At 37.3% G+C, this 144,179-nt stretch overlaps 1 protein-coding gene and 4 long non-coding RNA genes across 6 annotated transcripts; 1 reads left to right on the top strand and 4 right to left on the bottom strand.

Moving 5' to 3' along the window:
- Positions 1–59,713: 59,713 nt before the first annotated feature.
- On the bottom strand, positions 59,714–63,865 carry LOC149236772 (uncharacterized). Of its 2 annotated transcripts, none has more exons than XR_016246244.1 (10): positions 63,065–63,865; positions 62,813–62,884; positions 62,617–62,710; positions 62,463–62,528; positions 61,695–62,406; positions 61,509–61,575; positions 61,224–61,356; positions 60,600–61,072; positions 60,309–60,505; positions 59,714–60,047 (listed from the first exon to the last, which is right to left on the bottom strand). It is a non-coding gene; the product is annotated as an uncharacterized LOC149236772 (long non-coding RNA). The 2 variants fall into 2 exon arrangements; XR_016246245.1 differs by having other exon boundaries at positions 61,695–62,528; positions 63,065–63,107; positions 63,260–63,865.
- A 17,037-nt stretch (positions 63,866–80,902) lies between these two features.
- On the bottom strand, positions 80,903–82,197 carry LOC149236771 (uncharacterized). The gene is made up of 3 exons (XR_016268433.1): positions 82,123–82,197; positions 81,711–81,784; positions 80,903–81,036 (listed from the first exon to the last, which is right to left on the bottom strand). It is a non-coding gene; the product is annotated as an uncharacterized LOC149236771 (long non-coding RNA).
- A 10,112-nt stretch (positions 82,198–92,309) lies between these two features.
- LOC149236770 (uncharacterized) lies at positions 92,310–92,959 on the bottom strand. Its single transcript, XR_016268432.1, has 3 exons — positions 92,766–92,959; positions 92,546–92,604; positions 92,310–92,353 (listed from the first exon to the last, which is right to left on the bottom strand). It is a non-coding gene; the product is annotated as an uncharacterized LOC149236770 (long non-coding RNA).
- A 3,818-nt stretch (positions 92,960–96,777) lies between these two features.
- LOC149236769 (uncharacterized) lies at positions 96,778–100,779 on the top strand. Its single transcript, XM_089369027.1, has 3 exons — positions 96,778–96,786; positions 98,680–100,002; positions 100,133–100,779. Exons 1-3 carry the CDS (start codon positions 96,778–96,780, stop codon positions 100,325–100,327), a joined length of 1,527 nt encoding a protein of 508 aa, XP_089225153.1. The 3' UTR covers positions 100,328–100,779.
- Positions 100,780–104,817: 4,038 nt separating this feature from the next.
- LOC149236768 (uncharacterized) lies at positions 104,818–143,720 on the bottom strand. The gene is made up of 3 exons (XR_016268431.1): positions 143,512–143,720; positions 143,317–143,401; positions 104,818–104,889 (listed from the first exon to the last, which is right to left on the bottom strand). It is a non-coding gene; the product is annotated as an uncharacterized LOC149236768 (long non-coding RNA).
- Between the last annotated feature and the right edge of the window lie 459 nt (positions 143,721–144,179).

Raw genomic sequence — 144,179 nt, 5'->3', positions numbered from 1 at the left:
TTGAAGTGAACTGAACTAGAGAGGTTGGGTCAACTCCAGTCCAACAAGGCGCAATGAGATGAGATGGCACATGTGCAACATCACTACTGTGTGGCTTCCATGTCACTGCCGCATAGTGCATCCACTTGTCACCCTAACTGGTCACCACTTGCTATAAATAACCAGGCCAAAAATAGCAATCCCCTTAAATATCTTGAATTGCTAAGGGAACCTTGCTAAATGTAGCACACCTAAAAATAGGTCCTTTCATGTCAATGAAATTAGGCTTGTTAAATTCGATTTTCTACGAGGAGTTTGAATATGTGCTCAGAATCACCATGTGAGTTGTGTAATGTCAAATGCTAAAAATAGTAGTGTTTCGCATGTCGCCCAAAAATAGCTCATCAGAGTTATTTGCTCACAAGCAATTGAAATATGCCATCACCTTTGACATGCAAGCCTCTGAAATCTAATTGCTAAAAATAGTAGTGTCCTGCTAGAACTATTGAAAGTGGTTGTGAAATGTCTCTAACTCTGAACTAGGCCCAAATCACAAAAATCCCGCATCTAATCACTATGAGAACCATCTTTGACTTGCGTGGAAGGTGACTCTAATAACAAACTTTGAAAGTCAACTTTGAACACTAATCCAATGAGAGTTAGCCCCTTAACCCTCCAATTTTTAAGGGGCAATTTTTGGGGCTTAACATGAACTACTCAAGGGGAGGAGATCCCTTTGAGGGATGTTGAAAACCTCAAATATCCACACTGGTAGCTATGGATGATGATCCATGAGAAAATCCAATTTGTAGACCACTATGCTTGTCCGCTAGGCAATGGAGTTAATATGCATGGTGCCTCGATTGATTGATTGAAAGGACTTACCCATGCACGCCCATTTGGAATTGCTACCTACGATCCATCCATCATGTACACTTCTCTCGTTGGAAAATGCATTGAAGTTGACACATGGGAGAGAGCCACTTAGTCAGATGTCAATGAGGGAAATACTTGCCAAAGACCCACTAGGTGCGAAAGAAACCTCCAATGAGGTTGATGGGCCCAAAGGTACAAGCACAACTTGCATGTGTGAATGATCTATTGAAAATGAACAATGACAATGCTCATTCAACCAAGACCCAATGATGATCAACCTTGGTGAATGCAAGATGACCACCAGTGAGGCTAATGACCATCATGACTCTTAAGCTTTTGGATCACTTAGATAATGTGCAAAAGTCGATGTGGAATGATCCGCTAAGAGGAAGACAATGATGAAAACCTTTCCTACAACATGAAACGAAAATCTAGAAATAGAAAAAATGGTGCCATATCTCAAAGGCTAGATGAGGAGTTTTGCCTCAATACAAATTGAAGAGACAAGGCAATAATATGACTCAAGATTCATCCTATTGTCTCTTCAACACTACCCACCTATCAACCACAATTATCACATGATGGAAATGATGAAGGGTGACTTAGACAAAAGCATGAGGAAATATCAGATGAATTGGTGACATGATACTCATACTTTGAATTAGACAAGCTAATGATGGACAATAAACTAATAATACATGCATGCAAGGAAATAACAGACTAGCCTCTTAAGAGACTTATTATTATGCAAGGAAAGAAGAGTGTACTAATGCAAACCAAGAAAGAGGGCTAACAATTTAAATTAGGACATGAATCCAACTGAGAAAAGGGAAATAAGCAAAATAAAAGAACTTGTTTGTTATCATAAAGCACAAAATCAACAGAAACAAAATTTCAATGTAGAGATTTGCGAAAACTACTACTTGTAAACCCAAATTTTTACTACTCTCTCTCTTTATAAATTTCTTAAATCAGATTCAAGAACCCTTATTTTGGAGGTTTTTCAACCATGCAACCAAGTGATTGATGAGATGAGAAAGAACAACATAGTCAACCCTCTGGTGCAATCAATCATAAAATCTCATAAGTTAGAAAGATGCCATGATGTATTTTCTACTGAACAAATTTATGAAGGTTGTTGTTCGGAACATGGAACACGGTTCTTCAATAGTATTGAATATGAAAGTATAAGAGCCAAAACTCTTAAAATCTGCCTATTGTAACACCTCTCTCATCCTCAACTCAATTGGATCATGATTAACCTTAGTATCCAAACAATTATTAGGCATATGATCTTGTTGAAAAATAAAATCTTAGTGCAATATGAGTGGCAAATGAAAGAGGTCAACTATTGGTTGGACTAAAGATTGTTCTTGATATAATGGCATTTGATTGGATTGTTCTTGAATCCTTGTGGGGATGGGCACTAACAAGGTCTCTTGTTGATCAAATTTTGGATATGATATGGATTGGATCATTATATTATTTGCCATCCATCTTGATGCTTTTAGAGTGGAAAAATTGGAGGAATCAACTCACAAGACCATTTTATCAATGAGTCCCAGTTTGGTGAATTAGGTGTTTTAACCTTTGGGAGGTAGTTCGAAGCATTTAATGAAGTTTTTTGGGGTCTAAAATATTTTGCTTTTGTCAGACCCCTTAGGGTTTTTCTATAGTCATATACCTTTCTACTGGTGCAACAAAGACCTTAAAATGAGTCAGTATGCAAAAGTTATGCCACTTGAAAGTTGACCTTTTTGTTTTGACCACCATGGTTCTAGAGGATGACACATCAACCTCATTACTCATGGAAAATGGGCTAGTCATGTGATCATGATTGAGAAGACCCTAGAAGGGCCAATATTGTAACTCTAGTTAATAGTTGAACGAGACAAACTTAATCACTAGTTGGCTATCGAGCTATGTTATAACTGGGCCACTAGGAGGAAAAGGGGTTCCATTCTCTTTGAGTGCATTTTGTTCCATTTATGAGTAGAGTAGTTGAGAGTGAATAGAGAGAGAGAAAACAGAGAGGGTTTATATTTAGTAGCATACTCTGTATCTTGTAGGTACTATAATGGTTGGTGTTTTGTGTGGATTACAATTTGCTTTCTTAGCAGATAGTGCTTCCACTTTTCGACAACTTGTATGAGGGCATAAAGCTCTTTGTCATAGGTAGGGTAGTTGAGAAACTCCTTATGAAATACTACAAAATGGAAGTGTCAAGATTGCTTCCATAACATACCCACTCTCATCTCTCTCCACCTTGAAGGGCTGTTGCAAGACCAAGATATGATTCAGGAAACCCTTATGGGAGAAAACCCAGTTAGAAGTTGAGACTACATTTCTCCGTCTTCCATTGAATGGAAATGGATGCAAGTACAAACAAATGAGATTTGTCACCTGTGGGCTGCTACAAAACACAAACCCTCTTTGTTTGTTCTCTATCTATCCACTCAAATACTTCACTCATCTATAGAACAATTTGCTCTAGTGGCTTGGTTATAACATAACTGTGATCTTTGATGTGGGTCGCCTTGGAAGCATGTTAGCCAACTTGTTTGTGTTGCTCTCCTTATACTTGATCACTAAATAAATTGCCATAAAAAGCCATCCACTTGTAATGCTTGGTTTATTGTAGCTTACTCTGGGCTTGCAGGTACTTTAGTGGTTAGTGAATTGTGTGGATTGCTATATCCTTTCCCATGAGGAAATCTTTCCACTTTTTGATAACATGTACTAGGGCGTAGAGCTCATTGTCATAAATAGGATAGTTGAGAACCACCCCATGAAATATTTCATAATGATAGTATACAAGCCTACCTCTTTGCATCAACATTGCTCTCATAACATATCCACTTGCATCTGTCTCCACTTTGAAGGGTTATTGCAAGTTCGATATTGCCATAAGTGATACTTGGCTAATTTTCTTCTTGAACTCCTCAAAGGCCGTTTGCTAACCCTTTCCTCATTGGAAGCTCTTGGTACTCGCTGTGATGGCGTGGAGTGGTTGCTATTGTTTAAAACGAGGCTATGAATTTTCTTAGGTACTATGTTGCTCCAATGAAACTTTTGGCCTAAGAAACATTGGTAGGCACCAACCACTTCATGATGGCCTCCATCTTGGTAGGATCTATCTTCAATTCTTCTTTACCAATAACATATATTAAAAACAACAAAAACTACTGTGCAATCACACATTTCTTGAGCTTTACCAATGGCTAGTACTTCCTCAATGTGTCTAGCAGTTGCATCAAATGTGAACTGTGCTCCTCCCATGTAGCACTGTATACCAATATATCATCCAAATAAAGAATAACAAATGAATTTGTAAAAGGGCACAATATCTCATGAACGTAGCTGGTGCATTGCATAGGCCGAACGACATAACTAACACTCATAAAAAGCTTCTTTGGTTTTGATGGTAGTCTTCCAACTATCTTCTTCTTTGACTCAAACTTGGTGATACCCTGATTTTAAGTCCAACTTGGAGAAGTATTTTGCTTGCTACAACTAGTCCCATAGATCATCTATCCTTGGCAGTGGGGTAACTTTTCTTGATCGTAGTTTTGTTTAACTCCTTGTATTCAATACGAATCTACCAAGTCTCTACCTTCTTTGGCACAATTATGATGGTTGACCCACATGGTGAGGTACTTGGTCAAATGACACCTTATTCTAGCAGCTGCTACAACTGCTTCTTCATCTCATTAGCTTTAATAGCGGATTGACTGTACAACTCAATGTTTGGCAACAAAGAGTCGGATAATAGTTGGATCTTGTTCTCTACTACCCTTTTGGGTGGTAGCCCTTTAGGTTTGTGGGGCACAACCATGTATGGCTATATTAACTCTTTCAATTGTTGTTTTGGTTCCTTTGTGCACCCTTCTAGTGATGACTTGGCGATCATTGACTCTTCAGTAGACTAATTTTCTCTTAGATATAGCAAAGGATATGTCTAGAAAGGAGCAATTTCTCAGTCTAGTTGGCACTTACCCATGAGATCTTTGACTTGCTCTTGTGGGCATTGTTGATGAAGGGAATTTTCATCCTTCATGAGGCAATATTAGTTGGCTCTCTATGTGAAGATCACATCCTACATGTATGTAGAGGGACTCCCAAACACAATTGCACATACATTACATGGAAATGCATCCAACTTTAGTTCACTAATAAAATCAATCCTGATATAAAATTTGATCCTACATTGTTTGTTTACCTTTATTTCTGGCTCCTTGTTGACTCATCCCAATGGATATGGGCTAGGATGGTCATGAACCTCTAGTCCAAGTTTCTTGACTTAATTGGTAGCCATGAAATTCACCTATGATCCTGAATTCGGCAAAGCATCAACTTTTGTCTTCTTAACTTGTAACTTTATATGGAAGAGTCCAGTCATTTCTTTCTTTTCTTGTTATTGATGTTGACATTTGTAACTAGGTCCGGTCTTCATAATTATCTTTGTACTTATATCAATGTATACTTGTAAAAAACAAAAGAAGAAAATAATATTATTATTGTTATTATTTTTCAAGATAAGCATGTTCTTCATGCAGTTTGGGCTTCTTGAGTCAATAAGAAATTTTGTCAGTCAATAAGAAATTTTGTCATGAGTCAAAGTCCCTTTCGAACAATTTGTAATCAAAAGAAAATATTATTTTTGAGTGTAGAAGAGTCTTCTTGATCCCCAAGACCATGTCTACCCTTCTAGAAGAAGTTGGCCTAGGAGAGGCCTATTCGACCACATGAAAAGGGTATATAAAGGAAGAGACTTCGTCCTCATTAGTACACTCACTAAACAAGTTCAATCTCCAAGCAAGAAAAGAAGAAAAGGAGTGTGAAGGCCAAGGAAGAAGAAGAAAACCAAAGAAGAAAAGAAGAATTTGACTTTTGCTTTGATCTAGTCCACAGATGTGAGTTTTTGGGGCAATTGTACAAACAACAAAATTGAAAAATTGCAGGGCCAAATTTCAGATTTTAGCTGTAGGGGCCGAAAATTGGAGCTGTAGGGCTGAATTCTTGAGCAAGAGTAGATTTAACCATCTTTGTGAACATTGACTTGCCGAAGGAAGGTTTTAAAGGAGCGCTGACTTGGTGCTTGAGGAGGTCTTGGTCTTGGTCTTTGGGTCTTGGATGTCTCACTTTGATCTGATTCTATAAGAAGAGAATATATGACTAGGTTTTCCCCCTTGTGGGGTTTTGCACTGGCTTGGAGTCTATATCTTGTGTTCTTTGTGCTCTTGTGATCTTCATGCATTTTATGTTTTGGTAATTGCTTGATGAAGGAGACATATTAAAGTAATACAAGTCCAACAAATACTCACAAGTAATATCAAGTTAGAGGAATCAATCTTAATCTACATCTACATTGGTTTCTCAACATGGAATCAGAGCTAAGGTGAAGGAAGGAAGTCTGAAGATCACATGTTTGTTGGCATTCTTGTTGGAAGTCTCTCTTGAAGTAGGTATCTCTTTCTCCCTCTTCAATGGCAAGCTACGTGAAGAAAGGTCTCAAAACTCCAAGGAGTCTTTTTGAAACTATCAAAAGTTGCATCATAAACTTCATTTCAAAGATATGAAAAGAAGTCATGGATGGAGGTCTCTTTTCTGCTTTCATAGGGACTTTTGAAGATGACAATATATGGGTAATCCATAGTGAAGATTTAAGACATATAACATGGGAATGCAGTCAACTCCAAACCTTATCAACATGAAGTTCTTCTCATTCAGTTGAACTTGGAGACAAGAAAAACTATTTGGTTAAAGGAATTGGATCTACTTCTTTGGAGCTGGAAACTAGTGGAAGCATTCATCTCAACAATATACTCTTTGTTCCAGGTTTGAAGAAAAATTTGCTTTCTATTTCTTGTCTAGAAGATAACGGTGATAGGGTTGCTTTTGTTGATGGCAAAATTATAGTATGGGGTAAGGGTTCTAGTTGTGAACATTAAAAGCCCAAGCAAGAGTGAAAGAGCAATCACCGAAGACAGTTGGAAGGGTCAAAAGGCTTCATGGGTTCCTCATCCCACTTCTCGGCTGAAGACAAGCTTCGTGAGAAGTCTGATTATCACGGAGGGAAGATGTCTTTTGATCTGACATTGGAAGAGCAAGAAGTGCTGGACTATGTGGGGTAAAATTCCGGAGCCTCCATCACATGTACCAACTGCTACAAAGAACAAGTACACTAAAGGTGAAGTCAAAGTGAAAAAGATTATTTGAGGCTCAATTGACAAGCGTTTGGTGGCCTATATTTCCGAGTTGAACACCTCCAAGGAGATCTATGACAGACTGGTAAGCTTGTTTAAAGTTAGTGATGCAAATCAAGTTTTGTTCCTCAAAAATAAGTTGAAGGATATTAAGAAGGGCAAGGATGAGGATATTCAATAATTTCAATCCTACTTCTTAAGGATCATTGAGATCAAAAATGTTCTTCTGTCGATTGGAGAAGTCATTTCTGACAAGGAACTCACTATCACTACCCTTGGAGGACTCCCATCCGAATGGTATATATTTAGAACCACTTGTAAAAAATGATCGAATTCCGGGATTTGAAGAATTGATGTCGAGATGCATTCAACAAGAGACAAGGATGGTGGAGCAAGAATTGCCTTCAAGTAAAGGCAACCCCACTGCTTTCTCCTCTCATGCCAAAAGGAGAAAGGGTCTAAAGGTCATTTCAAAGGAAAACCTAGATCGAAGGGTGGAAGGAAAGGAAGATGCTTTGTTTGCAATAAATTTGGCCACTATTCAAGGGAGTGTCCAAATAGAAAGGATACATCACATGATGATGATCAAAATCACTCCAGGGGCAACTCCAACAACAGTAAAAGGAATGGAAGGTTTTAGCAACATTGACCAGCGTGAGGGTATCTTTGACTGCAGATTAGTGTGGGCAGCCTCTTCTAAGCAAGCCACAGTTTTGGACAACAAACGTTGACCTCTATTTGACCTGCTATTGACTAGAGTTGACTGTCAAGGGTTAACCGCAGGCTTGCACTTTCGTTGACTATAGTTTGACCACCATTTTCAGACTGTTTTGTGCTCTTTATCATCGCTGTTGGAGGTTGAGTTGATTGAGGTTGACTTGAGGTCAATTCTGACTTGTTTGACCATATTTGACTTGGTTGGTTAGGGTTTAGTTGCTGTTGCCATAAAATTACAAAATTGGGTAATTGTACTCTCTTTCTCTCTCTGCTAAATTATTGAAGAATATAAGAAGAATTGATCAAGAGTTTCCTCGCATTGCGGTTTGTCCCTGGCTGGTGCCACATCTTGTGCCTCTTGTCTTGGATTGTCTTCTACTATTTACATTTATGTTCTATTTGCGTTTTACTATCATGCTGATGTGATTGTAATTCTGGAAATTGATATTGGGTTAATAAGAAAATTTTGATGTAAATTGTTGTTAAGCATAGAACATAGCATAATTTAACAAATAGATCAAGGTATTGCTTCATGGTGTCTTCTAGAATTGCTTCAAGATGGCTTCAGTGACTGATCCAAAATCTCTTCAATGGATGCTCCAAAACCTGTTCAATAACAAAAGATTCTTCAAGGTTAGCTTTAAGTCTGCTCCAAACAAGCTTCAAAGTCTTCTTCAATATTGTCTTCAAGTCTGTTCAAAGAATGTCTTCAAGTCTATTCTAAAAATGTCTGCAAGGTTTGCTTTTAAAATCTGCTTCTAACCTAACTTCTTCTAGCTCTTTAACTCTGGGAATTCAATGACACATTCACATTGAATAACTTCAACACCAACATGCTCCATAATCTCATGGCTTCAGATAAGGAGCCCCAAATAGCAACATTCACATATACCATACAAGGTATGTAGCAAATCTAAAATCTCAATTCTTTTCGTATTTTCACATCAGTGAACAATACTTGGTGCAAATCATAGTTGATACAAGGGCAGGGTTGTGGGGGAGTTCTCCCCCCCGAATCTGCTCCCGAAGCGCGCTCTGAGTGGGAGTGACTGGGGAGTGTGTTCTAAAAAAATTGCTCCTTGGCTTTCTTCACATTTTTTTTGTGTGTATCTTTTTTTTTTCATGTTTCTTATATTTATTCTTCTATTTTTCATTTCCTCTTTAGGTTGTTGTTTTTATACAGGTTTGGTTTATTTCCTTTTTAATTAGTTGTTGCTTTTTTTTTTTTTTTCTTCTTGTTATTACTTTTTAATCTATGTTATCTTTTATATGTTGTTTCGTACGCAAAATTGTTCCTAACACATTTTTCCTTAAAAAAAGAATTAGAGTTTTTGAGTGGGGCAGTGTAATATGCAAGCCTATGACCCTAGTATTGATATGCAATTCATGGTAATGTAAGATTCTTAAAGTTACTTAAATTTTTAACATTACCCTGAAATGACTTGGGATGCTTGAGAATTTCGAGTTCATTGGGTTTCATATGGAGAAAGTAGAATTTTAGATCTCACTCAAAATCCAACAAAGTTATCAGTTTTTCGGGATTTCAGGCTTGGGGGGATTGCAATGTTTAGATTGGATTTTGTCATGTATTAGGGTATGGAACTCATATTTAATGAAGAGCACAAATCCCTCTATGTTTCTTTATTTTAATGACATTGGTTGTTGAACTCCTCTATCATGACCCTACTAAAAATGTACCCATCTCTCAAACAAAATCCTGACTTGACATGCTACAGTTTTTCTATCTTATGTTAATGCTTAGAGGGTGATATTAATGACAAAGATCCCAAGATAGGCAATGATTTTGATGATATGTAGGTATTTGTTGTAGCATGATTTTTTTGGACATTGGAGGCCATCTAGAGCCTATTTGTTGATGTATTTTCGGTTTAGAGATGGATTGCAGTTGATGCTATCTTGGTTATGTGCACCCTTACATGCTATATATATAAATGAGAACTTGTAATTTTTGGACATGTGGTTGACGAAGATTATAACTACTAGATGAATGATGTTATATGGTTTAATCCATATATTTTTTTATGTTTTTATCACTAATTCATCATTCTACATGCTTTTGTTGACATATATGCATCAAAATATATAAAAATATATATTATATAAAATTCGCTCCCAAAATTGCTCCTAACCTGAGAGCTTTTGAAAATGTCGCTCCTCGCTCCTTCTTCCACTCCTGCTTCCCGCTCCCAAGTAGCCATGTTCAAGGGACAACGATCAATCTTCAAATTTAATCAATTCAAGGGACACTGATCAATCTTCAAATTTCTCATCAGTATTCTCATATTGCACATAGATAACATTGCAACCTCTGTACCAGAACAAACAAAAAGCCAAAAAAAATCGTTCACAATCTTTAGATCACATTACTTTATAAACCTTGATCATTGCACTTCATTTGACAATTGTTCCTTGACTCTTCTTTAGTGGCAAGCCTTTTTTTTGTATGAGTAGTGGAATCAGTGACTCACCAGCTCTCGTACTCACTAGACATGGGGTCGATCCCTGATGATTGCCACTATAACCTCCAGGTGCAACTACACCGCCCCCAAGCAGGGGTTTGAACTTGTGACTTGCACAACGAACGCCTTAGCAATGCGTTCACTGGCCAACAGGCCGCACCCTTGGCGGCTAAGGCCTTCTTTTCAAGTGTAAAGCTGTATCTCTTTTTTTAATACACGAGTTAATTCCTCTCCAATCTTGTGAATTAATTATCTTACTTATACTAGCCAAGAGGGATTTTTGGGGTGACGTGTGCATTTGGTTTGGGGTTGACTTGTAAATGTGAGTGTAATTCGCTGTATTTCCCTGTTGTATTTGTCACTCTTCTTCTTTGTTTGGCCGAGGGAAGCCATGAATTTTCCTCCTTAAGAGGAGGCAGACTGGAGATCTGGTTTCTCGTTGTTGAAGGGCCTAGGAACATTCTCCTGCTGCAAGGATGCAAATCCTTCGGAATCCATCATCGACATAGCGTGTACAGGTCTGGAAAACTTCCAAATGAAGTTTTCCCGAGAACTCCTCGAGACTTTGCCTTGCAAAATGTGTGAAGGCTTGTCGCACCACTAATATAGCTCGAAACACACCCTCAGATATCATGTGTTCCACATATGTTTTGATGGTCTTCACTCCCACATTGGCCTCTACCAGAAAGAAGACAAATATCTGTTCGGAAGGATTGTTGCGCTTGGCTTTATTGATAACAAGATCTTCCTTCTTTGGGTCTTTTCCGAACTTATTGAGGAACTGCTCTTTGGTTGTGTTGATCTCGAAGTCACCACGAGATAACCTCTATCATTAAGCATCTGAAGAATGGTTCATTGGATTTTAAAGAGCTTGTTTGTTTGCTCATCCAATGCCATGGGGAGTTTTTCTGCCTCTTTGCTTAATTCCTTCACAAGTTACTTGCGAAGCGTAGGAGTTGTCTGTTTTGAAACTATGGACCAGAGTTAATGTATCCTCAAGAGGTGGTTAAGCATGTGTTGTGAAACAGACGAGCGCTGGATTACCCAATGCCCAATAGATCCTTGCCAAATCTAGCACGCCTAAAAATGACCATTGCTAAAAATCGACAATGTGTGCATGTTAGTGAAGTTAGGCTCATTGAATTTGATTTTCTACAAGGAATTTGGATGTGTTCTTAGATATCTCCATGTGAGCCTCAAAACCTCAACTACTAAAAATAGTAATGTCTCACATGTTGCGCAAAAATAGCTCATCAAAATCATGAGCTTGCACCTTTGACATTAAAAGTCTTTGAACTCTCATTGCTAAAAAGTGGTAGTGTCCTCCATAATTGATGAAAGTGGCCGTGAAATGTCTTTGATTATGAAATGGGTAGAAATCATTGAAAAATCCTTCATCTGATCTCTGTGAACGCTGGCTCTGATCTGTGTGGAAGCAACAAACTCTAAAAGCAGACTTTGAAGGCCAGCTGAATGACTGTTGGCTCTTAATGCTCTAGTTTGCAAGGGGTAAATCTGAGGGTTAACATGGCCCAAAGGATTTTTGTGTTGATCTCCAAGCGCACCTTGGTATTCATGATATTAGCATCAATATTATGAAACTTAATGAGTCATCATACTTGGACAAAGAGGTGCATGTGTCTCACTAGGAAAGGTACCATTCCATAGTTCTATTGTTTAGTTTGAGAAGATATGTTTTTCAATACATGAACTAGAACCATAGGAAACTAGCACAACAATTTATTTGGTCAAAAAATGACTCATAATGGATTTCCCAGTTTATGTTTGAACAAAGATTTACTGATCTTTTATAGAATTGGGGACAGTTCCTTGTTAAGTGGAAAGGAAATGAGTAAATGATACCTCAAAGGCGGGTGTGCCCAGTGTGGCTTGGGAGATGCCCAACATTCACCTGGGAAAAAGACAGGCATTTCCTAAGCTCTCTGGGGATGCATCTAATGACCCCAATCCAATTCAAGGGATGTTCCTATTTAGGCTAATTAACTCCCTTGAAATTGTGGTATGATTGGTTTTTTGGCTTCTCTGTAGATTGTTGCATTCCCAATGCCCATTCCTGGAGGAAACGAATATTGTTGTCTTCACAACAACTGCTAACATCCTGCTGCATTTTGTTGGATTGACTTGAAAAAAACTGCATTATTTCTCTAATCTCTAGTTAAAATAATTTCTTAAGCACTATAGCCCTCAATGCGTGTGTCCTCAATTGTAGAGAAATAAACATAAAACATCGAAGTCAAAAAATGGTTTGCTCAACCCTTTACGCTCTTTGGGGCATACATAAATTGAAAATAAAGTCTTCATTATGCACGCACCCAATAGGAAACCAACAAATGCATTTATATCTTAATTTATAGATGGGGTAAATCGGTAACTAGAACCATACAATCATTGTTGCCTCCAAGAATCACATAGTTTTGCTACTTCGAAAAAACCCCTTGGCTTGTTATGATAGCACACAAACCATACTGTGCAAGGTTACCTGTGATTCCAGCCAAGCTGGGTGGCATTAGCACCATGAATCCCAACCTCTTCGACTACTCTTGATTGGTTGTAAACAAATATGAGTTGAAAAAGGGCAATGCATTTTCTTAACCCTAAACCTTGTTTGGAACATGTATAATGTAGAAAATGGTGTCCACTGCCTACTGTCCACAACAAGAAGGAGCCAACTTATACATGTATACTTTTTTTTCTTTAATTTGGCTCCTTGTTGTGGACAACACGTAGTGGACACCATTTTCTTTCTATGACATCCCTTTTTGGTTGTATAGGCTTCATCTTCTTGCTGTGTATAGTGATTGTATGTAGTGGGTATCTGCATTTTCGTATGTCGCCACCATTTTGCTCCCATGGGCTTCAATTTTTAGTTGCAGGTAGTTTTCTATTATAGGTATCATCTTCTCGCAACCGATAATGATTTTATGTAACACACACCATTGTATTGTTTTTGGCATTCATTCCAAGCTTCATTATATATATAACCGAAGCAGGGTTGTGGGGGAGTGTGGCCCGCTCCTCATGCCCCCCCGCCCCCAATTCGTGCTCCAGGCCAGAGTGAGTCAGGAGCACGCCCATAAAAAAAAATATGCTCCCTAGTGTTGCTGGAGTGTTTTAGGGAGCGGACGGGAGCCGACAATAAAAAAAGGCCGCGCGATCGAGCGAGAGGGCGACTCTGGCACCAGAGAGGAGAGAGGAAAGGGAGGGAAAGGGGAGGGTGAAAAATAAACATACCCTCTCCCCTCCCATTATTCACTTCATCCAATGAGAGCAAGAGGAGAAAGAGAGAGTTTGAAGCTTCGAGAGAGGAGCTTGGTGAGAGAGGAGCTTGCAAGGGGAGATTGAAGCTTGGGATTGAAGGCTAAAGAGGTAGGATCTACACTCTAATCTAGCATTTTTTTTCTTCAATGTTCATTGCTAAATAAATAAATAATTTTTTTCTCTACTTCCCATTCCCATTCCCATTCCTCCATTTCTTTGCAGATTCAAAACTTCAAATTTCAAACATCATGTTTATATGGTTGGCATTTTCTTCTTCTTGGTTCCTTTTTTGGTTATTATGGTGTTGGAGAGTAGAAGGAGAAGGGTTGATTATGAAGAAGAGGATGAAGAAGTGGGTTATAGTGGATTTGATGAAAACCCTAGAGAGGAGTACCTTGGTGAGGAGGAAGAGAGTGAGCATGGTTTAGCCCAGAAAACTAAACAAGACCAAACCCCATTGTGGAAATATGTTTCTAGGCCTGAAGCAGGGAAACGGGGTGGAACCACGAAATTTGATTACCCCCATTGCAACAAAACTTACACAAGTTCATACACCCATGACAGAAAGCACCTCTGTGGGAAAAGGCCATGGGATGAAGATAAAGCAATAGGAATCAAGACTTGTGCAAGTGTGTCAGCAACAGATAGAGCCAAATACATAAGGGAAGAGGAGGAAGCCCAATACAAATCTAAAAAATCAAAGGGTTTCTTTGAACCATTCTCACAATCACATCAATATGGACAAAGATCTCCTTCAACATCCTCCCCTGGCAGTGGATATGGAGGCACAGGGTCACGAAACTTCTCTTTAAGGCGTAGAACCATATTAGATTTCCTTGATGAAGGGTGTAGGAATGATGTGGATTCAAAAGTTTACCAGTTTCTCTATGCTTGTGGGATACCATTCAATGTTCTTCGCTCAACTTATTGGCATGAAATGGTTTCTGCCATAAATGATGGCCCTAAAGGATACAAGAGCCCTGTGTATGACAAGGCTAGAAATCTTTGAGTTGATCATGAAAAAGCAAAAATATCACATTCTTTGAGTAGAATGACAAATACTTGGACTGAGCATGGGGTGTCCATTGTATCTGATGGATGGACAAATGTAAAAGGCAAGCCATTGATAAGTGTTCTTGTCGTGTCTGTTAGTGGTACCATCATTCTTTCAGCATATGATTACTCAGAGAAGTTCAAGACTGACATCGACATTGCAAAACCATTACTTGAAACAATTGAACGTATTGGGCCATGCAATGTCATCCAAGTCATCACTGATAATGTTGCTAATTGTAAGGCAGTGGGAGCAATTATTGAGGATAAATACCCCAACATATTTTGGTCTGGGTGTTTGGGTCACACAATGAACCTTTTGATGGATGATATTATTAAGAACAACAACTAACAATAGAAATGGACTGGTGATTTGTATAAGAAAGGCAAACAAATGATAAAATTTATTACAAACCATAGCAATACACATGGGATTTTCCGCAGTCACTCAAGATTAGAGCTGTTGAAGATTGTGAAGATTAGATTTTCTAGCTATTACCTCACCTTCAGGCGCCTTCTGAAGGTAAGAGATTCATTGGCTATGATGGTATCAAGTCCACACTGTCACGTATTAAAGGAAAGGGCTACAAATGCAGCTGACAAGCAAGGTTTTGAACAAGTGGAGTAGACCGCTCTTGATGGTTTGTTTTGGGCACGTGTGAGGTAAGTATTGGAATTCACCAAGCCCATTTATCACATGATTTGTTTTGCAGATACAGATAAACTAGTGATTGGGGAGGTGTATGAGCAAATGGATACCATGTTGGGGCAAATAAAAGATATTGTTCAGAAAGATGATCCCAACTTTTATCCACTGATTCACAATTGTGTGTGTACACGGTGGAATATACTTAATGTTCCACTACATGCCTTGGCGTATATCCTTCTGCCAAAATACTAGCCTCTATCTTGGTTGGGCCAACTTGCACTTGGGGATGGGGTTAGGGTCAAACCCCATACATATCCAGAGGTATCTATAGGATATATGCAAGCATTAGACAAGTTGGTACTTGACAGGGAGGAGGGTGCTAATCTGCGTCTTAAATTAGGCAAATACTTTAGTTGCACTGGTTTGTTTGGTTCTTTGCATGCAATGGAAGATAGAGACAGATTTGATGCTCTCACATGGTGGGAAGCATATGGTGGCATGGGACTTTTGCCAAAATTGGCAAACAAGTTCTCTCACAGGTTGTAAATACTTCTTCTGCAGAGAGGTGTTGGAGCACCTATAACTTCATACATAATGTGAAAAGAAATAGACTCAATGAAAACCGGGCAGAAATCTGGTTTATGTGAACTACAACTTGAGGTTGTTGAGTCATTACTGTGATCGGGCTTATGAGGATCCGTCATATAAAATTTGGGACAACCACTCGGAGGACGATAATTTGGAGGATGACACTATACATCTTGAAGAACTAGAAGCATAACTTATGAGAGATGAAGATGAAGCAACAACCATGCCACCCGCACCATCTAGTAGCAATGCTCCAGTTCCAAGCCTTGTTCCTTTGCTATCGCCGCCTCCTTGTACATCCACACGTGGAGGGCATTTGCCTTCTGGTTCTGGTCGTGGGACTGTGCATGAGGAGATTCCTAGAAGACCACCACGACTTGCTCAGAAATTAGACATTATTTGTGGCGGCAATAGGAAGCTGTAGATGATAGATTTACTTGTCTTTTCTAGTTTCTAGGAGTTTTAACTTTTAATAATTGTTGACTCTTTCATATTTATTATGATATTTTTTGTAAACAATAAATGACAATTTAAGTTTGAAGTTGGCAATTATAACTCACTGGTAATGAATTATGAATATGATGCTTCATGAAAGTTGAAAGTTGTTTCGTTGCATTTCATTTCATGTTAGATATTCTTTGTTGTAATGGTTACACTTAGCTTACAAATACGACTTTGGTGATCAATTATGATAAATGTTATATATTGAAATTTGCAAGCTTGAAACTTTAAGATTGATGAATCATGTGGACGTGGTTGATGAAGATTATAACTTCTAGATGATTTTTGTTATATGGTTCAATCTATGTTTTTTTAATGTTTTTATATCTAATTCATTATTCTACGTGCTTTTGTTGACATATATGCATCAAAATATAAAAATATATATATTATATAAAAAACGCTCCCGGAATTGCTCCCAAACCGGGAGCTTCTGAAAAAGTCGCCCCCGCTCCCGCACCCGTTTCGCTCCTGCTCCCAAGTAACCTTGAACCGAAGAAATAACCAGCAGCTTGAATGAGTAGATGGTAACCTTAAAGGACTCGATGGAAATGGATCCTGTGATCGCAAATGAGACTGCAGTTTGTGCAGATGTTGTCAAACCAACTAAGCTAACATGTGCGCGTGCACACTAAAACACCTGCACTTGGCATGCTCTAGTTTTCAGGGTTTGTACTAGGTAGTTCCTGTGTACTAAAGAGGCCCTCCATACCTGAGATTCATTGCAAGGTTGATGTGTTTGTGTCTGTGTTTTGGTGCACCCATGAGCGTGGTCAACTGAGATTAATTGCACCCCTAAGTGTAAAATATTGATGTACATACCTACACTTGGCATAGCCTAGCCTATTTTGGAGGTTTGTACTGGGTACGCCATCTCTAGAAATGTAGAGTACCTGGGCACTTGAAATGTTCCCATACAAGTGACTCCATGCAACTTTAATGTGCATGTGTGGTTTTATGCACTCATGACCCTGGGGTACTACTAGACATCTCTAGTACCCTGGGTACTAGAATGTCCCCATACAAGAGACTCCATGCAATTTAGATGTATGTTTGTGTTTTGATGCACCCATGAATCTGGACAACGCAATATAATGCACAAGTACTAAGTATTAAATATTGATGTCTTTTATTTGTAGCACATGCAGAGATGTGCATGAAGGTTACCAGACTTGGAGTCAGGAAGAACTCGGTGAGGCAGAAGAGTCGAGAGTTTAACTGAGATCTGGAAAAATTCAGCAAATGGGACAAACTTAACAAGTACATAAATACTAAGGAATACACATACGTGACTATAAAAAAATACACAAGCACAAAATACTGGATTGGAAAAAACTTGGGAAGGATATTTTGACTCGTGAGTCTAACGCTTTTCCAGTCGAATCCAAGTTGAAGTCACGAGTCAGTGAGTTTGACTCTGGTTCCTGTGAAATACTGGATTGGAAAAAACTTGGGAAAACAATTGGGGAGGATAGTTTACTCACGAGTCTAACTCTTTTCCAGCCCAATCCAAGTTGAACTCACGTGTCAGTGAGTTTGACTCGTGATTCCTGTGAAAATGATGTGCACACTTAGAGATCAAGTCAAGTCATTTATAAAAAAAATGTTTGTGGAAGTTCACAAGCAGTCTCTCCTTCAAATGCAGAGCTGTGAGTGACGTGTATAAATCCCAAGAACAATAACCTGTTCAGGAGTTCTGGTCTTTGACAAGGTCATATTATATCTTGATTCAGCGTAACATTCTAAAATTTATGAATTGGAAAACTGAATGTTAATAGTAATAGCTAATTGTAGCAAAGGGCCCAAGAAAGCTACAACAAGACGACCATGGGCTAAATTATCATACCCAGGTAAGTTGATTTGTGTTTTAGTAATCTAATGTGGGTTGGTAAAAGCCCTAGTTTGCTACAACTAAGTATTTAGAGTGTTGTAGGTGTCTTTATGACGAGGGAAAGTCGTAGAGGACAAATTCTCAGCCCTAAGGTATTGGTAAAAAGGACTTGACATTGTATTTGCCATTGAATTTGGATATAAAGGGCCATTATTTCTGGTAAAAGAGCCCCATGAGTTTTCTTATGAATGGAATTGTAAGAGATAAGCTTTGGGCATAAAATATTGTGTACTATCATTGATCTAATTGCTGGTATATTCCACTGTGAAAAATTGTTAAGTTAGGAACTATTAGTGTGTTTATGTTTCCTAGCCAACGCATAGGCCATACCTATGGTGTGTGGATTTCTACCATGGTGTCAGAGCTACTTCGAAGAGAAGTTGGATTTGAGATGTGCAGATGTTAGTTCTGAGAGGGAGTTGTGAGGCTATTGTAGGAAGCAACATTGTTGCCAAGAGAGTTGGATAGGTATGCCTTGTGAGACATGGAGCGAACTGTTTAGACAAGGAGCTATGGATTATTGTAGCTTGTGGTGGCAAAATGAGGGTTTTGGTGGATTGGTGGAGGACTCGGTGCACAACATTATGTTGAATGGTGGGTTACCAATATCATTGATGGACTTCTATTGACTTGTCAAAGTAAGTTGCGACAATCCATGTGCCTTGGTAGGGAATTCTTTGGCATGGATGAGGTAGCTTCATATGGATTGGAATTTGAAGTGTTTGATCCAGGAGGATGAGGACACCTGCAGAGTTGAGGTGGTGGTGGTCTAAAGTGGACAATGCTAAGTGTTCAATCGTAGCTCGAGATTGATCTTGAAAGGACACAAGTTCGGTTGCAGCACATGCATAAGTTTTCATGAGGTTACTTTTCGGGAGGGAAAAGCAAAGTGAGCCAAGCGATGGTTGTGTAGGCTTAGAGGGAGTATGGCTTTAGAAGGAGACTACGAGCTTAGAGGGAGAGTCAAAAACATAGTGGAAGTCTAACCTTCAAGTTCATGCAGGAGAGTGGAGTCTTCCAGGCCATGCAAGGAAAGTCACATACCATGCAAGGAAAGTCGTGGCATGTGCAAGGAAAGTTGTAGACAATGCAAGGAAGTTATGGTGCACGCATGGAAAAGTCATGGTACATTCAAGGATGTCATGGAGCATGCAAGAAAAATAAAGGTCATGTAAGAATCCATGACTGTGAAAGGAAAAGTCATGGTAGATGCAAGGAAGCCATGGACATGAAAGGGAAGTCATGGTGTTGGATATTTCTAGGAACAAGGAAATTCATTGAGCTGGAGATTTCTAGGAACAAGAAAAGTCATGGTTTGGATGGCTATGTAGGATGCTCTGAAGCGGGAGGCTTATAGGAGAATGGTGTCTTCAAAGATCTAAGTCTTCCAGAAGGATGTGGCTTCAGATCAGATTTAGTGCAATGTGGAAATACCTTTGTTATTAAGAGGGAGTGTTGAAATATTGGTAGTTCAGAAGGTATTTCCAATTTAAGAAGCCCTCGAGGCTTTTTGGTATTGTTAATGGGCCTTGCTTCCAAGTTTGGGGTTTTGGACCTAAAGTGAGTGGGCTTTGAAATCAAGGAAAACATTTATTATTCTAATTTAATTATTGTCGGCTTATGTCGTCAAGTCAGCTCATGTTGGCTAGCAAGGCCAAGAGACACACCCTTGGGGGTTTCACACCCCTTCGAAAAGTATAAATACAGAGGCAAGGAGAGAAAAGGAGCCATTCTTCTTGTCAAGATCAAAGCTAAAAGTGACTTAGCGAAGGCAACAAATGGAGCTACAACTAAAGAAGGAAATATATGTGGACAAGGCCAAGTTTGCTTAAAGTTTTGTTGGTTGGGAGGGGCTAGACAAAAGTTTTTGTGTAGACCATTGACAGATTGAAGTGAGGCTATAGCCAAGGAATAGGTTGCAAACCCAAACAAACCAACCATAGCAAGCGAGGAGGACTGCAGGAAGGCTGCAAGAGGCTATAGAAGCGAGGAGGACTGCAGGAAGGTTGCAAGAGGCTATAGAAGCGAGGAGGACTGCAGGAAGGCTGCAAGAGGCTATAGAAGCGAGGAGGACTGCAGGAAGGCTGCAAGAGGCTATAGAAGCAAGGAGGACTGCACGAAGGCTGCAAGAGTAGCAACTCCAGATCTTAGGGAGGCATCTGCTGGCTTGTGTAAGGTAAAAATAGGGAGGTTGAGGCAAGAAAAGAGTTAATTCAAGTAGGGATGGCTGAAGGGTAAAGGAGCAGGGGATAAGCTAGGAAAGGGGTTGAAGACCTAAAGGAGTCGCCAGAGGGCCCAAGAAAGCTACATCAAAATGACCATGGACTAAAGGATCATATGCCTAGGTAAGCTAATTTGTGTAAGCTAATATGTCAGCCCTAGGGTATTGGTCAACATGACTTAACATTGTATTTGGCATTATACTAGGATATAAAGGGCCATTATCCTTGGTATGGGAGCCCCATGAGTTTTTTGATTAATGAAATTGTAAGAAACAAGTTTTGGGCATATATTATTGTGTACTATCATTGATCTAATTGTTGGTATATTCCACTATGAAAAGTTGTAGAAAGTTAGGCACTGCTAGTGTGTTTATGTTTCCTATCCAAGGCATAGACTATACTTAGAGTGGATGGATTTCTAACAAGCCCATCGTAATACATAAAATAATTATTAAAATCCTATGTCAACCTTGGTTGAGTGAAACTAAACTATTCTCAACAAGCCACCATTAAATTGAAGTGGGTTATAGAGAAAAAATGATGAAATAAAAGTGAGTGGATTTATGGATACTCAAGCCAATATAGGGTTGGGCATGGATGAAATACGAACAAGAGTGGGTTTATGGATACTTGATCTAAAATATTGTTGTTCATGGCTTATATACAAATGAGAGTGGGATATGGATAGCCAACTCGATATACAAATGAGAGTGGTATATGGATAGCCTTAGACAAAAATTGCAATGGGCTAGAAATAACTAGCTCAATATAAGCCAATTTTAGTTGAAAATGAAGGTTACACCATTAGAGTAATATTGAGGTAAAAGATGGGCCTCAACAAAAAATTTACAACTAAAATCATTAAAAGAACCATTAGGATTCAAGAAGATGATTAAGGGTAAATATTTTGGGAGGGAAAGGAAGAAAACTAGTCTTTTTAATCATATTTTTGGTTTATCTCCTCAAAAGTTTACTCAAATTTCACGTGTAAGCACTCGTTTGATATCAAATCTAATGAGTGCCTACATTTGGAATTTGCAAAAGGTAGTTTTGCTTCTTTCCCTTTGATAATTCATAACTCTTATTTTATTATTTTTACAAGGATGTTTATTTTAGACCTCATATTTGTTTTCAATACCCCCACTTGATCTAAATAAGAGGCTATGGAGAGAAGAAATTCACAAGATACATCCCTTCTTAAAATTGAATACAAGCCAAATAGAGAAGCCATTACATATAATCCCCCTTGAATGCCATATCTCCCAAATTAGTATGATTCCATAAGTTGGCAAAGGTGGCCTCTAGTAGAGGTTTTGTGAAGAGATGTTAGCAAGTTGGTTTGTCAAAGGCTAAAAAGCTTGGCACAAGCTGTCCTTGAGAATGAAGTTGTTGAATGTAGTTGTGTAGTCTTCAATATGATGAAATTGAAATGATTCATCAACATTGCATTACCCAACCACTATAAGAGTAACATCATAATGTGGAAGAGGAAGATCCAATGAAACATGTTGATTTAGTGAAGGTTCAAAAACTAGCACATGCTTTCCTCAAGAATGGGGTCACAAAATGTAGTGCGTCCAGATTGGACCAACACCATATAGAGAAAATTCCATTGGTACATGTTGAGAATCATTTGTGGGCAAAAACTCTTCCTCCAAAGAAAGGTATTTGATTTGGCCAAATATCATAATTATCACCTTATGATGAATGAAACATACATTGCATGACAATTGGTTCAATAGAAAAGCCTTCGTAAAGTCTTTAAAAGTTTTTCCTTTATAAACCCAAGAGAAGTATCAACTTCCTTTAAAAAACATGCAATGTGCTTGAGGAAGGGTTTATACCCTAGGAAATCCTAGGAAAAATCCACTGGCCTTGAAGATGTTGATTTTTTGTAGCATCGAGAGATTTTTTGTAGCATCTAGGTTTGTTTGGTATCTTTGACCTGGATTTTGGCATAGATTCATAGAATATTTTGAATTGTAAATATTGGTGAAGAATCAATTTCTCTAAGAAGAAAAATTCGCTAGGTTTTTTGATGGTTGGGTTTTCCCACGGTGAATTTGTTGTTTCTTTGTTGCTTGGATGTCTATGATCTTGCTATAATTGTTGTATTATTGTTGAGATTTTCTATTTATAATTACTTAATGATACATGAGACATAAGTTAAATTGATCAAACAATAATGTTCTATAAGGACAAGTCCCCCAGGGTGGGGTGCATGTACCCCACACTTTCCAAGCTCCTGGGACAGGGGGATCCTTGGGGAAACGTTTCACCATGTTTCATTTTCGGGAGATGCGAGGAGACATAATGTAAAACTTTTCCCTAGTGTGGGGGACATGTCTCCCCAAAAGGGGTGCTTCTAGGTACACCCCTTCAAAAGGGGGTGTGCTCACCTAGAAGCGCCCCTTTTGACGAGGGACGCCCAGAAACACCCCATTTGAGTTTTAAGAACTTTTGTGCAGGGAAGCCTATTATTAAAGCCTATTGCCCTATTATTGCTAGGAATTCATGATAATGGTAAATTCTTATAGTAAAAGTGACTTTCTGATTTATCTTCCATTTTCTTCCTTTTACTTCAATTTTTAACATTACCAAGAAATCACTGATTACCATGAAATGACTTGGGATGTTTGAGAGTGGTTTTAACCTCATTGGATTTCATATGGAGAAAGTAGAATTTTAGATCTCACTCAAAATCCAACACACTTAACAAAGTTTCAAGATTTCAGGATTTGGGGGATTGCAACGTTTCCATTGGATTTTGTCATGTACAAGGTTATGGAACTCGTATTTAATCAAGAGCACCAAGCCCTCTATGTACTTTGATGTTAGTGGCATTGGTTATCGAAATCCTCTATGATGACCCTTCCAAAAATGTATCCATTACTCAAACAAAATCTTGACTTGACATGCTACATTTTTGTATCTTATTTAAATGTTTGAGGGTGATATTGATGGTGAAGTTTCCAATATAGGTAATGATTTTGATGATATTTAGGTATCTACTGAAGCGTGATTTATTTTTTGGATGTTTTGTTGTAGATATGGATTGCACTCAGTGCTATTTTGGTTATGTGCACCCTTACATGCTATATAAATGAGAACTTATGCTTATTTGTGTATAAATGCTTTGGATTTATATGGATGCACATGAAAATATATGTTTCCTTAATTTCAAATATTTTAGTTGTTTTTGGTTGATTAGTTTTTTGGCTTGGCTTTTTTACTGGTCGATTTAAAGGGTTTTTTGATTCAATCATTGGTCCAGTGCCAATAACATTGGTATCTACTATAGTCGATTTTCTTAGTACTAATATGATTATAGAATTATGAATAATGAATTTAATTTTAAACCAATTTACATTGAAGAATGATAAATTTAATTTTTAAATTAATGTAGATTTTAGAATGATAAATTATGAATACGGACTAATGTATTTCATTATTGAATCTCATAAAGTATGGATGAATGATGTATGCACCACAATGAATGATGAATAAGGATCAATGCATTTCATTATTTAATTCAATTATGTGCGCTTTCATATATATATATATATGTGTGTGTGTGTGTGTGTATGTATTAATTTTAATTATACGAATTTGAATTAGAGCCATTCGCCCTAAATTTCTCTAAAATTTGAGGGTAGTCTCACATGTACCCCTTGTGCGTCTCCCTGCACCTGTGCTCCCTTGTCCCAAAGTCTTAGTGGAACATTGTCAAACAATCATTGGAAAGTAATTATCAGATTAGAAGATCATTATCTCTTATAGAAAATCAACATGGTATCAAAGCACTCTTAAGCCATGTTTGGTAAAGTTTGTCGTTAGCCAAATGTTCTCTAGCCCTATAATGGAAGACAAATCGCAGAAGAATGTCTAGGCCTAATTACAAAGACCATTTTGTGATGTATCTTAAAGGACATTTGAAGCGCTGATTAAGGCACCTCCAAGAGTAGAACTCAGGAGCCAAGAAAGAATTCTAAGATGGTTGAAGACACGACAAGCATTTCCGCTATGAGTGCTTTTTAAGGACAACTTGCTACTTGAAATTATCTAATTCAACTCTGGGTAATAATTTGTTTTTATGATTTGAGTTTTGAGATCATGCTTTAGATGATGACACCTTTTTCAAGCATATCATGTGATATGGTAAATTTGATTATTTGAAATTTGGATCAAAGGGAAGTTGTTATTTTGATTCAAGGAAGTTACTCATGAGCCAGAGGGAGTTGAGGTGAAAGGCTCCTTCAACCTTCTTTTGAAGCAAGAGTTCGAGCTAACTATTACCTCTTTCTTCTAACAAGGGTACCTTACCAAAATTTCTTTCAACAAAGCCTCTAATTAAATGGCATTGCAAAGTATGGAAATTAGTTCGAAAGTGGAAGTGACGAGAATGGAGGATATGGCATAAGATCTATTTTCAAAGCTAAGATACAAACTATAAGTGGATTAAGTTGTGATCACAACCAATATCAGGCATTGGAAGAATGTTGGAATTTAGGTAATGGAGGAAAGAATATTGTTGTGAGTGTTGTCGTTTGAAGACAGTTATGTTGTGAGTGTTGTCCTTTGAAGAGAGGGCCTAGGTAAGGAACTATGCTAAAGCATCTGGATGAGGTGTTTGTTTTAGGGGTGGTTGCTTAGGGTTTCAAATTTGTGATTTAAGTAATTAAACCCCCTTCTTTATAAAACTTGATCAAAGCGCTATCATCCAAACATAATGACCTAATAGTTTGAAAGATTTGGAAAGTTTGATTATTGATATTATGTAATAAGAACAAGAAGCGTGAAGAAGATCCTTTAACAATTCAACAACGATACAAATTGCGATTATATGGAACACAACAATCTCAATGTGTAGAGGGAGTAATATAAATAGGTTGTCTATTTGGTTAGTGGAGTGATGAATATAACTTTGCCATTTGATATAAGGGAGTTTGATTCTCAGCCTATCTTTTCCTATAGATTCACATAACTTCAAAATGCATGAAAGAAAAGAATGGAAAATTGGAAAGTACACACATGAAACAATATTGTCACAAGCTAAAACAGATACTCTTTGATTGAACTTTGAAATACCAATACTCTTTGATTAAACTTTTGAGATATTGAGGCTTTTACAAAAATGCTAGTGTCCATTGGCCTAAAAGTGAATCCTTATTGCATCAAAAGTTACAATACGTATAGAATATTACAATAGTCTAGCAGTACTAGCTCTTAGGATAGAAACTTTATCAAAATAAACAACTTCTGAATTGTTTGCAAGAAATTTGGAAATGCCTAAAGATTCTATGCCTTATAATTTGGAGTTGATTTGTTCGTTGCTTTGTGCCTTGAAATCTAGATCTAAGTTGCTTTTCTGCTTCCACATAGTCTCCCTTTTTGAATGTTGTTGTAGTTAAGAAGCACGTGCAAGAACTCCAACAAGTTTATCTCACTTTGTACCAATTGGATATGTAAAAGAGATGAGCATCCTATAAACCTCATCTAACTTGGTACATTTTTGAAAAGTAGGCTTTACTTTAAAAAGAGATTTAAATTTACAACGTAAGAATTCATAAGTTAACTTACTGAGAATTATTTCACCACTTGGAGGTTATATAAAACTAGCCAATTTTGAATCATCATTTCCACAATCATTCAGTAGCTTATGATATTCTTTTTTGTGCACATGCTTTATTTTTGAATTTCAGAATGATGGTAAACCTTTTCGCTGTAGATTATTGAACCTTTTATTGAATTTATCAATTTCAATTTAGTCTCTCACTTGCCTTGTAAAATTTTTCTTGGTTATAACCTTATTAGCATCTATGGTTGCAACTGTTCTATCATTGATTCCCATCTCTTTGAGTTGTAACTCGTTCTAGAATTAAGGAATTTAATGATTTTGTTAGTTAATGTTGGTTTGTTCCCCAATTGATTTTTAATCCGATCTACTGTTGTATTGGCAAGGTTTAATATTTCCATTTCTTCTGCAATGATCTTAATTGATTCTTAAATTGGTGAGATGAAATTCATGCTTTTCTATACATAAGCTTGCTTTGCATTGAATCAAAGTTCAAGTTTTGATTATTTGTTTAATGTACTAATCAACTTGCTTCTGTAAAGTAGTAGTCTTGTTCGTTAACTATAAAATTATCGTTCTTTTTGGATTCTTTCTAACTTTGATTTATCCTTTCCTTTAAATTCTCATTTTTTTGATACTTAAAAGTCAGGGATGACAATGTTTTTGCTAACTTTTCTAAAGAATCCTCTTCTAGACTACTAGCTTGAGATATAAGGATAACTCTTCATGTTTTCTCTATCTTCTCCTTTAATAATTATTCAATTTGTAGCTTTAATTTCTCCACTTGCTTATTTTGCTCAATAATTTCTTTTTGTTTATCCTCCAATTCTTGAGTTTGAGGATGTTCAATAGTTGGCAATTTAAGCTTCTTTCTAAGTAATTGAATATCTGAATCTCTAGTCTTCATTATTTCTTGAATTGTATTTACATGATTTGGATTTGTTCCCAACTTGATAACTCATCCTTTTAGAAATTTAACTTTGTTATCTTTAGCAGTAGAAGATATTCTTTCTTTCTTGAACTCATTGGTTAGTTTCTGTACTGATTTTGATAGATTTTCCAAATTGATAGCTGAACTGGTTAGGGCACTGTATAACACTTCCTCTGTTTGTCTATGGAGATCAATTTGATCAATAGGTGAACTTTCTTTAAATCAAAATTAAACATGGAAGCTTTGTAATTTATGGCAGCCTTAACAGTCGAGCCTGCTTGCGCATCCTCTCCCTCTCCCTTATGGTCGAGTACCTAAAGGTCCTATGGTCGAGCACCTAAAGGTGATGGCGGCCTTAACAGTCGAGCCTGCTTACGCATCCTTATGGTCGAGCAACTAAAGTTTCAATTTACTTGTTGGGTGGGGGGGCTCGTAACCTCGGCCGAGTCGATGGCGGCCTTATGTCGAGAGTTTGGCAAGCTCACCCTACGGGCTTTTCGGCAAAATTGTTCAGGATATAAGGTTGATAGTAGTTTATTCTTTGTAAATGGTCTTTGTTTCCAAAACTCACTACAAGTAATGAAGGCTATCATTCTTCTTTTTGATTTTCATAATTTGAGCAAAGATATATTGACTAGGACCTACAAATGATGTCACTGTTCCCACTTTGATGATATATGTTCCAAAGTGAAGACAGGTTCACCTAATGCGACCATTTCTTTGGTTGAAATAACTTTTGAAAGTGCATCTGAAAATGAAACTTCCATTTCCTCTACTATTGATCTTTTAGCTATTTAGAACTCTATTTCCTATGACTTTGAACTTGATTGTTGAACATTCATGATTGGCCTTTCTAGTTCCTTATTTTGTTGTGGAGTGGCAAACACATTAGCTTTGATAGGTTGCTGTATCTCTTCTTTCTTTGATTTTTTCACTAATGTGCCTTGTCCCCAGTATTCTTGATTTGCATTCTTTTCTACTGAAGGTTTTGGGAAATGAATATACGCTGATGACCCTTGTTCCACACTTAAAGCTGAAATTTTGGCTAGAGGGTCATAATGCCATTTTTCTCCTCTGAGTAATTTCATTCTGTGTAGCATAAGTTGTACATCAACATTTTTTGTTATAGTGTTCACCACAAAAGGCCCAACGTCAGCTTTCAACGTTAACAATGTAGGATGTTTTCTAGGCAAAAAACGTATTTGATCAAAGTTCAAACTCCTCCTAATGAACTCTAATGCAAAAAATTTTACAGGAAGAAAATCGACAATTTATATGGAGCCAATTCAAACCCATATAACCCGATCTTTGTAAAAATTTCATATAAATACCAATCTCCCACTTTAACATCTTTGTTGAGTTGTAAGAATGTTTAATCTTCGGGAAAACTCTTGGAGGTGCTATACCATTTGGAAGGGTGAAAACTGTTGACAAAAAAGGAATAATTTTTTTTGAAAAAGAAGATTCTTGAAAGTGTCCTCACCATAGAGGTCCAATAAATAGTTGGCATTAGTCCCTTTGAATCTAGCTGTTGTAGGGAAAATGACGAGGAAATCCTTCTGACTGAAAATACAAAAATAATTATACCGATATCGATTGATACCTAAATGACCTATGAAGGTTAAATTTTGATAATTGATCATTGATGACATCAGACATATATTGGCAGTGATTGAAAATGACAGAGGATTTCTTTGTTGGGGAAATGATTTGCCTTGAGATTTAAGGGAATATACTGGAAGAGTAATTGTAGCAATTATCGATAACCTTTGTTTTAGCTTTGAACTTTCGAGTTTTAATTGTTGACACATGGCGACAAATAATTCAGAGAAATGGTCCAACTGGCTTCAATTGTGGGTCCCTCTGAGTTAGCATAATGCATGGTTGATTTGACTTCGAATAACAAGAGAATAGGGGGGGTTGGCTGTCGGTTTTGAAAACCGTGAGTGAGGGGTCTGCTAATTACAAGTAGGCAACACATACCTCGAGAGTTGTTTCATAAAAACCATTAATTTCGGACCTCGCCTCCCTTGCATTAAACTCCAAACAATTAGGGGGATTTGCCATTTGATTGCGATGGTCCATTCTTGAAACAACATCAACGCCCTTGATAATAGCAAGCGCTTTATTCAACCTTTAATCAACAACCTTTATAATAATTCTATATTTTAAAATTGTTTATAATAGTGCTTTAAATGAAAAAGCGCTGTAATTTCAGATCCTTTTAAATATTTACAATATTTTGAATTTTTTTTGCCAAGAAAATGTTACAATAATGACAACAAATAACGTGAATAGGAAAATTATGACCTACACCCAAACATTGCCCCAACAATTTGTATGAGCCTTCAAAGGACAACATGAATGGTTTATGCACTACTAGCAGCGTCACTTAGCCTGTTCAAGTGAAGATAGCAAAGAATATTGGCATTAAGAGGATGATATTGTAGGTTCAAATTGTAGTTCTACCTCAAAGATTTCATAGGCTTGGAAACACTCCTAGCATTATATCAAGCCACTTTGGTGATATGACATAATATAAACATAATTAAATGTTCAAATCATTTGTTGGTCCAGAGGGAGAAGAATCTTTTGTTGATATGTACAAAGATAAAAATGTCATCAAAGAGATTTTGACAAGAGAATATTTTTATTGCAATTTTGGGTTTAGCCAAGAGGAGGTTAGGTTTTCGTTGGAGGTTAAGGATATTTTAGGTCAATCAAAGGCTTGGTTCTAGAGGAGCTCACAAGATAAAGACATGTCCATAAGAAGACTTGGAGACTACATCTTGTATTGAAGTCTTGAATAAGAAAGCACTAGGGTTTGTGTGATGCATGACTAAATGAAGAAACCCTAGCCCTTAAAAATCATCCTTGAGTAATTGATGGTGAGTATGAGCATGACCATCCACCTCGGAAGAAGATGAAAGAATCAAGAGGGAGTTGACAGTTCCCTTCAACTCTCAACTTTTTAATCAAATGGTACATCGTGAAGGTTGCTAAGACAATAATTCTAGTAGTGTCGAGAAGAATGAAGCAACGTTTGTAACAAGAGGGGTCTCCTAGTAAGAGGAAGAAACTATAGTAAGAGGACATACAACTTAAGCAGAAGGTCTTGCTTGCATGATAGAGGGAGCATTAATGGCAGGAGGATTTGCTTTCATGATAGAGGGAGTTTGGCTTCAGAGATTGAAAAGAAGAAATCTGGCTAGATCATAAAGGACTTCGACCTGAAAGTTGAATGGCCCAAGACATTGGCAAGGGAAATTATAGAAACATTCACCTATGAAGCCATAAGTATTTGGCTAGGTTGACCAAAGGTGAATGCCCCAGAGAAATTATAAGATTGGACGGATCTTGTCCTTAGAAGCCAAAAGGACTTTGGTTAGGTTGACCAAAGTAAATTGTACAAAATGAAAATGAAAATTATTATTTTGGGCTTCATGTAGGCCCCAAAAGTCAATTCGGCCCCACAAGTGAAGGGGTGTGACTTTTGGTCAAAATTCACCCCATCTGACTAATTTTAATACAACACGACTTCCTCCACTTTGACCAATTCAGACATGACATTTTTTCTATTCTTCTACACACACGTGCGAAGTCAAGGATGAATTGGTTTATAGACACTGTTATTTGACCTTAATTTGAGCGAATATGATTTGCTTCATCTGATTGAGAATCAGGCTACGTTTGACTACGATTTTGACAAGATTGATCGCTTAAAGGAGGTTGTTTTTGATTGCAGGGAATTCAGATTTAGATAGTAGGAAATTCAGACATTGACCGTAGGCCCTTTGATCGTGGGTCCGAGCTAAACCTAAAGTTGAATTTTGGACTGTTGACCAACATTGACACTTGGTATTTTTTGGAGGTTTGACCAACTTGGACTAGTTGGTATTTGATCTGACTATATTTTACTTGGATTTTGGCACATATCCTTAGAATTTTTTGAATTGTAAATATTGTTGAAGAATAAATTTCCCCTAAGAAGAAAACTTTGTTGGGTTTTACATAAGGTTGGGTTTTCCTAGGGTAGATTTGTCGTCTCTTTGTTGCTTGGTTGTTTTTTTATGATCTATTAGAAATCCTTGGGGGTGTAAATCAATATTTGGTGATAAATCAACTTTTACCTAATTTTCACTCTTCTTTACAATGTTAACTGAAGCATCATTTATGACAACAAATCTAATCATAAGCAAATAACATGTGTAAACCATGACCAATATACAATAATAAATGCATGTGAACTATAAGAGCACAACACATCAAGTTAGCATACACATCATCACTTAGAGATGAAATATTAGGTGGAAAATCTAATTGGGAAAAACCATCATCGCTGTTGTCTTCGTTTTCATATTAATATTTAGAAAATATTCTTTTACATCTACAATGACCACAACCAGTGTGTAGGCTCCTACCTATTGGAGGCCAAGAAGTTCAATTGTTTTTGCAACTACCACTGGAAGGAAGCCGCAACTCATTGATCAAATACTTTGATCACCACCAGAAGGTAGTTACCACTCTCTCATTGAAGGCCCAACTCTCAGAGTTTTGTGAAACTTATTTCATAATGTTTCACATTGGGGCCACTTGCCACAAATTCAAATCCTATAGGCCATGTTTCATCCAATTTTTAAATTAGACCCGCCTAAACTTTCTCGCTTAGTACATCAAAACATCTACAATAAATTTCTGTCACAAATTCAACCAACAATATACATAATATAGATAACAATCTCTCTATCCCACTAGCTCAATCACAACACAAAACCGAACCCCCTCTGAACAACAAATATCACAAAACATAACTCTACAAAAACATATCAACAACTTTCTCTGCAACATCACCAAATAAACTATAGAAGAACAACATGCATATAAACCCTCTCACTCAGCGATGACACTTTAAAAGACTCAGCGATATACACTATGCTCATGACTTCAATCTTTCAACATCATAACAATCACATAGATATGAATCAATACAAAATACAAGATTGAGTTCTCAAGCTTAACAAACAACATCTCTGTCTCTCACATTGAACTTTACATCACACTTGGGTGAGTACATAAAATCAACTAATATAAACTCTACCTCTTTGTCATCAACCGATGCACACTACTGTTGACTCCAATCACTTAGCCTTTTTGTCGTTCGATCTGCAAAACACAATATAGGGAGGTATCCTTTGGTCTAGCTCCGATCCATTGCACCTCTCTCGGGCTATTCATCGTTTTTTGTTTTTATGGCACATATATGTAAGCTTTGTTTTCTAACTTATTGCCAACCATACTTTGATCTCGCTCTGTCCGTCCTCAACTCATCATTGCATTGTAGCCCATAATGCACATACAACACCATTGTATCATCATGGCTGGAAATCAATCTTTGCCATAACCGACAACTACAAGACATGTTGCTCCATACACATTGATCGAACAAAAACTTGGCATGTTGAAATCCCCAACTTAATAAAATTCACTCCATACGCAGAGGATGTAAACTTTTTGTTCCTCTATCATTTGCACAAATATAATGAAATACGCTTTGCGCACTACGAGATTAACGCAAACATATTTATCTATGGTGCCCAATGCCTCAACGATTGACCCAATGAAACCTAAAAGACAATGCACATTGGATGAGACAAACTCACTATAGAATCAGGTTGCCACCAATTTCCAGAGTACATGTGCCAGAACAATTCAAAGAAACTTGAAGAAAACGAGTGCTAGTTCAGTGTAGTCAGAACGATCAACCTCCAAAAATGTACACCCCTACTACTCGATCACACACTATACTTATAGCCTTCAAAGGACCAATTAGATCACGTCTCTTCATGGATACCATGGGCAAGAGCCAATGGCAATACTTGATGGCATTTCAAGCTAACCTTGGAACGCGTTTAAATGACCAAGCTCAGACCATATTGTTTCATAGAAAAATATTTAACCATTGTGGCCCATACTTTAATAAATGGATCGAAGCAATGTGCAACCTCTTGGACCATTTTCATTTATTATCAATGCATAATGTGCAACCCCTTCGACCATTTCCTTTTATTATCAATGTATTTATACCATGAGCTAACAAATATTAAACTTATTCCATACAACGATTTAAAATGACTAGATCAACAATATTTTTTCAACCACATCATTACATGAGACAACATTGCAACCTTGCCACAATAGCAATTCACCCTCAATCGCAAACAACAATCAATAAGGAATACAACCTCATCAAGAGTTGACATCAATGCGAACTTGTCATAATGCCAACATGACCATGTTGGAAATAATGATGGGGGTGAATTCATCAACACCATTCAACAATGGACAATAATAAAGACAGTAGACATAGTGTTAAGTTTAGGTATGTTCTATGCTTAGAGAAATTTATTTCAATTTTCACAGTTAGCTCAATATCTTTTCCAGATTAGCAATCACATCAGCATTAAAGTAAACTGCAGATAGAACATAAACATAAATTGTTGAAGACAAGCCAAGACAAGAGGACACAAGATGTGGCGCTAGCCAGGGACAAACCCCAATGTGGGGAAACCCTTGATCAATTCTTCTTATATGTTCTTCAATAGTTCAACAGAGAGAGGGAGAGAGAAAGAGAGAATACATTTACAACAGAAGTTAACACTCGACTTTCTAGATAAGAGAATAGATCATCTCTACATGAGATCAGTTGAAGACATGTTGCTTCAATTGATTCTCCAAGGTGACTCCTTCACCTATCATTGTGCTGCATCTCGTCCACATGCTGCACCTCACCATGTTGCACCGTGCTACACTCATCATCACAGTGCTGGACCTAATGACTATGCTATGCGCGACTCCTTCACCTATCATTGTGCTGCATCTCGTCCACATGCTGCACCGTGCTGCACTCATCATCACAGTGCTGGACGTAATGACAATGCTATGCACTTCATGTTGCTGCTCCTGTCACTGTGTTGCTCCAATCACTGAGTTGCTCTCATCACGGATCTGCACCCAATGTTGCACTCATAATCATTGCATCCAATACGCTGCTTTACACTTACCAGTGTTATCTACTTGTTATGGCTTACAGCCTATCGGTGTTGCACCGTGCTACACTCATCATCACAGTGCTGAACCTAATGACTATGCTATGCGTGACTCCTTCACCTATCATTGTGCTGCATCTCGCCGACATGCTGCACCGTGCTGCACTCATCATCACAGTGTTGGACGTAATGTCAATGCTATGCACTTCATGTTGCTGCTCCTGTCACTGTGTTGCTCCAATCACTGAGCTGCTCTCATCACGGATCTGCACCCAATGTTGCACTCATAATCATTGCATCCAATATGCTGCTTTACACTTACCAGTGTTATCTGCTTGTTATGGCTTACAGCCTAGCGGAGCAGCTAGACTCCTCCAAAGTGCAGTGAACTAACCATCACAATGTCTGCCTTGATTTGTTTGCAATTGTTCTCTAAGGGAAGGCTGTCTCTGCCTTCCACAAGATTGTCCTCCATTTGTTACAACATGTATATATCTAACATGCCATACATCAGAGTGAAGATGTCGCTGTCATGTGTTCACTAGATAACATACAACCTAGAGAGCAGACTTCACTGTTTCTTCTTTATGACGGGGAATTCCCAGTCCTTAACTCATGATTTGTAACAGTTTTATCTACAACACTATGCTGTCATCTACAACACACTTATGCACCTACAACACTTAGTCCATGCTGTCATCTCCAACACACTTAGGCACCTACAACACTTAGATTCATGCTGTCACCTACATCGTACATAGGGACTCCTTGTGTTGTTGATAAGGGTTGTGTATTGTAGACAAAACAACAGCTAGATATCCTTGATTAGACTATGGATTAGGGCCTTTGTTTGCTGTTAGTTAGGCCTCCTTAGACTGTGGCTAGGGCACCTTATTTGATTGCGTATTAGGGCCTTTTGTTTGCTGTTCATTAGGCCTCCTTAGACTACGGCTAGGGCACCTTGTTGGACTGCGTATGAGGGCCTTTTGTTTGTTGTTCGTGTATCTCTATTGCTATTTCTAAGGCTGTCCCAAACTCTTCTAGAACAACGTATATATATGGGTATGATAGGCTGCGTTAGAGTTTGTTTTTTAGGTCTCCTTCATCATACTAGATCACCCTTCCTTTCTGCATCTAGGGCTTCTTCATTAGGGCATCGTAGATCTCCATTAGGGTAGCATTATCCCTTATAATCTCTCCTCCTACTAAAACCCAAAGACAAGTAGAGAGGAAGAGATCCCAAGTGAGTGTGTCCAAATGACTTTCAAGTCACCTCTATTTATACTAAAACGTTGAGCACACGTGGGGTTTATTTGGTTGTTGGCTGACCTTGACGAATTGTGCCATAACATAAATAAATTCATATCTCCATGAATACTTATTGGAATCAAATGATCTTTAGATCAATCCTACACCTCTCGATGAGAGGGATCCAAGAAAAATATCAACGACCATTAATAACATGATGCACATGGAGTGTGGCCCTAGTTTCCAATTTTAACACAGAGATTTAGGTGGAAACCCTCCAGAATAAAAACCACCGAACGCTTCTTAATATTTGTCTTTCAATAAAATGTACATCAATATTTTCAACTCTAACTGAGGGAGGCTCCAACTTGTAGGACACTCCAACGACATGGTTTACAGGGTCCAACCCGAAGGATGCTCCAACACCCTGTTTACCAGCTGGAACTGGACGGACACTCCAACGCCATGGTTTACAGGGTCCAACCTAAAGGATGCTCCAACACCCTGTTTACTAGCTGCAACTGGGTGAATGCTCCAACGTACTGTGTAGGCTCCAATCTACCCTAACACCAACCTGTCACCCTGAAGTGTTCTCAGGCATCAACTTGCACCACCCTACCACCTTGATCAATCAACATACCACATTTCACCATTTTTAGATTGGATCCACATGTGTTCAAAAAGAACCCACAATACAATCTCTGTCAATCAAATCTACCTCTGCTCAATTTGCACATCAAAGTCTAGTTGCCAATATTAGCTTTCATAAACAATTATGCATTGGCTTTTGCTCAACATTTCATAACCAAACTGATCTCAATACACTGTTAGTCCTGAATCATGCAATCTACAACCATAGCCTGTAAATGTCAAAGTTACTGCAATTTGTGTAAGTACCTCTGCTCAACATCATTACCAAAACTTGATTGTTAATACAAATGCTGCAGTTAAAACCCTAGCTCAACATCGTCAACGTGATGTAAGCTTTTTGCTCAACAACTTGCTCAACACATTCCACAGTCAAAACCTTAATGTTGTTGAATTGCTTTTATCTTTGTACCTTTGCAACCATAAAAAGCGTAGAAAAAAGATTTTGGCCTTTTGATGCACTGTGTTGAAAACATGATCTTCCAATTACTAATTTGGCTCAAAAGTGAACCCAAAAGCAACCAAACACTTAAAATCAAATTTCAAATTAATCGTTATACAAATTGCCCTTTTTAAGATGTGCTCTACAAAATGCCCAAATTAGACGACATAATGAAGTTCTCTAATTAATTAATGATGCAAAAAAATAATAGTTATAAAGTATGATTTAACTTCAGAATTGACCCACACATATTGTCAAACTGTTGTGCTATTTGGCATTCTCTCAAATGTGATTCACAATGGAGAGCCAACAAACCACTTATAAAGAAGTCCAACGCTTCATTTCACATGAAAGCATAGTTGTTTAGTGTCAACGGGAGCCACCTTGAGTTGTGCTAGCAACTCATAGGTGTGCACTTCAAATTTAATTTGTTTTGCAACCAACTTCATTCCAACCACGATTTAAACGTACAAGATATAAACAACACAGTCTCCATGTGGATTTCAACAAATGAATCAAACCTCTTACTTTGCCATAAGTAAATTCAATTCCTTGTCGAATGCGAATAATCAAACACACGGATAAATAATTTGCATTAAGCTTCGTCCTTCAAGAACGCGAGCCACTGTGATTCCTTAGAAACTGATATGTGTGCCATAGAGACACGATTCTTTAGTTAGAGAGGATATAACTAGCCGTTGTATAAAATATGTGAGTCACTGCAAGTATAGCGAGCCACTACAAGCATAGCGAGTCACATAGTAATGAATGCGAGTTAGAAAGTATTTAATGTGAGCCTCAGAGGAAGGATACAATGCTTGTATAACGAGTTACTTCTTAATGCGTATGCAAGGCCACAAAGAATAAGCGAGCTACAACGAGAGGAGAGCGTAGGAACTACTCGAGTGGATGCTTCCGCTGAGCGTTGAGAGAGTTGTCACCGATTTTAAGAAGAATGCAAAAAGCTGTGAACTTCACCAGATCTGACCAATAAAGTTAAATTCCAAGAAATTAGTCTTCACAAAATTGTTGCTCCAGATCAAGATCGAGCAAGGGTTTGTTTTGTCTGGAAATGAATTCAAGACACGAGATTCCTTGCCAAATCTCAGAGCAAAGACAAGATCAAATTCACACACACAGGAAACCGTGCTTTTATAAAATTCAAACCTCATCCATATACATGTTATTTTTTCGAATAGATGGATGAAAATGACCCTTGATTCTCTTGCAAAAGAAAGGAAATGCCCAACGAAAACCCCTTTTAAAGATGAACGACAGACAACACATTTAGCCCCAATAACTCGACCCTTCGACTTCCTCAGGTAGGCAAAATTAATCAAAGGCTGTAGATGTATCATTCTCGTATCAACATACGATTCATGTCTTGGATAACTAATGAATATCCTTTTTATAGAGCTGTAGAGGCTTCTAACAAGAGAGTTGACATTAAGATTTGAACTTTCAATGAATTAAAATTTGGAGCGAATTTGATCTCTTAGGAGGGAGAGATAGATTTTGAAGTTTCAAAATTTTGGGTCAAAACCCTTTTCCATTTAGGCCGATTTAGATTTCCTCCTTAATTAATAGAACCACAATAAATATTAATTTAAATCTTTAATGGAAAAACCCTTGTGGCTTCAAGATTAGAGTAATATGCTAGCCAACGAGAAGTTGCCACATCATTTGCTTCTGGCGTTTTTAACCACAAGATGGGGGCATTGACCTTCCAAGAGATATATCTTGCAAATCGCAAGCAACCACAAAGTGTACCATATACCGTTGGAATCACCATGACGAGGAGCATTAACTAGTGTTGGTCTTGCCAACAAATGCATTGATCTTCAACCTTACATTCTCCAATAAGTGCGAGGCTTCTAGGGTTTCCAGGGCTTCTCGAATATTGAGCTTCAACTAATGCAATCCAGACAAATATGAAGAGTGTTCATTAACAAACATTGGCATCAATGACAACACCATTCAACATATCATATTTTTATCATTGTATTATTGTTGATATTTTCTATGTATAATTGCTTAATGATACATGTGACATAAGTTAAACTGATCAAACAATCATTGAAAAGTAATTATTAAATTAGAAGATCAAATTTTCTTACAGAAAATCAACAACAGATTGGTTTCAACCCTAGGAAACCTTTGAAAAAGAGATGATCCAAAACGCTAGTTTCATAGTCATAGTGAAGCCTTGAGTGATGCAATTGGCCAAAAATATTCTTATCACTCGTTGAAGTGAGACCTTGAAATAGGGGATCAGACCTTGGGAAATCATTAAAAGGGATTATTTGAAAACCTTAGTATTTCAACTCGTAGGTGATGCTTCTGGCCAAAATTATTTGGACCACCTATTGAATTGAGTAAATGAGATAATATGAAACCATGATATATGGTCACAAAAAAATAGTGATGCCACCAGCGAAAATAGTGTGTGATCAACTGATGAAAATCTGCAGTAAAAGTTTAATTGAAACCCTGATTCCATAGTCACAAAATCATTGATGGCACTAGTGAAATAGAGTTGTTGAAACTCTACTGTAAAAAGATCCCCTGAAACCTTGGTTCCATAGTGACAAAATCAATAATGCCACTAAAAAAGTAACCTCAGATCAATTGCAGACTTAAGGGAGGTTCACATATGCTTTGATACATTGTGGAGATTCATAAGAGAGAGAGGATTGAATGGAACCAACCAGAAAAACCCAATTGTTCAATAAATAGAATGAAAAGCAACATTAGGCCACTAAGAGAGGCACAAACCTAGAGAAAAAAATTAATCAAAGTGTAGTGCGCTGGAGAGAAATAAATCAATCACAAGAGCACACGACTTTATGGTAACTGTAGGAAAAATCCCTTATATAAATAATGAACTAATGATAACAAGATACATGAAATTACAAGTGGGAGTTGTTTATACACACAACTCAAGAGTAGGGCATTTTCCCCAAGAAGGGTTATGGGTCGACATTAACTATGTCAACATTAACGAAAACCTAGAAATATGATAAATAAATGTTGACTAGCTTGTCCTTAGCCAATCCTAGAAATATAGACAATAATGATTACAAAACAATATCTGCGTTTGCTGAAAATGAAGCTTATGCCATTCTCAAGATATAAATTGAGCAATATATTGTGGCAATTATTTTCCATCGGTTTGTATCACTATATGCATGTGTGGTATATATGTGTGTTTGAGTATAGTCTTATTATGTACACTAACACGATTTGAACAAAATCTGTTGCTTGAGGATGTTGTTAGAAAACATATATCAAAGAAGTATATTACAAGGAAAGATGATCTGACTTGTAATAATAGGAAATTGGATAACTGATTTATGGAAGTGAAGTGAATCTACAAATGAGATTTGAAAGGTGGACAAGGGGAAGGGTATTGTTTTCTTTTAAAGTGAATGCAAACCTCAAATCATAATTGAGGTCAAACTATCTGAGCTTTAGGGATCTAAATTTTATGAAATATATCTTATAGTAGTAGAATAGTTGGATCTTAAGGACATTTTGGCTATTGTGATTTGTTCTTGTGGGGCATATTCTCTCGAAATCTAGTAGGTCTTGTGAGATGCCTTGAGACAAAAGCCAGACTAAAACACAACAATGATGTGAATGCCACTATCACCTTAGCACTCCACCTCCTGCGCTTTAATGAAATTTCACCACATGGGAGGTTTCATAGTATAGGTCACCTAAATGGTTTTCTTGGAGAGGAACCGAGATGACACTTCAATAGGCTTAGTCAAGGCAGTCAGGCTAGTAATGAGGCTTAATTCTTTGTCAGGGAATAATGTACCTATGAAGACGCCTATAAGGAGAAACTTGTATCCTAGGGTTAATAGTAGCACAATTAGAAATACAATAATGAAAAGGTTTGCTTGAAAGGTATGATCATCAATAAGAGCAACAAACCTTCAAATGACCCTAGGTAGAAGCCTTAATGCAGAATTAAGGTTTTGCAAACCTTAAAGTTGCTAGCGGCTTCCTTTAAGGGCTGGAATTATAGGAGAGATTTTTTTTTTTAATGAGTTTTGATCACCAAGATGGATGCTAGTACCTTCTATTTACTTGGGTGATGAAGTCCTAGGGATTTTGACCGTGGAAATATCAAACCCTTAAAGTGATTAATGGGTAAAACCCTAGGTTTTCACTTGCTAACCCTAACTATCACTTTATGAGGGGATACTTTTTATTAATGAAAAGCTCTTTAGGAGGTTCTCTAAGGAAGTTCAAGGATACAAAAGTAAAGCATGCAAAGTTTACCAAACATTTCGTGTAAATATAAACATTTAGACATGGAACATAATAACACTAGCAATATTCATTACATTTAATGATCAATAGTGATATTCAACAAAAAGTACTCTGAATATATCCAAGACTAAGCCGCCTTTATCCCAAAATGATGTCTCCACAACAAGCACTAGTCTCCAATAGCCTAAAATCCACAAAAGATCACATCTCCACAAAGTAGCGAAGTACCTATAGCTAGCCCGAGTTTTCTTAGAGAGGTCGAGTTTTCCACAAGTGGTGATGAACAAATGAGCGCAACAATCCTCTATTTATATGAGGTTTACCTTTTCTAATTTCTAAATAAGAGCCCCTACATAAGTTTTATTTTTGAGTGGGCAAAAAATAAAATTGCGTTACAAGCCAATGCACTAGCTTTAAAACAAAATATGCCGAGATAAAGTCCACATGTGTGGGATGTAGACCTAAAAAGGTGATGATGTCATGCCCTTTTAAGGCTCCAAATTCTCCATGAAGTCAAAATGAAGGCGGAAAATCTCTTCAATCATCATGATCATTCCCATTTGAGGAAAATCCCCAATTCATGCATCAAGACAACTCCAAGGGTCCAAAATCCATATGTGGGTGCCACATTTCATCTCCATGGGTGTCAAGTGAGCAACACGGTGCCTCCTCTTTCTAGTGTTATGGCTCCATTAGGTGCAACAAGCGCTCCTCAATCATCCAAGGATGATCATTCTCATTTAGGCCCTTGATCATGGTATGCCCATCAACTTGTGTCAAGGCTTGCCTAGGGGCATTCTGGGTCTACTGGTACATCATCAAGAACCCTCCATGCTAGGCAAGAGAAACCCAATGATTTTACTCTTTGGGGTGCTTAAGGATGTATATCAACTACGCAATTCGTCAAACGGGAAAATGTTCTACCAAAAGTGGGAAACGCTGCATCTACAAAGTTATTATGCTCTTTGGAATATAATGTATGGCTTGGGCATCATGTGGAGTAGGGTGCCCTCAAGGCTTATGTTGCTCTAGACCACTTGGAAAAACCAACTCAAAACTCAATTGAAAGCAACCATTCATTAGAAGCTAAGATCACAAATGCATCTAAGTGGACCATTCTTTCTTGTTAAGGGCATATTCATACTTCAAATTGAGATCACATTTAAATATCTAACTATACCAAGTCTTGAAAAGGTGTTTCCCGCCTTTGTAGGGGTGGCTAAGTAGTCAACTATTTTAGGTGCTTCCAGTGCGCAAGGGGAGGTGACATTTCCAAGGTCAATCTTCCAATCAATAGGTGTTGGTGTAAGTAAGTAGCCATGGAGGGGAAAATTTACATGGCCAAGTGGCATGGTTAGGGGACCAACTAGTGGGAATCCACAACATTAGTGTATAGATGTAGTGGAGCGAGAAATCATGGATGCATGAGTTACTTTGCGTGAACTGCTTTTTTACCCCTCTGGTGCATATTTTACTTCTTTTTGCTAGTCATTTTTGTTTTGGTGGGTAACTCAAGGATCAAAGCATGCTCTTTATGTTATAACATTGAATTTACCCATTACGATGAAGTGATTTATCACTAATTAGGGTTGGGACATTCAAGGGCTCATTTTGATGAGATGGAGCATCAAGTGCTCCAAAATTGGTTGATGGCTAACGAGGAGGGTAGAGCTCATGCTAGGATTTTTCCCATTTGCTAACTTATGCCCTCGCTATCTTTTGCATTTTGATCTTTTTCTTTTATTGTGGCCATATTATTCGTTTACATTCCTTTTGCTACATGAACCTCCATGACAATGTTTTCGAGCCCCACTGAAGAATGTGGATAAGTGAGTGCCAAGCCCTAATGAACTAATGACAATTGAACCTCGAAGAATGGAGATGGTATTAAGGGTATGAGGCGGGATATCACTGAGGGGCAACGTCTCGACAAACATGTTCCTTTTTATGAAAATAAGATTCAAAAGGGGCAACCAAAGTTGGCTCATCATGTATATCAATTATAAAAGTTGAATATTTCTGAGAGGTGATATTGGGAGGAGGTGAAGATGTGTGAAACTTCCTTGAATTGCAACAACTTTAATTATTTCTCCTAACTGATTATTTAGTTTATTAATTTTTTTATTAACTTCGAATTAATCACTTCAATTTCTTCACAAAATAAAATAAACGTTGCAGAAATAAAAATGTTGGAAATTGAGAAATGCTCGCACACGAAATTTTTGACACCATTATATTTGGAATTGTCCCTGGAAAAACCCAATGTGTGAAAACCAGTGCAACAATGAGTGTTTCTATTATTATGCAGAGACAAAATTTATGAGTACAATAAAATGTCGCCAAAGTGGCGATTCTATCCAAAAGAAATACTGACAAAAATATATCGAGGGATTGTACCCTCTCTTCGAACAATCCTGACGACACCTCACTGCCTCTAAAAAGCAAGCCATCCAACCTGCTCTACACAACCTTTGCGTCACCCCTGCGCAGTCTGCTACATGCTCAACCTAGAACTCCTGCAAATCTTGCCGTCCTGCTTGCCTTGGGGTGGAGATCAAGTGGTCTATATATATACACATTGGAAGGGGTCGAATCACTGCCTCTTGAGCAGTGAAAAATTTCATCATTAGGAGGCCAACTTGGGCATCTTGTTGTGTCTATGTTAAGGTCATGAAGAACATGCCTTGTAATATTTTTCTTTTGAGTATAGAAATAAAAGAAATTCTTTCCCTGTAAGCATGAAGAACATGCTTCAAATAATTTTTCTTTTATCACAAGTATAATTTATAATTTATTATTACAAGTACAAATGAACATTATGAAGACCGACCATAGCTACAAAATTCAACATAGAGAATGGGAGGTTGTTCGCTAAAGTTTGTGTGGTAGAGTAAACACCAAATATAATAACATTATCGAGATTTTGTCCAAACAATCGGATTGGGTATCACTCGAATTCAACCCGCCAATTATTCCTTCAGGAGATTTTGTCCAGACACTGATTCAAAGCATTGAAATAAAATCATATTACGTGGTCAGAATCTTCTAAAACCAGCGTTCGTTAACTAGAATGAAGTTATCTACAGAGGCAACCTCTGCACAATTCGCAACTAGCAATCATCCTCCAATTTGCTAAATTTTGTGTTGTCGAGCAAACAATATCACTGGTTATCTTACCCATGAATTCTTGTTGATTGAGATCGACGTCAAGATCCCACGGATATATAAGCCATTGAAATGAAATTGCACTTTCTATGGGTGTTGGATCAATGTTCCATGGTCTAGTTAGGACACTAAGGATACAGATAGTGAAAGAATCCTCAAAAGGAAGATGTCTAAGAGAGTAAAGTTGAAAGGAAGAAGGAAACTTTCCCTTGAAAATTGGGACCTTTAATTATGTGAACCATGATTGTACAAAGTGTTTAAACTTGGTTAAAGTGTTTTCATTGTTTATATGAGCCAACTTATCACATAAATCAAAGACTACAACGTTGAACTTAAATCCATGGAGCCAAGGTAGAAGCCTAAACTTTGAACTGGTATGGAATGTTGTTTGGTAATTGCTCTTGAGACACTCAAAAATAGGAGGGAAAAATCCTTCTCCATGTGGAAAGTTTGAAAGGTAAAGTCGTAAAGGAAGAGCGAAACTTTCCCTTGAAATTTGGGACCTTTAATTATGTGAACCATGATTGTACAAAGTGTTTAAACTTGGTTTAAAGTGTTTTCATTGTTTATATGAGCCAACTTATCACATAAATCAAAGACTACAACGTTGAACTTAAATCCATGGAGCTAAGGTAGAAGCTTAAACTTTGCACTGGTATGGAATGTTGTTTGGTAATTGCTCTTGAGACACTCAGAAATAGGAGGGAAAAATCCTTCTCCATGTGGAAAGTTTGAAAGGTAAAGTTGTAAAGGAAGAGGGAAACTTTCTCTTGAAAATTGGGACCTTTAATTATGTGAACCATGATTGTACAAAGTGTTTAAACTTGGTTTAAAGTGTTTTCATTGTTTATATGAGCCAACTTATCACATAAATCAAAGACTACAACGTTGAACTTAAATCCATGGAGCCAAGGTAGAAGCCTAAACTTTGAACTGGTATGGAATGTTGTTTGGTAATTGCCCTTGAGACACTCACAAATAGGAGGGAAAAATCCTTCTCCATGTGGAAAGTTTGAAAGGTAAAGTTGTAAAGGAAGAGGGAAACTTTGTCCTGAAAATTGGGACCTTTAATTATGTGAACCGTGATTGTACAAAGTGTTTAAACTTGGTTTAAAGTGTTTTCATTGTTTATACGAGCCAACTTATCACATAAATCAAAGAAAATAAAGTAATATGGAAAGTTGAGGAAATTCCTATTTCCACCACAGAATTTTAATTAATGCCCCCTGACATGTGCGGGGGATAAGGAAATATAACGCGCCCCGTCATGTCTGGAGGAGAAAAAAAAACGACGAGCGTTATATTTCCCTATCCCCCGCACATGTCAGGGGGCATTAATTAAAATTCTGTGGTGGAAATAGGAATCCCCGAAAGTTGATATGTTTTCATCTTTTACTTTGGTTCCTGCATAATCTACTAGTTAGCATATCATTTCCCTCTCCAAAATATAAAATAAGAACAAGAAGGATTAGATAGAACCTAATAAAACAAGCCAAGGAGAAGGGACAATAAACCAAGTGAAAATTGGGACCTTTAATTATGTGAACCATGATTGTACAAAGTGTTTTAACTTGGTTTAAATTGTTTTCATTGTTTAGATGAGCCAATTAATCACATAAATCAAAGAAAAGAAAGTAATATGGAAAGTTGATATGTTTTCTTCTTTTACTTTGGTTCCTTGGGTGGGTTGTAAAAGCCTTTGCTATGTTAAGACAAGAGAATAAACATAGAGCAACCATAAACACAATTAATAATGATAAGCATGACATGTAGTGGTGCCTCTTTCAGAGAGGAGGGAAATTATGGAGAAGGAAAACCCAAGTAAGTGCTAAGTGTTTCGGAACCTTAAGAACTAAAGAGCATTTAAGATGAAATCTAGATTAGAAAGAGAACATACATAAAAAAAATGTATGGAGAGTTGCTCAATTTATACTAAATTAGTAAAATTGTCAACACACATAAAGGGAAGTTGGTTATTTTTTCATAAGAATTGTATCTCCCTCATTCCATGGGGATTGGGGAGTGTTTCATGAGTAACTCAAGATGGGTGAAATCATTTTTTCATAGCTCTATGAATTGGCAACAAAACTATGCCAATAAGGTTATTGTTTACAATAGAAAAATTCTAGGGCACTAAAAGAGCAATATACAGGGGGCAACATGATCATTTTGACAAGTCATATAATGATTGAAACCAAAGATGAAGGTGCTCATTGTCCCCAGGAAAAATCTCTAACCACCAATAACACTAATGGGAGCCAAAATGATGCAAGTGATTAAGTTAGCTAGACAATAGCCCAAATGAGTGCATAAGTGATGAAAAAACATCAATTATAAAATCAAAGAAGTAATATCAATAGAAGGGACAAAAGGCCATCCATTTATGGACAATAAGAAAAACACTTATGACATCACCTTGATGCTTTGCAAAGAAGAGAGAAATTTCATACACAACAATAATAAAATAATAAAAAATGTAATAACTAATGTAGAATCATTACTAAAATAATGTAATATATTTACAAATTAGCAGGACCACATTAGTAATTTAGATTTAAAATAATAAAAAATGTAATAACTAATGTAGAATCATTAGCAAAATAATGTAGTATTTTTACAAATTAGCACGACTACATTAGTAAATATGTCATCATGGTCATTTTTCCCCTTCTCAAATGTCATTTGCAATTTGCAATGTGATGCCATTTATTATTTGTTACTTTACCATGATGCCTTTTGTCATTGGATAATATGCATGGTATTCTCATAATTATATTAAGTAAATGTAAAAATGTAAACATAGATTTACAGATGTAAGATAGTTGATATTTGAAATTTCATCTATTCTTGGTGTAAATGAAACAATTAAAATATGCCATTATCTTGTTGAAGAATCTAGGGAAAAACACTGTAAAGTGATTCGTCATTACTGATAACAATTTGTGATGCACTTTGACAATTTATTTTCTTCTTTTTAATGTGTGTATTTCATCAAATTGCTACCAAAGCAAAATAACAAGAACACAAAGTTTGGCTCTCTGTTAGGGAAAACCTCTCCACTCTTGAGAGGAAAACCCTTTGTAAGTTTTCTCTTATTGAAACTTCTTATTTGAACAACTGCGAAACGTTAGACCCTTGACTAGGATATCCTCCAAGCATAAGTCAAATCCTTCCTCTTTTTGCACTATAACTTCCAGCGCATGGTACTTTGTTCTTCCTTCTACAGTAAGTAGGTCTTCTAGGAGAAATATGTTTACTTAGACTTTTATTTTACTGTTGATGTGACCACAGAGGTGACTCTGTTTCTCGCACGTGTGACTATTTTTCAACCTAAAAATAGTCCTTTTGACTTCAGCGTTGTTGGCTTTGGCTTTGACTTCTTCTCTTGCGCCGCACTAGAGGAATGGATGTCTATAAATAGAGTTCTGTCCCTCCTCTTTGGGCCGACTTCACTGTCTCATCATATTTCATCTGTTATAGCAGCATCATATCCATCAGCGTTGTCATAATATGACCACCTAGTTTGACATTTTTGTACTTCTTAAGCTTAGGGGAATTCCTTTTGTAGTGTTCATATTCTTGGCATCCAAAGCATTGGATCTTGGACATGTCTTTGAAGTTTTTCCCCTACTCATGAAGAGCATTGAGTACTACAGTTTTCATCTCTTTGTCAGACATGACTTCCCCAAGCTCTTGAAGTTGATCTCTCTTCGTTGGATCTTGATGTTCTTCAAGTTGCCTTCTCCAAATGGATTTGCTTGATGAGTGTTCTCGAGTTGCCCTTTCTTTGATGTGTCACCTTAGTTCTGATACCATGTTGAAGAATCTAGGGCAAAGTAGTGTAAAGTGATTCTTCGTTACTAGATAACAATTTGTGATGCACTTTGAAAATTTATCTTTTCTTCTTGTTAATGTGTGTGTTTCATCAACCTCTACCAAAACAAAATAACAAGAACACAAAGTCCTCTCCACTCTTGAGAGGAAAACCCTTTTGTAAGTTTTCTCTTATTGAAGCTTTTTATTTGAACAACTGCCAAATCCTAGACCCTGACACTAATTTCAGAGCTCAATGATGCGTTGTATGAGGACTGGGCAGCATCTATAAATATAAATATAAGTAGAGGTTTATCTCCTTTTATAGATGTTTGTCTCCTCTTTAGGCCGACTTGAAAGTGATCATATTTCATCTTTTATTCATTATTTGGCTGCTAGTAGACTTCATCATATTTCATCTTTTATTCATTATTTAGCTGCTAGGGGGTTTCGTTGAGGCTAGGAGAGGATTTGACTTGTCTTGGAAGTGTTTCCTGATGAACCTGTCGTCTAATCATAATTACATTTTGACTTTGACTCTTTAGAAACACTTCAAAGAGTCCAAGTCAAAATAATAATAGGAAGAGACATGGCAGCCAAGGATAATAATAATACGAATGTTTTATGGTTTGATAAATTACTTTAAAGACTTCACATCGAGTCAAAACTCTTTATTCAATTTCTTATATAGTTTTGTAACCTCTTTCGACAACTCTCTATTCAATTTCTTATATAGTTTTGTAACCTCTTTCGACAACTCTCTATTCAATTTCTTATATAGTTTTGTAACCTCTTGTAACTCTTTATTCAATTTCTTATATATAGTTTTGTAACCTCCTGTATAATACTCTATTCAAATTCTTATTTGTAACCTCCTGTATAATACTCTATTCAAATTCTTATTTGTAACCTCTTGTAACTCTTTATTCAATTTCTTATAATTTCTTATATAGTTTTGTAACCTCCTGTGTAATACTATTCGGGTTAGATATTCTCCCTAAAATATATATTCCTATCACAGTGGAGTAATTTGGTAATCAAATGCACAGGGATATTTCGTGAGCTTTTGTAGTTTACAGCTTTAAAAGATACATAAAAATTTGTCCACTGAAATATACGGAGAATTAGCACTGAAAGCTGACAAAGAATATCTATTTCTTTCTGTGAAGCGTTAACCATATTAAAAACCGCAGACAGATACGACGCATGAGCACTGATCGAAATCTCTGGGTGTGTGGGCATAACCATCGTTGTCTGTCTTCACTTATCCAGCGGCTTGATCAGGGTGTCCACGTGTTGCCAAGTGGTGCCCATCAAGGCCTGTTTGGTTCCAGTATTGGAGCTATGGTTCCGTTGAAACCGTAAATTCCGCTTCCTGTTGGCTCAGCAGCAAAACCAGCGGATACACAGGCATAGGTTGAAGCAGATGTGTAGCTGTTTGATCCGATGGTCAGCGTTGCCACGTGGTGCCCATCTAGCCGCTTGATCCGACGGTCCACGTGCTGCGAAGGCTTAGGTAACCTCCGTAACGCGCGTGAACGCCTAGAGATTACCTTAACCATGAACGTAATTGTTCCCGCGCTGCGATGGCGCCCATCCAACGGCCTGATCTGTGGTCAGCGGGCTGCCAAGTGGCGCCCATCCAACGGCCTGATCCGAGGGTCCATGGGCTGCCAAGTGGCACACAACAAATGGCCTGATCTGAGGGTCCACGTGGTGCCAAGTGGCGCCCATCTAACGGCCTGATCTGAGGGTCCACGGGTTGCCAAGTGGCGCCCATCCAACGACATGAATTGAGGGTCCACGGGCTGCCAAGTGGCGCCCATCCAACGGCCTGATCTAACGGTCCATGGGCCGCCAAGTGGTGTCCATCAACGGCCTGATCTGACGGTCCACGGGCAGCCAAGTGGCGCCCATCCAACGGCCTGATCTGAGGGTCCAGGGGCAGCCAAGTGGCGCCCATCCAACGGCCTGATCTGAGGGTCCAGGGGCAGCCAAGTGGTGCCCATCCAACGGCCTGATCTGAGGGTCCACGTGCTGCCAAGTGGTGCCCATCCCATGGCCTGATCTGACGGTCCAAGGGCTGCCAAGTGGCGCCCATCCCACGGCCTGATCTGAGGGTCCAGGGGCTGCCAAGTGGCGCCCATCCCACGGCCTGATCTGAGGGTCCACGTGCTGCCAAGTGGTGCCCATCCCATGGCCTGATCTGACGGTCCAAGGGCTGCCAAGTGGCGCCCATCCCACGGCCTGATCTGAGGGTCCAGGGGCTGCCAAGTGGCGCCCATCCCACGGCCTGATCTGAGGGTCCACGTGCTGCCAAGTGGCGCCCATCCCACGGCCTGATCTGAGGGTCCACGTGCTGCCAAGTGGCGCCCATCCCACGGACTGATCTGAGGGTCCACGCGCTGCCAAGTGGCGCCCATCCAGCGGCCTGATCTGAGGGTCCACGTGCTGCCAAGTGGCGCCCATCCAACGGCCTGATCTGAGGGTCCACGTGCTGCCAAGTGGCGCCCATCCAACGGCCTGATCTGAGGGTCCACGTGCTGCGAAGTGGTGCACATCCAACGGCCTGATCTGAGGGTCCACGTGCTGCCAAGTGGCGCACATACAACGGCATGATCTGAGAGTCCACGGGCTGCCAAGTGGCGCCCATCCAACGGCATGATCTGAGGGTCCACGCGCTGCCAAGTGCCGCCCATCCAACGGCATGATCTGAGGGTCCACGCGCTGCCAAGTGCCGCCCATCCACTGGCCTGATCTGAGGGTCCGCGGGCTGCCAAGTGCCGCCCATCCACTGGCCTGATCTGAGGGTCCGCGGGCTGCCAAGTGGCGCCCAACCACTGGCCTGATCTGAGGGTCCGCGGGCTGCCAAGTGGCGCCCATCCACTGGCCTGATCTGAGGGTCCACGGGCTGCCAAGTGGCGCCCATCGATTGGCCTGATCTGAGGGTCCACGGGCTGCCAAGTGGCGCCCATCCACTGGCCTGATCTGAGGGTCCACGGGCTGCCAAGTGGCGCCCATCCACTGGCCTGATCTGAGGGTCCACGGGCTGCCAAGTGGCGCCCATCCAATGGCTCGATCTGACGGTCCGCGGGCTGCCAAGTGGCGCCCATCCAGCGGCCTGATCTGACGGTCCACGGGCTGCCAAATGGCGCCCATCCAGCGGCATGATCTGACGGTCCACGGGCTGCCAAGTGGTGCCCGTCCAGCGGCCTTATCTTACGGTCCACGGGCTGCCAAGTGGCGCCCATCCCACGGCCTTATCCGACGGTCCACGGGCAGCCATGTGGCACCCATCCCAGGGCCTGATCTGACGGTCCACGGGCTGCCAAGTGGCGCCCATCCAGCGGCCCGATCTGACGGTCCACGGGCTGCCAAGTGGCGCCCATCCAGCGGCCCGATCTGACGGTCCACGGGCTGCCAAGTGGCGCCCATCCAGCGGCCTGATCTGACGGTCCACGGGCTGCCAAGTGGCGCCCATCCAGCGGCCTTATCTTACGGTCCACGGTCTGCCAAGTGGCGCTCATCCCACGGCCTTATCTGACGGTCCACGGGTCGCCAAGTGGCGCCCATCCCACGGCCTGATCTGACGGTCCGGGCTGCCAAGTGGCGCCCATCCAACGGCCTGATCTGAGGGTCCACGTGCTGCCAAGTGGTGCCCATCGTGGGGCCTGATCTGAGGGTCCACGTGCTGCCAAGTGGCGCCCATCGTGTGGCCTGATCTGAGGGTCCACGTGCTGCCAAGTGGCGCCCATCGTGTGGCTTGATCTGAGGGTTCAGGGGCTGCCAAGTGGCGCACATCCAACGGCCTGATCTGAGGGTCCAGGGGCTGCCAAGTGGCGCTGGGCTGCCAAGTGACGCCCATCCAACAGCCTGATCTGAGGGTCCACGTGCTGCCAAGTGGCGCCCATCGTGTGGCCTGATCTGAGGGTCCACGTGCTGCCAAGTGGCGCCCATCGTGTGGCCTGATCTGAGGGTCCACGTGCTGCCAAGTGGCGCCCATCCAACGGCCTGATCTGAGGGTCCAGGGGCTGCCAAGTGGCGCCCATCCAACGGCCTGATCTGAGGGTCCAGGGGCTGCCAAGTGGCGCCCATCCAACGGCCTGATCTGAGGGTCCAGGGGCTGCCAAGTGGCGCCCATCCACTGGCCTGATCTGAGGGTCCAGGGGCTGCCAAGTGGCGCCCATCCACTGGCCTGATCTGAGGGTCCACGGGCTGCCAAGTGGCGCCCATCCACTGGCCTAATCTGAGGGTCCACGGGCTGCCAAGTGTCGCCCATCCACTGGCCTGATCTGAGGATCCACGGGCTGCCAAGTGGCGCCCATCCACTGGTTCGATCCGAGGGTCCCGGGCTGCCAAGTGGCACCCATCAAAGGGTCTGATCTGAGGGTCCAGGTGATGCCAGGTGGCGCGCATCCAAGGGTCTGATCTGAGGGTCCACTGGCTGCCAAGTGGCGCCTATCCAACGGCATGATCTGAGGGTCCAGGGCTGCCAAGTGGGGACCATCCAACGGCCTGATCTGAGGGTCCATATTGTGCATATCGTACGGTTCAGAGCCCCCTGATCGGACGGTTGAGAGAAAAGTGATCTAACGGCTGACATCGCCAGGATTGGACGGTCTAGATCGAGCCGACTCACAGCCCAGATTAGACGGTCCAGATCGCACAAATCTGATGGTCCAGATTATTCAGATCTAACGTTGATCGGACGGTTCAGCCCCCTGATCGGACGGTTGAGAAAAAGTGATCCAACGGCTGACATCGCCCGGATTGGACGGTCTAGATTGAGCCGAGTCACAGCCCAGATTGGACGGTCCAGATCGCACAAATCTGATGGTGCAGATTTTTCGGATCTAACATTGATCGGACGGTTCATATTGTGCATATCGTACGGTCCAGAGCCCCCTGATCGGACGGTTGAGAGAAAAGTGATCTAACGGGTGACATCGCCCGGATTGGACGGTCTAGATCGAGCCGACTCACAGCCCAGATTGGACGGTCCAGATCGCACAAATCTGATGGTCCAGATTATTCGGATCTAACATTGATCGGACGGTTCATATTGTGCATATCGTACGGTCCAGAGCCCCCTGATCGGACGGTTGAGAGAAAAATGATCTAACGGCGGACATCGCCGGGATTGGACGGTCTAGATCGATCAGACTCACAGCCCAGATTGGACGGTCCAGATCGCATAGATCTGATGGTCTAGATTGAGAAGATCTAACGGTTAAAATCGAACAGATCTGACGGTTCAGATAGTTGAGATCCAATGGTCCAGATCGTGCAGCTCCAACGGTCCAGATCGGGTTGATCGGACGGTTCATATTGTGCATATCGTACGGTCCATAGCCCCCTGATCGAACGGATGAGATCAAAATGATCTAACGGCTGACATCGCCAGGATTGGACGGTCTAGATCGAGCAGACTCACAGCCCAGATTGGACGGTCCAGATCGCACAAATCTGATGGTCCAGATTATTCAGATCTAACGGTCTAAATTGAGAAGATCTGACTGTTAAAATCGAACAGATCTGACGGTTGAGATAGTTGAGATTCCGATCAAGCCTAGCTGGACCGTCAGATCTGCACGATCAGGACCGTCCGATCAGTGCCCTCCGGACCGTTGGATATTAAAGTTCTCAGCCGTCAGATGTGTTTGATCTGATGTTCGACAACTTAAATCCCAAGAACTTATCTATTGATAACTACTGATAAGTTGCCCCTGTTTATCTACGGATAACTGATACAATAATAGCTTATATACGAATACTAATAGCTTAATAAGTTCTCGGTCGATAACTTCTTGATAGATAATTATCACCAGTAAGTTATATTTGATAACTTATGGGCTGATAGGTTATCCAACCGCTTATTAGTAGATAACTTATCATACATAGTTATCAGTAGATAAGTTATCCTACATAATAACTTGATACGTTATCAAAATTACTTATCAGTAAATAACTTATCATATATAACTTGATAAGTTACCTAAATGCACTTATCAGCAGATAAGTTATCGTAAAATAGCTTGATTAGTTATCAAAATAGACTTACCAGCAGATAAGTTATCGTAGATAGCTTGATAAGTTATCCAAATGGACTTATCAACAGATAAGTTATGGGAAATAGCTTGATAAGTTATGAAAATAGACTTATCAGCAGATAAGTTATCGTAGATAGCTTGATAAGTTATCCAAATGGACTTATCAACAGATAAGTTATGGGAAATAGCTTGATAAGTTATGTAAATAGACTTATCAGCAGAGAAGTTATCAAAGATACTTATCAGTAGATAAGTTACCATACATATAAGTTATCACCAATATCATTAAGTTATCAAAAATAACGAATGAGAACTTATCGGCGAAGAACTGGTCCTTATCTTCCGATAAATTATCTACTATTAAATAACGTGAATCTGTTGGAGAACATGAAGAGGTTGAAGAGCTTCCCGCTTGCGCAGAGATCCGGCGACCCTGAATTTATTGGCTGAAACATCAAGCTGTTTGAGCTTACGGTTTTTGTTGAGGGTCGGAGGCAGAATTCCGCTCAAAGAATTCTTTCAAATCTGGGCAATCTCCAGGTTAGGGAAATCGCCGATTTTATTGGTTTACTTATGTAGGGTGGTTTGTTTTGTTTTTTATTTTATTCTTTTAATCAAATTTTTATTATATTATTTTTAAGAATGTTTATTATCTATTTTTTTAAAAGCATATTTTTCTTTTAATTTTTACATCTTATTTTTCATTATCAAAGTTTTTAATCAAAATTCTCCAAACAAATAAATGACATGGGCATTCGATTTGACAGCCAGATTTATGCCAAGTGGCAGCCTAGCGAGGTTTAGATTTGGATCGCGAGTTCGCACCTAGTGGTGGTCTAGTAGGTCTTACGGAGCCAGTAGATTATGGGCATATGGCGCGCTCTAGAAGCATGAAGAACATGCTTTACTGAGAAGATCAATCAAAATAAACATGAAACCCATGCTTTAAAATTAATAAAGTGTTCCATATACTCTCTCTATCCATGAGCCAAGCTTACTTAAAAGCCAGGATTATAAAGCCAAAAAAAATTACAAGACCCCTACACACTAATAAAGTGTTCGATATACTCTCTATCAATAAGCTAAGCTTACAAAACTACAAAACAATGAATTATTACTTAAAAGCTTAAAGTGTTCCATATACTCTCACTATCAATGAGCTAAGCTTACAAAACTACAAAGCAATGAATTATTACTTAAAAGCCAAGCTTATAAATAAACTCTCTCTATCAATGAACTAAGCTTACAAAACTACAAAGCAATGAATTATTACATATACTCTCACTATCAATGAGCTAAACTTACAAAACTACAAAGCAATGAATTATTACTTAAAAGCCAAACTTATAAAGGTAGTAAAAAAATTGGAAAACCCCTACACACTAATAAAGTGTTCCATAACTCTATCCATGAGACATACTCTATCCATACAAAACTACAAAGCAATGAAGTACTACTTGAAAAATGAATATATGTTTTAAATCTATAAATTTTATATTAATTATAATTATAATTAAAAAACTACACACTAATAAGGTGTTCCATAACTCTATCCATGAGCCATACTCTCTATCCGTACAAAACTACAAAGCAATGAAGTACTACTTGAAAAATGAATATATGTTTTAAATCTATAAATTTTATATTAAAAAAAAAAATTGAATTTGCAAATCTGCAAATTTTATTCTATAAATTGTATTTTTGAACCAATTGTAATAAGTTTTCTTTTAATTAGACAAATATTTTGTAAAAAACTATTCATTGCATCATAGCTATATAATTTGTTTGCTTATAAAGCTAAAAAAATTACAAGACCCCTACACACTAATAAAGTGTTCCATATACTCTTTCTATCAATGAGCTAAGCCTTACAAAACTACAAAGCAACGAATTATCACTTAAAAGCGAGCTAAACTTACAAAACCACAAAGCAATGAATTATCACTTAAAAGCCAAGCTAAGCTTACAAAGTAGAAAAAAATTGCCAAGATGCCTGCACATTAATTAAGTGTTCCATATACTCTATAATTATAATTTTTTATACAAAAATTGAATTTGCAAATCGAACTTTATTTTATAAATTGAATATTTGGACAACCTGTAATAAGTTTTGGATAGGTGGTAAAATTTTTATTCTAATCAAACAAATATTTTGTAAAAACTATTCATTGCACCATATAAAATTTTATTTATATATCTATATAATTTGTTTTCTTCTTTAAAACGCGAAAAATAATATTATAAATATAAGATGATTTGTTTTATTATTTAAAGTATGAAAAGAAATATTATTAATAATTATAATGTTTCAAAACTATATTTAGCTTTTTAAAATTATATGAACTTATTATATATTTATTTGTATAAATATCCACTAAAACATCCACTTATGTATCTAGAGGTGGAGACATCCACTCAAGGGTGATTAGGGCATCTTTTCATCTTTTCTCTACTATATTGGAGAAGCATTAACCCACAAGTAGATTCATTCATACCAAGTTGAGTAGTTTTGACACTAGGATAGGTGATTTAATAGGTTCCCTCGAGGTTTTTTTAATCTTTTATTTAAGGTTTTTCTTTTCGATGTATCGTATTAACTAAAGGGTTTTTTAATCTTTTATTCAACCTCAAGGTTATTCTTTTGGATATATCGTATTTACATTTAGAGTTAACTCAACCTATGGCATCTTCCTTCAAAAAAAAAGAAAGAATAACCATATTTTATCTTTTATTCCACCACAACTTTTGAGCCATACACTTTTCACACAAGGTCTTATTTATGCACAATGATCCAAACACAAAACAAGATAAGACATGACACACATGATTGACATTGACGAAAAAGAAAAGAAGAAAAGGACAAATTGTATAAGCACAACTTGTAGATATTGTAAGTCTAGGAGCTATAGGTTTGGGGCAAGATAGCTTCTTTACCGTAAAATAAGAGTGCACAGTGTGTTAGTGTCCTATATTTCATAAGAGGAGTGAGGAGTTGTGAGATGTTTTTTCCTGATTGTGTTTTTATCATATATTGTGTTTTTTTTTTTTTTTATCTTATATGTTGTTTTTTATCCTATATTTCATAGGAGTGAGGAAAATCATTAAAAATATATTAATGCAGCGTGGAATTGTTTCGAAATAGTTTTTTTAAATCGTGAATAATTGATCAGAAAAAATCATTAAAAATATACTAATGCAGCATGGAATTGTTTTTAAATAGATTTTTAGAGAAATAAAATTTGTTTCTTAATACAAACCTTATTACCTTGTTGATAACTAGTTACTTCTATTATGAAAGTTTTGAACTTTACTCTTCCTATTAATACAAACCAACAAACCAAATCTTATTACCTTGTCGATAAACTCTCCGAAAATCATAACCTCAACATTTAAAACCCTAGCCTATAAATGAGTGTTTACCTTCTATGTATATTTATCTCTTCCGCAAGTCCATAAAAGCAAAACACATCTCTTCCCTTGGCAGGTCCATAAAAGCAAACCACATCTCTTCCCTTAGAGAATCCATAAAAACAGAACACAATAGTCGCAACAATGAAATATGAGGAATATACCATAAAAGCAAACCACATCTCTTCCCTTAGAGAATCCATAAAAACAGAACACAATAGTTGCAACAATGAAATATGAGGAATATAAACATTATCCCATAGCAAGTCCATAAAAACAAAACAATCTCTTCCGTTAGAAAATCCATAAAAACAAAACACAATATCTTCCCTTGGCAGGTCCATAAAAGCAAACCACATCTCTTCCCTTAGAGAATCCATAAAAACAGAACACAATAGTCACAACAATGAAATATGAGGAATATAAACATTATCCCATAACAAGTCCATAAAAACAAAACAATCTCTTCCATTAGAAAATCCATAAAAACAAAACACAATAACTACAGCAATGAAATATGAACATTACGAAAATATATGAACATTTCTCATACAAAAACAAAACACAAGAACTACAGCAATGAAATATGAACATTACGGAAATATGGACATAGCAAATCTATAAAAACATATGACCATTATGAGATAATGACCATTATGGGAATATAAACATTATCCCGTAGCAAGTCCATAAAACAAAACACATATCCATAACAAAAACAAAAAAACATTACAAATTCCATAAAACAATGATATTCATAAAAAGACATTACAAATTCCTTAACAATGATATTTATAAAAAAACATTACAAATTCCAAATTCCAAAGGAGGGAGAAAAATATGAACATTATCCTTATTAAGGAAACTTTTTGGCATTACAAATTCCAAAGGATAGAGAAAAATATGAACATTGTCTTATTAACTGAAACTTTAACGGAAACTTTTTGGCTTTCCATATGAAGCATTATCTCATTAACTGAAATTTTTTGCTTTCCGTTTGAACATTATCCCATATGAGGCATATGAGGCCTCTTGTGAAAATTACCCCATAAACAATATGAAGCCTCTTGTTACCCTGATATCCTGATATCCATAAAAAGGCACATGACAAATTGCAAAGGACGAGAAACGTATGAACATTATTTCATTAACTGGAATTTTCGCTTCAGTAGGAACATTATACAATAAACAATATGAGGCCTCTTCTTACACTCGAACGAATATTATTTCATTAACTGGAATTTTTTATTTCATTAACTGGAATTTTTGCTTCAGTATGAACATTATCCCATAAAGGCCTCTTGTTACACTGATATCCATCAAATATGAACGTCATGTCATTAATTGAAAGATTTTTGCTTTGCGTATGAACATATCCCATTAAAAATACGAGGCCTCTTGTTAGAGTGATATCCATAAAAAAACACATTACAAACTCATCCATCAAATATGAACGTCATGTCATTAATTGAAAGATTTTTGCAAACACATTACAAACTCATCCATCAAATATGAACGTCATGTCATTAATTGAAAGATTTTTGCTTTACGTATGAACATATCCCATTAAAAAGTGATATCCATAAAAAGACACATTACAAACTGAAAGATTATCTCATTAATTGAAAAGATTTTTGCTTTACGTATGAACATATTTTTAATATAACATATCCCATTAAAAATATGAGGCCTCTTGTTTGAGTGATATCCATAAAATGAAGGATTATCTCACTGAAAGATTAACTGAAAGATTTTTGCTTTCCATAGATATATCTCGATATGTTAAAAAAAAAAAAAAGTCTCAATATGTTTAAACAATACGAGGCCTCCTGTTAAAATGATATCCAAAATGTAAGATATTACACGACACATTACAACTACTTCCAAAGGAATGATCTCTCCCCTTCAAAAAACGAAACACAGTAACACAGTGATATCCAAAATGTAAGTCTCAATATGTTTAAACAATACATATCCCATTAAAAATATGAGGCCTCTTGTTAGAGTGATATCCAGAGTGATATCCATAAAATGAAGGATTATCTCATTAACTGAAAGATTTTTGCATTTTTGCTTTCCATAGATATATCTCGATATGTTAAAAAAAAAAAAAGTCTCAATATGTTTAAACAATACGAGGCCTCCTGTTAAAATGATATCCAAAATGTAAGATATTACACGACACATTACAACTACTTCCAAAGGAATGATCTCTCCCCTTCAAAAAAACGAAACACAGTAACACAGTGATATCCAAAATGTAAGTCTCAATATGTTTAAACAATACGAGGCCTCCTGTTAAAATGATATCCAAAATGTAAGATATTACAAGACACATTACAACTACTTCCAAAGGAATGATCTCTCCCCTTCAAAAAACGAAACACAGTGATATCCAAAATGTGAGATATTACATGACACATTACAACTTCCAAAGGAATGATCTCTCCCCTTCAAAAAGGGAACACGAAACACATGCTGAGCAACGAAAAATATGAACATCACCCCATAACTAAAAGATCATTGTTTTCCATAAATATGTGTCCATATGTTCATAAATATGTGTCCATATGTTTAAACAATACCATAACTAAAAGATCATTGTTTTCCATAAATATGTGTCCATATGTTTAAACAATAAGTCTGACAATGACAAAGCCCAATGACCAATTTTCAATTTTTACGCGACCCAGAAAAAGTGTCTAGGATTGCACCGAGGTGCTCATTTAGCTATCATTTAGCGTGCTGAACAATATCCGATGAAAATTACAATCTTGATAGAATGCCTCGACACTGAAACCTGCTGAACAATATCCGATGAAAATTACAATCCTGATAGAATGCCTCAAAATAGACACTGAAACCTGCTGAAAGAGTCGGTTGACATTAACCTGATGATGATGATGAGCTGTACCGGTACAACTTTTTACTTTCGCTCGTCCCACCTATCTATGCCCCAGAGACAACTGCCAAAAAAACGTGGAAAGCCAGAAATGCGGCTTCAGGAAGTGGTATGAAAGTTGTCACTAATGAACATTCCATCAAACTAGTAATTTAGATAAATTGGGAGCCTTTGAATTCTTAGCCTATAGTGAGGAACATTACAAAGAACCTAGAGTGATCCCGAAGTGAACCCCATTACGCTCCTAAAGTGAACCCCATTACGCTCATAATTTGAAAATTGAAGATGAAACGTTACAGAATAAACCCTGAGCAAACACATTAAAAAAACTGGTCTTTAGGTAAAAGGCTTCTCCTACCTTAAATGTCATCATATTGAATAAGGAGACCTTGCCACGGGACGCAGACGTCACATAGGAATCATTCTCAGTGAGCTATACGAGCAGTCATTCTCAGTGAGCTATACGAGCAGCGGCTTCTTCTGGATTTGTATCGCCAATGTCATTATTCATAATAATCCCACTAGCTGGCTGCCACATCTGTGGTGGAATACTCGCTATAGATGGTGGAACAAAATACTAATTCTTAGTTACTCGTCAATCATCACTAAAATAAAAAGGAAACAAACAACTACTACTAAAGAACCCCACCTTTACGGATGGATTCCTGGCCTTTGAACTTTATTTTTACCTGTAAAACCTGTATAAATTGCAGCAAGTTCAGAGCATGCCACAATGAAGGAAAAAGATAAGAATTTTAAATTCAAAGATATATTCGCAGGCAGCACTTTATCAACTCGAGCATTGTATTTTTGAATTGATGAATCCTCCATCCCAATTGCTATCAACTCGAACATTGTATTTTTGAATTAATGAATCCTCCATCCCAATTGCTATCAACTCGAACATTGTATTTTTGAATTTGATGAATCCTCCATCCCAATTGCTATCAACTCGAACATTGTATTTTTGAATTTGATGAATCCTCCATGCCAATTGTAATGATGTTATTGCCCTGAAAGTGGAAAGCCAGAAATGTGGCTGTACGAAGTGGCATGAAAGTTGCCATGCCTTTGAATTCTTAGCCTATAGTGAGGAACATTAAGCAAGAACCTAGGGTGATCCTGAAATGAACCCACTACGCTCATAATTTGAAAGTTGAAGGTGAGACAGTATAGAATAAACCCTAAGCAGAACAATGTACTAAAAACTGAAATTATATAATCATCGGAAACATCAAAATGAAACAGGTCTTTAGGTAAAAGGCTATGTTACCTCAAATGTCATCATATTGAATAAGGAGACCTTGCCACCTGATGTCATCATACAAGCAGCGTCTTGATTTGTATCACCAATGTCATTATTCATAACAGTCCCACTAGCTGGCTGCCACATCGTGGAATACTCGCTGTAGACAATAAACAAAACACTAACTCTTAGTTACTTATCAATCATTATTACATAAAATACGGCTGCAAATTATATATCCAAAATTATAACTATCAAAAAATAAATAAAACAAGCTAAGAAAAACAAACCACTACTACTAAAGAACCCCACCTTTCCAGATGGATTCGGGTCACTCCCCGGCCATTCCATAGCTTATGGAGAGCATTGGATGTCAGTGCTAAAACAACAACACCGGAATTGGTGTATATCAGTTTTACCACCTTCAAGAAATTGTAGCACATAAAATTGTAATGTCAGCCTTTAGTGTTTTTTTTTAATAGAAGGACGATTGCATACCTTGCTCGCATGCATTGTGTTAGGCAACCTGAGAGACCTACACTCACCCGAATCAGTGATCTCAGTCAATTTCCAATTCTTACTCTTGTCTGTGACCTCGTCTAAAAGCATTGGTTTGCTGCTGTCTATACTACTCTGCACACATGTTGTCTCCAGTGTCAGACAATCATATCTTCCTATTCCTATAAAATATATGCCAAAATAATAACTAATAGAGCATTTGAAAAGAGCCTAATAAAAATTGCAAATGATTATATACTTCGAAAAAGTAGTCTTGACAAAAGACAGATCCACATGAAGAGACTTTACAAACTAAACATCATTAACATTTTACATTGTTCCATCAGTACTATAAGCTATTGTAGTGCACCAGAAGCCTGGAGCATTATAGTCCACCCTAGATCCCCCAACATCATACAACCAGGCTTTGATCTTTCCATCAATAGGTGTACAAAAAATAAATTGCTTTCAAACAAAGAATCATAATCCATCTATCTTTAGTGCAATAAAGTATTTGTCATATGGCCAAAGATTCACATGAAGCCAAATATCAAACAAAAATGGAATATGCAATGTAGCTTCAAAACAACTAGAATTAATACATAAAATTTTCAGGTTTCAATGAACAAAGCATCTGAATATTTTCTTACTGGTGAGGTTTAACCGAACATATGGCTGCTTCATGACGTTCCCAATGGAATATGCAATGTAACTTCAAAACAACTAGAATTAATACATAAAATTTTCAGGTTTCAATGAACAAAGTACCTGAATATTTTCTTACTGGTGAGGTTTAACTGAACATATCGCTGCTTCATGACCTTCAAATGTGTACTGCACAGACAAAAATTTTAATTTTCATATACAGATAAATAAGCGACAACTATTAGAATGAGTCTTGACACATGATAAAGCGGATTACCTTGATGGTCTTATCATCCCCGCATGTAATTATGAAGCGCTGGTAGGTAGGGTGTGAAAAAACAATATCATTCACACCACCAACATGCGTCAATCTGTTTAAATTATATCAATATTAATAAATACACTTCAAACACAAATTTAATTTTACAGACCTACAAGAATATATAGGTTGGCCTTTAAGCATGCCAGCAAACCTTTGGATGTTGTCTCAAATCTCCTACCACAATAAGAATACATGTGAACTATATGCTTGGAAAACGCAACTCCTATAACACAAAAGCAGCCATGTCAATATCTGAATACAATGGTGCGCAACCAAGAAAAAATAAAAAATAAACACTAGAGGAATTCGTAGATGGCATTATTACAAATCACTCACGGTGTTGTATAAAGAAGGAAATGATATCAAAACATCTTATTAATGAATAGAGTATATATTAAGTTACCAAGGCCTGCCCCATATATAGCTGGATTTTTCACAAGAGCAACCTAAGAAAACATAATAAAACATTTATAAGAGTTTACACAAGGCCGAAGCGAATGATCAACTCAGTAAGGAACCCTAAAATCTTTTCAAGATCAATTCATACATGTACATTTTTCTAATTTAAATTAGAGAAGTATTTTATAAAAAATTCTACGTGGATGGGAATCGAACGGGCAGAAATTTCCCAAATCTTAAAGTTCCTGCAAGCTAATTTTTGTCGAGATGCCACTTCCCAAATTGCAATATTTCCCAAATCTTAAAGGTCCTGCAAGCTAATTTTTGTCGAGATGCCACCCTCCAAATTGCAATGTCACCAACATTTGTTCCAACCGATCGAACCACTGGCCAGTGTTGTTCCAACTGATTGAACCACTAGCCAGTGTGAACACATTTATAAAGATAAAAAACACATCTTCCGAATTAACTTAAGGAATTTATCTAAATGAAGAATTGTATTGAATGGAATTTGAAATCACATCACCTAGCAGAATTGTTTGCTGCAGAGGATGGAAACCCATGCTCATAACATTTGAACCCTGATTAAGAGTTCTTGCCTCGTTAGAAAATGAAAAGAGCAATATGTAACAATGCCAACTAATAATAATACTACACCTAAAAACATTAAACATTCCCAGCTACTCGAAGGTACGGCCTGTTAATTTTCTTTGATCATATAATATTTACTCAAGTGGCCCAAGGTTATAATGTTGACGTCAATTAGCAAATTACTTTGTATCATTATGAGATGGAAAAGTATCAATTACTAGATGATCAAACTTAATTGCTTAGGGCATCTGAGCACCAACAATGCCTTTATCAACATTTTCTAGGTCAGCTTTGATTTTGGCACATTTTTGCTTGGTCTTTGAAAATTTTTCTTTCCACTTCAACACTTATGCCTCCAAAAAGACTATCAGCACATTCAGCCCTCCTTTGGGAGGATGTCCAATACCTCAAGACCTGAGAGACACTTATGCCTCCAAAAAGACTATCAGCACATTCAACCCTCCATTGGGAGGATGTCCAATACCTCAAGACTTGAGAGTTGTGGAAGATTTATGGGTCTACTTGGATGCTAACATAGCGAGTAGAAGGGAAATTGAATAACACTATTAAAGAAACTCTACATTGAACATGTCTTGGGAGTTGTGGAAGATTTATGGGTCTACTTGGATGCTAACATAGAGAGTACTAGAAGGGTATTTAATAAATTGAATAACACTATTAAAGAAACTCGACATTGAACATGATTGACTTCGCTAAAACTAAAAAATTGAAGAAAATGCAACTGCTAGCAGCATCCACCACGAAAATGCAATTTCTAGCAGCATCCACCACAATCGTTGACCGAGTAAATCAAGCATAAAATAGATGGACAAATTGATGGAAAGGGTGAAGCAAAATGTATTTCTAGCAGCATCCACCACCAATCGTTGACCGAGTAAATCAAGCATAAAATAGATGGACAAATTGATGGAAAGGGTGAAGCAAAATGTTGAAAGAGAACTGGGAAAACTAAAAAATTTAGGAAAATGCAACTGCAACATCCACCACGAAATGCAACTGCTAGCACCAATCCACCACCGATCGCTGACCGAGTAAATCAAGCAAGACAAAATGATGGAAAGGGTGAAACAAAATGTTGAAAGAGAATTGGGATCCTCCCAAGACTGGCTAGAAGTTTCCCAACATTTTGGTTTCATTTTTGCATGAAGCTATAATTGTGGAAGCTCTCAAGGAGGGGTTGCCAAAAAGAGTTCATTTCTGTTTCAAGTTCGTAGCATTAAGTATGTCCAATATGTATGTTAGACTTGATAGGTTGTAACACAAATTGCAAGGGGAAATTTTGTCCAAAGATGGAATTTACTCTTGTCATGGTTATGCGCAAAATGACCCTCATAAGCTCTGGTCGATTGAGCGCCGAAGGATACAGTAGGCACTATAGAGGGATTCTCACAATCTGATCCATCTGAAGGAAAGGCCCTAAACATTCAAGGCTCTAGATGGACTTGGTCTTGAAATTGCAGGTCGGTTGAGCACCGAAGGATACAATAGGCACCATAGAGAGATTCTCACAATCTGATCCATCTGAAGGAAAGGCCCTAAACATTCAAGGCTCTAGATGGACTTGGTCTTGATGTTAATTAAGCAATCATAAGCTACTCAATGGATTTGCACGAGATGTATTTTGAGTACGAGGGAAGATGTTACAACCAAAGAAATCAAACCATTGTTGCTTCAAACCGCAGACAATCAAGATGGATTGTCACCATAGAGAGATTCTCACAATCTGATCCACTTGAAGGAAAGGCCCTAAACATTCAAGGCTCTGGATGGACTTGATCTTGATGTTAATTAAGCAATCATAAGCTACTCCATGGATTTGCACGAGATATATTTTGAGTATATAAGCTACTAAATGGATTTGCACGAGATATATTTTGAGTATATAAGCTACTAAATGGATTTGCACGAGATGTAATTTAGTACGAGGGAAGATGTTACAACCAAAGAAATCAAAGCATTGTTGCTACAAACTGCAAACAATCAAGATGGATTGTAGTCAGAATTTAGATCAGAACACATTGAATTCAACAAATGCCCTTTAATTATTTTAGTCAGAATTTAAACCATAACACATTGAAATAGAAAATCAAGCAGACTTACTCTAGGAACTTGTGACAAGGGTTAGCTGAGACAGCCTTGAAGCTATCCACATATCAAATTGTTTAGAGTAATTCAATATAGTCATGTCATAGTAATTTGAATGAATAATCTTTTGTGTACTCATGTGAAGACCAACATTCTGGTAGTTTATTGAAGAAAATGCTGGCAACATCCACCACCAATCGATGACCGAGTAAATCAAGCATAAAATAGATGTACAAAATGATGGAAAGGGTGAAGCAAAATGTTGAAAGAGAATTGGGATCCTCCCAAGACTGCAATTAAACCTTTAATTTAAACTCGAGTAAGGGAAAAAGCAAAGTTGGCTAGAAGTTTCCCAACATTTTGGTTTCCTTTTTGCATGAAGCTATAATTGTGGAAGCTCTCAAGGAGGGGTTGCCAAAAAGAGTTCATTTCTGTTTCAAGTCCGTAGCATCAAGTATGTCCAATATGTATGTTAGACTTGATATGTTGTAACAAAAATTGCAAGGGGAAATTTTGTCCAAAGATGGAGTTTACTGTTGTCATGGTTATGTGCAAAATGAGCCTCATAAGTTTTGGTGGACTATTATCCAATTGCAGGTTGGTGGACTATTATCCAATTGCAGGTCCGTTGAGCGTCGAAGGATACAATAGGCACAATAGAGAGATTCTCACAATCTGACCCCTCTAAAGGAAATGCCCTAAACATTCAAGGCTCTGGATGGACTTGGTCTTGATGTTAATGAGATGTATTTTGAGTACGAGGGAAGAGGTTACAACCAAAGAAATCAAAGCATTGTTGCTACAAACTGCGGACAATCAAGATGGATCGTAGTAAATATAACTTACTAGAGACCAATAAATGCCCTTTAATTGTTTCAGTCAAAATTTAGATCAGAACACATTGAATTCAACAAATGCCCTTTAATTATTTCAGTCAGAATTAAACCATAACACATTGAAATAGAAAATCAAGCCGACTTACTCTAGGAACTTGTGACAAGGGTTAGCTGAGATAGCCTTGAAGCTCTCCACATATCAATATAGTCATGTCATAGTAATTTGAATGAATAATCTTTTGTGTACTCATGTGAAGACCAACATTTTGGTAGTTTGTTTCAGAGATTCGAAGTGAGAAGACAATTCGTTATTGCAGTGCCTGCCAAACCCAATTCAATACCTTCTAGGTGATCTCAGGGCTTCTTCAATTGCCTATCATATGTCAAGGGGAAAGGGTTCAAAGTGAGGAGACAATTTGTTATTGCAGTGCCTGCCAAACCCAATTCAATACCTTCTAGGTGATCTCAGGGCTTCTTCAATTGCCTATCATATGTCAAGGGGAAAGGGTTCAAAGTGAGGAGACAATTTGTTATTGCAGTGCTTGTCGAACCCAATTCAATACCTTCTAGGTGATCCAGGGCTTCTTCAATTACCTGTCACATGTCAAGGGGAAAGGTTATTGGTTTCAAGCTAGAACTTTTGGGGGAAAGAGTTACTGGTTTCAAACTAGAACTTTTGAGAGAGACAACGGTTCAACAACTTCTTATTTAGATGGAAGATTTGTGTACATAAGGTCGAGCTATGGAGATTTATAACTTATTAAATTGCTGCATCAACAACTATTTGTTTCAAGCTCACATGTAGAAGTTTTGGAAAGATATGTAAATATCGATCTTGTAACAAACTAAAATATTTTAGATCAAAGTCAAGCATAAAGTCAAATTGTTCCCTGTTTTGGAACATTTAAAGAGGGTTTTCATTTAGAATCCGTAGTTGTGAGCACGCATCAACAAAGCTACAGGGCAAAAAAGAGATTTGGTAATATTCGATAATACCCGTTGGGTTTTCTATAATTGTAATCACAATGTTTTTAAAGTTCTTTTGGCCACTAAAGGGGTAATATTGTCTATCTGAAAATTGGAGAAACATTTGGTCCTTGAGTTTGATATAAATCTCATTGGTGATGATCCTATGTGGATTGGATGGGCATATATATAACTTTATATTTAATATGAGCAGAGTAGGGAAATTATCTGATAAGAAAAAGATTATGTTGGGTATGAAAGCTATCAGTTGGATGGGCATATATATAACTTTATATTTAATATGAGCAGAGTAGGGAAATTATCTGATAAGAAAGAGATTATGTTGGGTATGAAAGCTATCAGTCTTCACACTTTTCGATCTAGGAATTCAACACATATTTCTGTAGTGTCACAGGAGTGACATGCTGACAATTATATACAATAGCCAATCATGGCAGCTTACGATTTGTTGTGTTTGATGAAAACAAAAGGGCCATGGAGCAGTGCGCAGGCTGGGTGGTGATATCAACAATATTTGGAGCCTACAAATTAGGCCACCCATGTATATGAGGAGAATCACTGCAAGAAATGTTGGTTTCTTTACGTTTGTGGGCAATATAACTCTTGTACACCTTGCTAACCTTGCTAGTTACCAAATCAAACAAAATGAATCTCATAAAATAGGACTTTGGCAGTTTTTGTCAGCTGTTATCTTCTTCACAAGTTTTTCCCGACGCTGATGTCACTCCAATACAACAGTGGTCTTCTCATACCTATCGTGACTTCTTTCTTTGTTCGTTCCACGACTATAAAAATCATTTTGTTTTATATTTGTATGCAAACATTGACCTCCCATATCTTCCATTCTACTAGAAAGCATAAGCGATTGAAAGACCCAACGATGTATAAAGTCGCACAATTGTTTGGCCACAACATCATGTTTACGTCTGCACAACACAAAATTAAAGGGGTTGCGCTTATATAGAAAAATGTTTGGGATTTAAATGATTTCAGTGTAGACATCAGAGACAATCTCAAAGAGTTCTTTAGCAGAAAGATATCATTGAAACTTCTCAGCATATCTTAGATCGATTCCAACTGATGTCACTCCAATACAACAGTGGTCTTCTCATATTTATCGTGACTTCTTTCTTTGTTCGTTCCACGACTATAAAAATCATTTTGTTTTATATTTGTATGCAAACATTGACCTCCCATATCTTCCATTCTACTAGCAAGCATAAGTGATTGAAAGACCCAACGATGTATAAAGTCGCACAATTGTTTGGCCACAACATCATGTTTACATCTGCACAACACAAAATTAAAGGGGTTGCGCTTATATAGAAAAATGTTTGGGATTTAAATGATTTCAGTGTAGACATTAGAGACAATCTCAAAGAGTTCTTTAGCAGAAAGATATCATTGAAACTTCTCAACATATCTCAGATCGATTCCAACTGATGTCACTCCAAGACAACAGTGGTCTTCTCATATTTATCGTGACTTCTTTCTTTGTTCGTTCCACGACTATAAAAATCATTTTGTTTTATATTTGTATGCAAACATTGACCTCCCATATCTTCCATTCTACTAGCAAGCATAAGTGATTGAAAGACCCAACGATGTATAAAGTCGCACAATTGTTTGGCCACAACATCATGTTTACATCTGCACAACACAAAATTAAAGGGGTTGCGCTTATATAGAAAAATGTTTGGGATTTAAATGATTTCAGTGTAGACATTAGAGACAATCTCAGAGAGTTCTTTAGCAAAAAAATATCATTGAAACTTCTCAGCATATCTCAGATCGATTCCAACAATGGAAGTGCAAAGTTAAGTGAAATTCTCTTCTACAGGACTAGATCTCTACTAATGAAGGAGTCATCATTGTCATACCACCTATGCTATCAAATTTCACTGTGACTTCAACTTTGGAACCCTCGAGTATGCCAAGAAAGGTGCGTATTATTTGAAGTTTAGCTTTGTTATATTGTGTAGCTTGGGAGGTACTCCACAGCGTTTGGTACTGGGTTTGTGTGAGTTTGCACCACAAAAGGGTTTTCCCTTTTGCGAGCGAAGAACCCAAAAAATTGTGGGTTTTTACCCAAGGTGTGGGCGTGAAATCAAGCAAAGGAATTATTATTTATTCATTGTTGCAAGTGGAGAACCCTTAAAGGAGCAAGGGTCTTGATCAAATGAAGAAATTAAATTTCCTTAAGTTAGTTGGGGTTTGTCTAAAACTTCGGGTCGACCTAGGATTGAAAATACACCCTTTGAGGGCAATGTCTACCCTCATGAGAAAAATATAAGGAAAGTTATGAGACTCAGTTGATTATCCAATAAGTGCAATTCTTCTAAAGTGAGAACTGATCCTAGGGGGTTGCGTACCTAAGGAAGACAAGCTAGATAAGAAGCAAAAATAAGGGTTTTGTGTTTGTCTTTTTGTCTCATGTTCTAGTTCAATTTTAAGGAGGATGTTAGTCGATTTTGGTGAGGGTTTCAGTGGGCAAGTTTGTGCATCCAAGTAGTGGAAGAGACCTATGGAAAAGGGTCGAAAGTTGTTGACTAATAGCAATGGTACTTTTGTGATCTAGCCGCAGACTCTTGTACCTTATTGGAGGGTCGAAACACCTACAATAAGGTTGTTTTGGTATGTTGTGAGGATTAGAGGAAAGTTGAAGTAACGACACATGCCTTAGAGAACTAGCAAAGCAAGTGCAGGGCTACAAGTGTAGGTCTAAGGTAACCCTAGATTTGAGGCCACAAAGATTTGTAGCAAGGCCTAGGATATCAATCAAGAAAATACCTAGAACCATGGTTGCTTGGAGGTTAAGTGGCAACATCCTCAAGGAGATAGATTGCTAAGGTTGGAGAGTTGTCCATGAGGTTTTGGACAACAATTTTGATATGCCATAGTTAGGGCTTCTTCCTATGTAGAGAGCCATCCTATGGTCTGTCGAAATCTTAGTGAAAGAATAGTTGAGATTTGTGATGAATGAAGAGCGCCGAGACCCTAGAAAGGGAGGCAGATGACTCTTTGTTGTGGGTAGCAGTTTGAGATGAAAGGACAACGAGAAGTGTGACATAGAAAAGGAAGAGAAGGTTTGTTAAAAGGTTTGAACAACATTGTAATCAATCCTAAGAACAAGGATATAAAAGGCACCTTATCACTTTTGGTGGGTTGTTTGGAATAGCGTAGATCTGGACAATTTGAGATAATATGCAAAAGAAAGGGCAGTCTTGGAAGCCCTAGATTAGTCATGGTGTTGACTGTGTATGGGAAATTTTGGAAGCCCTAAGGGTTGACCTTTGAAGGATGAAAAGGCGAGCAACCAAGAGGGCTAGATCTTGTGTGCCCTATGTTGAAAATTGGCAGCTAGGGGATGAATTTCCTTGAATAAAATTTCATTTCCAACTATTCTAGAGTGACTTTCTAAAAATAGTAAGACACCAGACTTTCCAAAATTGCAACAATGACTTTCCAAAATTAGTAAGACACCATGTTTCAATTAGTAATCACTTAACCTACCATTAATCAATCTCAATTGTTTAATTTTAAATTTAATCATCAATATATATATTTAATATTATTCTTATCCTTATGACACTATAATATTATTATTAAAATGAAATTCCATGTCACCCTCTCCTACTTGGCACTCAATCATGCCACTCCACATCTCTCTCTCTCCTTGATAGCAAATCGAACTCTCTCATTCAATGATATGTTAATCTCTTCCTCTCTCTCTTTAATGCTCTTACGAACCTCTTACTCTCTCTTACACACTTTAATGACACGTCATAAAAAATTCCTCTTACACCTCTTTAATGCATATGTTACACTTCTCCTTAATGGCTTGAATTACTAAGGCATGCATACTCCCTCTTTATGCCCCGAGTTACTAATGCAAACGTACCTCCTTTTATGGCATAAGTTACACTCTTATTTTGTCATATGTAACTCAAGGCATGGGAGTTACTCCATGAATTCGACCTCCTTGCTCTTCCTATATATATGTGCCTCTCATCCTCTCTATTACTCACTTATGCATTGTGAAAAGAGAGTACAAACCTGAGAAAGAGAGAGTTAGAGAGACTAAGGAAGAATTGTGTGTGTGAGAGAGAGAGAGACTTGAAGAGTAAGAGCAAAGAGTAGATATTGATGAACCCTAGTAATTTAGTGTTTGCATCAGCTACAACTATCAAAGATCTTTAGATTTGGGTGAGCTTCTTTCTCTCATTGTATTTTGTATCTTTGTTGAACATTTGATTTCTAATAGAAGAAGAATCTAGCTGGGGCAGAAAATAGATGTTTTGGAATAAGTAATTGTTGCAGCATAGAACTTCATAATTTCAACATGGTATCAGAGCTTTGGTGAAGACAAGCTCTATTTACAACTCGTTTTTTGCTAAAATATCTCTTGTTGTGCAGCTCCATTCCCAGCTCTCTTTTTGCTAAAATATCTCTTCTTGTCCACTCTATTTGCAACTCTCTTTCTACTAAAATATCTCTTGTTGTCCACTCCATTTGCAACTCTCTTTCTGCTAAAATATCTCTTCTTGTTCTTTCTACTTGTTGCTCATTTTACGCTGAAATTGTTGTTGAAATATCTCATTTACTACTAAAATATTTTTTGTTGTTGACATATCTCATTTATTGCTTAAATATCTCTAGTTGTCTCTTTCTATTTGCTGCTGAAATTTTTTAGCAAATCAAAATGTCTTCTTATTTTAAGATTGAAGCGAAGTTGGTTGATGCTTCAAACTTCTTCCCTTGGAAAACCAGAATGGATATTACTCTTAAGGAACATGATCTTCTGGAGTATGTTGAAGGAGAGGTAGCTGAACCAGCTGCAAATTCCAATGTTGCTATCAAGACCATATACAAGAAAGGAGAAGTCAAAGCTAAAAAGATTATCCTTATATCTCCAATTTGAAGAAAGCCAAAGAAATGTATGACAATATGATTGGAATGTACTAAGTGAAAAACTTGAGTCAAATTCTTGCTCTGAAAAATTAGCTCAAGGATATTAAGATGAACAAAGGAAAAACTATTCAAGTATATTTCATAAGGATATCAAAAATCAAAGATCAGTGGTCAACTTCTTCTTGTGAAGTTGTTTCTAATAAAGAGTTGGTGTCGATTATGCTTGGAGGTCTTCCTTCTTCTTAAGAAACTTTTATTACTACCATCAGTAATAAAGACAAGCTTCCTACATTTGATGAGCTTTTGGGAAAGTGTAGTCAGGAATAGGCCAGAATGATTTCCGGGGGAAGAATTTCCAGGCATGAGGAGAGATAACCTACTATGCTTAGAGGTCTTCCTTCTTAGGAAACTTCTAATACTACCATCAGTAATAATGGCAAGTTTCTTGCATTTGATGAGATTCTGATAAAGTTCAGTCAAGAAGAGGATAGAATGATTTTTGGAGGAAGAATTCCCAAGCATGAGGAGTCTACGAGAAATAATTCTTTTTGTAAGAGCGGTCTAAGCATATTTTAAATTTATTTAACACCCAAAATCATACGGGCCACAACGCAATAGTGTTGTCCATTAACATTGGTGGATTAGTTGAAGGGTCAGTATGCTTGCTTATGCTCGCTTATGCTCGCTTGTTCGACCATACCATCCTCCTCTCTAAAGCACGTTGTGTGAGGGTGTACATGTGATGTGGAACAAGAAAGCATATAAATTTAAACATACCATTTGATGTATATGTCAAACCACTAATTGAGTGGTACTACTCGAGAACTATGCTAGAAGGAGAAAACGTCAAACAAACAAATAATAATAACATTATTTTGTTGGAATACAACATTACTCATCCTCTGTGTTGCATATAAATTGCCTAAAGTATCTTCTCCACTCGACCCTCCCAAACACTACAAATGTAGTCACTGCACAAAGTAAGATTTATATATTAGATCACGAATAAACCATGAGAGCTCAAATAACAAATACACAGAGCGATGAATCAACCATACACATACCTACTCTCCCTTAGCTAATATTATAGCAATGGCAAACATGAACAACAAGCCCTGAACGAGAAAGTCCATTTTCTTTTTGATGTATTCATGTTCAATGGAACAAGCTTAGATACACAATAAAATATTAGATTTCTAAGAAAGTTTAAACTAGAGGGTTTGAAAGTATGAACTTGTCATGCAACTTAGTTCGAGTCCAATTATATTGAGTGTTATATCTAAAAAATATATAAATTTTCTAAACTAGATGTACTTCTGTAATACAACGAATGTTTTCATAAGCTGTAAATTTTTCGAAAAAGGAAACTAAGCATATCTAAACATATTGAACAAGGAATCTAAGCATATCTAAACATATTGAACACCCAAAATCCTAGGGTCCACAAGGCAATAGTGTTGTATTTTAGCACGATCGTTGATTGGTTGAAGGGTCAGTATGCTTGTCTACTCAACCTTACCCACCTCTTCTACAAGGCACGATGTGTGGCGGTGTCCATGTGATGTGGAGCAAGAAAACATGCACTGCAACATCCCAGACACTGCAACTATAGTCACTCACTGCACAAAGTAATATTATATATGAGATCACAAATAAACCACGAGAGAAAATGAATAACAAATATACAGAGCAATAAATTAATCATACACACACCTATTCACCCTTGGCTAATGTTATAGCAACACCAACCATGAACAATAAGCCCTGAAAATGTCAACCTCAATATAACATTTCCCTTTATTTCGTATAAAAGTTCTTAGAAAACCTCAATTCCCACTCAATTAGTTTAAGGGTCAGTATGCACGTTGTGTGGGGGTGTACATGTGATGTGAAACAATAAAGCATATAAGTTTAAACATACAATTTGATGTATATGTCAAACCACTAATGGAGTGATACTACTCGAGAACCATGCTAGAAGGAGAAAACATCAAACAAACAAATAATAATAACACTATTTTGTTGGAAAACAACATGACTCACCCATCCTCTGTGTTGCATCTACATTACCTAATTGTTGGAAAACAACATGACTCACCCATCCTCTGTGTTGCATCTACATTACCTAATTGTTGGAAAACAACATGACTCACCCATCCTCTGTGTTGCATCTACATTACCTAAAGTATCTTCTCCACTCGACCCTCCCAAACACTACAAATGTTGTACTCAATGCACAAAGTAAGATTTATATATTAGATCATGAATAAACCATGAAAGCTCAAATAACAAAAACACAGAGCGATGAAACAAACACACATACCTACCCTCCCTTAGCTAATATTATATCAATGGCAATCATGAACTATAAGCCCTGAACAAGGGAACCCCAGTATAAGCTTTCCATTTATTTCATATCAAAGTTCTACGAAAAATCTTGAATCTCACACCCATGAACCATATAATACTACCTCAAAACTAGGACAAAATGATAAAACTTTGTGCAAACAACAAATATTTTAGGATATTAAAGCACAACAGTATCTTGTAGAAGTTAAGTACAACTCACCCATCCTCTATGTCACATTTGTAGAATGTCTAATACATATTCACCACTTCACCTTCATAGACTGTACAATTGTAGTTCTTCAATACATAAAGAAGAAGATCAACATAGTTGATTATGAGAGCATAGATAACACATAATAAATTGAATAACAAACAAATGGAGCCATAAATTAGCAAAAAGTACTTTTAAGTGAAATGCATTGCATTAGGTATGTTGACCTACCTTCATTTATGAAGAATAACCTTCCATTCTTCTTCCTTCATTTCATTTTCCACACCCAACAAATGAAACCAAGACCAAACTACAAAAAACATGAAAAAAATAAAAGGAAAACAAGTACAACACACCCAACAAATGAAGCCAAGTCCAACCACAAAAAATGATCACAAAAAAAAAAAACAAACAAACAAAAGAAAAAGAGTACAACGCAAAGCATGGCCATGCTCAAACTCAGAAAACAAAACATGCAGACAAGAACAAAGAAAAATTGCAAATATCCCCGTTACACATCATCTCTCCTGCAATGTGCTCTGCTCTCCTGAAAGGCAAAAAAAAAAAAAAAAATTTGGGTTGAATAAGGTTAAAATATACACACAATTAGTAATGGTAAGCATATTTCAAAACCAATAATTATTCATACTAGGAAACGAACCAGAGTTTGATTTATAACGTTGAATACTCTATTGTCTATTCCTCTTGCTTGTGCTCATCAAAACAAACCATCTACAACAAACACAAAATAAGATATTAGAATGGTTATATAAGTTAAACTAAATAGTCGAACACAATAATTAAGCATAATAAGAAACACACATTTGTTTAAGATTATTATATAAAACGAAAGAGTCCATTTTCTATTTCATGTATTCACGTTCAATGCAACAAGCCATTTGCACTAGATACACAATAAAACAATAGATTTCTAAGAAAATTTGAACTAGAGTGTTTAAGGGTATGAACTTGTCACGCAACTTAGTTCGAGTCCAATTATATTAAGTGTTATATCTAAAAAATATATAAATTTTATAAACTACATGTACTTATACTACGAGTAATAGAAACAATGTTTTCATAAGTTGTAACCTTTTCAGAAAATAAAACTAAGCATATCTAAACATATTGAACACCCAAAATCCTAGGGTCCACAAGGCAATAGTGTTGTAATTTAGCACAATCGTTCATTGGTTGATTGGGTCAGTATGCTTGTCTACCCAACCTTACGCACGCCTCTACAAGCCTTAATGTGTTGGGGTGTCCATGTGATGTGGAGCAAGTAACCATGCACTGCACCATCCCAGACACTGCAACTATAGTAATTTACTGCACAAAGTAATATTATATATCAGACCACAAATAAACCACGAGAGAAAATGAATAACAAATATACAGAGCAACAAACTAATCATTGACACACCTATTCACCTTTGGCTAATGTTATAGCAGCACCCTCCATGTACAATAAGCCCTGAAAATGTCAACCTCAATATAACATTTCCCTTTATTTCGTATAAAAGTTCTTGGAAAATCTCAATTCTCACACCCATTAACAAGATCATATTATCTTGAAGCCATGACAAAAAGATAAAATGATTCGCAAAGAACAAATATTTCAGTCGATTAAAGGACAATATTCTTATGTAGGAAAAAATATGGCTCACCAATCGCCCAAGTTGTGTTGCTAGAATGTCTATGGTATCTTCACCTTGACCTTCATAAGCTATACAATTGTGGTTCCCACGACACAACGTAGATCAATAGTTGAGTGTGAAACCACATATAAAACATATAATAAATTGAAAAGCAAGCAGAAAGATTGACAAATAAGCGAAAAGTAATTGTGAGTGAAATGCATTGCATATAGTTAAGGTGATTCACCTTCATTTATGAATGATAACCTCAAACTTATCTCTTTCAGTTTCTCTCCATGCTGCCTTCCTTTCCTATATCACATCCAATAAACAAAACCAAGACCAAACTACAAGAAATGAGAAAATGGTGTAAAACAAAGCGAAACGAGTACAACAACAAACATGACTATGCTCAAACTCAACAAAAACAAAACATATAGACAACAACAAACAGAAAATTGCCAACACCCCCTTTGCACATTATCGCTACTACAATTTCTTCTCCTAGGCTGAAGGAAAAGCGTGGGGTGAATATGATTAAAATACAAACACAGAGAGTAATGGTAATGGTAAGCGTATTTCAAAACCAATAATTATTCATAATAGCAAACATACCTCCTCTAGAGTTTGTTATATAACGATAGACACTCCATTTTGTATTTCACTTACTCATGCTCGCTGGAACAAAGCATCTAGTACAACAACAAACATGACTATACTCAAACTCAACAAAAACAAAACATGTAGACAACAACAAACAGAAAATTGCAAACACCCCCCTTGCACATTATCGCTACTACAGTTTCTTCTCCTCGACTGAAAGGAAAAGAATGGGTTGAATAAGATTAAAATACAAACACAGATACTAATGGTAATGGTAAGCGTATTTCAAAACCAATAATTATTCATAATAGCAAACATACCTCCTCTAGAGTTTGTTAAATAACGATAGACACTCCATTTTGTATTTCACTTACTCATGCTCGCTGGAACAAGGCATCTACAATAGATATATAATCAGATATTAGAATAAAAAATGTTGAACTGGAGATTTGAATGTAAAAATTTATCATAATATGAAACATACTTGTCTTTGAGTTTTAATATAAAGAGGGATGATCCATTTTACATTTCATGTATCTATCTTTTAAGAGTACAAAATAAAATATTAAAATTCTAACAAAAAATAAACTAAAGAGTTGAAGGCATGAACTTGTCATCCAACTTGATTCCAAACCATTTATATTCCATGCTACATCCAAAAATATATAAATTTTAGAAACTACATGTTACTCTTCTAGGAATAATGCAACCAATGTTATCATAAGAGAAATAATTAGTTTTGTAAGACAGATCTAAGCATATTTTAAATTTATTGGACACCCAAAATCATAAGGGCCACAAGGCAATAGTGTTGTCCATTAACAATGTTGTCGATTAGTTGAAGGGGCAGTATAACCGCTTGCTCGATCTTACCATCCTCCTCCCTAAGGCACGTCGTGTGGGGATGTGTGTGATGTGGGACAAGAAAGCATATAAATTTAAACATACCATTTGATGTATATGTCAAACCACTAATTGAGTGGTACAACTCTAGAACCATGCTGGAAGGAGAAAACGTCAAGCAAACAAATAATAATAACACTATTTTGTTGGAAAACAACATGACTCACCCATCTTTTCTGTGGCATCTACATTGCCTAAAGTATCTTCTCCACTCGACCCTCCCACACTACAAATGTAGTCACTGCACAAAGTAAAATTTATATACTAGATCACGAATAAACCATGAGAGCTCAAATAACAAATACACAGAGTGATGAATCAACTATACACATACCTACCCTCCCTTAGCTAATATTTTAGCAATGGCAATCATGAACAATAAACCCTGAACATGAGAACCCTATTATAAATTTTCAATTTATTTCATATCAAAGTTCTAAGAAAAATCTTGAATCTCGCACCCATGAACCATATAATACTAGCTCAAAACTAGGACAAAATGATAAAATTTTCTGCAAACAACAAAAATTTGAGGATATTAAAGCACAACAGTATTTTGTAGAAGATAGGTACAACTCACCCATCCTCTATGCCACATTTGTAGAATGTCTAATGCATATTCACAAATTCACCTTCATACACTGTACAACTGTAGTTCTTCAATACATAAAGAAGATCAATATAGTTGATTATGACAACAGATGACACATAATAAATTGAATAACAAACAAATGGAGCCACAAATTAGCAAAAAATACTTTTAAGTAAAATGCAATGCTTTAGGTATGTTGACTTACCTTCATTTATGAAGAATAACCTTCCATTCTTCTTCCTTCATTTCCTTTTCCACACCCAACAAATGAAACCGAAACGAAAACCAAACTACAAAAAAATAGAAGAAAACCAGAAAACAAAAAAAAAAACAAAAAAGGAAAACAAGTACAACACACCATACAAATGAAGCCAAGTCCAACCACGAAGAAAAAAAAAATAAAAAAATAAAATAAAAAACCAAAATAAAGTAAATACAACGCAAAGCATGGCCATGCTCAAACTTAGAAAACAAAACATGCAGACAAGAACAAAGAAAAATTGCAAATATCCCTGTTACACATCATCTCTCCTGCAATGTGCTCTCCTCTCCTGAAAGGCAAAAAAAAAAACTGGGTTGAATAAGGTTAAAATATACACACAATTAGTAATGGTAAGCATATTTAAAAACCAATAATTATTCATAATATGAAATGAACCTCCCCTAGAGTTTGATTTATAACGTTGAACACTCTATTGTCTATTCCTCTTGCTTGTGCTCATCAAAACAAACCATCTACAACAAATACAAAATAAGATATTAGAATAGTTATATAAGTTAAACTAAACAATCGAACACAATAATTAAGCATAATAAGAAACACACATTTGTTTAAGATTATTATATAAAACAAAAGAGTCCATTTTCTATTTCATGTATTCATGTTCAATGCAACAAGCCATTTGCACTAGATACACAATAAAACATTAGATTTCTAAGAAAATTTGAACTAGAGTGTTTGAAGGTATGAACTTTTCATGCAACTTAGTTCGAGTCCAATTATATTAAGTGTTATATCTAAAAAGTATATAAATTTTCTAAACTAGATGTACTTCTACTACGAGTAATAGAAACAATGTTTTCATATGCTGTAACTTTTTCAGAAAATAAAACTAAGAATATCTAAACATATTGAACACCCAAAATCCTAGGGTCCACAAGGCAATAGTGTTGTAATTTAGCACGATCATTGATTGGTTGATTGGGTCAGTATGCTTGTCTACCCAACCTTACCCACCTCCTCTACAAGCCACAATGTGTGGGCGTGTCCATGTGATGTGAAGCAAGTAAACATGCACTGCACGCAAGTAAACATGCACTGCACCATCGCTAATGTTATAGCAGCACCCTTGGCTAATGTTATAGCAGCACCCTTCATGTACAACAAGCCCTGAAAATGTCAACCTCAATATAACATTTCCCTTTATTTCGTATAAAAGTTCTTGGAAAATCTCAATTCTCACACCCATTAACAAGATCATACTATCTTGAAGCCATGACAAAAAGATAAAACGATTCGCAACAAACAAATATTTCAGTCGATTAAAGGACAATATTCTTATGTAGGAAAAAATATGGCTCACCAATCGCCCAAGTTGTGTTGCTAGAATGTCTATGGTATCTTCACCTTGACCTTCATAACCTATATGATGGTGGTTGCTCACGACACAATGTAGATCAATATAATTGAGTGTGAAACCACATATAAAACATATAATAAATTGAAAAGCAAGCAGAAAGATTCACAAATAAGCGAAAAGTAATTGTGAGTGAAATGCATTGCATATAGTTAAGGTGATTCACCTTCATTTATGAATGATCACCTCAAATTTATCTCTTTCAGTTTCTCTCCTTGTTGCCTTCCTTTCCTATATCACATCCAATAAACAAAACCAAGACCAAACTACAAGAAATGAGAAAATGGTGTAAAACAAAGCGAAACGAGTACAACAACAAACATTACTATGCTCAAACTCAACAAAAACAAAACATGTAGAAAACAACAAACAGAAAATTGCAAACTCCCCCTTTGCACATTATCGCTACTACAGTTTCTTCTCCTCTGCCGAGAGGAAAAGAGTGTGAGTGAATAAGATTAAAATACAAACACAGATAGTAATGGTAATGGTAAGCGTATTTCAAAACCAATAATTATTCATAATAGCAAACATACCTCCTCTAGAGTTTGTTATATAACGATAGACACTCCATTTTGTATTTCACTTACTCATGCTCGCTGGAACAAGGCATCTACAATAGATATATAATCAAATATTAGAATAAAAAATGTTGAACTGGAGAATTGAATGTACAAATTTATCATAATATGAAACATACTTGTCTTTGACTTTTAATATAAAGAGGGATGATCTATTTTGCATTTCATGTATCCATCTTTTAGAGTACAAAATAAAATATTAATATTCTAACAAAAAATAAACTAAAGAGTTGAAGGCATGAACTTGTCATCCAACTTGATTCCAGACCATTTATATTCCATGCTACATCCAAAAATATATAAATTTTCGAAACTGCATGTTACTCTTCTAGGAATAATGCAACCAATGTTATCATAAGAGAAATAATTAGTTTTGTAAGAGAGATCTAAGCATATTTTAAATTTACTGAACACCCAAAATCATAGGGGCCACAAGGCAATAGTTTTGTCCATTAACAATGTGGTCGATTAGTTGAAGGGTCGGTATAACCGCTTGCTCGATCTTACCATCCTCCTCTCTAAGGCACGTCGTGTGGGGATGTGCGTGTGATGTGGGACAAGAAAGCATATAAATTTAAACATACCATTTGATGTATTTGTCAAACCACTGATTGAGTGGTACTACTCAAGAACCATGCTAAAAGGAGAAAACGTCAAGCAAACAAATAATAATAACACTATTTTGTTGGAAAACAACATGACTCACCCATCTTTTGTGTGGCATCTACATTGCCTAAAGTATCTTCTCCACTCGACCCTCCCACACTACAGATGTAGTCACTGCACAAAGTAAAATTTATATATTAGATCACGAATAAAAAATGAGAGCTCAAATAACAAATACACAGAGCGATGAATCAACTATACACATACCTACACTCCCTTAGCTAATATTATAGCGATGGCAATCATGAACAATAAACCTTGAACATGGGAACCACAGTATAAGTTTTCCATTTATTTCATATCAAAGTTCTACGAAAAATCTTGAATCTCACACCCATGAACCATATAATACTACCTCAAAACTAGGCAAAATGATAAAATTTTGTGCAAACAACAAATATTTCAAGATATTAAAGCACAACAATATTTTGTAGAAGATAGGTATGACTCACCCATCCTCTATGCCACATTTGTAGAATGTCTAATGCATATTCACCAATTCACATTCATAGACTGTGCAATTGTAGTTCTTCAATACAGAAAAAAGATCAATATAGTTGATTATGAGCATAAGTAACACATAATAAATTAACAAACAAATGGAGCCACAAATTAGCAAAAAATACTTTTAAGTGAAATGCATTGCTTTAGGTATGTTGACTTACCTTCATTTATGAAGAATAACCTTCCATTCTTCTTCCTTCATTTCCTTTTCCACACCCATCAAATGAAACCGGAACCAAAACCAAACTACAAAAAAATAGAAGAAAACCAAAAAACAAAAAAGGAAAACAAGTACAACACACCATACAAATGAAGCCAAGTCCAACCACGAAGAAAAAATAAAATAAAAAATAAATAAAAAACCAAAATAAAGTAAGTACAACGCAAAGCATGGCCATGCTCAAACTCAGAAAACAAAACATGCAGACAAAAACAAAGAAAAATTGCAAATATCCCCGTTACACATCATCTCTCCTGCAATGTGCTCTCCTCTCCTGAAAGGCAAAAAAAAAACTGGGTTGAATAAGGTTAAAATATACACACAATTAGTAATGGTAAGCATATTTAAAAACCAATAATTATTCATAATATGAAATGAACCTCCCCTAGAGTTTGATTTATAACGTTGAACACTCTATTGTCTATTCCTCTTCCTTGTGCTCATCAAAACAAACCATCTACAACAAATACAAAATAAGATATTAGAATAGTTATATAAGTTAAACTAAACAATCGAACACAATAATTAAGCATAATAAGAAACACACATTTGTTTAAGATTATTATATAAAACGAAAGAGTCCATTTTCTATTTCATGTATTCATGTTCAATGCAACAAGCCATTTGCACTAGATACACAATAAAACATTAGATTTCTAAGAAAATTTGAACTAGAGTGTTTGAAGGTATGAACTTTTCATGCAACTTAGTTCGAGTCCAATTATATTAAGTGTTATATCTAAAAAGTATATAAATTTTCTAAACTAGATGTACTTCTACTACGAGTAATAGAAACAATGTTTTCATATGCTGTAACTTTTTCAGAAAATAAAACTAAGAATATCTAAACATATTGAACACCCAAAATCCTAGGGTCCACAAGGCAATAGTGTTGTAATTTAGCACGATCGTTGACTGGTTGATTGGGTCAGTATGCTTGTCTACCCAACCTTACCCACCTCCTCTACAAGCCACAATGTGTGGGCGTGTCCATGTGATGTGAAGCAAGTAAACATGCACTGCACCATCCCAGACACTGCAACTATAGTAACTCACTGCACAAAGTAATATTATATATGAGACCACAAATAAACCACGAGAGAAAAGGAATAACAAATATACAGTGAACCAAATTAATCACTAACACGCCTATTCACCCTTGGCTAATGTTATAGCAGCGCCCTTCATGTACAACAAGCCCTGAAAATGTCAACCTCAATATAACATTTCCCTTTATTTCGTATAAAAGTTCTTGGAAAATCTCAATTCTCACACCCATTAACAAGATCACACTATCTTGAAGCCATGACAAAAAGATAAAATGATTCGCAAAGAACAAATATTTCAGTCGATTAAAGGACAATATTCTTATGTAGGAAAAAATATGGCTCACCAATCGCCCAAGTTGTGTTGCTAGAATGTCTATGGTATCTTCACCTTGACCTTCATAACCTATACGATGGTGGTTGCTCACAACACAATGCAGATCAATATAATTGAGTGTGAAACCACATATAAAACATATAATAAATTGAAAAGCAAGCCGAAAGATTCACAAATAAGCGAAAAGTAATTGTGAGTGAAATGCATTGCATATAGTTAAGGTGATTCACCTTCATTTATGAATGATGAGCTCAAATTTATCTCTTTCAGTTTCTCTCCTTGCTGCCTTCCTTTCCTATATCGCATCCAATAAACAAAACCAAGACCAAACTACAAGAAATGAGAAAATGGTGTAAAACAAAGCGAAACGAGTACAACAACAAACATGACTATGCTCAAACTCAACAAAAACAAAACATGTAGAAAACAACAAACAGAAAATTGCAAACTCCCCCTTTGCACATTATCGCTACTACACTTTCTTCTCCTCTGCCGAAAGGAAAAGAGTGTGAGTGAATAAGATTAAAATAAAAACACAGATAGTAATGGTAATGGTAAGCGTATTTCAAAACCAATAATTATTCATAATAGCAAACATACCTCCTCTAGAGTTTGTTATATAACGATAGACACTCCATTTTGTATTTCACTTACTCATGCTCGCTGAAACAAGGCATCTACAATTGATATATAATCAAATATTAGAATAAAAAATGTTGAACTGGAGAATTGAATGTAAAAATTTATCATAATATGAAACATACTTGTCTTTGAGTTTTAATATAAAGAGGGATAATCTATTTTGCATTTCATGTATCCATCTTTTAGAGTACAAAATAAAATATTAAAATTCTAACAAAAAATAAACTAAAGAGTTGAAGGCATGAACTTGTCATCCAACTTGATTCCAGACCATTTATATTCCATGCTACATCCACAAATATATAAATTTTCGAAACTGCATGTTACTCTTCAAGGAATAATGCAACCAATGTTATCATAAGAGAAATAATTAGTTTTGTAAGAGAGATCTAAGCATATTTTAAATTTACTGAACACCCAAAATCATAGGGGCCACAAGGCAATAGTTTTGTCCATTAACAATGTGGTCGATTAGTTGAAGGGTCGGTATAACCGCTTGCTCGATCTTACCATCCTCCTCTCTAAGGCACGTCGTGTGGGGATGTGCGTGTGATGTGGGACAAGAAAGCATATAAATTTAAACATACCATTTGATGTATATGTCAAACCACTGATTGAGTGGTACTACTCGAGAACCATGCTAAAAGGAGAAAACGTCAAGCAAACAAATAATAATAACACTATTTTGTTGGAAAACAACATGACTCACCCATCTTTTGTGTGGCATCTACATTGCCTAAAGTATCTTCTCCACTCGACCCTCCCACACTACAGATGTAGTCACTGCACAAAGTAAAATTATATATTAGATCACAAATAAAAAATGAGAGCTCAAATAACAAATACACAGAGCGATGAATCAACCATACACATACCTACCCTCCCTTAGCTAATATTATAGCGATGGCAATCATGAACAATAAACCCTGAACATGGGAACCATAGTATAAGTTCCATTTATTTCATATCAAAGTTCCAGGAAAAATCTTGAATCTCACACCCATGAACCATATAATACTACCTCAAAACTAGGCAAAATGATAAAATTTTGTGCAAACAACAAATATTTCAAGATATTAAAGCACAACAATATTTTGTAGAAAATAGGTACGACTCACCCATCCTCTATGCCACATTTGTAGAATGTCTAATGCATATTCACCAATTCACATTCATAGACTGTGCAATTGTAGTTCTTCAATACATAAAAAAGATCAATATAGTTGATTATGAGCATAAGTAACACATAATAAATTGAGTAACAAACAAATGGAGCCACAAATTAGCAAAAAATACTTTTAAGTGAAATGCATTGCTTTAGGTATGTTGACTTACCTTCATTTATGAAGAATAACCTTCCATTCTTCTTCCTTCATTTCCTTTTCCACACCCAACAAATGAAACCGAAACCAAAACCAAACTACAAAAAAATAGAAGAAAACCAAAAAACAAAAAAGGAAAACAAGTACAACACACCATACAAATGAAGCCAAGTCCAACCACGAAGAAAAAAAAATAAAAAATAAAATAAAATAAATAAAAAACCAAAATAAAGTAAGTACAACGCAAAGCATGGCCATGCTCAAACTCAGAAAACAAAACATGCAGACAAGAACAAAGAAAAATTGCAAATATCACCGTTACACATCATCTCTCCTGCAATGTGCTCTCCTCTCCTGAAAGGCACCTGCAATGTGCTCTCCTCTCCTGAAAGGCAAAAAAAAACTGGGTTGAATAAGGTTAAAATATACACACAATCAGTAATGGTAAGCATATTTAAAAACCAATAATTATTCATAATATGAAATGAACCTCCCCTAGAGTTTGATTTATAACATTGAACACTCTATTGTCTATTCCTCTTGCTTGTGCTCATCAAAACAAACCATCTACAACAAATACAAAATAAGATACTAGAATAGTTATATAAGTTAAACTAAACAATCGAACACAATAATTAAGCATAATAAGAAACACACATTTGTTTAAGATTATTATATAAAACGAAAGAGTCCATTTTCTATTTCATGTATTCATGTTCAATGCAATAAGCCATTTGCACTAGATACACAATAAAACATTAGATTTCTAAGAAAATTTGAACTAGAGTGTTTGAAGGTATGAACTTTTCATGCAACTTAGTTCGAGTCCAATTATATTAAGTGTTATATCTAAAAAGTATATAAATTTTCTAAACTAGATGTACGTCTACTACGAGTAATAGAAACAATGTTTTCATATGCTGTAACTTTTTCAGAAAATAAAACTAAGAATATCTAAACATATTGAACACCCAAAATCCTAGGGTCCACAAGGCAATAGTGTTGTAATTTAGCACGATCGTTGATTGGTTGATTGGGTCAGTATGCTTGTCTACCCAACCTTACCCACCTCCTCTACAAGCCACAATGTGTGGGCGTGTCCATGTGATGTGAAGCAAGTAAACATGCACTGCACCATCCCAGACACTGCAACTATAGTAACTCACTGCACAAAGTAATATTATATATGAGACCACAAATAAACCACGAGAGAAAAGGAATAACAAATATACAGTGAACCAAATTAATCACTAACACACCTATTCACCCTTGGCTAATGTTATAGCAGCACCCTTCATGTACAACAAGCCCTGAAAATGTCAACCTCAATATAACATTTCCCTTTATTTCGTATAAAAGTTCTTGGAAAATCTCAATTCTCACACCCATTAACAAGATCATACTATCTTGAAGCCATGACAAAAAGATAAAATGAATCGCAAAGAACAAATATTTCAGTCGATTAAAGGACAATATTCTTATGTAGGAAAAAATATGGCTCACATTTCGTATAAAAGTTCTTGGAAAATCTCAATTCTCACACCCATTAACAAGATCATACTATCTTGAAGCCATGACAAAAAGATAAAATGATTCGCAAAGAACAAATATTTCAGTCGATTAAAGGACAATATACTTATGTAGAAAAAAATATGGCTCACCAATCGCCCAAGTTGTGTTTCTAGAATGTCTATGGTATCTTCACCTTGACCTTCATAACCTATACGATGGTGGTTGCTCACGACACAATGCAGATCAATATAATTGAGTGTGAAACCACATATAAAACATATAATAAATTGAAAAGCAAGCAAAAAGATTCACAAATAAGCGAAAAGTAATTGTGAGTGAAATGCATTGCATATAGTTAAGGTGATTCACCTTCATTTATGAATGATCACCTCAAATTTATCTCTTTCAGTTTCTCTCCTTGCTGCCTTCCTTTCCTATATCACATCCAATAAACAAAACCAAGACCAAACTACAAGAAATGAGAAAATGGTGTAAAACAGAGCGAAACGAGTACAACAACAAACATGACTATGCTCAAACTCAACAAAAACAAAACATGTAGACAACAACAAACAGAAAATTGCAAACTCCCCCTTTGCACATTATCGCTACTACAGTTTCTTCTCCTCGGCTGAAAGGAAAAGAGTGGAGTGAATAAGATTAAAATACAAACACAGATAGTAATGGTAATGGTAAGCATATTTCAAAACCAATAATTATTCATAATAGCAAACATACCTCCTCTAGAGTTTGTTATATAACGATAGACACTCCATTTTGTATTTCACTTACTCATGCTCGCTAGAACAAGGCATCTACGATAGATATATAATTAGATATTAGAATAAAAAATGTTGAACTGGAGAATTGAATGTAAAAATTTATCATAATATGAAACACACTTGTCTTTGACTTTTAATATAAAGAGGGATGATCCATTTTGCGGTTCATGTATCCATCTTTTAGAGTACAAAATAAAATATTAAAATTCTAACAAAAAATAAACTAAAGACTGGAAGGCATGAATTTGTCATTCAACTTGATTCCAGGCCATTTATATTCCATGCTACATCCAAAAATATATAAATTTTTGAAACTAAATGTTACTCTTCTAGGAATAATGCAACCAATGTTATCATAAGAGAAATAATTAGTTTTGTAAGAGGGATCTAAGCATATTTTAAATTTACTAAACACCCAAAATCATAGGGGCCACAAGGCAATAGTGTTGTCCATTAACAATGAGGTCGCTTAGTTGAAGGCTCAGTATAACCGCTTGCTCGATCTTACCATCCTCCTCTCTAAGGCACGTCCTATGGGGATGTGTGTGTGATGTGGGACAAGAAAGCATATAAATTTAAACATACCATTTGATGTATATGTCAAACCACTAATTGAGTGGTACTACTTGAGAACCATGCTAAAAGGAGAAAACGTCAAGAAAACAAATAATAATAACACTATTTTGTTGGAAAACAACATGACTCACCCATCTTTTGTGTAGCATCTACATTGCCTAAAGTATCTTCTCCTCTCGACCCTCGCACACTACAGATATAGTCACTGCACAGAGTAAAATTTATATATTAGATCACGAATAAACCATGAGATCTCAAATAACAAATACACAAAGCGATGAATCAACTATACACATACCTACCCTCCCTTAGTTAATATTATAGCAATGGTAATCATGAACAATAAACCCTGAACATGGGAACCCCAGTATAAATTTTCCATTTATTTCATCTCAAAGTTCTAGGAAAAATCTTAAATCTCGCACACATGAACCATATAATACTACCTCAAAACTAGGACAAAATGATAAAACTTTGTGCAAACAACAAATATTTCAGGATATTGAAGCACAACATTATTTTGTAGAAGACAAGTACGACTCACCCATCCTCTATGCCACATTTGTAAAATGTCTAATGCATATTCACCAATTCACTTTCGTAGACTGTACAATTGTAGTTCTTCAATACATAAAGAAGATCAATATAGTTGATTATGAGCATAGATAACACATAATAAATTGAATCACAAAAAAATGGAGCCACAAATTAGCAAAAAATGCTTTTAATTAGCAAAACATACTTTTAAGTGAAATGCATTGCTTTAGGTATGTTGACTTACCTTCATTTATGAAGAATAACCTTCCATTCTTCTTCCTTCATTTCCTTTTCCACACCCAACAAATGAAACCAAGACCAAACTATAAAAAACATTAAAAAAAAAAAAGCAAAACAAGTACAACACACCCAACAAACGAAGCCAAGTTCAACCACAAAAAATGATCACAAAAAAAAACCGAAAGAAAAAGAGTACAACGCAAAGCATGGCCATGCTCAAACTCAGAAAACAAACATGCAAACAAGAACAAAGAAAAATTGCAAATATCCCCGTTACACATCATCTCTCCTACAATGTGCTCTCCTCTCCCGAAAGGAAAAAAAAAAAAAAAAAGTGGGTTGAATAAGGTTAAAATATACACACAATTAGTAATGGTAAGCATATTTCAAAACCAATAATTATTCATAATAGGAAACGAACCTCCCCTAGAGTTTGATTAATAATGTTGAACACTCTATTGTCTATTCCTCTTGCTTGTGCTCATCAAAGCAAACCATCTACAACAAATACAAAATAAGATATTAGAATGGTTATATAAGTTAAACTAAACAGTCGAACACAATAATTAAGAATAATAAGAAACACACATTTATTTAAGATTATTATATAAAACGAAATAGCCCATTTTCTGTTTCATGTATTCATGTTCAATGCAACAAGCCATTTGCACTAGATACACAATAAAACATTAGATTTCTCAGAAAATTTGAACTAGAGTGTTTTAAGGTATGAACTTGTCATCGAGTCCAATTATATTAAGTGTTATATCTAAAAAATATATAAATTTCCTAGACTAGATGTACTTCTACTATGAGTAATAGAAACAATGTTCTCATAAGTTGTAACCCTTTGAGAAAATAAAACTAAGCATATCTAGACATATTGAACACCCAAAATCCTAGGGTCCACAAGGCAATAGTGTTGTAATTTAGCACGATCATTGATTGGATGATTGGGTCAGTATGCTTTTCTACTCAACCTTACCCACCTCCTCTACAAGCCACAATGTGTGGGGGTATCCATGTGATGTGGAGCAAGTAAACATGCACTGCACTATCCCAAACACTGCAACTATAGTAACTCACTGCACAAAGTAATATTATATATGAGACCACAAATAAACCACGAGAGAAAATGAATAACAAATATACAGAGCAACAAATTAATCATGAACACACCTATTCACCCTTGGCTAATGTTATAGCAACACACTCCATGTACAATAAGCCTTGAAAATGTCAACCTCAATATAACATTTCCCTTTATTTCGTATAAAAGTTCTTGGAAAATCTCAATTCTCACACCCATTAACAAGATCATACTATCTTGAAGCCATGACAAAAAAGATAAAATGATTCGCAAAGAACAAATATTTCAGTCGATTTAAGGACAATATTCTTATGTAGGAAAAAATATGGCTCACCAATCACCCAAGTTGTGTTGCTAGAATGTCTATGGTATCTTCACCTTGACCTCCATAACCTATACGACTCACCCATCCTCTGTGCCACATTTGTAGAATGTCTAATGCATATTCACCAATTCACATTCGTAGACTGTACAGTTGTAGTTCTTCAATACATAAAAAAGATCAATATAGTTGATTATGAACATAGATAACCAATAATAAATTGAATAACAAACAAATGGAGCCACAAATTAGCAAAAACTACTTTTAAGTGAAATCCATTGCTTTAGGTATGTTTACTTACCTTCATTTATGAAGAATAACCTTCCATTCTTCTTCTCTCATTTCCTTTTCCACACCCAACAAATGAAACCAAAACCAAACTACAATAAACATAGAAGAAAAACAAACAAACAAAAAAACAAAAAAGGAAAACAAGTACAACACATCATACAAATGAAGCTAAGTCCAACCACAAAAAAGATCACAAAAAAAAACCAAAAAAAAATAAGTACAACATAAAGCATGGCCATGCTCAAACTCAGAAAACAAAACATGCAGACAAGAACAAAGAAAAATTGCAAATATCCCCGTTACACATCATCTCTCCTACAATGTGCTCTCCTCTCCTGAAAGGCAAAAAAAAACACTGGGTTGAATAAGGTTAAAATATACACACAATTACTAATGGTAAGCATATTTCAAAACCAATAATAATTCATAATAGGAAACGAACCTCCCCTAGAGTTTGATTTATAACGTTGAACACTCTATTGTCTATTCCTCTTGCTTGTGCTCATCAAAACAAACCATCTACAACAAATACAAAATAAGATATTAGAATGGTTATATAAGTTAAACTAAACAGTCGAACACAATAATTAAGCATAATAAGAAACACACATTTGTTTAAGATTATTATATAAAACGAAAGAGTCCATTTTCTATTTCATGTATTCACCTTCAATGCAACAAGCCATTTGCACTAGATACACAATAAAAAATTAGATTTCTAAGAAAATTTGAACTAGAGTGTTTGAAGGTATGAACTTGTCATGCAACTTAGTTCGAGTCCAATTATATTAAGTGCTATATCTAAAAAAATATATAAATTTTCTAAACTAGATGTACTTCTACTATGAGTAATAGAAACAATGTTTTCATAAGCTGTAACCTTTTCAGAAAATAAAACTAAGCATATCTAAACATATTGAACACCCAAAATACTAGAGTCCACAAGACAATAGTGTTGTATTTTAGCACGATCATTGATTGGTTGATTAGGTCAGTATGCTTGTCTACCCAACCTTACCCATGCCTCTACAAGCCTCAATGTGTTGGGGTGTCCATGTGATGTGGAGCAAGTAAACATGCACTGCACCATCCCAGACACTGCAACTATAGTAACTCACTGCACAAAGTAATATTATATATGAGACCACAAATAAACCACGAGAGAAAATGAATAACAAATAGACAGAGCAACAAACTAATCATTAACACACATATTCACCTTTGGCTAATGTTATAGCAGCACCCTCCATGTACAATAAGCCCTGAAAATGTCAACCTCAATATAACATTTCCCTTTATTTCGTATAAAAGTTCTTGGGAAATCTCAATTCTCACACCCATTAACAAGATCATACTATCTTGAAGCCATGACAAAAAGATAAAATGATTCGCAAAGAACAAATATTCAGTGGATTAAAGGACAATATTCTTATGTAGGAAAAAATATGGCTCACCAATCGCCCAAGTTGTGTTGCTAGAATGTCTATGGTATCTTCACCTTGACCTTCATAAGCTATACAATTGTGGTTGCCCACGACACAACGTAGATCAATATAGTTGAGTGTGAAACCACATATAAAACATATAATAAATTGAAAAGCAAGCAGAAAGATTCACAAATAAGCGAAAAGTAATTGTGAGTGAAATGCATTGCATATAGTTAAGGTGATTCACCTTCATTTATGAATGATAACCTCAAACTTATCTCTTTCAGTTTCTCTCGATGCTGCCTTCCTTTCCTATATCACATCCAATAAACAAAACCAAGACCAAACTACAAGAAATGAGAAAATGGTGTAAAACAAAGCGAAACGAGTACAACAACAAACATGACTATGCTCAAACTCAACAAAAACAAAACATGTAGACAACAACAAACAGAAAATTGCAAACACCCCCTTTGCACATTACCGCTACTACAGTTTCTTCTCCTCAGCTGAAAGGAAAAGAATGGGGTGAATAAGATTAAAATACAAGCACAGATAGTAATGGTAATGGTAAGCGTATTTCAAAACCAATAATTATTCATAATAGCAAACATACCTCCTCTAGAGTTTGTTATATGACAATAGACACTCCATTTTGTATTTCACTTACTCATGCTCGCTGGAAAAAAGCATCTAGTACAACAACAAACATGACTATGCTCAAACTCAACAAAAACAAAACATGTAGACAACAACAAACAGAAAATTGCAAACACCCCCCGTGCACATTATCGCTACTACAATTTCTTCTCCTCGGCTGAAAGAAAAGAGTGGGTTGAATAAGATTAAAATACAAACACAGATACTAATGGTAATGGTAAGCGTATTTCAAAACCAATAATTATTCATAATAGCAAACATACCTCCTCTAGAGTTTGTTATATAACGATAGACACTCCATTTTGTATTTCACTTACTCATGCTCGCTGGAACAAGGCATCTACAATAGATATATAATTAGATATTAGAATAAAAAATGTTGAATTGGAGATCTGAATGTAAAAATTTATCATAATATGAAACAGACTTGTCTTTGAGTTTTAAAATGAAGAGGGATGATCCATTTTACATTTCATGTATCCATCTTTTAGAGTACAAATAAAATATTAAAATTCTAACAAAAAATAAACTAAAGAGTTGAAGGCATGAACTTGTCATCCGACTTGATTCCAAACCATTTATATTCCATGCTACATCCAAAAATATATAAATTTTCGAAACTACATGTTACTCTTCTAGGAATAATGCAACCAATGTTATCATAAGCGAAATAATTAGTTTTGTAAGACAAATCTAAGCATATTTTAAATTTATTGAACACCCAAAATCATAAGGGCCACAAGGCAATAGTGTTGTCCATTAACAATGTGGTCGATTAGTTGAAGGGTCAGTATAACCGCTTGCTCGATCTTACCATCCTCCTCTCTAAGGCACGTCGTGTGGGGATGTGCGTGTGATGTGGGACAAGAAAGCATATAAATTTAAACATACCATTTGATGTATATGTCAAACCACTAATAGAGTGGTACTACTCTAGAACCATGCTAGAAGGAGAAACGTCAAGCAAACAAATAATAATAACACTATTTTGTTGGAAAACAACATGACTCACCCATCTTTTGTGTGGCATCTACATTGCCTAAAGTATCTTCTCCACTCAACCCTCCCACACTACAGATGTAGTCACGAATAAACCATGAGAGCTCAAATAACAAATACACAGAGCGATGAATCAACTATACACATACCTACCCTCCCTTAGCTAATATTATAGCAATGGCAATCATGAACAATAAACCCTGAACATGGGAACCCCAGTATAAATTTTCCATTAATTTCATATCAAAGTTCTAAGAAAAATCTTGAATCTCGCACCCATGAACCATATAATACTACCTCAAAACTAGGACAAAATGATAAAATTTTGTGCAAACAACAAATATTTGAGGATATTAAAGCACAATAGTATTTTGTAGAAGATAGGTACGACTCACCCATCCTCTATGCCACATTTGTAGAATGTCTAATGCATTTTCACCAATTCACCTTCATAGACTGTACAATTGTAGTTCTTCAATACATAAAGAAGATTAATATAGTTGATTATGAGCATAGATAACACATAATAAATTGAATAACAAACAAATGGAGCCACAAATTAGCAAAAAATATTTTTAAGTAAAATGCATTGCTTTAGGTATGTTAACTTACCTTCATTTATGAAGAATAACCTTCCATTCTTCTTCCTTCATTTCCTTTTCCACACCCAACAAATGAAACCAAGACCAAACTACAAAAAACATAGAAGAAAAACAAAAACAAAAAAAACCAACAGAAAAAGAGTACAACGAAAAGCATGGCCATGCTTAAACTCAGAAAACAAAACATGCAGACAAGAACAAAGAAAAATTGCAAATATCCCCGTTACACATCATCTCTCCTGCAATGTGCTCTCCTCTCCTGAAAAGAAAAAAAAAAAATGGGTTGAATAAGGTTAAAATATACACACAATTAGTAATGGTAAGCATATTTCAAAACCAATAATTATTCATAATAGGAAACGAACCTCCCCTAGAGTTTGATTTATAACGTTGAACACTCTATTGTCTATTCCTCTTGCTTGTGCTCATCAAAACAAACCATCTACAACAAATACAAAATAACATATTAGAATGGTTATATAAGTTAAACTAAACAGTCAAACACAATAATTAAACCTAATAAGAAACATGTATTTCTTTAAGATTATTATATAAAACGAGAGATTCCATTTTTTGTTTCATGTATTCATGTTCAATGCAACAAACCATTTACACTAGATACGCAATAAAATATTAGATTTCTAAGAAAATTTAAACTAGAGTGTTTGAAGGTATGAACTTGTCATGCAAACTTGGTTAGAGTCCAATTATATTAATTGTTATATTTTAAAAAAATAAAAATTTTCTTAACTAGATGTACTTCTACTACGAGTAATAGAAACAATGTTGAACTTGTCATGCAAACTTGGTTCGAGTCCAATTATATTAAGGGTTATATCTAAAAAATATATAAATTTTCTAAACTAGATGTACTTCTACTACGAGTAATAGAAGCAATGTTTTCATAAGCTATGAATTTTTCGGAAAATAAAACTAAGCATATCTAAACATATTGAACACCCAAAATCCTAGGGTCCACAAGGCAATAGTGTTGGTTGAAGGGTCGGTATGCTTGTCTACACAACCTTACCCACCTCCTCTACAAGGCACGATGTGTGGGGGTTTCCATGTGATGTGGGGCAAGAAAACATGCACTGCACCATCCCAGACACTGCAACTATAGTAACTCACTGCACAGTAATATTATATAAGATCACAAATAAACCACGAGAGAAAATGAATAACAAATATACAGAGCAATAAATTAATCATACACACACCTGTTCACCCTTGGCTAATGTTATAGCAGCACCAACCATGAACAATAAGCCCTGAAAATGTCAACCTCAATATAACATTTCCCTTTATTTCGTATAAAAGTTCTTGGAAAATCTCAATTCTCACACCCATTAACAAGATCATACTATCTTGAAGCCATGACAAAAGGATAAAATGATTCGCAAAGAACAAATATTTCAGTCGATTAAAGGACAATATTCTTATGTAGGAAAAAATATGGCTCACCAATCGTCCAAGTTGTGTTGCTAGAATGTCTATGGTATCTTCACCTTGACCTTCATAAACTATACAATTGTGGTCGCTCACGACACAAAGCAGATCAATATAGTTGAGTGTGAAACCACATATAAAACATATAATAAATTGAAAAGCAAGCAGAAAGATTCACAAATGAGCGAAAAGTAATTGTGAGTGAAATGCATTGCATATAGTTAAGGTGATTCACCTTCATTTATGAATGATAACCTCCAACTTATCTCTTTCATTTTCTCTCCTTGCTGCCTTCCTTTCCTATTGCACATCCAATAAACAAAACCAAGACCAAACTACAAGAAATGAGAAAATGGTGTAAAACAAAGCTAAACGAGTACAACAACAAACATGACTATGCTCAAACTCAACGAAAACAAAACATGTAGACAACAACAAACAAAAAATTGCAAACACCCCTTTGCACATTATCGCTACTGCAGTTTCCTCTCCTCGGCAAAAGGGAAAAAAAGTGGGGTGAATAAGATTAAAATACAAACACAGATAGTAATGGTAATGGTAAGCATATTTCTTTTTTTGTAAGCTTAGGTGGGACCTTCTTCTTTTCGAGTTTTTACATGTCCGTTATTCACCCTATTTCCAGGGAGGGTAGCACAAGAATCGAACCCAAGATCTCCGGTTCGGTGAGACTTCATTTCCACGGCCATTGCCACTTGAGCTACCCCATGCGGACAGTAATGGTAAGCATATTTCAAAACCAATAATTATTCATAATAGCAAACATACATTCTCTAGAGTTTGTTATATAAAGATACACACTCCCTTTTGTATTTCACTTACTCATGCTCACCTAATGTTACCGGAATCGCCCCCCCCCGGAGGATCCAAACCCGGAACCGCGCCCCGAGCGGTTGCGTTCCGGAATCCACAGAGGAATCGCGGTTCCGTTTTCAAGGTTGCGCGGTTCCGATTTTTTTTAACGATTCCTGCCAAAACAGGTTGCGCCACCCCGGAATCGTGCTTCGGCATGCGGTTCGGGCATGGGGTGGCGCCACGCAACCTGCCCGGAAGCGCACGCCACCCGCACGCCACCCGGGCGCAACCCGAACGCAACCCGCGCAGTTCAAATTTTTTTTTTAATTTCATTTAATATCTAACTTAACTAAGCATGAGGGGGTGGGTTAGGGGTGGGTTAGGGTCACTTTAGGGTGAGTTTAGAAAAGAATAAAGCCCTCATTCTCTTCTCATTTTCTCACTTTGAGTTTATGAGAGTTGGAGAAGAGAAGAGAGGAGAGGAGAAGAGAAGAGAGGAAAGGAGAGGAGAAGAGAGGAGAAGAGAGGAGACCTTGGAGGAGTGAAGAAGGAGGAGCTAGGAGAAGGAGGAGGAGCTTGGAGCAAGAGCTTGGAGGACTTCATCTACAAGAGCTAAAGAGGTAAATTCAAACCCCAAACTCCCTTGTTTTTTTGAAAAAAAAATTGTATTTTTCTCCTCCCTCTCCTACTCTTTCCCATTGTTTCTACTTGCTCCTTTATTTACAGGTTGTCCACCACCTATATCCATATTCCAAGATGGTGTTCTTTTGGCTTCTATGTATCATTCCACTCTTGGTTTTAATGATGGCAAGGGTGAGGAATAGAGGGGAAGAGGAAGGGGATGAACTTGGGACTCCTAATAGTAGTGACCCAATGTATGATGAGGAGGAAGGGTTTGAAGAGGAAGGGGATGAACTTGAAGAGGACACTGAAGCACAAGATGGGAAAGGTACATCAAATCCCTTGTGGACCTTTGTGACCAAACTTGAAGGGGGAAAGGGTGGTGGATCTTACAAATGGATGTGCCCTCATGATTGTCATGGAGGAAAACCATATACGGGTTCATATACCCGTCTGAGGAGGCATCTTTGTGGGGTGCTAGAGAGTGATGAAAAAAAGGGTTCTGTGGGGGTAGCCATTTGCACAAAAATTTCAAGTGAACAAAGACAAAAATACATCAAAATAGAGATGGCTGCACAACAAAAAAACAAGAAACAAAAAACTCATTCAGAATCAAGTGCAACCTCTAAATTTGGTAGTTGCCCATCTCCTTATGGTACTTCTGCAACCTCTGGAGGTAGAAAAACAATAGGGGATTTCCTTAATGTTGCTGGGAGGGATGATGTGGATGGAAAGGTAGTCCGTTTTCTTTGTGCTTGCGGTGTACCATTCAATGTGCTTCGCTCTCCCTATTGGCATGACATGGTAAAGGCCATCAATGAAGCCCCAAAAGGATACAAGGCCCCCAACTATGAGAAAGCTAGAACAGTGTTATTAGAAAGAGAAAAAGCTAAGGTTCAAAGAGCTTTGACACGTTTTACACATGAGTGGGTGGATTATGGGGTATCCATTGTATCAGATGGGTGGACAAATATTAGAAACCAACATTTGATAAATGTTCTTGGTGTTTCTTCTAAGGGTGCAGTATTTATTGCATGTCATGACTCCTCCTCCATCAGTGCAACTGCACAAAACATTGCAAATCTCCTATTGAAATCAATCAAAGATGTTGGTCCGAATAATGTGGTTCAAGTGATCACAGATAATGCAGCAAATTGTAAGGCAGCAGGAAAAATTATTGAGCGTACTCATCCACACATCTTTTGGTCTGGGTGCCTGGTTCACACATTGAACCTTTTGATGCATGATATTGTGAAACACAAAGAATGTGGGTGGATTGCTGAGGTTTACAGGAAAGGGAAGCAGCTCATTAAATTCATCACAGGGCATACAAGGGTAAACTACTTCTATGGCACTTACTCCAAGTTGCAATTGCTTAAAATTGCAAAGACAAGATTTGCTAGTTATTACCTCACCTTTAGGCGGCTAGTGAGGGTGAGACAAGCTTTAACTAATCTGGTGTGTGCTGAAACATGGGATGAAATTAACCAGTGTACAGATGGTGCTACTGCAGATGTAGTCAAGGACACTGTTCTTGACACTTACTTTTGGTCACAGGTTAAATATGTTTTGCAATTCACCAAACCAATTTATTACATGATCAAGTTTGCAGATTCAGATCGACCAGTAATTGGGGAGGTGTATGAGCAAATGGATAGCATGTTGGGGCAGATTAAAGACATTGTTGAGCCTAGAGATACCACCTTGTACAATTATATTCGTGAAGAGGTGGAAAAGCGATGGGATATGCTAAATGTTCCATTGCATGCATTAGCATATGTTTTGACACCTAGGTACTATCATCCATCATGGCTTTCAAAACCAGCACCTGGGGGGGGAAGCAGGAAAAAACCACACCAAGATAAAGAGGTTCACGAAAAATATATGGCTGCATTGAGTAGATTAATCCCTGATAATGAGGAGGCTGCATTGGTACGGAGACAGCTGAGCAACTATACGCTCAACACTGGTCCATTTGGGAGCATGCATTCAATTGAAGATCGAGAGCATTTTTCTGCTCTTGAGTGGTGGAACATGCATGGAGGGCCTACTCCAGTTCTACAGAGTTTGGCATTGCGGGTGCTATCACAGGTGGTAAACACTTCTTCTGCAGAGAGGTGTTGGAGCTCTTATTCTTTCATCCACAGTGTTAAAAGGAACAGGTTGAGTTTAGACCGGGCAGAGAGCTTGGTTTATGTTCATTACAACTTGCGATTGTTGTCCCATTACTGTGAAGATGCAAAGTCTAATAAAGACTTGTTGATTTGGGACAAGCATCCAGAGGAGCCCAATTTGGAGGATGGAGTGTTGCAACTAGAGCAATTAGAGGATGCTCTCCTGGTATGTCCATTATGGTATACCGTATGAATTTTCCAATTTTCCCTTATAAAGCATTTCTCTAATTCATGTTTTTAATTTTTTTGTTAACTAGTGTTTTTTTTTTTTGCATGAATTTTTTGAGCGATTCTAGGATGATGATGACCGTGTTGATATGCCACCACCCCCACCCCCATCTGGTCCTAGGTTCCATGGTTCAACACCAACAGCAGGGGGTTCTTCTTCATCAGTTCCAGTGCCACGACTTACACAGGGACCATCTTCTTCATTGCCACCACGTGGAGGCACGCCATCACGTTCTATTCGTGGTGGAAGGAGGAGAGATTAGTAGATATATTCACAATCTACTTCTTTTTGTCATAGTCTATAGATTACTCATTAGACTTGTAGACTTGTGAATTTGAATTTTGAACCTTTTTGGCTTGGCGGTGACCAAGTGACATATTTTGTAAACATTATTATTTGAATTTTGGACATGACAAATGTTGACAGTTGCTCACTTGCTAGATAAATCATAATATGCTTAAATGTTTTATGTTTTATAATATGCTTAAAAATTTGATGTATGTTTGTAATAGCTAGAATATAGATGATTGTTGTACATACTAGTAACTACAATGGAATCATGGATGCCATATCTATCTTGATTTATGCAAAAATATGCATGTTTTCATGTCTTCTACAATTAATTTGGTATTTGGGATGTTTGTTTTGAGTATAAATGCAAAAAAATATATAAAAATATATATATATAGCAGACGCTTCCGCGGACGCTTCGCTCCCTAGATTTTTGGAAAATGACGCTTCCGCGCTTCGCGCTTCCGCTTCGCTCCCGCTTCGTGCAACACTGTGCTCACCAAAACAATAATGTAAAAATTAATCATAATATGAAACATACTTGTCTTTGAGTTTTAATATAAAGAGAGATGATCCATTTTGTATTTCATGCATCCATCTTCTATAGTACAAAATAAAATATTAAAATTCTAACAAAAGTTAAACTAGAGAGTTGAAGGCATGAACTTGTCATCCAACTTGATTCTAGACCATTTATATTCCATGCTATATCTAAAAATATATAAATTTTCGAAACTAAATGTTACTCTTCTAGGAATAATGCAACCAATGTTATGATAAGAGAAATAATTCTTTTTGGAAGAGAGATCTAACCATATTTTATATTTATTGAACACCCAAAATCATAGGGGCCACAAGGCAATAGTGTTGTTGTCGATTATTTGAAGGGTCAGTATACCTGCTTGCTCGACCTTACCATCCTCCTCTCTAAGGCACGTTGTGTGGGGGTGTGCATGTGATGTGGAACAAGAAAGCATATAAATTTAAACATACCATTTGATGTATATGTCAAACCACTAATTGAGTGGTACTACTCGAGAACCATGCTAGAAGGAGAAAACGTCAAACAAACAAATAATAATAACACTATTTTGTTGGAAAACAACATGACTCACCCATCCTCTGTGTTGCATCTACATTGCCTAAAGTATCTTCTCCACTCGAGCCTCCCAAACACTACAAATGTAGTAGTCATTGCACAAAATAGGATTTATATATTAGATCACGAATAATCCATGAAAGCTCAAATAACAAATACACATGGCGATGAATCAAACACACATACCTACCCTCCCTTGGCTAATATTATAGCAATGGAAATCATGAACAACAATAAGCCCTGAACATGGGAACCCCGGTATAAGTTTTCCATTTTCCATTTATTTCATATCAAAGTTCTAGGAAAAATCTTGAATCTCGCACCCATGAACCATATAATACTACCTCAAAACTAGGACAAAATGATAAAACTTTGTGCTAACAACAAATATTTCAGGATATTAAAGCACAATAGTATTTTATAGAAGATAAGTACAGCTCACCCATCCTCTGTGCCACATTTGTAGAATGTAAAATGCATATTCACCACTTCACCTTCGTAGACTGTACAATTGTAGTTCTTCAGTACATAAACAAGATCAATATAGTTGATTATGAGATCATAGATAACACATAATAAATTGAATAACAAACAAATGGAGCCACAATTTAAAAAAAAGATACTTTTAAGTGAAATGCAGTGCATAGTGCATATAGGTATGTTGACTCACCTTCATTTATGAAGAATAACCTCCATTTTCTCTGTCTTCTTCCTTCATTTCCTTTTCCACACCCAACGAAATGAAACCAAGACCAAACTACAAAAAACATGAAAAAAAGGAAAACAAGTACAACACACCCAACAAATGAAGCCAAGTCCAACTACAAAAATTGATCCCCAAAAAAAGAAAAAAAAACAAAAGAAAAAGAGTACAACTCAAAGCATGGCCATGCTCAAACCCAGAAAAACAAAACATGCAGACAAGAACAAAGAAAAATTGCAAATATCCCCGTTACACATCATCTCTCCTACAATGTGCTCTCCTCTGCTGAAAAGAAAAAAAGTGGGTTGAATAAGGTTAAAATATACACACAATTAGTAATGGTAAGCATATTTCAAAACCAATAATTATTCATAATAGGAAACGCACCTCCCCTAGATTTTGTTTTATAACGTTGGACACTCTCTTTTGTATTTCTCTTGCTTGTGCTCATCAAAACAAACCATCTACAACAAACACAAAATAAGATATTAGAATGGTTATATAAGTTAAACTAAACAGTGGAACACAATAATTAATCATAATAAGAAACATACATTTCTTTAAGATTATTATATAAAACGAGAGAGTCCATTTTCTGTTTCATGTATTCATGTTCAATGGAACAAACCATTTGCACTAGATACACAATAAAATATTAGATTTCTAAGAAAATTTAAACTAGAGGGTTTGAAGGTATGAACTTGTCATGCAACTTAGTTCGAGTCCAATTATATTAAGTGTTATATCTAAAAAAAATATAAAGTTTCTAAACTAGATGTACTTCTACTACAAGTAATGCAAACAATGTTTTCATAAGCTGTAATTTTTTCGGAAAACGAAACTAAGCATATCTAAACATATTGAACACCGAAAATCCAAGGGTCTACAAGGCAATAGTGTTATATTTTAGCACGATCATTGATTGGTTGAAGGGTCAGTATGCTTGTCTACTAAACCTTACCCACCTCCTCTACAAGGCACGATGTGTGGGGGTGTCCATGTGATGTCGAACAAAAAAAATGCACTGCACCATCCCAGACACTGCAGCTATAGTCACTCACTGCACAAAGTAATGTTATATATAAGATCACAAATAAACCACGAGAGAAAATGAATAACAAATATACAAAGCAATAAATTTATCATACACACACCTATTCTATAGTCACTCACTGCACAAAGTAATATTATATATTAGATCACAAATAAACCACGAGAGAATGAATAATAAATATACAGAGCAATAAATTAATCATACACACACCTGTTCACCCTTCGTTAATGTTATAGCAGCAACAACCATGAACAATAAGCCCCGAAAATGTCAACCTCAATATAACATTTCCCTTTATTTCGTATAAAAGTTCTTGGAAAATCTCAATTCTCACACCCATTACCAACATCATACTATCTTGAAGCCGTGACAAGAATGGTAAGTATATTTCAAAACTGATAATTATTCATAATAGTAAACGTACCTCCTCTAGAGTTTGTTATATAACTATAGACACTCCATTTTGTATTTCACTTACTCGTGCTCACCGGAACAAAACATCTACAATAGATACATAATAATATATTAGAATAAACAATGTTTAACTGGAGAATTGAATGTAAAAATGACTATTCTCAAACTCAACAAAAACAAAACATGTAGACAACAACAAACAAAAAATTGCAAACTCCCCCTTTGCACATTATCTCTATTGCAGTGTCCTCTCCTTGGCTGAAAGGAAAAAAAGTGGGGTGAATAAGATTAAAATACAAACACAGATAGTAATGGTAAGCATATTTCAAAACCAATAATTATTCATAATAGCAAACATACCTCCTCTAGAGTTTGTTATATAACGATAGACACTCCATTTTGTATTTCACTTACTCGTGCTCACCAGAACAAGACATCTACAATAGATACATAATAAGATATTAGAATAAAAAATGTTGAACTGGAGAATTGAATGTAAAAATTAATCATAATATGAAACATACTTGTCTTTGAGTTTTAATATAAAGAGGGATGATCCATTTTGTATTTCATGTATCCATCTTCTATAGTACAAAATAAAATATTAAAATTCTAACAAAAGTTAAACTAGAGAGTTGAAGGCATGAACTTGTCATCCAACTTGATTCCAGACCATTTATATTCCATGCTACATCTAAAAATATATAAATTTTCGAAACTATATGTTACTCGTCTAGGAGTAATGCAACCTTTTATATTCCATGCTACATCTAAAAATATATAAATTTTCTAAACTAGATGTTACTCTTCTAGGAATAATGCAACCAATGTTATCATAAGAGAAATAATTCTTTTTGTAAGAGAGATCTAAGCATATTTTAAATTTATTGAACACCCAAAATCATAGGGGCCACAAGGCAATAGTGTTGTCCATTAACACAGTGGTCGATTAGTTGAAGGGTCAGTGTGCCTGCTTGCTCGACCTTACCATCCTCCTCTCTAAGGCACGTTGTGTGGGGGTGTGTGTGTGATGTGGAACAAGAAAGCATATAAATTTAAACATACCATTTGATGTATATGTCAAACCAGTGATTAAGTGGTACTACTCGAGAACCATGCTAGAAGGAGAAAAAGTCAAACAAACAAATAATAATAACACTATTTTGTTGGAAAACAACATGACTCACCCATCCTCTGTGTTGCATCTACATTGCCTAAAGTATCTTCTCCACTCGACCCTCCCAAACACTACAAATGTAGTCACTACACAAAGTAAGATTTATATATTAGATCACGAATAAACCATGAGAGCTCAAATAACAAATACACAAAGCGATGAATCAACCATACACATAGCTACCCTCCCTTAGCTAATATTATAACAATGGCAATCATGAACAATAAGCCCTGAACATGGGAACACCAGTATAAGTTTTCCATTTATTTCATATCAAAGTTCTAGGAAAAATCTTGAATCTGGCACCCATGAACCATATAATACTACCTCAAAACTAGGACAAAATGATAAAAGTCTACGTCGACAGCGTAGTAGCTGAGGCCACAGATCCGGATCAGCTCAAGAAGTACAAGGGAGAAATGGCGAAAACAAAAAGAATGATCCTCAACATAGTGAAGGATCATATAGTCTGTCACATAGCTGGCAGAAACACTGCCAAGGAGATGTGGGATGCATTGTCGACATTGTATCAAGGATCTTCCAAGCAGCAGAAGATGTACTTGGAGCAAAAGAAAAGATCTACGCAGATGCAGCTAATGTTATACCAGCGACAACCATGAACAATAAGCCTTAAAAATGTGAACCCCAGTGTAACTTTTCCCTTTGTTTTGTATCAAAGTTCTCGAACAAGTTCAAACCTCACACTCACTAACAAGATCATACTACCCTGAAGCCATGACAAAAGAATATATCGTTGCCACTATACAACTGTAGTCGCTCACTACACAAAGTGAGATTAATGTAGTTGAATATGAGACCATATATAAAACATATAATAAATTGAAAAAAAAAAGCAAATGGAGTCAAAAAGGAACAAAACATATTTGTGAGTGAAGTGCATTATGTATAGTTAAGGTGATTCACCTTCATTTATGAATGATAATCTACATCTCATCTCTTTCATTTCCTCTCCTAGTTGCATTTCTTTCCTTTCGCACACCCAATAAACAAAACCAAGACCAAACTAGAAGAAATCAGAAAAAATGCAAAACAAAAGAAACAAGTACAACATAAACCATGGCCATGTTCAAACTAGAATAAAAAATAAACAAAAAAATAAAACATGTAAACAATAGCAAACAAAAAAATTGAAAAATTGCAAGCTTCCCTTTCGATTAGCTCTTGGTACACAACAACACAATATGAAGGCCCCATTTCATCAAATTTTCACACTGGACCCATCAGAAACTTTGAAGCTCAAACTCTATAATAATAACTACATCAACCAACAATCAGTCAATCTGAACAGTTAGATCACTGTCACCAGAACACTATGTTGAACCCAGAAACCTGCATCATCATTCAGAACCAACTGCAACCTCAAAAATCATACATCAGAATGCATACGATACTTTAATGAACCCAACCTGCGTGTATACGCCACTTCCAAGTTTCTAATGGGTCCAGTGTGAAAATTTGATGAAACGAGGCCTTCATATTTTGTTGTAGTGTCCTCTCTTCCGGTGAAAGGAAAAAACGTGGGTTGACTAAGGTCAAAATAAAGACAGATAGTAATGGTAAGCATAATTCAGAACGAATAATTATTCTTAATACTAAAAATACCTCGTCTAGAGTTTGTTATATAAGGATAAACACTCCATTTTGTATTCCACTTAATTGTGTTCACCAAAGGGTGTGGGTATGTGATAAATGATAAGTGATAATTCTGGCAAAGATGAACCAGACTTCATCTTGATTGGAACTGGATCAGAGCTCTGCCTCTGTGAGGCTGCTGCCAAGAAACTCAACAAAAAGAGGAAGGAAGGTAAGAGTGGCCTCCTTAGTTTGTTGGGAATTGTTGACAAACAACAGCAAGTATATAGGGATGTCATTCTTCTTCCAAGTGTTGTGAAGAGACTGAATACTGAAGTTGGTTCTCCTATGGGATGGAGAGAATACGTGGGCTCTAAGGGGCTAATATACGCTATAAGAGATTTTGGAGCTAGTTGAGCTTTTGAGAAAATGGGATTTACAGAAGAAAATGTAGCAGAACTGGCTAAGTCTCTCTCATGTAGCTAGCTGTATTCTAAGCTTCTATATTCTTCCCACCCAAAACAGGTTTAGAATCAGCAGCACCATAGTTTACTATATGAGAATAAATGCTGGTTTATATATATATATATATGTATATACAGAATTATCACTCCCACAACCATTATACAGATGTCTAGCTATGGCATTCAATCCTGTTGAATGCATGTTTTTGCTTTTCAATTGTCTGTATCCTACACCTACTCAGTCAATTATCTCCTTTACGGTCAGCATGAGAGTCACTAACAGGCCGCTAATTGCATTCTGTGCTATTTTAAGGGCACCATTCTCATGGGCATACCTCCTTGAAACATACATCTAAATTTTTATTTTTTTTGTCTTCCAGAAGTGTCCAGGATGTTTCCTCACTGCTACCAGTGTTCTTCTCTCACAAGAGAAGAAAGAAAAATGCTTTCTGATCCTTTAGGGTCTGTCACAATCACAGTTTCCTTGCCTCCTTTAGGATCAAATACTATCTATGGTGGAACTTTGAACTGCTCCAGGACATAGCATCCCAGGACAGGAAGATATGGTGATGAAGAGTGTCAAGAAAAGGAGCATGTCCAACGTGCTACTCATCTCTAAGATAATATGGTCAAAACAATGTATAAGCAGGCTCTCTCCTTCCTCTATTTATATAAGAGGACAAGAAAGCCAACGACATAAGGTGAGGCTAAGCCTCTGCAGGCAGCCCAGTTTTGTACAAGAACATACGCCCTCAATTAAAATCAGGGATGCAGGTTTCCAGGATAAATAAGGAGAATATTACAGTACTGAACAGCAGCACCCCAATCTCTGAGTAGCCATGACTCATGATAGCCACTTGTCCTCACTCTAGATTCATTTTGTAATAGTTTGTTCTAGACAATCTCTGAATTTTGCACATATTCCAGGGGAATTCATTATTTGTGGTTGTTAACTATGTTTGAGTAGCCCTTCCCTAAGAAGTGAATGACAATTGGTAAAGAGACTTGCTGCAGTAGGAAAAGGTCCATTCTGAGCACTTTTCTCGGCAGCAGACAGCCTGGAGATGAAACTATTTGTCAAGATATTCCCTCGTTGTATTAATTAGTATGGGATCATGCTTTGAGTATGGGGCATCCACTTCTCTTTAAGGGCATTCATTTGTTTTCATGTTAAAAGAATGATGATTGGGAGTTCTTTGGCAAAGGATCCTAGGGTCATTACTGCTCCAGGAATTCGGTTGGATTGTTATGGAACACAAGCACTTGAATTGCAAAATGGTACAATTTGTGTCCTTGGCTTGGGATCACCTGTATACATTTTGGAAGCCACTGAGGTAACTTCAGGAAAAGAAGTCTTTCCTGTAGAGCACACCTTTATTTCTCTGGGTATCCAGAGTAAATCAAGCATTGTTTGCAACCCTTCACTCAGCACCAGGCAGCCATTGTCCCTGTTAGAAATTGAGCATTCAGGATTCCCGTCTACAGTTGGCCTCTCAAAGCTTATATAACTACTGCTACATGAGCTAGATTTGGCAACATCATCATGAAAATCACTCTTGTTACAGCTCCAATCAATGTAGTAGATTTCACCTAATCACTACAGCAGGAAACCTGTTTATTAACCAGAGATATATATATTATTCTGTTCAATTCTGCTTTACAATCTAGGTAACAGAGGGAACAACGATTTGTTTTCCTTATCTTCACATTAGGATTAAGTTACCGGTGCCTTTCACATAGCACCCAGTTTTTGTATCACAGATACAATGGACTTGAAACTTGACTTGGACACTAGAAATATCTCTGCACTTTTTATGCTAATGTCAAACCCATTTGGAGGTTCTTCTAAGAAAATTACATCCATCTTTGGGATAAGATCCAGTTGAAGCGTTAATTCTTGTTGGAGGTAAGAAATTTGGAGATGTATTCTTGTTCTCAGGCCTAAGTATCACCCTTACATAGTGTATTGGTTATGGCAATCCTTCATGCTGGAATTTTGTATTGTAGGTTTGGCACAAGTTTGTAGTTGTATCGGGTTCTAGTCCTTACTAAGAATCTGTTCGATTTGATCTAGAAGCATGTGCTCCTGATTCCATTCTGGAATCCTTCGTAGAAAAAGAACAAATTGATGTGATACATGAATTGGAAAGCCATCCATGGAGTGCTATATTAAAATTGGGATTCACAAATATATTTCCTACTGTACCAGATGGCATATCCTGTTGCCACCCTCATTCACAGTCCTATTATGAACTCCGTTAATCATAATACCAAGACCAAGTAAAGGTCCTTCCAAGTTGAATAGTTCTGCATGGCAAACTATTTGTTGAGAAAACCCCACATATGTATGATTATTTTAACATACTAATTATCTTCACCCCGAGGCCCAGTGTTGAAACGTGGGCTCTGATACCACTTGTAACAATCCTCCTTCAAGAGTCAAGGAGTGGCAATCATTTTTTTTTAAATAATAAAATTGCATTCTCATAAATTCATGTCTAAATTCAAATTTTCAAATGCATTCAACATAATAATTTAATATCTGGTCGGCTGCACAGATCTAGATCTCATTGTATTAAAGCTCTTACCTTTTATCCAGCTCTACATTTGTTTGATCAGAACAAAAGGCAGATCCTTCTGCCATCGTCTCCCTGCTTCTGATTTGATGAAAAACAGTGAAAGTTTCACCTTAAAAGCAGATTCTCCTAGCACTATCTTACTGCTTTTGATTTGATGGAAAATACTGAAAGCTACAGTTAAAACATCCCTGGACTAAGAGTAAGATATGGGATCTGACCAGCAAATGTTGATTAAGTTACAGCCAGGGCTTGTTTCTGAGGTCACCAAAACCAGAAGAACACTCGTTGGATCCATTCCAACACAATTTCCTTCAAATCCAACATAAATAAAAAGCTCAGGTTATTTAAATTTGCAATGTTTAATGGGGAGGATATTTGTAGCTAGTTTAAGAATGAATACAAGGCCAATAATTTATGTCTAAAAGGCTCAAAAGAAAGGGGGCATATTTAATCTGGTGTACCAGAAACAATAGATTGATATGGTGAACCTCACCAACTCTCTCAACCAGTGGATAACTGTAAGGAAGAGTCCACCATAACTTATGGCTGATACACATACTTTGTTGAGGTAGACTTTAAACAAATGGAGCGAGGTAAGGTAGGCTGTTTTACTATTGGTGCCAAGGCAGCGTTTGCTTGAAGGGAAAAATTTCGATAGTGGAAAGAGAGTGCAAGACCCAATTCACATGTTACTACACATTATATCAAGCTACACAACGGTTTGTTGTCAGTGGTGGAACAAGAGGGCTGTGTGTTGCAACATGCCCTGTGTTTAAGTAATGATTACATGCACACATTATCCAACCACAATAAGCAGTATGTATTTGTGACAATGCCTTTTTCCTGTGATTATGTACTCATAACATTTTTCTGTTAACCCACCACATTCTACCCATTAACGTGACCAAGGTTGCACCCTATCTCATGCCCGATATTGAAATAAATGACTACACATATCCCCATGCCTAACCATAAACATTCAGTGACCATACGTTGTGCCTACATGTAAGTGTATGTAGCAACTTGATGTTATAAAGATGTATTTTGCTCAATGAGGACACAAGGGCTGCATAATTCAGGTGACCACGTGTCAAACTCAATATGGAGTTGATTGGATCCACATGACACCAAGAATAATGACAGCATGTTATGTAACCATATAGTTAAACTAACCCTATCATGGTCAGCAAATTCATATCAGCAATTGGCACTTTTTGCAACTAATAAAAATTGCTATGGTGGCAGCATACATAACATTGCAACACCTTATGAATGCACGGGATAATAGTGTAATTAAGCTACACAACGGTTTGTTGTCAGTGGTGGAACAAGAGGGCTGTGTGTTGCAACACGCCCTGTGTTTAAGTAATGATTACATGCACACATTATCCAACCACAATAAGCAGTATGTATTTGTGACAATGCCTTTTTCCTGTGATTATGTACTCATAACATTTTTCTGTTAACCCACCACATTCTACCCATTAACGTGACCAAGGTTGCACGCTATCTCATGCCCGATATTGAAATAAATGACTACACATATCCCCATGCCTAACCATAAACATTCAGTGACCATACGGTGTGCCTACATGTAAGTGTATGTAGCAACTTGATGTTATAAAGATGTATTTTGCTCAATGAGGACACAAGGGCTGCATAATTCAGGTGACCACGTGTCAAACTCAATATGGAGTTGATTGGATCCACATGACACCAAGAATAATGACAGCATGTTATGTAACCATATAGTTAAACTAACCCTATCATGGTCAGCAAATTCATATCAGCAATTGGCACTTTTTGCAACTAATAAAAATTGCTATGGTGGCAGCATACATAACATTGCAACACCTTATGAATGCACGGGATAATAGTGTAATTAGCAAAGGAAGCCAGCAACGAAATTATTACCAGCTTCTCATCTTTACTATGTGCATGTGAGGGCTACTATATTAATCGAATGCAATGCTGAACTTATACCAATCAGACTTATGCATAGAGCCATAGTGCCAGCAACGAAATTATTACCAGCTTCTCATCTTTACTATGTGCATGTGAGGGCTACTATATTAATCGAATGCAATGCTGAGCTTATACCAATCAGAGCTTATGAATAGAGCCATAGTGACCTCAGTTAATAAGCTAGTCAAAAGGTTGATATAGCAGAGTTGATATGACACAGGATTTCATGGCTTCCAGTATTATGCAACTAGGCCATAAATCCTTTACGAAAGAACAACGCATAACCCACTTCTACTTGTCATCCATGCCATCCTGTAACTTGGTGCAGATAGGTAAGTTGGAACCCTTTAGATGTGTTGAACAACCTTGGTGATTAAAACACTCAACAATGTGTGACCTGGATGGGCAGGGGACCGGGCTCATAACTCTCCTCCCAACCATTGACAGTCTGCCAGTAATGCAGCTGTCACCCCCTAGCATATAAAGTCTGTCCCATTGACCAGTCCACCAAAGTTCAAACACACTGGGGAGTCCAGAGGTGGTCCACACCTCCACCCCTCTTGCCTATGAATAATCAGTTACAAGCTTGTTCAGGGGTTCCAGAGGTAATCTTCCTCCACCCAATAGCCATGAGAGATTCCAGAGACCATTCTCCACCCTCACTTGTCCCAGGGATTCAAAAGGTGTACCTCCACCCAATAGCCATGAGGGACTCCAGAGACCATTCTCCACCCTCACTTGTCCCAGGGATTCCAGAGGCGTACCTCCACCCAATAGCCCTGAGAGATTCCAGAGACCAACTCTCCACCCTCATGGTATTAAAGCACACAGATTCAAGCCAGTCCAGGGACTCCAGAGGTGGGTCACCTCCACCCACCAGCCAATGAGGGAATCCAGAAGTGAATACTTCCACCCTCGTACAATTCAGGGAATCCAAAGATTTTCCTCCACCCTACATCTGCTGTTATAGCAACTCTACTGCAATCTGAGTACTTTGGTCAAGGGAGGCTAGTCCAAGGCAGCCACTTACTACACCGATTAGCCACTGAGGGACTTCAGAGGTTAGAGCCTCCACCGTCAGTTAATTTATAGATTTTAGAGACTGGTTTCCATGACTATGTGTATCACAACATTATCCCCAAACTGTGATTGCCCTAGCGTGCCTATTTTCAATATAAGAGTGCCACAACTCTTTAGGTCAAATGCTAGTGGAATACAGACCATAGAAATGCAATTTGTAGCATTCTCCACAGGCCTTCATAAAGAAGCCATCCCCAACATGTACGTGGGCTACCACAAGGTTTGCAAGGTGAGAAGCTGTCAAACACAGTCTTGTTGACAATAGTTTTCTCTTTTCTTTATTTTTATTTTATTTTTTGTTTTAACCACCAAAGCAATGCTCAGCAAATGCAATTATGAACATGTGCAACTACATAGTGATAAGCTGAAACACACAGCCTTACTAATAGTCGTTTTTCCAACCAAAATCGCAAGTAATTGCAGCAATGAAAATAAATAGAAATAAAATGGACACAGTGACTGTATAAATGAAACAAGGGATCAAAGTCACTGCAAATTCGGCTTACAGGTAGCTTCAACCAAGCACACCTCAAGATAACATGGCACAGGGAGTAGCGAAATTATTTGTTGATTACCTGGCTATCGTTATTTTTCCTTTGTGTTGCAGTCCTCCTTGGCTTTAACCCCCAGGCTCAGGGACTGTGTCTCGGCCTCTATATCCCAATCATTGCCCACCGTCGTTCTTCCCTCCCCCTCCTTTCTTTTCCTTTTCGCTCTTTTCTACTATTCGGTCTTTGTCAGTGGTTGCTTAGGGTCCCTCTCCCTCTGGACCAACCAGAGATACCCCCTTATCCTCATCACTACCGATTTGTTTCGCTGGCCAATCCATTTTTCTGCCGTTTGGCCCCTCCTTTCCTCCTTGGCTGCCATCTGCCCTTGATCCAGAGCTTGCTCTAGAATTGACAAGTTGCGCCCAAAAGGTCATGTGCCAGAATTTCTGCAAATATCTGTGGGTTCTCCATTCTCCAATGTTTGTGCAACGTCCTTGGAAATATCATCCTAACATAACCCATGATTTGAAAGTAATATCATCCATATAACATAAATGTAATATTAATGTAATCCATTGTTTGAGTGCTTAGGAGATGTCGACAATGTTTATGTGTTATACAAAGACTTCACTAGCGTCCACCCCTACCAATGGGAGGAATTATCTTGTACAAATTTCGTAAACCTATCCACAAGCCTTATAAATAAAGTTTAGAACATACCATAAGGTGCCCGTACAAACATAAGTACATTTATTATTTTCAATATGTATATATATATATGGTAAATAAGTAAATATTTACAGTAACCATACAAGTGCAGGGTGACCGAGACAACCTTTACATTATATACATGAATGTATCTTGACCAAGACCATCTACATGTTATGCAAGGTGACTAGGTCATTACACAACCTGTGGCCCAGGTAAAAAAAACTACCCACCCCCCTCCCCAAACTTATTTAAACACACCCACCCCCTCTATTTCATTCACACTATTCATTTGAGCCTGCTTCTTGATGTTTTGCACTAAGTTTTTTTGGTTATATGCACTATTACTTGTTATATAAAGTAGAAACTTTGCATATTTGTGTATAGATGGTTTGGATTCATATGTATGCACATGCATGTCTATGTTCTTCTTTAAAATATGAATATTTTATGTGTTTTTGGTCAACAGGTTTTTTTTAGTTCCCGGTCCACAGGGTTTTCCAGTTAGATCCCACAGGGTTTTCCAGTTCGATCAGCAGTTCGGTTCTAATAACATTGTGCTCAATACAGGTTTTGGTCATAGTGTCTCCCTCAATGCCAAACTTGTAAGCATCTATACCCATATGTGGCAGATTGGAAGATGCACAACAAGTGCTCGACAAAATCTATGAGCCAAATGCATGACAAATGTTCAACAAAATTTGTTAGCCAAATGCATAAGTGCCTGGAAAATTTTTTGCATGTGGCATTAATACTTTTCAACTTGAAAATAGATTCACTGTTGAATATTGACAAATTATCGATGGCCTAGAAAGAAAGCATACACTTTTGGTGTTGATCTTCATGTGGACATGTTGGATAGAAGACAATACTTTCCTTCCGAAATATTGGTTGTTTGCTTTGCCTTCTCTTTATAAGGGCACTATTAAAATTTGATTTCAGGATTGAGTTTTTTCTCAGAGAGAGTTATCATTTAACTGATTAGGGCTTTGTTCCTCTTTCCAAGCCGCTACGGTGAGCGTGATTTGGACATGCTATACACCCTCGGGCTTATGTCCCTCGGTCATATTTTGAGTCCTAAAGAAGCAGGTATTATATACCAATTCTACCAGCTTGTTGATTGAGGTGACTACCATGTATCCCAAGATTACCCTTCTTGCCCACAATGACTGAGGTTCTTACACATCTATAGCTTTTGATATTCATGCATGCAAGCAGCGAAAGATAAGCAGATGATACATCTCAGATGTATATAAAGTAAGTTGCTAGAACCATAAAATTTATATTATAACCATCAACCTGTACATGGAAAGAAAGTTATTCATTGTATTTTCTTTATATTATCTTTAGGTAGTATAGTTCTTATAAGAGTAAATGACATACAAATATTAGGCTAGTTCTCCAAAATGGTTGAAATGAAAAAGAAATTAGTTATTCATGGAATTCTAAGTCAAAAGATGTTGTCTTGATATTAGTTGTATCAGAAATATGAATCTTACTATTTTTGAATTATAGAATGTGACTGTTGGGACCGAAGTTGATATTTTCTTGGATCCCTCTCATCGAAAGGTGTAGGATTGATCTAAAGATCATCCGATTCCGATAAATATTCATGGAGATATGAATTTATTTGTGTTATGGGACAATTCGTCAAAGTCGGCCAGCAACCAAATAAACCCCATTTGTGCTCAACGTTTTAGTATAAATAGAGGTGGCCTTCAAGTCATTTCAACACACTTGGGATCTCTTCCTCTCTACTTGTCTTTGGGTTTTAGTAGGAGGAGTGATCTTAAGGGATAACGCTGCCCTAATCGAGAGGGCAAAAGTCGGAACTATCGAGAACTACCAGAACAGCCAGGAAAGCTAACGCAGAGGGCAGAAGCCGGAACTGCCAGGAACTGTTGGAACAGCCAAGAAAGCTGACGTAGAGGGCAAAAGTCGGAACTGCAGGGAACTGCCGGAACTGCCAAGAAAACTGACGTAGAGGGCAGAAGCTGGAACTGCCAGGAACTGCCGAAACAGCCAAGAAAGTTGACGCAGAGGGCAGAAGCCGGAACTGCCAGAAACAACTAGAACTGTCGGGAACTATCGGAACAGCCGGAAAAGCTGACACAGAGGGCAGAAGCCAGAACTGCCAAGAAAGCTAATGTAGAGGGCAGAAGCTGGAACTGTCGCGAATAGCCGAAACTGTGGGGAACTGCCGGGAAAGCTGATGCAAAAGGCAGAAAAGGCTAATGTAGTCCCTAGAGGTTGACGTTGGGGTTTTTCATGGGGCATAATGGAGCTAAGGAGTTGTCGGAGTGTTTATTCGGGGTAGATTGGAGCTAAGGAGCTGTCGGAGTGTTTATCCGGGGTAGATTGGAGCTAAGGAGCTATCGGAGTGTTTATCCGGGTTTTCAACCGGAGCATCTGTCTCCGAAGGAGAACAACATGCAAGGGACAACTAACTAACATCAGGACAGTTGTATGCCCTTAGCAACAAGTACACCAACCATGCAAGGGACAAGAAACTAATATTGGGACAGCAACATGATACTTAGTGCAGTAAGAATGTATTGGTACAGCTAGCATGCAAGGGACAGCTAACAAGCATGCTAGGGACAACAAGCAAGCAAGGTGCAACCAGCACATAGGTCAGTATCGCAATATGGTGCAGCAATGGCACATAATGCAGTACAGTGATGGGTCCAATCATGATTAATGAAGCATGATGAGATGCAGCATAGTGATGATGGGTGCAGCACGGTGAGGTGCGGCATGATGAAAAAATGCAGCACAACGATAGGTGAAGGAGTCACCTTGGAGAATTAGTTGAAGCAGCATGTCTTCAACTGATCTCATGTATCATCTTCTTAGAGATGATTTATGCTCTTATCTAGATAAGTCAAAGTTTTGACTTCTATTGTAAACGTACTATCTCTCTCTCTCTCTGTTGAACTACTGAAGAACATATAAGAAGAATTGTTCAAGGGTTTCCCCACATTGGGGTTTGTCCCTAGCTAGCACCACATCTTGTGTCCTCTAGTCTTGTGATGCAGAAGCATGTGACTTAGAGGGAAAAATCTTCACACATATTCCAAAAATCCAAAAAAAAATCTACATGCAAGGGAGTGGAGTCCTTTAGCCAGCAAATTTTCATGCTTTTCTAGCTTAAGATAATGATAAAATTAAGAATAAAGATCAAGTTGTAATAAGTCGCTTTATAAAAGATGTAGTAGCTTTATTGCTTTAAATCACTTATGTAAAATCCATGTTTTTGTAAAGGATAATGGCCGAGAAGGCTCTATCTATTAATTATAAATAAAATAACAAGACGCTCTAGAGCGAGAGGGCCGGAAGCATTATCATTTGAAGAACAAACTTCTCTCTGCATCTGATTATTGACTCTCTGTTAATTGGTATTTTATACACGTATCAGTCCTGGTTCTGTGTGATTCCGCGTGTATTAATGGAGATTCAATTATTGTTTTTCAATTAACTCTTAATATAAGACCTATTGGGGAGTTTTCCCTTCATATCGGCGAGCGCGGGCTTCTTAAATGCATTGTTAAGTCCCGCAGATAAAACTCTGTTTTACTCAGAGAAATCGAAAAATTCACTTAGCCAGAGTATAGTTTTGGACCTGAAATTCTATTAGATTTGGTTCATACCCATATTGGGTCCAAACCAATATCGCATCGCAGGACCTCAAGTGGAGCGGAAGACCATTTAAAGCGTCGACCTCCGATAGCGCGACACTACCAAAGCCAAAACGATATAGGGAGACTTTAATAAGTTATTGGGTCCGCAATTGTTATCGCCTCGCAAGGTGGGAGCGGAAAGAGTCAGGCCTTTGGAACAATGGAGTCACCGATTGCAATCTCCGATAACACCATGTGTTATCGCATCGGAGAAGGAGCATTGAAAGGGGCCGATAGTGTATATTGCGTATAATGCAATACTTTGAATATTACCGTGCCGATAGTGTAATTCTTCGGAATTTACACAAAGCCTGTTTATAAGCCGTGACTGTGATTAAAAGCGCCGATAGTGTATTTTGTTCCTTTGGAACAAAATCCCCGCCGATAGTGTATTTTGCGTTGAAAACACAGTTTCCCCATTTATTAAAGCGTCGATAGTATTTTTGTGTTCCGATAGGAATAGAGGCCAGTTTGTTAATTGTGAACCATAACCAAGATAGGGATGATTGGAGAAAAACCCATGTGGCCGTCAATTTTACTTTTAGATGATTGATATGCAATCAAGGGAGATTCAGCCTGAAATTGAAGAATTTATAGCCAGATTTGAGAGGTTGTCCATATCGCCTGCACCCAAGCCACCATTAGTGGTATCAGAGCAGTCATCTGACATTGGATTGAATCTCAGAAGCAGGAGAAGGAAAGTTACTATGGCTTTTAGATTTGGAAGAGGATGAGGACGTGGTGGAAGAGGACGGCCCGTTGCAAACTCTAAAGTAATGGAAGTTGTGCAACAGATGCAAGCTAGATTGGATACATTAACAACAGGTAGGAACACAGATGATGGAGATGTTAGTGAACCTGAAGTTGAAGCTACAGAGGAGGAAGTTGTAACAGTTACTCCTGAGATGAGGTTCTTTCAGTCAATGTTGAGATCCACAGCCAGGCCAAAGACAGAGGTATCAATATATGGAGGAGGACTGAATCCAAAAGAATTGATAGACTGGATTAATGGCATGGAGAAATTCCTTGATTATGAAGAAACAGGGATGAGAAGAAAGTGAAGTTTGTTGGCACCAAGCTAAAAGGCCATGCAGCGCTTTGGTGGGATGGTGTGTAGGCAGAAAGGAAGAGACTTGGCAAGCAACCAATCAAGAATGGTAGCAAAACTAAGGTAAGTTTCTGCCAAGTAATTATTAGCAAACCTTGTTCAGACAAATGCAAAATCTTAGACAGAGATCTTTGATAGTGAAAGAATACACAAAGGAGTTCTACAAGGTAAGCATAAGAGCTGGAGAAGCCCAGGATACAGATGAGAAGGTGGCTAGATATATGAATGGTCTTAGGATGGACATTCAAGATGAGATAAGTCTATTGTCTCCTAAAACAGTAGAGGAAGCTTATCAGATAGCACTGAAAGTTGAAGAAAAACTCATGAGGAAGCAGTCTGCTAGAGGGAGAGGTACTTTCCGAGGAAGGGGAAGTCAAGGTGGTAGAGGAAGATCTACAGCACCTAAAGATGGAGCTAGCAGCAGCTCAACCTAGCATGCACCCACAAGAGGTGATGCAAGAGGCAGAGGGAGTTTTTCTAGAGGAAGAGGCAGAAAAATAAGATGTTACAAATGTAACAAACTCGGACACAGAGCTTTTGAGTGCCAAGAGAATGCAGAAACAAATCAAAGGAATGCCATTGTTGCTCAAGCTGAGGGAGAAGCACCAGCAGCAACAGTGACAGAAGAAGAAAATATACCAGAGAGAGGAGAATCTTTGGTAATTAATAAAGTTTTTCTCAAGCCAGCAAAGGAGGTGGTTGAACCATCACAAAGAAATACTTTATTCAAGACAGTGTGTAAAGTCCAAGGGAATGTTGCCAGATGATCATTGATAGTGGCAGCACTGATAATTTGGTCTCTACAGAAGTGGTGGAGAAATTGAAGCTGAAAACAATGAAACATCCAACACCTTACAAGGTGTCATGGTTGCAAAAGGAACATCAATTGTTAGTAAATGAATAGTGTGAAGTGGAATTTCAGGTGGGCAAGTATAAAGATAAAATTGTATGTGATGTGATGCCAATGGATGTGTGTCAGACAGTGTTGCGGGGGAGCACCCCCCCCCCTCGCTCCCGCTCCTGATCCGCGCTCCGGGCGGGAGCGGGCTCCCGAAATCGCTCCCGATTTCGGGAGCGCGCTCCCTGCCTTTTCGGGAGCGTTTTCGGGAGCGTTTTGCCTTTTTTGCATTTTCTTTTTTGTAATAATGTTCGAAATGCAATTTTTTTTGAAAGAAACAAATAGTTTTTGAGTGGGGCAACTTAATGATCAAGTCTAGGCCCTAGTATTGATATGCTATTCATGGTAATGTTAAATTCTTAAAGTAAAAGTGACATTTTCTTTAATTTTCATTTTCATCCTTTTACTTAAATTTTTAACATTACCATGAAATGACTCAGGATGTTTGAGAGTGGTTTCGTCCTCATTGAATTTCATATGGAGAAAGTAGAATTTTAGATTTCATTCAAAATCCAGCAGACTTATCAGTTTTTCAGGATTTCAGGATTGGGGGATTGCAATGTTTCCATTGAATTTTGTCATGTATTAGGGTATGGAACTCATATTTAATCAAGAGTACCAATCCCTCTATGTACCTTGATGTTAGTGACATTGGTTGTCGAACTCCTCTATCATGACCCTTCTAAAAATGTACGCATCACTCAAACAAAATCTTGACTTGACATGCTATGCTTTTTCTATCTTATGTTAATGCTTAGAGGGTGATATTAATGACAAAGATCCCTATACAGATACAAAGGTAATGACAAAGATACCTCTGGATATTAATGCTTGGAGGGTGATATTAATGACAAAGATCCTGATTTTGCAACAAGACTAAAAAATTAGACATTTCTCGTGGTGGCAAGAGGCCCAAGCATAAGAAATAGATAATAGATTTACTTCTCTTCTCTAGTTTCTAGTAGCTTTTATAACTATTGACTCTTTCATATTTATTATGATATTTTTTTAAACAATATATGACAATTTAATTTTGAAGTTGGCAATTATAACTCATTAGTAATGAATTATGAATATGATGCTTCATGAAAGTTGAAAGTTGTTTCATTTCGTTTCATTTTATAACATTTCATTTCATGTTAGATATTATTTGTTGTAATGGTTACACTTAGCTTACAAGTACAACTTTGGTGATCAATGATGATAAATGTTATATATTGAATTTTGAAAGCTTGAAACTTTAAGATTGATGAATCATGAGACTCAATATGTTGTATGTTACTATGTTACTAACTTGCGGACGTGGTTGATGAAGATTATAACTTCTAGATGATTGTTGTTATATGGTTCAATCTATGCTTTTTTATGTTTTTTTATATCTAATTCATCATTCTACATGTTTTTGTTGACATATATGTATCAAAAATTAAAAAATATAAAAAATATATATATTTTTAAAAAATCGCTCCGGGATTCGCTCCCAAACCGGGAGCTTCTGAAAATGGTCGCTCCCGCTCCCGCTTCCGCTCCCAAGTAACATTGGTGTCAGATATTGCTTGGAAAACCTTGGAATATGACAGAGGAGCCATGCATGATGGAAAAAGAAACACCTACAAGTTTGGAAAGGATGGTGTCAATCATACGTTGCTGCCTCTGCAAGAAGAAGATGTACCAGGAAAGAAGACTAATCCAAAAACTCTGTTACTTGGAGAAAAGGAATACTTGAAGCAGATTGAAGAAAATGAGGTAAAGTTTGTTGTAATTTGCCAATGCAAGGTAATAATGACTTCTACTAAAGTTTCTGATTTACCCATTGAAATTCAAGAAATGGTGGAGAAATATTGTGACGTTATTGTTGATGATTTGCCAAATGAGTTGCCACCCATTGGAAGAATTAGCCATCATATAGATTTGATTCCTGGAGCAAGTCTACCTAACAAAGCAGCTTACAAAATGACTCCTACAGAAAATGAAGAAGTTAGAAAGCAAGTGCAAGAATTGTTTGACAAAGGGCTGATCAGAGAAAGCTTGAGTCCTTGCATAGTACCAATGGTGCCGAGTCCAAAGAAAGATGGAGGCTGGAGAATGTGTACAAATTCAAGAGCCATTAATAAAATCACAATCAGATACAAAATTCCTTTGCCTAGAATTGAAGATTTAATGGATTGCTTGAGTGGAGCAAAGTATTTTTCAAAACTATATCTTAAAATTGGGTATCATCAGATAAGAATAAGAGAAGGGGATGAGTGGAAAACCGCTTTTAAGACAAATGAGGATTGTATGAGTGGAGAGTAATGCCTTTTGGGTTGTCAAATGCACCAAGTACATTTATGAGACTAATGAACAAAGTTCTTAAAGAGTTCATTAGTAAGTTTGTAATAGTATATCTGGACGAAATATTAGTTTACAATAGGTCTAAGGAGGAGCACGTAAGACATCTAAATTATGTTTTGCAAAGGCTGCAGCAAGAGAAATTATTACTGAATTTGAAGAAGTGTTCATTCATGAAAGAAGAGCTAGTGTACTTGGGTTTTGTTATTTCTGGTGAAGAGTTGAAGATGGATCCAGAGAAGATCAAAGCAATTATGGAGTGGCCTTCACCCAAGAGTGTTTTTGAGGTAAGGAGTTTTCATGGTCTTGCTAGCTTTTATAGAAAATTCATCAAGAATTTTAGTAAGATAAATGCACCTATTATTGAGACCATAAAGGACAAACAGCCATTTAGATGGACTGTTGAAGCAGAGAAGAATTTCAGCTGTTAAAGAAGAAAATTACTGAAAAGCCTATTTTGGTTCTGCCTGATTTTAACAAACCTTTTCAAGTGAAGTGTGATGCTAGCAGAGAAGCAATTGGAGGTGTTTTAAGCCAGGAAGATAGACCAATAGCCTATTTTAGTGAAAAGTTGAATGATTCAAAGAGGAAGTATTCTTCTTATGACAAGGAGTTTTACACAGTTGTGTAGTCATTAAAATAATGGAGGCATTATTTAATGTCAAAAGAATTTATCCTTTATTCAGATAACCATGCACTACAGTTTATAATGCAGCAGCCAAAGCTCAACCAAAAACATGCTAAATGGGTAGAGTATCTCCAAGGTTTCCATTTTCTTTTGAAGCATATAAATGGCCAATCAAATAAATTTGCAGATGCCTTAAGTAGGAGGAATGTATTATTTCAAGAGAGTCAAATCCAAGTGTTGGGTTTTGATTTTCTTAAAGAATTGTATGAGACTAATTCAGATTTTAAAGAGGCATTTGAAGCTTGTAAAAACCCTGTTTTGACGGATAGGAGTAGATGGTTGGATTACTTCTTACAAGATGGACTGTTGTTTAAGAAAAAACAGTTGTGCATACCAAAATGTTCAATGAGGGAGAACGTAATTAAAGAAAAGCATAGTGGAGGACTTGCAGGACATTTTGGCATAGAGAAGACCTATGAATAGCTAACAGATTTTATTTCTAGCCGAAAATGAAATCTACAGTGGAGAAGTATGTGAAAACTTGCAAAATTTGTCAATATGCAAAGGGAAGGAGCCAAAACACAGGTTTGTATATCCAATTACCAATTCCATATAGGCCTTGGGATATGGTAAGTATGGATTTTGTGTTGGGCTTACCAAAGACTCAAAGAGGTAATGATTCAATTTTTGTTGTTGTGGACAGATTTTCAAAAATGGCACACTTTATTCCATGTTATAAAACTAGTGATGCTTCTCACATTGGTAATTTGTTTTTTAAGGAGATTGTAAGATTGCATGGGTTGCCCAAAAGTATTGTCTCAGACAAGGATTCCAAATTTGTTGGACATTTCTAGAGAACATTATGGAAGAAGCTGGGAACTAAATTAAGTTTCAGTTCTGCCTATCATCCACAAACTAATGGACAGACTGAAGTGGTGAACAAGAGTTTAGGCAATCTTTTAAGGAGCCTTACTACAGAATATCCAAAGCAATGGGATCAAGTGTTAGCACAAGCTGAGTATGCATATAATGACTCACCTAACAGGAGTACAAGACATAGTCCATTCCATATTGTTTATGGAATGCATCCAAGAGGAATATCTAAATTAAGAAATTTGGGAAAAGAAGAGATGAGAAGTGCAGAGGGTGAAGATTTTGCTTCAGAAATGCAAGCAATACATGAACAAGTGAAGCAACAACTGCAGGATAGCAACATCAAGTATAAAACCAGAGCAGACATGAGAAGAAGAGAGGTGAACTTTGAAGTTGGAGATTTGGTTTTAGCACATCTCAGAAAGGAGAGGTTTCCAAAGAGGGAGTATAACAAATTGAAATTCAAGAAAATTGGACCGTGCAGAGTGTTAAGAAAGTTTTCTGCAAATGCATATGAGATTGAGTTACCCCATGATGTTGGAATATCACCATTTTTTAATGTTACAGACCTGTAAAAGTATGAAGGTGAAAATGCAGATGATATAGCACAAGATCAAGAGACCCAAGAGATTGACTGGGTAAAACAGTTACCCACAGCAAAGGAGTTGCAACCAGAAAGAATTCTGGACAAGAAGGTGTTTAAGAAGACAAGGGGACGAGAGTACTTCCAGTATTTGGTAAAATGGAAGGGACAGCCAACCGCTGAAGCTACTTGGGTTAAAGAAGATATGCTACAAAAACTGGGCAATTCTGTAGATGAACTCATGGACAAGAGCCCATGAAGAATTTTTTCCTCAAGACTCTGATGCAGGAGCATGTGACTTAGAGGGAAAAATCTTCAAACATATTCCAAAAATCCAAAAAAAATCTACAGGGAAAGGAGTGGGGTCCTTTAGCCAACAATTTTCATGCTTTTCTAGCTTAGGATAAAGATAAAATTATGAATAAAGATCAAGTTGTAATAAGTCGCTTTATAAAAGTTGTAGTAACTTTATCGCTTTAAATCACTCATGTAAAAGCCATGTTTTTGTAACGGATAATGGCCGAGAAGGCTCTATCTATTAATTGTAAATAAAATAACAGGACGCTCTACAGCGAGAGGGCCGGAAGCATTATCATTTGAAGAAAAAAAAATATCTCTCTGCATCTGATTATTGACTCTGTTAATTGGTATTTTATACACGTATCAGTCCTGGTTCTGTGTGATTCCGCGTGTATTAATGGAGATTCAATTGTTGTTTTTCAATTAACTCTTAATATTAGACTTGTTGGGGAGTTTTCCCTTCATATCGGCGAGCGCAGGCTCCTTAAATGCATTGTTAAGTCTCACAGATAAAACTCTGTTTTATACAGAGAAATCGAAAAATTCACTTAGTCGGAGTATAGTTTTGGACTTGAAATTCTATTAGATTTGGTTCATACCCATATCGGGTGAACCAATATCACATCGCAGGACCTCAAGTGGAGCGAAAGACCATTTAAAGCGCCGAACTCCGATAGCGCGACACTAACGGAGCCGAAATGCTATAGGGAGACTTTAATAAGTTATCGAGTCCGCAATTGTTATCGCATCACAAGGTGGGAGCGGGAAGAGTCAGGCCTTTGGAACAGTGGAGTCGTCGATTGCGATCTCCGATAACACCATGTGTTATCGCATCGGAGAAGCAGCGTTGAAAGGGGTCAATAGTGCATATTGCATATAATGCAATACTTTGACTATTACCGTGTCGATAGTGTAATTCTTCGGAATTTACACAAAGCCTGTTTATAAGCCGTGACTGTGATTAAAAGCGTCAATAGTGTATTTTGTTCCTTTGGAACAAAATCCCCGCCGATAGTATATTTTGCGTTGAAAACGCAGTTTCCCCATTTACTAAAGCGCCGATAGTATTTTTGTGTAAATCCTATGGATTTACAGTTTCGATAGGAACAGAGGCCAATTTGTTAATTGTGAACCATAACCAAGATAGGGGTGCCATAACCAAGATAGGGGTGATTAGGGAAAAACCCATGTGGCCATCGGTTTTACTGTTAGATGACTGATACGCAATCAAAAGAAGAAAGGGAGATTCAGCCTGAAATTGAAGAATTTATAGCCAGATTTGAGAGGTTGTCCATATCACCTGCACCTAGGCCACCATCTTGGCTTGTCTTCTGCGATTTATATTTATGTTCTATCTACAATTTACTTTAATGATGATGTGATTGCTAATCTGGAAAAGATATTGAGCTAACTGTGAAAATTGAAATAAATTGCTCTAGCATAGAACATACCTAAAATTAACATGGTATCAGAGCTGAGGTGACGACAAAGCCCAAGCAAGAGTGAAAGAGCAATCACCGAAGACAGTTGGGAAAGGACAAAAGGATCAATGGGTTCCTCATCCCTCTTCAAATTCACCGAGGGTGAAGTCGAAGTAGAAAATATTATCAGGATGGCAGAGCGGAAGTTTCTAATGGCCTACCTAAAGATCACTTCATTGGGAAGTCTGGATCTAAAGGTGGAAGGAAAGGCAAATGCCTTGGTTGCAATAAGTTCGGCCATTATGCGAAGGAGTGTCCGAATGGTAGAGACACGTCTCTTGATGAAGATAGCAATCATTCTAGGGACATCTTCAATGATGAAAGGAATGACAGGTAATGCACGTCATCAAGGAAATGGCCGACTCTTCAAAGAAAGCAAGGAACCCCAGGTATGAAGAATGAAATATTGTTTTTGATAAGATAAAGAAGCGTTATCTTGTATTGGCCCTCTCCTTCAGATTCTTTGGGAATCTGGCTTATTGATTGTAGTGCTTCAGGGCACTTCATCGGATAGAAGAGTGCACTCTCTAATTTGGTAGAGATGGAAACAATTGTGGGATTATACTTGGAGTCGATGCCACCTATCCCGGAAAGGGTGTAGGGAATGTTACCCCTCAATTGAATGAGGGTAACTGAATTCATTTACAGAATCTCTTTTATGCACCTGATCGCAAGAAGAACCTAGTGTCCATTTCGGCAATGGAAGTCAAAGGTTACAGGGTCGCACTCATCGATGGAAAGGTACATGTTTGAAAATAGAATTTTCAAAGATGTTTTTGAGTTCAAGGTTGTATCAAGTTGCAGGAAATCCACTGGGGACCATGTCCATTGATACATAGCACTGGAGGTCTGTGAGTCAGATGGTGACAGGGATGCCTGAATTCAAAAAGAGCATGAAAGTACATGTCTAAGATGTACCAAAGGAAACTCTTACAAGGGGACCATTCCCCTCATGTAGCAGGTCCACAGGTTTGGTACAACCCAAGGGATTTGAGATTCATGATCAGGAATCTCATGTATGCGGGTGGAAGAAAGCCCTCTATGGCTTGAAGCAAAACTCGCCGAGCGTAGTATGAGAGGATTGATAGCTGTCAGATGAAGTTGAGATTCTCTAAGAGTGAAGCCGATCCAAACCATTGTTTGAAGGTTGTGGATGATAGACCTCTCATACCAACACCTTCTGAGGACGACCTATTTCAAACAGGTGCAGACCCTCTCACTTGCAGAAGTAAGAGGGAGTTGGATTCCGAATGTGGAATGGTAAACTGCAAGCCTGTGACTACCTCGAGGATCTTAACTTTCAGAAGTTATATGGTGATGATGCCGGACCAGATTTGGGAAATGCCTCTGAGTTTCATAAACTCATTTGCATTGATGTTCTTGATGAACTTTCATCCGAACATGTTTTCCAGTTAGCATGGTGAGCTCATATTTGGTTGAACCTCATTGGATTGGTGCCAAGAATCTTTTGAGATATCTTCGGGACACAATCTCTCATGGATTGAGATACACTACTGGAAATATGAAGCTGCATGATTATTCGAATGTTGACTGGGCAGGCAGTGTGGAGGATCATTAGAGCACTTCTACGTGTTGGTTCTCTTTGGATTCTACTTCGATATCATGGATGAGCAGGAAGCGAAAGTCGGTTGTTACTAAGACCGAATACATAGCTACGAGTATGATCTCGTGTGAAGCTGCCTGGTTATGGAAGCTCTTCAGTGCGCTGTTTGTACACATGATGAATACCACTATGATTCTCTGTGACAACCAGGGGGGGATTCGATTGTTGAGGAATCTCGTATTCGATGATTGCTCCAGCAGATAGACATCAGATATTGCCTTATCTGGGATATGGTAAGTCGATGAGCGAGGAGGCTCCATCGCATTGAGACTAATGTATAGGTCGCAGACATTTTGTCGAAGCCTCGGGGAAAGGTCAAATTTGTGACTTTCCCGAACGACTTGGAATCGTTGAGAGACCTTATAAGGGTCCTGCATATCGCATGCATTGAGCTCTGGGGGGTTGGGGTACTTACTGGAGCAACATACGACCATAGGGCGACTCACCCTCCCCTAGTGGTGCGCTATGTACAGGATGACAAGTTCAACCTTCCCCTATGATACCCCGTGGCGACTGTGGAACAGGATGATTAGTTCTCCTGTGGGCCTGGATGATTAGTTCTCCCGTGGCAACTGTGGAGCAGGATGATTAGTTCTCCCGTGGCAACTGTGAAACAGGATGATTAGTTCTCCCGTGGCAACAGTGAAACAGGATGATTAGTTCTCCCGTGGCGACTGTGGGGCAAGATGCTTCGTTCTCCTGTGGACAGGATGATTCATTCTCCTGTCGAGGCATCCTACCCATGCAGTCTGGGACTCATGGGAAGTACCTCTCATCTGATCAATGAGCAGGGAAATGGGGTTACAAACCATAGTAGTACTATTGATGAACGCATCATTGTATCTACTGTACTCCCTATGCTAGGATGACCTCCATTGATCTAGGATCAATGAAACTAATCTGAGATCAGTATGAGTGGTTTGAGACACTCTCTTGTGATATTGATCTAGGATCAATAAAATTGACTTCGAGTCAATAAGAGTGATATGACACGCTCTCTTCATATGGAACTAACTTCGGGTCAGTAGAGAATGGTATGAGACATTCTCGATCAATTATTCGTCATGGTTCAGCAGAGCAGAGCAGAGCAATGCAAGGCACTGATGGCAAAGATAGTACAGTCAGACATATGGATCAGCGGATGGAGTTCTCCCTAGTTGAGAGGGAGTGTTAAAATTGGCAACTAGGGCCAAACTCCATGTGGGTCATCTTATTAATGGAAGCTGATATTTTTCTTGGATCCCTCTCATCAAGAGGTGTAGGATTGATCTAAAGATCATCCGATTCCGGTAAGTATTCATGGAGATATGAATTTATTTGTGTTATGAGACAATTCGTCAAGGTCGGCCAACAACCAAATAAACCCCACTTGTGCTCAATGTTTTAGTATAAATAGAGGTGGCCTTCAAGTCATTTCAACACACTCAGGATCTCTTCCTCTCTACTTGCCTTTGGGTTTTAGTAGGAGAGATCCTAAGGGATAACGCTACCCTAATCTAAAGGGCAGAAGCCGAAACTGCCAGGAACTCCCGGAACTGTCGGAATAGCCAGGAAAGCTGACGCAGAGAGCAGAAGCCGGAACTGCCTGGAACTGGCAGAACAGCCAGTTAAGCTGACGCAAAGGGCAGAAGTCGGAACTGCCGAATAGCCAAGAAAGCTGACGTAGAGGGCAGAAGCTAGAACTGTCAAGAACTGCCAGAACAACCAGGAAAGTTGACGCAAAGGGCAAAAGTCGAAACTGTCGGGAACAGCCGGAACTGTCGGGAACTGTCGGAACAGCGAAAAAAGCTGACGCAGAAGGCAGAGGCCAGAACTGCCGGGAAAGCTGACATAGAGGGCAGAAAAGGCTAACGCAGTCCCTAGAGGCTGACGTTGGGGTTTTTCATAGGGCAGATTGGAGCTAAGGAATTGCCAGAGTATTTATTTGGAGTTTCAGCCAGAGCATCTATCTTCGAAGGAGAATAGCATGCAAGGAACAACTAACTTAACATTGGGACAGTTGTATGGTACTTAGCAGCAAATATACCAAGCATGCAATGTTACAGCAAGCATGCAAGGGACAACAAACTAATATTGGGATAGCAGCATGATACTTAGTGCAGCAAGCATGTATTGGTACAGCTAGCATGTAAGGGACAGCTAGCATGCTAAGGACAACAAGTATGCTAGGGACAACAAGCAAGCAAGGTGCAGCCAACACATAGGCCAATATGGCAACATGGTGCAGCAATGGCACATAATGCAGTACAGTGATGGATACATTTATGATTAATGAAGCATGATGAGATGCAGCATAGTGATGATGGGTGCAGCATGGTGCAGCACAGTGAGGTGCAGCATGATGATGAAATGCAACACAACGGTAGGTGAAGGAGTCACCTTGGAGAATCAGTTGATCTCATGTATCATCTTCTTAGAGATGATCTATGCTCTTATCTAGATAAGTCAAAGTGTTGACTTCAGTTGTAAACGTACTAACTCTCTCTGTGCTGAACAGAACATATAAGAAGAATTGATCAAGGGTTTCCCCACATTGGGGTTTGTCCCTGGCTAGTGCCACATCTTGTGTCCTCTTGTCTTGGCTTGTCTTCTACAATTTATATTTATGTTGTATTTGCAGTTTACTTTAATGATGATGTGATTGCTAATCTGGAAAAGATATTGAGCTAACTGTGAAAATTGAAATAAATTGCTCTAGCATAGAACATACCTAAAGATTTGAAGTTGTGCATAGGCACCAAGAACAACAAATTCCAACTGCTGAAACTAAGCTGAGACACCCAATTTTTGTGAATTTTGTTGATTTTGGGAGTTGCTGCCCAAAAAGCCTTTTGAAATTTGTATTATGTGGTTTCCCAGGCCTTTCAAAAGTAGGTGACTTTATATAATAGAAACATGCATGCCACCAAACAAAACACACAAAATTTTCCACACAGGAGGCCCCAGTACCAAAATGACGGTGGTTCCCTTTCATAGAAAATACTTAGCAGGATTAGGCCTGAAGCCAGCAAAAATTCACACATGATTTGCAATGGCCACACTTGGAGAATAAGTTAATATAACTCTAGATGTAGAGAATCCTATATTAATGAATAAATGCAAAATAACTGCAGACAGTAGGAGAGAGAATGAAATAATATGAAGAATTTGGAGGTTTATCTATACTAGCGAATTGTTTGGTTACACCATAAGTCAGGGTGTCCAAGATCTGCTTAGGTGGGCTGACTGTGGCCAAGCCATCCTTGTTTGAATCTCTAATGTCTAGTCAGCCATACATTTTTTTCTTGTTAATGCTGGCCAATCCCTAATTCTTCTCATATGTGAAGCAGCTTCCCTTAAAGGGAGCTGTCGCCTTACCTTGTTTCCCCTCAATTAAACAGTCATTAATCACCTCTAATATCACACTCACTTCATATTCATTAATTATGCATTCTTCTTTCTTTTCCTGCATCAAAACTAGTGTCATAAAAGTTCGGAGCAAAAGCAAGGGATGACTTACAAAATTATTTATTGATGATTGAGTTTCTCTGTAAGGAACTTCTCAAAAGACCTAGGATAAAAAAGAATAAAACTTGAGAATAGTCTTTGGGCCCATAAAGCCACAAGAATGACAATATCCTATAGCCTATAAGGCTCAAAGACCATCTTTATAATGTTGAAAGACAACCCTCGACAGGGAAGAATGTACTAATTTTCTTGAGACTTGATTTGAGATGTTCAATTCTGAAATTTTGCAGCAGAGATTAATCAAAAAGAGAAGCAAATATGAAAGAAGACTATAAATGTTGGATTTTGGTGTCACTACTGTTTATATATTTGAGAGGTTCTGCACTTTGATGTGCCTTGACACTTAAAAAGATTAGATTGAAATCTTCGGCAACAATTTGACTCTAAAATATTTCAAATCTTCGAACTTATAAATTTCACTACTGTGCTATTTATTTTAAATTTGACAATAGCCAAGGAGATGAAATAAGTGCTTGGAGGAAGAATGTTGTTTCTATGCTTATTTTCTGTTAAGTTTTCTCTTCTTCACCTTGCCTGCAGGTTAGGCTCTTATTAAATTGATTTCATTTTGTGGCATGAGAGCAACCGAGCTTTGATACCACAGGTTTTTTTTCAAATTCTCTAAATTCCAAGTGCAATGATTCCTCTGTTCATTAGTGTGAATTCTTGTTGCACAAACCACATTTTACAACTTAATTCCAATTTGTTAGAGTCTTTGGTGGAATCAACAGCCAAATTGGCTCTTGCCCTCTTCACTTATACACCGCATTGGCTTGAGTTCTGTGTAAACCACCTACAACCAACATTTGAGTGTCTCCAAGCCTGTGTGTTTTACCCATCACTTACAAGTATTCACATATAAACAAATATATAAATTGTTTTGAAATGCTTATGCTGATTGCTGGGTTGCTGTTGAAATTTCAACTACCAAAAATAAAAGAGCTTGGTCGTGGAAGAAGTCAATTAAATGATGAAATCCTTAGCTTTTATTAACAGATTGCTAGATCATTATATATTGAGGTGAACAAAAGTATGCCTGGCATATGATGTGTAATAGTTGGAAAGGAAAGAGCAGCAGCTACAATATCCATGTCGTTGCCTTCATTCCCTATAGCAGAAGAAGCATTTAAACTGCAGTTTGACTAAACAGCAAAATGTCACTTAGGATCAGTGCATCGAACCTTTATTCTGGGCAGTGTTGACTCCAGAGTTTAATGACATCTGAGAATTAGGATGAGTGGTAGCAACTAGAGGAGGTCAGTACTACCTTTGAAATACAGTTCAGAGATTATTTCAAGTGTTACCTCTGTAGATAAACTACAGAGTCCTTTTCCAAAGCTATGTCAGTTGAAACTAGAGATTTTCTTGTGTCAAACATTGTACGACACATGTTGTTTTGGATTTGAAGACTATAGAAGATGCTAAAGAAGGGACAGAAGTGGAAGGGTGCATTCTGTCAGCTTGCAAACAAGCGCAAAGAACATTGCCCTTACCCCTATCATTAGGTCTATTCCAAAGGATTGGCCTTATCTAAAATCATCCTCAGATTTTGTTGGTATATTTGTCACAGAAAAGATTTTTTTAAATCAGCTGGAAATTACTAGCTGCTTCTCATTTTTCACGTTTTATTCTTGGACACAATTACAGTAAATATTATGCTAGCTAATAGCATTTTGGCATGGGCATAACTACTATGGCGATGCTTGGTATTGCAGCAAAAGTTTTGACAATGGATGTCTTGATGCCAAAGCTGATAATTATAGGGGCATAATGAGATTCGGAGGAATGTCATTTGCCTAACACTAGAAGGGGATTCTTCTTTGGCAAACTTTGGTGGAACAGAGAACATGGATCTTGACTGCTTCATATAAATTCCAAATTCAATAAGATACGTAGCACTGTGAGAGTGTTCTTCAGGCCTGTTCTGGAGTGTCCAAAACAACCATATAAGGGGGTGGACATCGCAAGCAAGAGGCAATTCAGGAATGCCTACAGCTGGGACCATGAGGATGTATAAAGTCCCAATACTTCCACGGGCAGCTTGGTGAAGCACTGTACAACCATACACATAAGTATTGGTTTTTGAATGTAAATTTATTTCCGAGTAACAATTACATTTTGAAATTGAAAACTCCTGAGAATAAGGTAAATATTATATTGTAAAGACTCTAACATATCTATTTTCCTGATGGCTAAATAGGAACAGCTAACAAACAAGGCATGCAGTGAGTACCTGACACAAAGCAAAGTTCAAGGCTAAAGAATTTGATTTTACATGGGTATATCATGCACTGAGGACAGTGCAAAAATAAGGGGGAGGGGAATGTAACACCCCCACGATGACCCCTCTATGTACTTGTACACATTATTATGACCCCTATATGTACTTGTACACATTATTATGAGGTTGGTGAGCCAGGTTATGTTGGGCCTATGTGCTTACGTTTTCTATGTTATGAGGCATGCATGCTTGCATATATAAATGTGTTAGATCGATGAGCCAGTGTACAAACGTGTTTTAAGGCTAGGGTGTATGTGTGGTGAGGCCAGAGAACCTGTGCAATGAAAGGCTAGCAAGCTTAGTAGACATAACAAGCTAAATTAATAAAATAACACCATGACTACAAACCATGGGATAAAAAGAGTATGGGGGGTAGGACTCCACAAAAAGATAAAGGTGAGGTGGTGAAAATAGACATGCTTCCTAAGCAAAATAATTATTTGGTTATAATATTCCTGAAAGTAATTTTAGGAATAATATTAAAATAGTATAATCCTGAACTATAAATAAAAGGTAAAGGGAGGGGAATAGGAAACATACAACTTTCTTTTCCATCAAAGACTGCCAAGGGATGATTGTGGACTTGGTTATGGGGAGAACCAGAGGATCACTAGCTATTGTACCCCGAGGATCCTAGGCAGGTCTGAGTATGAGTGCACTTCTCCTTGGGCTACCTCGGGGAAGGCTAAAGCCCTAGAGGGAGGAGTGTAGGGACAAGTGTCCTTGTATGGGTATGGAGGGTACTTGGAGACCCCCCAAGGCAACAGGAACTCCTAAAAGCCACAAGGATTTGAGACATCCCTGGCCAACCAAGCTGGAAACCCTAGAGGGTATTGGCACAGCCCATTAGCTACAGGCACAGAGAAGGGGGTGCACTACCCTGGTAATGTGTGATGATGGGGGGATGTAAGCTTGTTGGTTGGATGTTGTTGCGGTTTGGCACCTTGGCCCCATTCATATTCTGAACATATACCTAGCTTGAGTAGTTGTTGGCATTGTGGAGTCATGGCCCTAGCGCGAGGATGGCCCACTACTAAGAGAGTTAGAGTAGCACGGTCTATGGTTGGGTCGTACATCCGAGGTATGTAGCTAGTCAATGGCTTTATCAAATCGGTATTGAATATACTTTGTTGTTTATGTTTTATGACTTTTTATGCACATTATTAACTATTTTAGTGATGTTATACATGTCTTTTCATTATGTTATGATCATATAGATATAAGTAAGAGTCGCATCACCCTAGCGGGATGGTTCGGGGGATTAGAATGGATTTGCAAATTGGAGATAGATTGGTCAATGTTTTCTTGACCATATTGGGTGTTTTTTTGGCATTCTTCCATAGGATGTTGAAGTTCTCTTAATAGTATGGGGCCACCCTTCAACATGGCCTAATGGCAATGTCTACTTACTTGGAAAACACCCTATTTAGGAGGAGTGTTGTGCATCTTGGAGGAGGGCAAGGCCTTTATAGCATGGGGTAGCTGAGATTCTTAGCTAGGAGCTTGGAGTAGTAATATCCCCAACTTGACCCCCCTAGATTGCAATGTACTTGTACACACAGAACTTAGGCTGGTGAGTCGTGATATGTTAATTAGGCCCGTGAGTTGGGTTCTATTGGGCTCTACATACCCTTGTTTGTACAGATATGTTTTAAGGCCAATGTGTCCATGTAATTGGGTCAGAGAACCTATATTATTAGGCTGGTGAACCGAGTTCCATTGAGACCTGCATGCCTATGTATGTATAATGTGTCAAGCTAGTGGGCTAGAGTACTTATGAGTTTTAAGGCCAGAGTGCCTGTGTGATCAAGCCAAAGATCCTATGTGGTAAAAGGCCAGTGGGCCTAACAGACATATTATTACTATAATCATATAATACTATAATATTATAATATAATCTTATAATATTATAATATATTACTATAATAAAAAGTAAGGGTACACCATACTTACAAAAAGTGGTTCCTCTATTCAATTGATCATGAATCAGTGAAGGGACAGGTGTCCCTGAGTAAGAGTCTAGAGTGTACCTGGAGACCCGTGAGGGCAGCAGGAACTCATGGAGCCATAGGGCTCTGGACATCCTTGGCCGACCAAGATAAGGGTCGATGGGGGATGTGAGTTTGTTGGTTGGAAGCTATTGGGTTTTGTACCTTCGCTATGTGAGGGTCTAGAGGGTATCTGGAGACCCGTGAGGGTAGAGGAAACTCCTAGAGCCATGAGACTCTAGACAACCCTGGTTGGCCGACATAGACACCCTAGAGGTGGTGGCACAGCGCGATGGACTACAAGTGCAGTGAAGGGATGCAATGCTTGGATGTGGGGCTGATGGGGGATGTGAGCCTGCTGGTTGAAGGCTATCGGGTTTGGTACCTTGGCCCTATTATGTTTGGTATGAGGCGTGTTCCTGGCTCGAGAAGCCGACACCAAGTGAAGTCATGGCCCCAGCTCGAGGGTGATCAATTGCTAAGAGAATTGGACCAAGACGATCTACGATTGGGAGGAATGTTTGAGGTCAACAAGCAGCCAGGAAATTTAACAAATAAGCGCTTGAAACCCATTATGTGCTCGTTTTAAGAATTATTGTGGCATGTCTTTTGCTATGTTATATGATTTTTGTTATTATGGCTTCACCATGCACATGGTGAAATGTTCTAGTTAAACTATACAACTATTTTTGAGATATGTCTTGGTAATGTTGATACATGTGTGAGCAACGTCGCCCAATGGAAGGATGGGGATGTCACAAGTGGTCTCAGAGCGCAGGTATCAACATTGAGCCTACATGGGCTGGCAACAGAGCACGAAAGTAAATTCCACATAGCACTCTGCAAGCTATTCGACATAACACATAAACAAAATGCATTTTCATGGACGATTTCTAACATTGGTGCGTTCATTCTAAAAGGCTATGACATAGGGCAAGGGAGTCCATGACTACGTAGTGATATGTTTGACAATATTTGTACATAAAATATACTTGTACGCACTGCAATGATTGGGGATATGCAAAACATGAACCTGTGCTGAACATGAATGTCTCTTACACATACCAAATTTGTAATCAAATATGCCATATATGGTAGCTTGGATTGTGCACATCAATTGCTTGAAAAAATATGCAAACCAAATGCATTTCTGTGGAATATTACAAATTTGAAAAGCAAATATAATTCTAGGCATCTTTGCTTATTCTTTTGAAGTGGAGGCATGTTATGGTATATCAACTCAACAAGAGGGCATGTAGATGGATGGAGATGTAGATGGATAGAGTCAAATTGTAATTGTGTAACAAAATTCCTACCGAGTTACGAAACAGGGTTTTGTTGATTAAAGGATAGGGTTTATGGGGTTTTTCTATGCATTTTAGCAAGGAAATTATTGGGAAATAGATACAATCTTGGCATCATAATTGCCTGATACAATGGATGCCAAGCCATCTAATGACACCTCCCATGGCAAGTACCACTGGCATTAACCGATTTCTACCTCATCATTGCCCTCCTCTAGTCCTGGCCTTAAACGTGATAGAAGTATGAGTCCAAATGCTTCTTGTGGGGAGGGTGCAAAAATTGTTGATAGTTCAAAGAGAGCCATGAGGAATGATTGGGGAAGGGATTCATTCAGGGACTATGATCATGTTCATGGTAGGAGAGGACCTCATGCACGTGAGATGATTGAGAGACATTCTTTTAGTTGCAGCCATGATTACCATAGTAGATCAAATGATCACAACTATAATCATAGGCATAAAGGTGTCGGTGATAGGGACTGCCACAGGTATTCTCCTTATTTAGGACGTGACTCTAGGAGCATTACACAATTTGAACTTTTAACATATATTCTGGTACTGTTTTTCTATGCCATCAACTCTTGTGTAGTCATGCTTGGAGATTCCATAACAATCAAACTAGTTGGAAAGTAACTTGTTATAACGAATGTCTTCTTCCAGTTTCTTGTTTATTCATATTTCATATAAAAACATTTTATTATATATGTAGTGTTGGCACAAAGAAGACAATTCAAGCAAACTGTGTTTAGGTCATTGTATTTCTTGCGTAATTGCAATATCACCTCCACCTTTAATTCATATAAACCCATGCTCTTATTGTGTCATCGTTGTTATCAACACAGCTTATGGAGGATCCAGAATCTGCATTTACATAGACTTGGATCCAAACCTGCTCAAGACCAGTTTCCAATTTGGAGGCATTAGAGGACCCACTCAAGAACCTTTGTTTCAAACTTGTTGAAAATGTCAAGCCAGGGGATTCTCGATTTGGCAAAGATATATCGAGAGATCTTAATTTTTTATTTTTATGGTCCATGACATTTTTTAATGATACATCTGTGTAAGTGCACTCTTTCCATGTATTCAAATCCCGAATTTATATAAATAAATCCATTTCCATGTAACTTATACTCTCATCCATGGATGCACCAGACCCATTTTCAGATTTGGAACAACTATTTCACTCAAATTTTAATATAAATTTCATTCCCTATTTAGTTGGGGATGAAACGGTTAAATTATTATTCTTTATTGTTTTAATTCTAAAATGATTTTAATTAATTTTGAAGTGATTCTAGTGTTGGGATCACATTAGGCTACTTAAAGGGGGGCTAAGCTTTTAAAAACATTATATAGCAAGTCATATATTGTACACAAAATGGAATCTTCCACAAGAAAATAGGAGAGCAAGATAATTTTGCAATATTAAGTAATTCCAGAGGAGACTCTAGGGCTCTATGAGAGAAGTTTTCCTTTTGTATATGGAGATAACTAAGATAACCTCCATTATTTTTTACTCAGGACTACAACAATTGTCATGGAGGTTTACCTACAAATATATCAATTTTCTCTTACTTCACTGCCTCGAGTGCCATGCAACATAATGTCAAAGCAGTGAAGTATAGATCCAATCCGAGGAAATTGTAAAGGTAGTGCACATTACTAACCAAATGATGTCCAGTAGGACTATTTGATATGTGCTTTCCTTTTTCTTCATATAGTCATCCCTTAAGGTTTAGATTCAAATGCTCTAGATATTTGATGTATGTGCACTCATAATATGTGTAATGTCCTCTTCTAATTAATTGCCCAAGGGAGGACGAAGTAGCCTATCCAACCCCATAGGCTATAGTCAATTATAAAGTGGGAAACCCATTATTCAATGTTTTGGGGTAACATTGGGTAAATTGGGGTCATTAGAGGAAAACTTGTGGAAGAAGCCAAAATTGGGGCTAAGTGGAGGGAAACTTGTAGCCCTTCAAATTAAATTTAGGAAAGAAGACCCCAAAGGGAATCTATAAATAAGAGGAGAATCATTCTTCTCGTCATGGATTATTAATCTTTCTGATTTGTGAACTGAGGCTCTGAGGGTTTTAAGACCCCTTTTTCTTTGATTGATTTCGATGGTGAAAGATCCCACCCTAGCCAATCCCTTCTCTCTCTCTATTATGTTTGGCCTAATCTTTTGAGGCATCTTTCATCTAATTTTTGGCAAGCAAGGGGAGATTTTTTGTGGGATATTTGGCTTTAGAAGACACTATGTGGCATATTTCATCTATTTTGGGGTTTTTGTGGCTAAAATCTAAGGTGGCAAGGCAGACTAAGGCTTCTATGGAGCAACAAATTAGAGCATAAAACCTCCATCTGAGCCAACAGAACCCTTCTAGGGCCTGGCTAAGACCATTATATGGTAGCTAAGCCCTCATCTAAGCAAAAAACACTCATTCTATGGCATTGGGGCTTGGCTAAGACAATTCTAGGGTAGCAAGGCCCTCATCTGAGACACAGACAGCTTATTCAATAGCATCAAGGTCTGTCCAAGACAACTAAGGGGAGCAAGACTCTTATTTTGGGCCACGGACATCTCTTTGTGGAAGCACAAGTATGTTCACACAAATATCAGGCAACAGAAGTCTATCGACATTGAATCAAGCACACTTTTGTGACAATACAGAGATTTGAAGTCAATTGTGACCTGGCTGCAATAGTGAGTAAACGCTTGAAGTTCTATTTGGATAGTGACACTTTCCTAAGGTCTAGGCGGCTAACACTGGATAGCATAAGGCCTGAACCCTGATCGTTTAAGAGCTAATACCCTAATGTGACAACAATTATCCCTGGAGGGTTGGTTGAAGCAGTCGTAACCTTCTTAGGGTAAGTCACTAGCAACTTTTTGAGCCTAGGGCGAGACTGTAGCAGCGGGACATTCGTGAGGAAACTCTGTGGCATGATCCGTAGCAAACAAACCTAACTAATTCTACTGTGGCAAAGAAAATGAAGCAAGAGTTGGCGAAGTCTAGCTAATACTAGGGTTGAAAAGTCTAGCTAATACTAGGGTTGAATGAAGGTCAGACCAATAGTACTAGGGCAACAGGGACGTCAACAATTATTGTGGATATGAATCTTAGTAGTACTGGGGGTTTATAACCTAGTAAGCATTACATGAATTAATAGCATATTCATGAACTATTGATGGACTTAATCATCGGTTACATTGTTTACTGAAATCAATATTATTTCTATTTGCAAGAATTGAAAATAGTACTATGATACTAATAAAATACAAATTTTTTCATGTACTATATCCAACCCTAGGGCAATTTTACCCTAAGGAATATTATAATATGCTAGTCACATATGTTCATTGACAGTATAATCCACCAACCGATTTTTTATTGATAGAAGAAACATCCCATTGTTGTTTTCTTGTTCAAAAAAACTCTTCCCAAATCTTTGACCATTCTTTAAAAAATGTCTCAACAGTTTTCATGATGTGCATTGTTAGCTAGGCTTGTTGAAGAGGGATTATGAAATGTGTCAATAATTTCTATTTGAAGAAAACAACATATTGGGATTATTTTGACAATTGACTTCACTGATCCTTTTGTTTCCTAAATAAAAATAATTGACCAAAAGCATAATTAATGTAACTTCTTAATGTTGTGGCTCCTTGCATTGGTGTATGTTTCCAATTTGTTTCCCTTCTTTCATGACAACATTAGACACACACACAAATAGACATAGAGATCTAGAGATAGAAGAAGAGATGTTAGCCTATAACCTAACTTACTCAGATTCTGAGTAATTAGTCATTATAGCGGATACCTTGATTGAGGGGATAGAGTATGGCCATTAGTATCTCCCCCATGCAATTGAAACTGACATCGTCATTTCCAGTTAATGTTCATTGCCATTCTTCATGTGGTCAAAACACACATGGTCGTGGATAATCACTCATTTTCTTCTTGTGAATGTCACCTTTTGGTTTGATATAATAACATCATACTAAGGGGAAGATATATACATCAATTCATATAGTATTTTGATTTCAGTAAAGGAACACAATTTGCATTGTGTCAAAAATATTACAGACAATGATTTCATAATTTTAAACTCTTCAAGAAAAATAAATTATACAGGGTGATAGCAAACCAGAAAACAAGGTTGATTTCTCATTTACAAATGACCACTTTATTGATCTAGAAATTAGACATGGCCACGTAATTAAAAGGACCAAGGCATTAAAGCTTGTTGTATAGGAAACACTAAAAGAAATAAAAACAGAATAAAATAAAATGACTTTGTTAATATCCATAAAGCCCAATAGCTTATGAGACCAATCCTAAACAGAACAAAAAGTATCATCTTTATGGTCCTTGGGAAAAAAAAATTATCATCTCTTGGCAACCAAAATGTAGAAGTCAAAGCAGATTGCATAAAAGGCCTGGGAAAAGTTTGCTTGTTGAGTTGGTTGATTAAAGTGTTCAACTTCTTCAACCTTTTATTATTTTTCAAATTTGTAGCACAAAATTCCTTATTCTAGCTAGCAGAAGCTGTAAAAGAGGAGGCAAAAAAGGTGCTTTCTGGCAACACCAAATTTCAGGATTCCTTATTGGCATTGGCTGTGGCTGAAAGACAGGAATAGCATGATTGTGTTGAAAAGTGACTTACTGCAACAATGCAGAATTTTCTGGGAATACTGATGTACAAAAGTTGCAACTAGAGGCAATTGTCCCAGTGTTGCAACATTACAGCATCTCTCTTGTTTCTACTAAAAGTAGGTTGGTGCAACCATTTTGTGCTTGTTTATATAAAAGATTGGTGGGGGCCTCTTTTATATTCATGCATACAATTCCTTTGGATTAATCCACTTTGGGGATAAATAATTTGATAAACAAAAGAAGTAAGCAACCCCAAGTCAAAAGATGAGGGCCTGTCCAAAGAGCGCAGAAATTCTTCTGTTACTAATGATTGCAGTGTAGAAGGTGAAAAGACATCTAAGCAAGATCTAGAGAAAAAACTTCCTATAGCAGCAACGGAGGAGAAGCCAAAAGATGAAACAAATAAGGAAGAAGTTGAGAAAAATGGGAATTAAGACAGGATGCTCAAAAAAAACTGACAAGCTATTACGTTTCCTTGTTGTGATAGTTCAGGCACCAAGTTCTACTGTCAAAATAATTACAATGTGAATGCCTATGCATTTCTGCAAAGCTTGCCAAAGATACATGACTGTTGGAGGAACAATGAGAAACATTCTTGTAGGTACTAGACAATGTAAAAACAAGCATTCAAGTACACATTATTGGCATACAATGAAGTTTATTGGCCTTACACCTGCTAAAATTGGTGCCTCTAATGCTGCCCACCATTCAGAGAACTAGGTTATTTGCCTGCCATTACCTATTTTTCTATGGAGTTTTTTTTTCACCTGGTTCTTCTAGTGTACTGAAATTTCTATCTTAATTAGGTCTACTCCCCAATTGATCTTGTTTTGCATGGGCTCATCCTTTCCCTTCCTTGCACTTTCTGTGTGGAACAGATGCAAAGTCCCATATAGAACCTGACCTTTCTCCTGCTTCACTTTAAACCACCAAGTGACCCCTCTACTTGACTAACAAGTTGAATATATATTAAGTTTTTCAGTTGGTAGTTTTCCAAAAACTATCTTAGTTTACTAGCAATTTGTTGTGTGTCATTTTGTATCATATATACCAGAGCATTAATGTTTTTATCTAGGTGCATCGCAAGGGAGTTCTCTTAATTTTTTTAGAGTCATCTAGATTTTATCTATAGAATTAAACAGAATCAATCCTTTCAGAATATATTCTCTAGAAAGTTGGAGGATGCAGATGACTGCATTTCTCATTATATCAATCTGGTTTGGAAGAGCAAATTTTCAACATCAATTTTAATCTGGAGATTCTGGTTCAGAGTTGAAACTCTTACTTATATCTTTAACCATTCATTCTGCATCCAATCACTTATGTCATGCTCTAAATCGTGTTTGCTTTGCCACTTCCATACTTTTGAGGTTTTTAATTGGATGAATGTGAAAATTTGATTAACACAATGGTACAAAACCCAAACTTCTATTTTCTTTTCAAGGAAACAATATATATTTGGTCTTTGTACCTTTTGCTGAGCACAAATGCTTGCTGACTTTTATGTAATACAAGCTTTATTACACTAACAGATTCAGTTATGCGCGTAATTCTTGAGGGGCTTTATAGCATCATTATCTGAGCAGTTTGGAAGAGTAAAATCCTACAAGAACTCGGTCCAAATTGTTCTTTAGTTAAATAGAATTGAACTTCATGTTCTTGGTTGCTGCTAAAAATTGCATATACAAAAGGTCTTAAAGAGCCTTCATACTTTGGGGGAACCCAAGAACATTGTGAAATAGGAAAAAGGAATTACAATCTAGAAAACGTATTACTACTCCTGATTATGGAAAGAATTACAGAGGTGAGATTTAAATCTGCAAGTCTCATTTCTGCATGTTCATAGGGTATTGAGCTCTCAAAAGAAAATTGTCATTGCAAGCACCGATGATGAAACTAGTCAAAATCACTTTTGACTAATTTGCAAATCTGGTGGAAGAATTTATTGTATGAAGAAAAAAATTCTAGGATTTTGACTAGTTTGCAAATCTGGTGGAAGAATTTATTGTATGAAGAAATAGTTTTCTTATTTAAGGAAGTTGAAACTTCCTAGAAGAAGATGTGTAAGTTTAGTTGTTTTGGTAAAATCTGAGGAAAGAGCAAAAGTGGCAAAAGTCTACTTGGAGTGGTAAAATTTGAGGAAGCAGCATAAAGTGATGAAAGGAATCTATATATCTATATTCCATTTCTTTCTAAAATATCAAATATGCACTTGTCTTCATGGAATATATATAGAGAAAGAAAGAGAGTCCAGAGACTTTTAAGTAGAAATAAGTACATTTTGCAAAGACCACAAAGCATAAACCCTTAATAGCCCCTCCGAATTTCAAAAAACACATATCATATAATTATGTTGCATAAAATTGATAAATTAAACCACACATACCTGCTCTCTAGACTTTGCTGCACCGACTACACCCATGGAACTTTGGAACTTTCATTAGTTGAATTGTTTGGATTAGCCTTAATTTCTTGGCCCATTGAACACAACAAAAACAAAACCATAAAATATAATGAGAAATATTTAAAAAAAAACGAAGAAAAAAAACAAAAAAACACTCATGAGAAATTGAGAGCTTACCCTTCCTTCGCTGCTTTCAGGATTGATGTGTTGGAATGTGTTTCCGTTGATCGATAGATGGTGTTCTTTCCTTACTAATGTGTTCCCTCTGATACTCGTGTGTTTCCCTGATCAATTATTAATGCCGAATGTGTCCTCTAAGATAGCGGATTTACTCGATCTACATCCACCGATCAAATCGCTTTTGCTCCTACCACGCGGAAGGAGTTGAGGGCCTAAAAGAAATTTTCTAAAATGAGAGATATTAACCATAACTGTAAATTACAAAAAATATTTAACACAAATTATATGCAGAAGTCTATCCTATGCAAAAACATAAGATCTTACACTCTACACATGTCAGGAGAAAATTGCATTTGAAATGAAGAAGACTCCACCCTCTGTCTCTGTCTCTCTCACACAGAGATATTCAACCGTTCACATCCACCTTTCTGTACCTAAAGTACAAGGCACGTGATATAAATTCTTAAAAAAACTTCTGATATAATAATGTAGTAGAATAATGTAACAGAATATGAGTTAAATTTAACCTTACATATCTCCTCTTGGAGTAGAATAATGTAGCAGAATATGCTACAAATTTAAGTTTACATATCTCCTCCTGGACCTTCCCCTGCTCCCACTATACCTCCTCCTTCACCTTTCTTTACCTACATTACAAGGGACAT

Source organism: Pinus tabuliformis, chromosome 8 (assembly GCF_031772625.1).
Source record: "Pinus tabuliformis cultivar Carrire ecotype Pingquan chromosome 8, CPIR1, whole genome shotgun sequence".
Classification (NCBI taxonomy): domain Eukaryota; kingdom Viridiplantae; phylum Streptophyta; class Pinopsida; order Pinales; family Pinaceae; genus Pinus; species Pinus tabuliformis.
The sequence above is the reverse complement of the archived record's forward strand: the minus strand, read 5'-3'. Positions and strand labels throughout refer to the sequence as shown.

Bases quoted from the DNA above. Each gene is read 5' to 3' on its own strand.
- LOC149236769 (XM_089369027.1), top strand. The intron at 100,003-100,132 runs GTATGTCCATTA...GAGCGATTCTAG, and splicing joins AATTAGAGGATGCTCTCCTG to GATGATGATGACCGTGTTGA.